Here is a 144,179-nt window from a genome sequence, read left to right on the forward strand (position 1 = left end):
AACTTGCCCCCCTTCCTGCAGCGGTGTACCGTAGGTCTCTAGAAGAGCCTAGCGTTCCAAAAGATTGAAAAAGGGCACAGGTCATCCCCGTTATCAAGAAGGGACGTCGAGCAGATGTGCAAAACTATAGACCTATATCTCTAACGTCGATTAATTGTAGAATTTTGGCACACGTATTATGTTCGAGTATAATGACTTTTCTGGAGACTAGAAATCTACTCTGTAGGAATCAGCATGGGTTTCGAAAGAGACGATCGTGTGAACCCAGCTCGCGCTATTCGTCTACGAGACTCAGAGGGTCATGCAGGTAGATGCCGTGTTTCTTGACTTCCGCAAGGTGTTTGATACAGTTCCCCACAGTCGTTTAATGAACAAAGTAAGAGCATAGAGACTATCAGACCAATTGTGTGATTGGATTGAAGAGTTCCTAGATAACAGAACGCAGCATGTCATTCTCAATGGAGAGAAGTCTTCCGAAGTAAGAGTGATTTCAGGTGTGCCGCAGGGGAGTGTCGTAGGACCGTTGCTATTTACAATGACCTTGTCGATAACATCGGATGTTCACTGATGCTTTTTGCGGATGATGCTGTAGTGTATCGAGAGGTTGTAACAATGGAAAATTGTACTGAAATGCAGGAGGATCTGCAACGAATTGACGCATGGTGCAGGGAATGGCAATTGAATCTCAATGTAGACAAGTGTACTGTGCTGCGAATACATAGAAAGAAAGATCCTTTATCATTTAGCTACAATATAGCATGTCAGCAACTGGAAGAATTTAATTCTATAAATTAAATGGGAGTAGGCATTAGGAGTGATTTAAAATGGAATGACGATATAAAATTAATCGTCGGTAAAGCAGATGCCAGACTGAGATTCGTTGGAAGAAACCAAAGGAAATGCAGTCCGAAAAAAAGGAAGTAAGTTACAGTACGCTTGTTCGCCCACTGCTTGAATACTGCTCAGCAGTGTGGGATCCGTACCAGATGGGGTTGATAGAAGAGATAGAGAAGATCCAACGAAGAGCAGCGCGCTTCGTTACAGGATCATTTAGTAATCGCAAAAGCGTTGCGGAGATGATAGATAAATTACAGTGGAGGACTCTGCAAGGAAGACGCTCAGTAGCTCGGTACGGGCTTTTGTTGAAGTTTCGAGAACATACTTTCACCGAGGAGTCAAGCAGTATATTGCTCCCTCCTACGTATATCTCGCGAAGAGACCATGATGATAAAATCAAGAGATTATAGCCCACACAGAGGCATACGGACAATCCTTCTTTCCACGAACAAATGCGAGACTGAAATAGAAGGGATTACTGATAGAGATACTCAAGGTACCCTCCGCCACACACCGTCAGGTGGCTTGCGAAGTATGGATCTACAATTGTACTGTCGATAAAACGTTGCTAAGTTTGTGCAACGTTCCTCAAGTCAAATGTCATGTACCTGCTTTCAAATAAGCCAAGACATTTTCCATTTTCGGAATGTCTTCCTCTGCAACTGGTATCTGGGAACATGCGTTAGTGCAGTCGAGTACAGTAAAAATCGTCGTGCCTTGTCGCGCGTAATTGTAGTCGCGCAGTATAGGCACAGTGTATCTATCTGGTACTGTCTGGGCACTGAGAGTGCAGTGATATGCACATGAGTGTCAGGCGCCGTTTTTCTTAGTCAAGAGGTGTAGAGGGGAAGACCTAGGACTTCTAGATGGTCTTATGACTCCTTCTCTCTGCATAATGTGGAATTCTGATTTTGCGATAGCTTTCCGTAGAAATGTTGGAACACGCGAAGCAATACTGACCCTACGACTTATCTTAGAAGATAGATTAAGAAAAGGCAAACCCACATTTCTAGCATTTGTAGACTTAGAGAAAGCTTTTGACAATGTTGACTGGACTCTCTTTAAAATTCTGAAGGTGGCAGGGATAAAATACAGGGAGCGAAAGGCTATTTACAATTTGTACAGGAACCAGATAGCAATTATAAGAGTCGAGGGGCATGAATGGGAAGCAGTGGTTGGGAAGGGAGTGAGACAGGGTTGTAGCCTCTCCACAATGTTATTTAATCTGTATATTGAGCAAACAGCGAAGGAAACAAAAGAAAAATTCGGAGTAGGTATTAAAATCCATGGAGAAGAAATAAAAACTTTGACGTTCGCCGATAACATTGTAATTCTGTCAGAGACAGCAAAGGACCTGGAACAGCAGTTGAATGAAGTGGACAGTGTCTTGAAAGGAGGATATAAGATGAACATCAAAAAACCAAAACGAGGATAATGGAATGTAGTCGTAAAATCGGGTGATGCTCAGGGAATTAGATTAGGAAATGAGACGCTTAAAGTAGTAAATGAGTTTTGCTATTTGGGGAGCAAAATAACTGATGATGGACGAAGTAGAGAGGATATAAAATGTATACTGGCAATGGGAAGGAAAGCGTTTCTGAAGAAGAGAAATTTGTTAACATCTGGTATAGATTTAAGTGTCATTAAGTCGTTTCAGGAAGTATTTGTATGGAGTGTAGCCATGTATGGAAGTGAAACGTGGACGATAAATAGTTTAGACAAGAAGAGAATAGAAGCTTTCGAAATGTGGTGCTACAGAAGAATTCTGAAGATTAGATGGGTAGATCACATAACTAATGAGGAGATATTGAACAGAATTGGGGAGGAGTTTGTGGTGCAACTTGACTAGAAGAAGGGATCGGTTGGTAGGACATGTTCTGAGGCATCAAGGGATCACCAGTTTAGTATTGGAGGGCAGCGTGGAGGGTAAAAATAGTAGAGGGAGACCAAGAGATGATACACTAAGCAGATTCAGAAGGATGTAGGTTGCAGTAGGTACTGGGAGATGAAGAAGCTTGCACAGGATAGAGTAGCATGGAGAACTGCATCAAACCAGTCTCAGGACTGAAGACCTCAACAACAACAACAACAACCGGTCAGGCGCTAGATGCCGAGATGACGAGAGACTGTCAGGGTATCTGTGGGCTCGATATAATGTAAGGTGTCCTGACATACCTCTATGTGTGCTCCCGTTCGAGCAGGCTGGCGTACTTCCCAGCACCTACTCGTATGACTCGGGCAGAGTGCTCGGCTGAATGGCGGCGAAACCCAGAAGTCGGCAGCCCAGTGATGCCACAAAGCAACCGCACGTTCCTGACATCTGATTGTAAATTGTAGTGCGACATAGATCGGCGCCGAATGATAGACTCGGTGGCGTCTGTTACGGTAAAGTCTCACGTGAATGTTCGGCGTACTCTCCAAGTCCAGCTACGTGCACTAGGGGCCATAAAGTTTGATCGACGAAGTGTTAGCAGCATACGGGTAGAACAAAGTTGCAGGTTTATGACAACGTAGCAGTAGCAGTAGAAGAATACGTACATTTGTATCTAGTAGATGTACTACTGGCCATTAAAATTGCTACACCACGAAGATGACGTGCTACAGACGCGAAATTTAACCGACAGGAAGAAGATGCTGTGGTATGCAAATGATTAGCTTTTCAGAGCATTCACACAAGGTTGGCGACGGTGGCGACACCTACAACGTTTCCAACCGATTTCTCATACACAAACAGCAGTTGATCGGCGTTGCCTGGTGAAACGTTGTTTGTGATGCCTCGTGTAAGGAGGAGAAATGCGTACCATCACGTTTCCAACTTTGATAAAGGTCGGATTGTAGCCTATCGCGATTGCGGTTTATCGTATCACGACAATGCAGCTCGTGTTGGTCGAGATCCAATGACTGTTAGCAGAATATGGAATCGGTGGGTTCAGGAGGGTAATACGGAACGCCGTGCTGGATCCCAACGGCCGCGTACTACTAGCAGTGTCGAGATGACAGGCATCTTATCCGCATGGCTGTAACGGATCGTGCAGCCACTTCTCGATCCCTGAGTTAACAGATGGGGACTTTTGCAGGACAACAACCATCTGCACGAACAGTTCGACGACGTTTGCAGCAGCATGGACTATCAGCTCGGAGACCGTGGCCACGGTTACTCTTGACGCTGAATCACAGACAGGACCGCCTGCGATGGTGTGCTCAACGACAAACCTGGGTGCACGAATGGCAAAACGTCATTTTTTCGGATGAATGCAGGTTCTGTTTACAGCATCGTGATGGTCGCATCCGTGTTTGGCGACATCGCGGTGAATGTACATTGGAATCGTGTATTCGTCATCGCCGTACTGACGTATCACGCGGCGTGATGGAATGGGATGCCATTGGTTACACGTCTCGCTCACCTCTTGTTCGCATTGACGCCACTTTGAACAGTGGACGTTACATTTGAGCTGTGTTACGACCCGTGGCTCTACCCTTCATTCGATCCCTGCGAAACCCTACATTTCAGTAGGATAATGCACGACCGCATGTTGCAGGTCCTGTACGGGCCTTTCTAGATACAGAAAATGTTCGACTGCTGCCCTGGCCAGCACATTCTCCAGATGTCTCACCAATTTAAAACGTCTGGTTAATGGTGGCCGAGCAACTGGCTCGTCACAATACACCAGTCACCACTCTTGATGAACTGTGGTATCGTGTTGAAGCTGCATGGGCAGCTGTTCCTGTACACACCATCAAAGCTCTGATTAACTAAATCCCCAGGTGTATCAAAGCCGTTATTACGGCCAGAGGTTGTTGTTCTGGGTACTGATTTCTCAGGACCTATGCACCCAAACTGGGTGAAAATGTAACCATATGTCAGTTCTAGTATAATATATTTGTCCAATGAATATCCGTTATCATCTGCATTTTTTCTTGGGGTGGCAATTTTAACGGCCAGAAGTGTATTTATAGCCCGTCTTCCTGTCGCTGATGAAGAGGCGTCGGGATGACGTTTCGTAATCAGAGAAAGTGTCTGACGTGTGACGTCTGTTAGCGTTTGTGTAGCTGCGAGGAGATGTGCACTTATGTGCCCGGTTTCCGATTTTCTTACGGTACCAACAGATGGAGGGGCGTTCTTGCCCTGTGGTGGAAGACGTAGTCGAGGCACTGCTTCATAGTCGAGGCACTGCTTCACGATCTCCTGCGCTAAGGCACGGCTTCACGACTTCCTGCGCTACCGGTGCGTGTCGCTACTGTTGTCTTGTCGCAAGACTAACACCTCTATTCGTTTGGTGAGGTGGTCCACTTCCGCATGCGCGAGTGGCTGTTGCTGGCGATATGCTCAGATGTTTCGCTTCCAGTGTACTAGACGGAGCTGCGGACAGCACGGGTTGTTTTTGGCTGTTGGACGCCACAGATGCACCATGGCATGCTGCTACTGACGTACTAATTTCAGCCTGCCCTGTAGCATCCACCAAACGGTCAAGTGGGCCACTGCGTGCACGGATCTGTCAGTCTGCGACTCTGTGATGGCTCGTATGTGTGGCAGCAGGCGGCGACCACGATGCACACAGCAGGCTATCAGTCACAGCACCAAAGTCTGCGCATAAAAACTGCGATGATCTGCGGTCTCCCTCGTCTCCTTGAGTTATCGCCTGTCGTATGCGCTCCTCTTCTGATGTGGCAACTCGTCGTATCAACTCTGCCTTAAGTCCATCATATGCTTTGATTGCTGGCGGTGCGGCGCTTACATCTTGCACTTCCGCCGCGTAACTACGGTCTAATTGACTGATGACCAGCGCAAATTTGGAGGATTCTGTAGTAATACCACAGTCTAATATATACAGTTGCGACACTCTCGCTGATTTTTGTTATACACCGCAACAACAGCGCCCCAAGCGGTGGAGAAGCTACGCTGCTGAATACGGTATTCAGTAAATGTAAACAGTATCGTTTATATTCATTGTTTACATGGTTTTTACCCTCCCCCCCCATGAACCATGGACCTTGCCGTCGGTGGGGAGGCTTACGTGCCTCAGCGATACAGATGGCCATACCGTAGGTGCAACCACAATGGAGGGGTATCTGTTGAGAGGCCAGACAAACGTATGGTTCCTGAAGAGGGGCAGCAGCCTTTCCAGTAGTTGCAGGGGCAACAGTCTGGATGATTGACTGATCTGGCCTTGTAACACTAACCAATTCGGCCTTGGTGTGCTGGTACTGCGAACGGCTGAAAGCAAGGGGAAACTACAACCGCAATTTTTCCCTAGGGCATGCAGCTTTACTGTATGGTTAAATGATGATGGCGTCCTCTTGGGTAAAATATTCCGGAGGTAAAATAGTCCCCCATTCGGATCTCCGGGCGGGGACTACTCAAGAGGACGTTGTTATCAGGAGAAAGAAAACTGGCGTTCTACGGATCGGAGCGTGGAATGTCAGATCCTTAATCGAGCAGGTAGGTTAGAAAATTTAAAAAGGGAAATGGATAGGTTAAAGTTGGATATAGTGTGAATTAGTGAAGTACGGTGGCAGGAAGAACAAGACTTTTGGTCAGGTGAATACAGGGTTATAAATACAAAATCAAATGGAGGTAATGCAGGAGTAGGTTTAATAATGAATTAAAAAAAAATAGGAGTGCGGGTAAGCTACTACAAACAGCGTAGTGAACGCATTATTGTGGCCAAGATAGACACGAAGCCCACGCCTACTACAGTAGTACAAGTTTATATGCCAACTAGCCCTGCAGATGATGAAGAAATTGATGAAATGTATGATGAGATAAAAGAAATTATTCAGATAGTGAAGGGAGACGAAAATTTAATAGTCATGGGTGACTGGAATTCGAGTGTAGGAAAAGGGAGAGAAGGAAACATAGTACGTGAATGTGGATTGGGGTTAAGAAATGAAAGAGGAAGCCGCCTGGTAGAATTTTGCACAGAGCATAACTTAATCATAGCTAACACTTGGTTCAAGAATCATAAAAGAAGGTTGTATACATGGAAGAATCCCGGATATACTAAAATGTATCTGATAGATTATATAATTGTAAGACAGAGATTTAGGAACCAGGTTTTAAATTGTAAGACATTTCCAGGGGCAGATGTGGACTCTGACCACAATCTATTGGTTATGAACTGCAGATTAAAATTGAAGAAAATGCAAAAATGTGGGAATTTAAGGAGATGGGACATGGATAAACTGACTAAACCAGAGGTTGTACAGAGTTTCAGGGAGAGCATAAGGGAACAATAGACAGCAGTGGGGGAAAGAAGTACAATAGAAGAAGAATGGATAGCTCTGAGGGATGAAGTAGTGAAGGCAGCAGAGGATCAAGTAGGTAAAAAGACGAGGGCTAGTAGAAATCCTTGGGTAACAGAAGAAATATTGAATTTAATTGATGAAAGGTGAAAATATAAAAATGCAGTAAATGAAGCAGGCAAAAAGGAATACAAACGTCTCAAAAATGAGATCGACAGGAAGTGCAAAATCGCTAAGCAGGGATGGCTAGAGGACAAATGTAAGGATGTAGAGGCTTATCTCACTAGGGGTAAGATAGATACTGCCTACAGGAAAATTAAAGAGACCTTTGGAGTAAAGAGAACCACTTGTGTGAATATCAAGAGCTCAGATGGAAACCCAGTTCTAAGCAAGGAAGGGAAAGCAGAAAGGTGGAAGGAGTATATAGGGGGTCTATACAAGGGCGATGTACTTGAGGACAATATTATAGAAATGGAAGAGAATGCAGATGAAGATGAAATGGGAGATGCGATACTGCGTGAAGAGTTTGACAGAGCACTGAAAGACCTGAGCCGAAACAAGTCCCCGGGAGTAGACAACATTCCATTAGAACTACTGACGGCCTTGGGAGAGCCAGTCCTGACAAAACTCTACCATCTGGCGAGGAAGATGTATGAGACAGGCGTAGTACCCCCCATTCCCAAAGAAAGCAGATGTTGACAGATGTGAAAATTACCGTTTAATAAGTCACAGCTGCAAAATACTAACGCGAATTCTGTACAGACGAATGGAAAAACTGGTAGAAGTGGACCTCGGGGAAGATGAGTTTGGATTCCGTAGGCAATACTGACCTTACGACTTATCTTAGAAGCTAGATTAAGGAAAGGCAAACCTACGTTTCTAGCATTTGTACACTTAGAGAAAGCTTTTGACAATGTTGACTGGAATACTCTCTTCCAAATTCTAAAGGTGACAGGGGTAAAATACAGGGAACGAAAGGCTATTTACAATTTGTACAGAAACCAGATGGAAGTTATAAGAGTCGAGGGACATGAAAGGGAAGCAGTGGTTGGGAAGGGAGTGAGACAGGGTTGTAGCCTCTCCCCAATGTTATTCAATCTGTATATTGAGCAAGCAGTAAAGGAAACAAAAGAAAAATTCGGAGCAGGTATTAAAATCCATGGAGAAGAAATAAAAACTTTGAGGTTCGCCGATGACATTGTAATTCTGTCAGAGAAAGCAAAGGACTTGGAAGAGCAGTTTAACGGAATGGACAGTGTCTTGAAAGGAGGAGATAAGATGAACATCAACAAAAGCAAAACGAGGATAATGGAATGTAGTCGAATTAAGTCGGGTGATGCTGAGGGAACTAGATTAGGAAATGAGACACTTAAAGTAGTAACGGAGTTTTGCTATTTGTGGAGCAAAATAACTGATGATGGTCGAAGTAGAGAAGATATAAAATGTAGACTGGCAATGGCAACGAAAGCGTTTCTGAAGCAGAGAAATTTGTTAACATCGAGTATAGATTTAAGTGTCAGGAAGTCGTTTCTGAAAGTATTTGTATGGAGTGTAGCCATGTATGGAAGTGAAACATGGACGATAAATAGTTTGGACAAGAAGAGAATAGAAGCTTTCGAAATGTGGTGCTACAGAAGAATGCTGAAGATTAGATGGGTAGATCACATAACTAATGAGGAGGTGTTGAATAGAATTGGGGAGAAGAGAAGTTTGTGGCACAACTTGACTAGAAGAAGGGACCGGTTGGTAGGACATGTTCTGAGGCATCAAGGGATTACAAATTTAGCATTGGAGGGCAGCGTGGAGGGTAAAAATCGTAGAGGGAGACCAAGAGATGAATACACTAAGCAGATTCAGAAGGATGTAGGTTGCAGTAGGTACTGGGAGATGAAGAAACTTGCAGAGGATAGGGTAGCATGGAGAGCTGCATCAAACAAGTCTCAGGACTGAAGACAACAACAACAACAACATGGTTTTTACGAAATGCAGCGTATGTAGCGCAATCAATTGCAGTAATAATAGGAAGAAGACACCACATTTGTCATTCTTCAGGTTTCCTATGGACCCTGAGAGGTATGAAACATCACATTAGAGCGCTCTTTATTTGCGATTTTTTTAAACTTTATTGAATTACTAAATTTGTTTTTCTTTTTTAGGAACAAGAAATGGTTAATAAACAGTAGAAGACAGGACTTGCTGCAAAAAGATGTCCTGCATTTGCACAATAACGAGAAGTTTTGTGTGTTACATTTCGAGTCAAACCAGTTCATCAGCGCGGAAAAGAAGAGATTGGTATGGAATGCAGTTCCTACGTTATTTAACGTGCCGAATAAGCCACAACTAGTGACGATGAAGAGAAAATTGCCATACAAACGTGAAAGTGTTACTGCAAAAACAATAAAAATGTCTCCTGACACAGAAGAAACAGCTACCACAAGTGTTCCTACACGAGAGACATATATATCACTAACAACGGAATCTGCAACACAGACATATTTTGAAGATGAAATGCTTACGGTATATTAATAATTTTTGCTTATGGACCGTCTGACAGCAACTGAATAAAACACAATTTTAGTGCCAGACGCGTTTCGCCTTTATTTTCTGCAAGGCATCATCAGTGGCAGGTTGCGTGGACAATTTCTTACATATTACGCTCCTGTTGCATTTTTGGTGTTGTTCTTCTTCTTATGAACGCCAATTTGCGGTTTTCTTCCCCATTCCACAACACTATGCACTGAACGCTTGTTTTAAAGCAATGCTTAGATTACGTGAAATTATTCGCGTGTTGGAAAATCGTTTGAAATGTAAAAACGTGCAAATCATTAGACTTCGTACAAAAATTACTACGTGACAAAGAAAGTGCCCATCGTAAGAATAAACTGTAACCAAAACGTCACAGGACACAAGTACAAAGGGACAAGCTCATTTTAAAAAGTATTGATTCCAAGTGCTTGAAAAAAGATAGGATATCCAGTGTGTATTCTCTTACTTACAGTGGAATAAGTGCTATCGTATGCTGCTTCTTAAGTATATCTACAAGAATATGTTGCAGCATATGTCACTTCATTCAATAGTTCGTGCTATGTTTACTTATATTTCACGATCATTTATGTCTCTCGCTGTTCTCCTGACGCAAAAATATGCTAACTATTTTGTAAATTACATACAAAACGGATTAAAAACAAACATTATTTTTACGTTGCATCTGCTGTCAGAGGAAGGCGAGCTTTCTGGTCGTTAGGGGCGCTAGTGTCACTTTAACTGTCAAATGGTAACAACTTTCACAGCAGTGAGTGTCGCGACTGTATATATTAGACTGTGTTGATACCGCCGCAGACCTCACCCAACTGCCGAGGACATCATCCGTTTCACCACCATTGTGCTCCAAAACATCCACCCCTTCCAGCGCTCACACACTCTTTCCCAAATCGCCCTCGCTGCCCGTTCCATCTTCCATCTTACCACCTATGCCACATACTCCCACAACCAGGCCCACTTCACCTTCACCCCCCTCACCACCCTCGTCTAACTCTCCCCTCCCATGGTACAACAACCCTACCGTATCCTGTACCACAACATTCGCTCCCTGCCCACCCACAAACTCCTCTTCCTCCACACCCTCCGTCAGCACCGCGTGGATGCCTTCGTCTGAAATGAAACCTTCCTTCAACCTCGTATCTCCGCCTCCACGGCTCCTTACACCCTCCACCGCACCGATAACCCGTACCCTATGGTGCGTGGCGGAGTTGCTATAGGCCACCTCAAGCACCTCCCTGTCTGGCCCCAACCTCTCCTTAACAATCCTGCTGAGCATCTCACCCTCAGCCTCTTCTTCCCCACCCTTACCATCACCTGTGCCACCATTTATGTCCGCCCTCGCACCCCTATCCCGTGCAATTTCCTGGCCCACATTGACCGCACCTTCTCCACCTACGCGATTGCCGCCGACCTCAATATCCACAGACGTGATCGTGCCGACCTCCAGCGGTGGTATCAGTTTCTCACCACTCTCCAGGGAGACCTGGTTCCCCTGCCTCAGCACACCCGACCCGAATCCAACACCACTCCTGATGTGGGGCTTGCCTCTCCCAACCTCCATGGGCGCATGACCGCAGAAGTCCTTGAACTCATTGGCAGTGACCATGCTCCTGTTCTCCTCACTATCTCTAATGGTCGCCATCCCCGCAACGCCCCTCGCCCTGACGTCCCTCCTAAACTTGTCCATGATTACTCCCATGCCAAATGGGATGCCTACCGGGACTCCATTCACATCCGGGTTGACGGCCACACCCTTACCCTCCAATCTCCTGATGACATCTCTCGCACTGCTGCCTTCCTGCATCAGACCTTGTCTGACGCTGTCGCCACCCATATCCCCACCAAAGCCAACCACCCTCACCGCCCCGCCCTGCCTCCACAGGCCGTCCTTCTCCTTCGAGAGTCCCGCCGCCTCTACCGCTCTTTTCTTCGCACTCGTGACCGGGATACACTTACCCGCCACCGGCAATTACAATGACACATCCGCAACCTGCTTACTGCGAAGAAACGCTGTGCCTGGCGCCAGACATGTACACAACTCAATACCACACTCCCCATAAACTCTTCCATGCATCGGTCTGCTTTCCACCGCCTTACTGGGAACCGCCCCACCCCCCAGTGCCCTATCGTCCTTAATGACCGTCCCTTTCCTGACAACCTCAGCAAGGCCACCCACTTTGCCTCTCACCTCTCCGATGTTTTTTCCATCCCAGATGATCCCCACTTTGATTATTCCCTCTTCCCTGATGTCATGGACCGTACAAATACCTCTGTTCCTCCCCTTGCTCCTAGCTTCCAGTACTTGGGCCACACACCACCATCTGAACTTAACACTCCCATCACTACAAAGGACATCAGCCTCACACTCAGCACTAAACGCAACACTGCTCCCGGCCACGACTGCGTTACCTACCACCACCTCAAACACTGCCCTCCCTCCTTCCTTTCAATCCTTGCCACCCTCTACAATGTCATCCTTGCCACTGGCTTCTATCCTGACCTGTGGAAAACCTCCCATATCCTGATGTTCTCCAAACCCAACAAGCCTCCATCTGATGCCTCTTCCTACCGTCCTATCTGTCTCACATCGGTGTTCAGCAAGCTCTTGGAATCCATCCTTTCCTGGCGCATCCATCACCACCTCCGCCAAAACCACCTCCTCCCAAACACCCAATGTGGCTTTCGACCTTCCTTCTCTGCTGATGACCAACTCCTCTGCCTCACTCATCTCCTCTCCCTCCAGCTTAACTCCTGTCGCTCCGCCATTTTTGTCTCCCTTGACCTTGAAAAGGCCTACGACTGTGTCTGGCATCTCGGTCCCCTGTTTAAACTCCAAACCTACGCCCTTCCTATCAACTACATCCGTCTGGTGGCCTCCTTCCTCTCCCACCGCCCCTCCTATGTTACCATCCATAATGCCAATTCCCACACCTTCTACCCCTCTGCAGGTGTGCCCCAGGGCTCTGTCCTCTCCCCTCCCCTCTACCTCCTGTACACGGCAGATATGCCCCAACCCCCCCCCCCCCTCCAGTACACCTCTTGCAATATGCTGACGACACCACATTCCTCACCCTCACTCCTACGCTCCAACGGTCCCAATGCCTTCTCCAGAATCACCTTGACCTTTTTGCTGCATGGTGTAACCAGTGACTCCTGAAACTCAACCCTTCCAAGACCCAGGCAATCATCGTCGGTCGTACCACTCACTCCTTCCGGCTCCTGGATTTCTCCCTTACTGTCTGCGCCCGTCCTGTCCGCCTCACCCCCACCCTCACCTACCTTGGCCTCACCATTGACCGTCACCTCACCTGGATCCCTCATCTCCGCTCCATCCAATCCAAAGCCCACAACCGCCTCCGACTCCTCAAACTCCTCTCTGGCTGGACATGGGTGTTGCACCCCTCTACCATCCTCCACAACTACAAATCCTTAATCTGTCCCATCCTCTGTTATGCCAGTCCTGCCTGGATATCTGCCCCCCCCCCCCAAATTCTATAAGTCCCTCCAGATCCTTGAGCGTCATGCACTCCGCCTCACCTTCCGTATACGCCTCCCATCCCCCACGCGGATCCTCTATGATCTCATTCCTTTCCCCCATCTGCTCCTATTCCTTGAACATATCCGCATCCTCTATACCTCCTGCCAACTTGAACCCCCCCAGCCCCTGGTTGCTCCTCTCCTCTCCCATCCCCTGCCACGTCTTCACCGTTGTGTCCCCCCTACCCTCCATCACTACACCCTACATCTCCTGTCCCAAGGTGGCTTCCATCAATTCCCCCTCCCGGATAATGCCCTCTCTCTCTCCATTTATCCCTCCTATCAACTCTGATCCTCACTCCCCCTCCTTTCCTCTGTCCTTTCCCTGGGCTCCCTCTTCCCCCCCTTCCGTCCTGTTTTCTCCCCACCAAACCTCTCCCTACCACCCTTCTCCCCCCCCCCCCCCGAGTCCTTTTGTATTCCCCTCCTCTGCCTACCCCACTCCCTGTCGCGCCTGCCCAGCGCCCCTCACCCCTCTTATGGGTCCTCATCCTCCATCAGCTCCTTTCCTGGCTACCCCCCCCCCCTTTTTTATTTTCCCATCATCTGCCCAGTTTCCCCCCCCCCCCCTCCCCCCACCTGCTCTCGGCTGTGGTGTGTCACATTTGCCAACTTTTTAGTGCAGTGTTCCAGTGACTGTTCAGTGTTGTACGTTTTTCTCATATTGCGAACAGAAACCATGCTGTCGCTGGGTGTAAATTTTATGTCTTTTGCGAACAGAAACCAGACTGTCGCCATGTTTTTTTTTTTTTTTAATTGTCTATCTATTGTTTTACCTGTCTGCTTTGTATGTATTTTCTTAGCGTCATCATCCCTCTGTTCTTTCTTTTAAGTTCCATGATTTCTTTTCGCCATGTTACTCTTTAAGTCTCCGATTTTATCGCCTGTTTTTATTATTTATTCTCTTCATCTTTCTAACAAAGTCTGTAGGCTGAAAAGCGGCATACTAAGCTGCTGCCAGCCCGCCCCCTTCGGGGGGAATTGAAATTCAATAAAGGAAAAAAAAAAAAAATACCGCCGCAGAGGAAGCTGGCTTCGACTTGCGCAAACCAAAGCGCCGGGTGTGTGCGGCAAGAACGGGGGTGAGCGCACTGCGACGAATTATTTCTTCTGACGATCTGTAATGTCGAATCGAGTGTAGTTGGTCTGCAGCTCGTGATCTCGCGGTAGCGTTCTTGCTTTTCGAGAACGGGGTCCCGGGTTCGATTCCCGGCGGAGCAGGGATTTTCACCTGCCTCGAGATGACTGGGTGTTGAAGGCAATGGCAAACAACCTCCACTAGACTTTGCCTAGTACGGTGGTGCGGTTCTCCTTCCGCTACGCTCTGTCAAGGAGTATGGGACTCCATCATCATCAAGTAGTTGCACCTCTCAGCGTTTTTCACGTTTTAGTCACGTAGGGGCCGCACCTTTGCCTTTACTGACTTATCGGTGTCGATCGGTATGTTAATAGCTAGGGAGCGCAAGAAATTGTCACTTCGGGCTTCCAGAACAAAACTTTATTTGCGTCCGCCGGAGGAATGAGGCGGCGCAGAGGAATTAGCGTATACAGATCGGATAAATACACACGTAGATGAAGGAACCTCCGAGATGTTACTTTTACTAGGTGAAACTAACAGAGAATAATAACTGACACCAAATAACAACAATCAAAACAATATGTACGCTTCGTGACGATTGCGAAATATTCACTGTCGATTGCAGCGCCCCGCCGGAAGCCAACTGACAGTCTCGACGTAAACAAAACAATGCTCGCTCGCAATACACGCAACACTGACGCAAAGTGAACGTTGTCGCTACATATGCATTGTTGAAGGATATCGATGTTTTTGGACTTTTGCTGTTGATGCACCGACCTTCGAAACATCGATGGTAAACTCTACGTTTACGGACGAAATCTCGATTTTTCGGAACATCGATATATCGCTTGCTTCCCTGTGAAATGTCAATACTTGGACGCGCCCATCGAGCGACAGGGTAACAGGTAGGCATACGTTGTTAGTGTATTAAAATACGCGCACGAAATGCATTCACTTTGTCCACCAGGTAACCTTTTTAGTTCAATATTGCTTACTGTATAAATTTCTAGCACATCAACTATGTCAAGATAATGTCCTTAGTGGATTATGTGCAAATTTTTTTTACGACGTTTCTCGTTGTTAGTAATGCTATAATTTCCAATTTGCATGTGAAAACAAAACGATTCCTTGTTACTTACGTATGTATGCTCATTAATGTGTCAGAAACTTTATTCCTGCTTGGCCTGTTTAATGCTTTCCACGGCTATCTCGCGTAATTATGTACACACCGGCAGTGGTAAATTTATTATTTATAGTTCATATGTCGTGGCAGAGCGGAAACCATGAATTTTCTGCTGTTATAAACGCAATTTTTAACACATTTTTCGAAATATTTGCTCAGTTTTTTCGTATGTAGTTCAATTAGATTTCATGCGAGGATATTTAACGCTGTCTTTTCTTTTATACTTGTTTGTTGTGTATAAGTCCTACCATGTTCGGGTGAAAACCATTCACGTTGTCGTTCATTAGTGCGAGAGACTCGTTCCAACATTTGAACTGTTGGAAGTTGGCTGGCCGGTGTGGCCGAGCGGTTCTAGGCGCTTCAGTCTGGAACCGCGCGACTGCTAAGGTCGCAGGTTCGAATCCCGCCTCGGGCATGGATGTGTGTGATGTTCTTAGGTTAGTTAGGTTTAAGTAGTTTGAAGTTCTAGGGGACTGATGACCTCAAATGTTAAGTCCCATACTGCTCAGAGCCATTTGAACCATTTTGTTGAAAGCTGTAAAGTAATTACATATAGTACAAGGATATAACATATTTGTCTTGCCTGTGCCTTGTCAGTATCTGCATACAAGAATGTCACATGCAAGACAGTAGAATAGTCATTTACTGTAACTATTACCATAAGAATATATAGGGATTATATGTGAGAAGACAGATGGGAAGTTTAATTTTAATACAAAGTGGCCTCTGTATAGTAATTCCTATAGTCGGTGGGTGACGAAAGTGCACTTACGGTGTTCGCGACTTTTGTGTTGCCTGTTGCTGTTAGTAACAGTTCGGACGATGAATTGTGGGTAGTAACACAAAAAACCATGGATCATTTGTAGGTAGACAGTGACATTCAAGTTAGTAATATCTTACAGTTCATTGGTAAAGTTACGTGGTATTTTGTTCTGGGATGTCATTTTTCCTTTGAATATCCATTGGCTTCACAGACTTGCTGGCAGGATTATTACATTCCATCTTAACCTATCCTAAGGCCATGCTACAGGCCAGTATGTTAGCAAATCTAGCTTCCTTCCATTCACAATCATTGGTTTCGTCAAATGGCAATCAGTATGGAGAACAAATATAATCAATCTCTATCTTTTGCCAAAAGAAATCTTTACTCCACCCTGTTTCTTGGCTACCACATGCTATCACCTGATCAGTTGTGACCAATGTGACGGAGTTGCTAATATCAGCATAAGAGCTGCTGATATGCTAAGTGCACTTTGGCCAAGGATTCTGCATTCCTTCCAACTGAACAATGGTATTCATTGCCATCAAACTCAAATAACATAATCTACTTAACAAACCATTAGCTCAGCAAAGTTCACAATAGTTAGAGCTATAAACGGAACTTGCTTTGTAATAAATTGCCAATGTGTACAAAAAAGTCGCCTTTAGGAACAGTGCCAAAAGAAATATTTAAGTTAGAAGTGGAATTACAGCAAATACAACTACGCTACCTTGTTAACACAATCTGAAGCTATTCCTGCTTCTTGAAAAATATTTCAGCTTCCTCTTTTACACCAAATACCTGCTGGATATCCTCCATCAGCAGCCCAATACTCATTTGTCCACAATAGCTTTCTCAGAGAAGACTGCTAACCTAATCTACAACAACAATGTTCTGTCTCCAATAAAACATCAGTTATGTAGCCTTACCGTGAATACTGATAGCTACTTACTGTGAAACCGATGGAACTTTCAATACCTACTCAAAATAATAGAACAGTTTGTAGAAGGAATAGCCTATACGGTATGTTTTTAATTAACTTGGGAGTTGGTAGTTATTCACAACTTTCCACTTAGCATTTTAGGAAATCTAATTAATTAACCCAACATTAAAGCACATATCTTCACTTCAAGCCCAGGCAGGGATGCAAAGTCTACACAAAAATATTATATTAAATATAACAGTTAAACTGTGAATGAGTTCTGTCATTAGCAGCGGAAAATATTAAGGTCTTTACAGGTTCAAACAGACTTTTCTGACGTCTGGAACCTCCCAACCACTATGGTCGCAGGTTCGAATCCTGCCTCGGGCATGGATGTGTGTGATGTCATGAGATTAGTTAGGTTTAAGTAGTTCTAGGTTCTAGGGGACTGATGACCTCAGAAGTTAAGTCCCATAGTGCTCAGAGCTATTTGAACCAGACTTTTCTGGAAAATACGGAATCCTCAGGGAAATTGAATGTACAGGAAAAGTCAGAAAATTTTCAAGGAATCCTGAAAGCCTCATGGAATTCAGACACATTCGTGATGGAGTTGAACTGTTAGTTGATGGAAAGGAATGTTACATATCACTCCTGAGATTCTGCTTTGGAAGCAACTGGTCATGATTTCAAGTAATAAAAGTAAATATAGTGTGAAGGACATTTGGTTTGAAACATGTTGTTGCTATTCTGCGGACACTATATCCTGGCAGTTTTAGATGGGAGTGTTGCGAATTAAGGTTGTTTAAGATCGGGTCTGAACTACCGCTGCTGGCTGCAGTGTAAAATTGTGCAGTAGCCTCTACCATGTGCTTTGTGTTATGGATTTTATTTTTTATAGTGAAGAGACTAATCCCATTGCATAAAGGGATCCAAGTGCAACTGTGACCACAACAAAAGGAATCACAATCCCTATGACCGTTACGTCAGTTCTACTTTTGTGGAAGCTCAGAACACTGACATAGGATGGCAGCCTTTCAAGAGGGAGACGGGGTTTACAAAATATAGCTTAACTGGGAATAATCGCTAATAAGTGAGGTAATAAATCAAAGCACTTCCAACTGCAGTTGCATAAACTAGTAAAGGAAAACTCACTCTCGCCTGCAGCAAATATAACTTAATGGAAACCTTGTAATTTCAACTTCGATGAGCCAAAGTCATCACCCTGTTAAGAAATCGGAAACCTTCAAAAAGGCATCTGAAAGACACGTGGCTTTCCTCTGCACACCACACACTAGTAACTCACATCTCCTGAATAAATATTTAAGAAATGTAAATGCTCCTGCTTTCAGTGAAGACAAATATTTACTTGTACATAGCAATCTTCCCAATAAATAAGAGATTTTAATGCAAATAGTAAAAGTTTGAGGAGGAAACTTCAAAGAATCAAGTGTAAAGATGATGGCTGATTGTAGTCGTACATCGTTCTTGTTTACTGGAGAAGAAATGTGTGAAATCTTATGGGACTTAACTGCTAAGGTCATCAGTCCCTACACATTACGTAACCTGAATTACCCTAAGGACAAACACACACACCCATGCCCGAGGGATGACTCGAACCTCCGCCGGGACCAGCCGCACAGTCCATGACTGCAGAGCCTTAGACTGCTTACTGGAGAAATCTGTCTCACTTTTTTATATTTTTACGTCAATATGGATTTATTTTTCTCAAATATTTTTTATAGCCAAGTTTCAATTTTTTTTTTTTTTTTTTTTCTTTCCATTTACAAACAATTTTCACTAGCAACACCTCACAGCATCTTTTTAACTCATAGCAACTGGGTCATTCTACGTCATAGGGACCGATATTAAGAAGTGTCCCCACTTGACCCTCACCAAATCTAATAAAATTTGGTATGAAGGATGGGACCTGGATAAACTGATTAAACCAGAGGTTGTACAGAGTTTCAGGGAGAGCATTGGGGAACAATTGACAAGAATGGGGGAAAGAAATACAGTAGAAGAAGAATGGGTAGCTTTGAGGGATGAAGTAGTGAAGGCAGCATAGGATCAAGTAGGTAAAAAGAAGAGGGCTAGTAGAAATACTTGGGTGACAGAAGGAATATTGAATTTAATTGGTGAAAGGAGAAAATATAAAAATGCGGTAAATGAAGCAGGCGAAAAGGAATACGAATGTCTCAAAAATGAGATCGACAGGAAGTGCAAAATGACTAAACAGGCATGCAGGGAAGCAGTGGTTGGGAAGAGAGACAGGGTTGTAGCCTCTCCCCCGATGTTATTCAATCTGTATATTGAGCATGTAATAAAGGAAACAAAAGAAAAATTCAGAGTAGGTATTAAAATCTATGGAAAAGAAATAAAAACTTTGAAGTTCGCCGATGACATTGCAATTCTGTCAGAGACAGAAAAGGACTTGGAAGTGCAGTTGAACGGAATGGATAGTGTGTTGAAAGGAGGGTATAAGATGAACATCAACAAGAGCAAAACGAGGATAATGGAATGTAGTCGAATTAAGTCGGGTGATGCTGAGGGAGTTAGATTGGGAAATGAAACACTTAAAGTAGTAAAGGAGTTTTGCTATTTGGGGAGCAAAATAACTGATGATGGTCGAAGTAGAGAGGATATAAAATGTAGACTGGCAATTGGAAAGAAAGCGTTTCTGAAGAAGAGAAATTTGTTAACATCGAGTATAGATTTAAGTGCCAGGAAGTAGTTTCTGAAAGTATTTGTATGGAGTGTAGCCATGTATGGAAGTGAAACTTGGACGATAAATAGCTTAGACAAGAAGAGAATAGAAGCTTTCGAAATGTGGTGCTGAAGGTTAGATAGGTAGATCATATAACTAATGAGGAGGTATTGAATAGAATTGGGGAGAAGAGGAGCTTGTGGCACAACTTGACTAGAAGAAGGGATCGGTTGGTAGGACATGTTCTGAGGCATCAAGGGATCACCAATTTAGTATTGGATGGCAGCGTGGAAGGTAAAAATTGTAGATGGAGACCAAGAGATGAATACACTAAGCACATTCAGAAGGATGTAGGTTGCAGTAGGCACTGGGAGATGAAGAAGCTTGCACAGGATAGAGTAGCATGGAGAGCTGCATCAAACCAGTCTCAGGACTGAAGACTGCAACAACAACAATCTGCAGTGGCTGAATTTGTAGGGGCTTTTAAAGAGAGGCTACTCATCTATGCATCACATATGAAGGTGCAAATGTGCCAAGTTTGCTAGGCTTTTTTTAAAAGTTCTAGCAGACATTTGGTCATTTGCTTTAATGTACATAGACAACTTTTTATACTGAATCACACAATGGCAAAAGTTAGGGATCTAGCCACACCTAAATATAGATACAAGCCTCTAAAGTGGCTAAAAAAATTCATTGCGCTGTTCTGAGAGACAAGGTTTGACTGACCACTGCTACTTTTTATATGAACCGATCACACCAGAACTTCAGAGGGTTATTCATACCTATGATGTCTATATGTGGATCAAATTTAATTAACATTGGATGCCTAGATGAAAAGATGTGCATTTGCAAAGTTGGCCAAAAATTTCTACATTCAAATTTTAGGGTATTGGAGGGGGGGAGGGGCGGCAATATCTCAATTGTTTCTGGATCTTGCATATTGGTGAGTAAGAATACCGTCAAAAGTAGAGAAAAGGATTATTGATAAAGACAAAAAATCAATACAATTTGAATTAATATATCAGAAAAATGTGTAATTGCAGTATTTTTTAATAGTAAGATTTGCCTGTGGTTTAGGTAATGTGACCATGCTAATAAGTGTTTTTACATTATTTTCCAGTATAGAATATAAATATACTAAAACCTCAGAAAATGGTCTTCAGAGTATAAAATCCAGAAGATCATAATGGAATGCCATCTTGCTATAGAACATTTTAACCTTACAATGCATGGTGGTGCATATATGCACCATCAGTCAGTTTCAATCATCATTATAAAGAAGCAATGGTCTTTTTAAGGCTCTATTCGTGCAGTATTGATACATTGCTGAATCACCACTTTCAATTGTTGCCTTTGTTATTGGCAATTTTCACAGTCTCAGTCTTCTGTGCAGTGTAATCTTCGATGTTGACGTGGTACAATCTTAGTGCTGAGTACTGAGTGTTTGGATAATAAATAATCATTGTTGTAGCTGAAGGTATGCACCGAAACAATATACTTTGATATGCTAATTTGTATATTTTATATATAAATAAGTCTGAATCTGCTATGCTTCAAACCAGGATATCCATGAGCTTTCAAAATTGCTTGTTATAGGTTAATAAACTATTGTATAAAATGAATGAAGAGATGCTTGCACCTTGCTACTTTGGTGGATCAGATGGAGCTGATTGTCATGGGTCATTATCATTCTATCAGGGAAGTCAACTAAGATCAGTTAAGGAAGTTTCACCAGTGGACTATGAGCTTGTACAATGTAGGTTTGGGCTTGATTTGACTGAAGATGCCCAAATTCGCCCATACCATAATGCCTGTTGATGACAAGATTTCTGTTCCTGTAGAAGACTTGCTGCAACCTGTCTAGTAAAGAAAAACATGTAATAAAGAAGGCTTTAACACCAATAACCATTGCAGTGTCTGATAGATTGAAGTTACCAACAGATGAAGTTTTTAAACTTGGTCAGAAAATTTGTACCAAATGTAGACATGAAGTGGCCCAGAAAGAATCTTCCCACCAGGTTAAGCAAGAGTCACCATTTGCTGAAGACATGATTGTTGTTGATGCTTGCTTTACTGCTAACACTTCATCACCACCACTTGGAGAGTCACCATTTAAGCTTCAACGGATCAGCAAAAGGGATTCAGTGGGGTACATAAAGTGCAAAGTTCTGAAAGCCCCAGGCAGCATTACTAAGGTAATTGCCGCAGCTGCTGGTGTGAGCTAAGTAGATATTGTGCACATACAAACAGGAGAGTGCCAAAAATGTGAAGATATGGACATCTTAATTGAAGAACTTAAATTTAATTAAGTTTCAGATTTCAAGCAAATGCAGTAAAGTCCAAATTTTGACCCTAGCCCAAAAAAGCTGGACTATTGAAAAAAGATCGAAAGAATTTGCTGTTTCAACTAAACTGGTGAAGAAGGCGAGAAAACTAAAGATGAAAGATGGGAGTTTGGTAACACCTGCAATCAGAAAAAGAGAAAAAGCTCAGTGTTGAAGTAAAACAAAATGTCCTCACTTTTTTCTCGTTTACGTCCTGACAAAAAGGATTGTCTTGCAGTCAGAATAAATGGGGAAAAGATTCACAAGCAGAAATGCCTGCTCCTTTGTAACCTGAAAGAAATGTTCATTGCTTATTGTAAACAATATGGAAATCAAATAAGCTTCTCAAAATTTTGTGAACTCAGGCCGAAATGGCGTACTACAGTTGGTGCTTCTGCATCACTTTCCATATGTGCATGTGCAATTCATTAAAATGCCAAATTAATGTTGGCTTGAACAACATCCATCCAAGTTGACTACAAGGGTTTGATGAAAAAACTGTATGCAGTGTGGAATCAAAAGATTGTATGCAGCATTGTTAGGAATGTCCAAGAAAAAGGCAACTAGAAGCTTTTCTTGAAGATGCTTTTAAAGACTATGAGCCTGAAGAAACAATATAGTACAAGCATGGGGTCCATACTGACAGAGCTACATTAGAAACATGTCAGAGAACTGTTGAAGATTTCATGGAGGCACTAATTTTGAAATTACTGGGTTAAGAAGCCATCACTTTGTGTCAAAACACCAAAGTGTATACCTTGTTGTTGTTGTTGTTGTTGTTGTTGTTGTTGTTGTCTTCAGTCCTGAGACTGGTTTGATGCAGCTCTCCATGCTACTCTATGCTGTGCAAGCTTCTTCATCTCCCTGTACCTACTGCAGCCTACGTCCTTCTGAATCTGCTCAGTGTATTCATCTCTTTGTCTCCCTCTACGATTTTTACCCTCCACTCTGCCCTCCAATACCAAATTGGTGATCCCTTGATGCCTCAGAACATGTCCTACCAACCGATCCCTTCTTCTAGTCAAGTTGTGCCACAAACTCCTCTTCTCCCCAATTCTATTCAATACCTCCTCATTAGTTATGTGATCTACCCATCCAATCTTCAGCATTCTTCTGTAGCACCACATTTCGAAAGCTGCTTATTCTCGAGTCTTATAACTGCCATCTGGTTTCTGTACAAATTGTAAATAGCCTTTCGCTCCCTGTATTTTACACCTGCCACCTTCAGAATTTGAGAGTATTCCAGTCAACATTGTGAAAAGCTTTCTCTAAGTCTACAAATGCTAGAAACGTAGGTTTGCCTTTTCTTAATCTAGCTTCTAAAATAAGTCGTAGGGTCAGTATTTCCTCCAAACTGATCTTCCCCGAGGTTGGCTTCTACCAGTTTTTCCATTCGTCTGTAAAGAATTTGCATTAGTATTTTGGAGCCGTGACTTATTAAACTGATAGTTCGGTAATTTTCACATCTGTCAACACCTGCTGTCTTTGGGATTGGGTGTATACCTTAAGCAGCTAAAATGAAATCTTGCAGAAAATGAATTAATTATATTGATGGATTTTGCTGAGAATTATTCATGTGTTGTTCAAGATGCTGTGCAAGGATTTCATTGGGAGGATAGCCAGGCCACATTACATCCATTTATTGCCTGTTTTGGTGGCAAAGAATGCATTTGTATGATCAGCAACTGTCTCCGTCATGATACCACTGCTGTTCATGCCTTTCATATAAAGTTAATAGCACATTTAAAGACAAAGATTGCAAACATTAAGAACATTTATTACTTTAGTGATGGTTCAGCTGCTCAGTTTAAGAATTTCAAAAATTTCATCAGTTTATGTCTGCATGAAAAGGATTTTGGCATCACTGCTGAATGGAATTTTTTTGGAACAAGCCACGGTAAATCACCTTGTGATGCCTCACCATCATCATCAGGAAGACAGAACAGTTATCCACAATCTACCTTTGACAAAATTGTAAAACTGTTTAACCAAAAATGGAACTGAACCTTAGTATTTTTGTTTTAAATTTACTGTGTTGGGTATTATATTGTTTTATGGCATGTATTAAATTAAAGTTTGTAACTGATTTATATACTGGAATAAAAAAAAATTAATTTTGGGACTTAATCAGCAAATTTCACTTTCCAATCTCCTCAGAGTGCTAAAATAAGTTTTGAAACATATTCTTACTTGTCAGAATGCAAGATCCAGAAATTAAACAATATGGCTTGGAAAGCTTAAAGCATGTTCATCCAGCTGTTTCAAGAAAAAAGGAATTGAACAAGACACAGTTGAGATATTGCTCCCCCCCCCCACCCCCTAAAATTTGCATGTAGAATATGTCGGCCAGCTTTGAAAAAGCTTACCTTTTTGTCTAGGCATTCAATGTTAATTAAATTTGATCAATATATAGAAATCTCAGCTAGGAATAATCCTCTGAAATTTTGGTGTGATTGGTTCTTATGAAAAGTAGCAGTGGTCGGTCAAACCTTGGCTCTCAGAATGGCACGACAAATTTTTTAGCCACTTAAGAGGCTTGTATCTATGTTTGGGTGTGGCTGAATCCCTAATTTTTGCTATGGTGTGATTCAGCATAAAAAGTTGTCTATATATATTAAAGAAAATGACAAATGCTTTCTAGAACTTTTAAAAAAGCCTAGCAAACTTGGCACATCTGAACCTCTGTATGTGATGCAAAGATGAGTAGCCTCTCTTTAAAAGCCCCTAACAGTTCAACCGTTGAAGATACTGGGCTGAAATTTGGTGTACAACAACCCAAGACCACATAGAACCTTCACACCAAATTTCATTAGATGTGCAGGTGGTTGATTAGGGACACCTGGTCCCCTTGACGTGGAATGACCCAGCTACTGCCACTACTAACTTGGCAACTAACTGCATTGATCTAAGTCTGCTCCTTATGTAGACAAATTCCCTGCAGTAGTAGTGACTGTAATGCCCGAGTTTTATCATTTCACGAAGAAAATGCCATTTCAACTTCTACTGAAGAATAGCATTGTGGTAACTGTTCACATATTGAACACTGTATTACATTAATTTTTAAGACTTCATTGTAAATTCTCTTAAATTATTTTCTACATTAGGTTATATATAGCTTCAAATTTTGTTAAACAAAGATTAGTGTGGTGTCACCGCCAGACACCACACTTGCTAGGTGGTAGCCTTTAAATCGGCCACGGTCTGTTAGTATACATCGGACCCACGTGTCGCCACTATCAGTGATTGCAGACCAAGCGCCGCCACATGGCAGGTCTAGAGAGACTTCCTAGCACTCGCCCCAGTTGTACAGCTGACTTTGCTAGTGATGGTTCACTGACAAAATACGCTCTCATTTGCCGAGACAATAGTTAGCATAGCCTTCAGCTACGTCATTTGCTACGACCTAGCAAGGCGCCATTACCAGTTACTATTGATGCTGTAAAACATGTACTGTCAAGAGCGATGTTCACCATTTATGGATTAAAGTTAAGTATTCCACAGCTACGTCCTTTTTTGCTAGTCTCGTTTCCTAGACCTGTTCCAGACCTCACGCCAGCCTGCGTGAGCTAAAACGCGTGCCTTTCGGCTTCCTCTCATAGTGGGTTGGCTGTCTTACCAATCCACAACAATTAGTATAATATAGAAACTAACACACAATAATAAATATCTACAACACAGTGCAGTAGCATGTGGAGTAGCTATGGCTCAAATTTAAAAGCATAGTTGAGCACGTGCTGGATGATAGATATGTGCCCAGTGGAACAGTTTATAATGCAAAGAACCCTAAGTGGTATGCAGTCACTGAAAAAGAAAGTTCTAAAGAGACAGAGGCTATTGTTTAACAGGTGTAAAATGAAGCATAGAACTGTAGATAGAGGTGAGCTGTATGAAATGCAACTGGCTGTCAAGTCAGCAATGGACAAAGCCTTCAGTGACTACTGTAGCAGAATATTGTCAGATGATCTTTCACGAAACGTGAAGAAATTCTGGTCGTATGCAAAGGCTGTTAGTGGTACCAAAGTAAGAGTCCAGTCACTTGCGAATGAGACAGGAGCTTAAATTAAGGGCAGCAAAGCAAAAAAATTAAATTCTTAACACTGTTTTCAAATGTTCTTTACAAAGAAAAACCCAAGGGAAATGCCCCATTTAATCCCCTTGCCAATGAAAAAATGAATGAAATCAATATTAGTGTCATTGTTGTTGGGAAACAGCTGAAATCACTAAAACCGAACACATATCCAGGGTCCGATGGAATCCCCATCAGATTCTGTACTGAATTCTTGCCTCAGTTAACCTCTCTTCTAACTATAATCTATCGTAGAGCCCTCAAGCAAAAAACTGTGCACAGTAGTTGGAAGAAAGCAGAGGTCACACCCGGCTTCGAAAAGGGTAGTAGAAATGATCCACAAAACAAAACCATCCATTATCTTTGACATTGTTTTTTGGTGTACAATCATAGAAGATACTCTAAAATCAAACAAAAGGGTCAATCCATCCATATGAAGTGGTCCAGTGATGGTTGCTTGACCATTTTTAAATATTTTAATTTTTTTATGTGATTGCCCTATATTTGAGATGTTCAAAACAGTTTTTTTTTTTTAAATAATTTATCTTGCACCTTTACTGGATGGCAGCCATTTTTATTTGTAGGTGCGCAACGATTGTTCAGTCTGGAGACATTAGCGAAAATTTGAATATCTCTGCACTGGATTAAGTTTCAACATTGAAATTGACATGATTGTTTTTAGAAAAGTGTCCTCTACAACATTGTCTATTATACAAAACACCCTAAATTCAAAAATAACTAGTAAAAATTACCTCCAAAGTTTGGTATAAAAATTTTCAAAAATCCACTTTTTAGGCCCAAAAATAACGAACAAGGAGTGATTCGTGAGTGTCTATTTTTTTTTCCTATAGTTAGATATCGTAAACTACTAGCCTCATGTAGAGCAAGAACACTTATAAATGTTTCCTTAATTTTTTATGAATTTTTTAAATTTGAAAATTTTAATTTTTTGTAAAGTTTTGGGTTAGTTATCTCAGGTGGGACGGAATATAAAAATATGATTTTTGCGCAGTTTGTACACCTATATGATAGCAACATACTGTAAAAATTTCAACATTAATATCTATTGATATTGTTCACAAAGATATGAATTTTTGAAAATGAGGAAATAATTCACATTACTCTACAACCAATCTTATGGCTGTTGCCTATTTAAATGGTTTATTGTTTCATTGTAATAAAATTTGTGACACATTTAGTTAACACTATCACCCAATATTCATTTAGTTTATTTATTTTTAATAATGCGATATTAAACAATAGGAGCTTTCACTTTTGTTCTATGGTAATAAAAATGTCCATTTACGTAGTTTTATTGTCAATAAAGAAGTACATTATTGCTGGGCGTGGCATTGTTGTAGTCAGTCTGTTCTGAAACCTCTGTTAGAGTGGATGTACATACTTCGAGATTGTAGATCGTATTGTGTGCTTTGTTCTGTGTGCAATTTGTAATTAATTTTGAGAGATTAATTGGAATGCAATAACATGGATGAACAGTGCTCTGTTGAACAGAGTGCTAGTGAATTGTGTCACAAAACAGTTTACAGTTCAGTTTCAAGAAACTTGAAAAATGTCAATGACTTTGATGAAGTTAGACAAACTTTGTTTAAATTTTGAGTAAGTTCTTCTGTAACATCAGTATGTGAGTATCATGAGAAGAAATATATTCTGAAGTGCTGTGATCCACTTAAAGTTCATAAAACGCCTATTAGTAAAGGTGTGAGGGAAATAAAACTAGAACATTTGTCCTTGTTATGTGAGAGTGAAACAGCTTCCCAAGTGAAACGTAATGTGATTCCTGGAAATTCCTTGTGCCCAAATTGTTACTCAAAAATATTTGTTGTGAATCCAGAACCAGAATCATGAGACCATGTTAATGACATTTATATTCCTAATGAGGAAGCTGTTAGCATATTGGTTTTGTTTGTTCTAAGTTAGACATATCTCCTGCTTCGAAAATAATAAAATTAAGTAGCAGAAAAAGAAAAGCAGCTATTGAAAATTAAGTACAACAAATTTCACACAAAATTAGAAGAGACTTCGAATCATGCTTTAATAATACAGATACCAACATTATTTCTAAAGAAGAAGAAAACCTACCACCAGCATCATCTGACACTGGATGTTTGAGCTTAATAGAGAAATTAAAAATTAAATGTTCAGTGACATCTAAAGAGGAAAAAGTTATAATGTTAAGTTTGCTCCCTGACTCATGGTCAAGAGAAAAAATGGTTTATGAATTCAGCGTTTCTCATCGTTTGGTTAAGCTAACCCAAAAATTAGTGAAAGAACAAGGCATTCTTACAGTTTTAGGAAAGAAGAAAGGAGTAGGTATAAGTGAAGAAACAATTAAAAAGATCCAGCAGTTTTTTGAAGATGATGAAAACAGTAGAATGAGCTCAGGTTGCAAAGATAACAAAAGAGTTGTAATAAATGGAGTTAAAGTAACAAAACAGAAATAACTAGTGGTGTCAAATTTAAATGAACTTTATGTAGCTTTCAAAAATTCTCATCCTGAAAGCAAAATTGGAAGATCAAAATTTTGTGACATCTGCCCTAAGTGGTGGATTTTGGTTGGATGTCAAACTGATGTTTGCGGGTGCAAAATTCAGTGATCTTAATTACAAAGAGTTACTAGATTTAATGGTCTGTCATACTAACAGTTATGACTGCATGAGTTTGTGTAATAAATGCCCTGGTAAGGAAACCATTATTAAATTGTTTCACGAATGTAATGAGGAAATGCCAGACAGTATTACCTTCAAACAGTGGGTCACAAGTGACAGGGCAGAAATGATAACAGTGGTTAAATCTCAGGAAGAGTACTTGGAATCTTTAATTGATAACTTACAAAAACTCTGTCACCACTATGTTTCTAAAACCCAAAGTAAGTTTTTGAAGGACAAAAAAGCACAACTTTGTGAAACTGAATGCATAGTGTTAGCTGATTTAGCTGAAAATTTTACATTTGTGATTCAGGATGCAATACAAGGGTACAACTGGGCCAATGACCAGGCAACAGTGCATCCATTTATTCTCTACTTAAAAAATGAGAAAGATGAAGTTTGCAGTCCTCCGATTTGCATTCTAAGCGACTACTTGGAGCACCACACTTTGGTTGTACACATGTTTCAAAAGTATGTAATGAATTACATAAAAGAAAATTTTCCCAAGGTTGAGAAGTGGTAGTCAGTATAAGAACAAAAATAATTTTTCAAATCTGTGCAACCATAAAGTAGACTTTGGGTTGGAGGCAGAATGGCACTTTTTTGCATATTGCCATGGTAAAAATGCATGTGATGGAGTAGGAGGTAAAACAAAATGCGAAGTTAGTAAAGCCAGCCTAAAAGACCAACCACAGACCAAATTCTCACAGTAAAGGACATGTATGTCTTTTGCAAGGATAATATTAAAGGCATTACCTATTTTCTGATCAAGAAAGAAGTAGTGGTTCTGCATATGAAAACAGCACTTCAAACCAGATTTGAAAACTGTATAACAATAAAAGGAACAAGGCATTTCCACAAATTCCTTGGCATTGCAGAAAAATTAGTTCAACGCTGTGTAACGTCAGAAACTGAAATTCATGAGGATAATTGTGTCAGTAAAATTACACCTCTGTCTTTAACGTTGAATGACATAGTGGCATGTTTGTATGATTGACAGTAGTGGCTTGCAGAGGTTGAAAGAATAAGTTTGGAAAACAGCGATGTTTTTGTGCATTTTTACCACCCCGCTGACCCAGGAACATCATTCAAGAAAGCTATTAGTGACAAAGTCTGGATACCAATGAAAAATGTTTTAAGGAAACTTTTAGTGCTTGAACTTACCACAGCAACTGGGAGGTCTTATTCTATATCACAGAAGCTGTCTGAAGAAATAAGTGTCTTTAAGGATGTTAATTGAAAATATTTAAGTATGTCAAAATAATATAAATGTTAGTTTCAGTGATGTTTCCACTTTAAGTATATAATTCGGTACCTTACTTCAATAATAATTGATTACATCCCATCAATATCACACATGAATAGGCAACAGCCATAAGATCAGTTGTAGAGTAATGTGAATTATCTCCTCATTTTCAAAAATTCATATCTTTGTTCACAGTCAGATATCAATGTTGAAATTTTTAAATTATGTTGCTATCATATAGATGTACAAACTGTGCAAAAATCATATTTTTATGTTCAGTCCCACCTGAAGTAGCTAACCCAAAACTTTACAAAAAATGAAAATTTTCAAATTTCAAAAATTCTTCCTGTTATGAGGCTAGTAGTGTATGATATCTAACTATAGGAAAAAATACTCTCATAAATCACTCCTTGTTTGCTATTTTGGGGCCTAAAAAGTGGATTTTTGAAAATTTGAATACCAAACTTTGGAGGTCATTTTGACTGGTTATTTTTGAATTTAGTGTGTTTAGTGTAATAGACAATGTTGTAGAGAACACTTTTCTAAAAACAATCATGTCAGTTGCAGTGTTGTAACTTCACCCACTGCAGAGATATTCATATTTTTGCTAATGTCTCTAAACTGAAACATCGTTGCACACTTATGAATGAAAATGGACGCCATTCAGTAAAGGTGAAAGGTAAATTTTTTTTAAAAACATTTTAAACTTCTCAATTATAGGGTAAACACATATAAAAAATTGAAGTATTTAAAATGGTCAAGCAACCACTTCATTTGGATTGACTCATAATGAGATATCTTGAACAGAATGATCTCCTCCATCCCAACCAGCAGGGATTCTGAAAATATCAATCATATGAAACCTAACCTCACTTTTCTCACATGGCATACTGAAAGCATTGGATCGAGGCAGTGTTTCTCGATTTCTGAAAAGCATTTGGCTCAGTACCACACCTACATTTATTGTGAAAAGTACGATCATATGGGGTATCCTGTGAAATTTGTGACTGGATTGAGGGCTTTTTGGCAGGGAGGATGCAGCCTGTGATGTTGGATGGAGAGTGATTGTCAGACATAGAACTAGCTCCTGGTGTGCCCCAGGGAAGTGTGTTGGAACCCTTGCTCCTCATGTTGTATATTAATGACTTTGCAGACAACATTGCAGATTATGCAATTATCTATGATGATGTACTGTCTGACTAAAGCTGCATAAATATTCAGTCAGATCGTGCTAAGGTTTCAATGTGGTGCAAAGATTGGCAGCTTGCTTTAAATGTTCAGAAATGTAAAACTGTGCACTTCACAAAATGAAAAAAAGAAACCTTTTTATTACAATATCAATGAGTCACAGTTGGAATTGGCCAGCTCTCAAAAAAACCTGGGTGTAACACTTTGTAGGGATATGAGATGGACTGATCACATAGGTTCATGTATGGATAAAGCAGGTGGTCTACATTGGTTTATCGGTAGAATGTTGGGGAAGTGCAATCAGTGTACAAAGAAGGGTGCGTACTAATAACTCATATGACCCATTCTAGAATATTGTTCGTGTGTGTGGGACTCATACCAAATTGGACTAACATGGGATATTGAACATATACAGAGAAAGGTGGCACGAATGATCAAAGGTTTGTTTGATCCTTGGGAGAGTGTCACAGAGATGAATAAATGGAACTGGCAGCCTGTTGTAGGCACATGTAAGCAATCCTGAGAAAGTCTACTAACACAGTTTCAAGCACTGGCTTTAAATTATGACTCTAGGATTTTACAACAACACCCTATCTATTGGTCACACAGGGATCCAGAGGACAAGACTACAATAATTACAGCATGGACAGAGGCATTCAGTCAGTCATTCTTCTTGTGCTCCATATGTGGGTGGAACAGGAAGAAATTCGAATAACTGGTACAATGGGATGCCTCCTCTGCCGTGCAGCTCACCATGGTTTGTAGAGTATAGATGTAAATGTAGATAACTAAAATCATAATGTATTGAGTTGTTAGGTAAATAAGTGTATCGTATACTTCTGTAGAGCACTGTAGTCTATTACATTACAGTAGGCATTGTCTGCATGGACACGGTGACAGTTGGGGTTTACTGTGCAGGTGAACAGCCACAGGTTGTGGGATCTGTCCTGTCACTAAATGTAGCTTCGAGACTAGTTGTGCGAGTAGCCAGTGATGCTGGCAGCTAGATCACAGATGCTTCCAGGTGGTGGTCAATCGCTTTGGTGAATGTTCGAATGATAACTTCATTTGTACTCTTGACTTGAAGAACAACATAATACTTCCAGTTTCGTAGAATCGAGATAAATATAGGCCAGCATATGCTAAAAAATTGATGGTAACTTAAAAGACAACCGTGTAAGTAGTCAACATGTAGAATATGTGTTACATTTTTAAAGTAATTGACATGATCCTGGGGCATTCCATGGTGACTCACGTTACATTTTGAAATCAATATTTTATTTTGTTGACTTCTTATCACTCTGTAAACCCATATTTTCTTTTGTAAATCATCATCATAAATTGTGTTATTCAGACAAAGATTTTGAAGTGTTATTTAAGTAGGGAAGAGCATTAAAATTAAAGAACAAGAATGTAATTTATGTTGTGACTTATGTTACAAATTTGGGAAATCCTACTCCTAATGTGCATTTTAGGTCAAAATTGTCCTCAAACTATTAGGAGTATGGATCTGGTTTTTATTACAGAAAATGCATATTAGGTTGGCATTCAAATGGCAGAGGTACAGATTTTTAAAAATATTTGTACCATGTGAAATATTGTAATATATTGAAAAAGGCGCATGACTGAATGTTATGTGACTCGTGCTACTTGATACTTTTTGTTGGAAAAACTGTTTTCCTGCAAGTGGAGAAATGAAAATATGACCTTATGTGCCAAGTAAGGTAAACTTCACATTAACATTTCACTTTGCAAACACTATGAAAAATTATAAGAGCATCACATCTGGGAAAATGAACTGTAAATGCAGTTAAGTCAGAGAACTGAAAATATCCTCTTGCATTGACATCAAGTGGATTAATTTTCTTAGTTATTTCATCTTATTTTACAAGCCATTTCCAATAGTGACCAGCACGCTCCATTGCATTGATTAGGTAAGAATTTCTAAAAACTGCACGTACTTCTCCAGCATTGAATTTACTGTCATATCCTACTTTGTACCTGTCTCAAATATTCACACTTTATATAGTTTCTTCAGTATGATGATCTGCAGCAGCGAAATTCTTTGGAGACAGCTGATATGTTTGTAGTTCTCCTTTCTTGCGGTGAAAGCAGTGAATGCTTTTTGTGTTTGGTACTGATGGTGCTGAAGAAAATATTTGAGCCAGATTAAGTTTCACATTGATTCCCTGAATTTCATCAATAGACACATGAAAAACCTGCATAGTTGAGGTACTTGCAGCTACCAGAGTGAAAGTTGATGCATCACCTACTATGAATGGTTTGCTTTTTTACTGCATTCCCCACTAGCTGTTCTGCAACTGCACCAATTCCATTTACAGCTTTTTTACCATGGGATATAGCAAATAAGTTCCAATAGATTTCCACATTATGAAATGTTTGAATTTGAGGTACAGCAGCAGTAATATATTTGGTTTTTAAATTGTGAGGCAGGTCCATCTGACCAGATTGAAGCTACCGTCACATTTTCAGGTATAGTTGACAGTACCTTGCTAATGTAAGCAATTGCCACACTCGAGCCATGGCTTTATCCAGAATACTAAGTGACTTATACGGTGACAAACTTGTTTTACTAGGTTGCTGATCTTTCATCTTATGTAGCCTATGTTTCGTGACTCTCTCCCTATTTTTAGCTCTTTTTTTCTTCTAGTAATAGTCCTTACTCAACTGTAGAAACTTTTGTTTCTGCTTCTGCTGGCCTTTTCGAGCTTCTTCCAGGTGATTTGTCTTAAATTCTTCATATTTTCCTTCACTCTTTAATTTTTCCCTCCTCCGACTCTGTCCTTCTCCTGCTGCTACGGGCATCCTCTTCTTCTAATCTTAAAATAATACAACTGTGACTCAGATTATGTGACTTGTTACACATTTAATTTGCTGTTTTTACAATATTGGTTTAAATTGGGAAATTTTTAGTAGTGATATTAGTTACACATTCACACTAAGTAAATTACTAATATCTCTCTTGGTATAAAAACTTAGTTACTTGAAAGTGACTCACGTTACATGAAAGTTCATGCTGTTGTGCTATGTTGTTTACGCCAACCTATAATTTACCTACTTCAGTTTTATACTCTTTAGGTAATACATTAGGGTATGTAACAGTAACATAAATAATGATATGCTGATTCTTACCTGCCAATTAGTTGAAATGAAGATCCAAAATTTCCAATAACTCACACTCACATCACATGAAAAACATATGGCGTTATAAAAATGACTACAAATTATGGAGGGAAAGCAATAATGGGCCACAAACTTGTTGCCATACAGTAAGAAGTCCAGCCTTTTCAAAACATATAAAAAGTACCAAATTTTAAACTTTTAAATATTGTTAGTGTGTCCTACTTTACGTGGAATATCCCTCCTCATGATTATAAGAGATGGCAGTTATGATCTCTGGAATATGGAAATAGCCAACTAAGTAACTGTTAAATCAGATGCAGAATAAGCAGCAACTGGGAAATAGATGTGTGCAGAGCCGGTACTCATTACATATAGATGACCAGATTGCAGTCCATGTACAGTGGGCTTTTCAGTCTTGGGGTTGCAACCCCATGGTTATAAGGCAAACATTTTTGGTGGGAGCATAATAATATGGAGAAACTCCTTTTTGTAATTTATAATCGTAATTTTCACTTTGGACAACAGGGTTAATATTGTTCGTTCTGCAGTAAAAGTTGAACCGCAACCACTTGCTGGCTAGTCATTATAGATTTTTTTAGCTTACTGCTAATAGTCAGTTGTCAGTGACGATAAGCATTCGGATTCATTTTTGTGACATTTTGCCACTGTTGCCAGTCAGTGTGTATTACGGGAACTCTCACCGCCTTTAAAAATTGCTCTCACAAACTAGCTGTGTCGAAGTTTGTGATTTTGTGTGTGCGTGCTTCTGCACAGGCGATTAGTAACAGTTCAGTGCTCTGTCGAGCTACTCGGCTTCAGTGCCAGTGTTTATCTATTGAGCAGTTTAATGCACGGTGTATGGAATAGTGTTTCATGTAGTTGAGTGTTTGTTACACACTTCAGTGTATGAAGTTAGAAATGAATAGGTGATTTGTGAAGAGTTATGGGCTGAAACTGTTTCATCTCAAAGAATAATTCAGAAATATTAGCAACAAATAAGTGGGTTAACCTGTCAGAGACTGAAAAACAGCTACACTTAAAGCAATTGTCAGAATAAGCTGTCATCGCCTTAACGGTAAATTTGTCATATCCATTGCCTTAATTATAAGTTTGCCTTATCCTTTGCCTTAATGGTAAATTTGCCACACCCTTAGCCTTAATGCTAAATTTATCTTTCTTATGATCTTCAGTAACATGTCTTTTTGTATCTTCGATTGTGTGAGATAAATTAACAGCTTACAGTGTAAGATTTATTACCTACTTGTTTTTGTTTGCATTGCCGATGTTTTAATTCGGTATGTTAATTGTCGTTCTTTAACTATTTATTTATCTGTTTCAAGTATTTTTTTCTCAGATATTGTTCGTGACAAAGTGTTTAACAGATCAGGCTTTCAGAAAAGAGGGCCATTGGTATTGCGTTCAAATATCTTCAAAAACTGCTATTAGTTGACCACAGTATTATTGCACTTAGAAGTGAGGGCACTTCACTCGGCTTATCGTGAGTTTTTATTGTGATATTCCAGCAGGACATGCTAAAGCACTCAAAGTGGCAGACTGTTTTAGCAAGTTCCCATTTGAAGTTCCTATGAACTCTACCACATCACACAGCACCATTCAAGCGTTGTCCTCCATATTTTGCATCGGAGGTTTGCCAGAAGTACTTGGGTCGGGCAAAGGACTGCAGTTCACCTCACGTGATTTTGGACAGTTTTGTGAACAGAATGGTATTTTCCACATCAAAAGTGATCTATTTCACCCACAGTCCAGTGGAGAAGCAGAAAACTTTGTACACACTTTCAAGCAACAGATGGCCAAACAGTTGTCTTGAAATATATAACGGTACGAGCATTTACCTTAGCCTCCACTGTACGAGTTTACTGTAATGTCTCCGCATGTTTCCAGTAACAGCCACGGGAGGCCGAGTGCAATAATGTCGTGGTCAGGTAGTATATATATGTTGTTTTTGTGTATTGTTACTACTAATACAATAATGGAAGATCCTCTATGAAATACAAATTATTTTAGGAGTACAAGAACAACTAGCCATATAGTCGAAGTGCTGAGTCGTCAGTAGGGATGTACAGAAGAGTGAGAACTTTCCCTAGCTTTCAGATAAATCTTTCTTAAGCGAGAGGTCTCATGTGCAGTGCACGATGGCGTGCAGATGTTCATTGACAGGAGCAGATAGGACTGAAGAAGGGGAGACTGTATGGGAACGACACATGGATGGGAGATGAGTAAAGCTATGTTCTTGGTATAGTGTGGAAAAGTGGTTGTGGAGCAAACAGGTGTTGAATTGAAGGGCATGTTGCAAGGACAGCTAAGATGTATTCTTCATAGAAGTTGGTGTTGTGGGGAAGGATCCACATGGCACGGGTTGTGAAGCAGCCCTTTAAATCCACCATCTTGAGCTTAGAAGTGTTTTCTGTCACTGACGGTCAACTCCTGTTTACACCATTTCTTATGGTGGGTAACGGATAGCCATCCTCAAATAAAATGCTGTCCAGAAATTACACCAGAGTTGGTGCTGGCCGGAAGGCTGTACCCTTACGCCTCTGCAACAGGTTTGAGGTACTGCCCACTGCTGAAAGTACTTGTGAGCCAGCAAGGGCAGCCTCACCTGTTGCTGCAGTGGCCAGTCTTCCTGAGAGGTCTGGACAAGTGCAGAGGGTAGGATTGCTTGTCAGAATGAGATTTTCACTCTGCAGCGGAGTGTGCGCTGATATGAAACTTCCTGGCAGATTAAAACTCTGTGCCCGACCGAGACTCGAACTCGGGACCTTTGCCTTTCGCGAGTTCGAGTCTCGGTCGGGCACACAGTTTTAATCTGCCAGGAAGTTTCAGGATTGCTTGTCATTGGGAGCTCCAATGTTAGGCGGGTGATGGAGCCGCTTACGGACATGGCAGCTAAGGACGGGAAGAAAGCTAATGTGCACTCCGTGTGCATACCAGGGGAGTCATCAAAGATGTGAAAAGGGTCCTTCCGGGTGCCATGAAGGGTACAGGGTGCAGCCAACTGCAGGTGGTGGCTCATGTTGGCAGTAATGACGTGTGTCGCTATGGATCGGAAGAGATTCTCTCCGGTTTCCGGCGGCTATCTAAGTTGGTGAACACTGCCAGTCTTGCTAGCGAGATGAAGGCAGAGCTCTCCATCTGCAGCATAATCGACAGGACCGATTGCGGACCTTTGGTACAGAGGCAAGTGGAGGGTCTGAATCGGAGGCTTAGACAGTTCTGCGACTGTGTAGGCCGCAGATTCCTCGACTTGCACCATAGGGTGATGGGGTTTCGGGTTTCGCTAAATAGGTCTGGTGTCCACTACACACAGGTGGTAGCTACACAGGTAGCAGGGCCTGTGTGCCGTGGACTGGGCAGTTTTTTAGGTTCGGCAGACTCGGGAAAGATAAAAAAAAAGGCTCCAGTCTCAAAGGGTACAGAGCAAAGAAATGACTAGAATCGACCAAGCAACAGTCGGTATTGTAGTTGTAAATTGTCTTAGCTGTGTAAGAAAAGTAACAGAGCTTCAAGCGCTGATAGAAAGCACTGAAGCTGAAATCGTTATAGGAACATAAAGTTGGCTAAAGCCGGAGATAAATTTGTCGAAATTCTTGCAGAGGTGCAAACCGTGTTCAGAAAGGATAGATTAAATACCGTATTTACTCGAATCTAAGCCGCATTTTTTTCCGGTTTTTGTAATCCAAAAAACCGCCTGCGGCTTAGAATCGAGTGCAAAGTAAATGGAAGTTCTGAAAAATGTTGGTAGATGCCGCCAGAACTAACTTCTGCCGTCGAATATATATGTAGCGCTACACAGGCATACTTTGCAGGCACAAAGATAAATACTGGCGCCAAAACCTCTGCGTCAGTAAATAATTTTTTTTAAAAAAAAGGTGTAAGACGAGCTTTTTTCTCCGCCCCGAGTTTCGACCACTGCTTTTTCATACATTATCCAACGAAGTAAATACAAATTCTGTGTTGTTTATCTTCGAATGTAGCAGCATTTCAATGTACTACGAAAATCCGACTGGCAAGACAATTTGGGATTTTTTTTTTCAATATGGCCAACTCTACGTTCTGAATTTTTTCCTACGTGTGAGAAGAGATAGTTGCTAATAGGAACTTTTATGAATTGCGAATCACATGCAGTATTTTCTTCAACATAAGAATAATACGGATATAAACATTTTGCCATGTATTCTTTCGTGTTTGCTGCTATCTCATTTAAATCCTGTCTACCTAATAACCTACGAAACTAGTGTGAGACAGCAGCAAATCCGGAAGAATATACATATCATGTCATGTTTATATTTGTATTATTCTGATGCCTAATAGTGATACAGTCAGAAATGAAGCACGGCAATTGACTAGATTTTTAAATCTAAGATGACTAATTTCTGTGCAGAATGTGATGTACAAAAGAGGCGTCTGCAAAGATTTTCAAACGGAGAAAAATTTTAGCTAATCTGTCGTTCAGAACATCTATCATACGCAGTCTATTATTTGGTTCTTGTTGATCATTATCAAAGAAAGCAGCAGTATAATTAACAACAAATAGCAGTCTCTTGCCATTGTTTCGCTAATGAGACAATTCCTTTCTTTTTTTAATTGTAAGCGGCGGTAGCGCGCACGTAAGCAAGCCATGCCACGAGCGGCGACAGGTCGTAAACACTTACTATCAGAATGCGACAAACAATACATGACACAGTACAATAATGCATTTTCAGCCTAGAGTGACATAAACACCTATAACAAAGAGAACGGCACTTATCAGATCAAAGAAAAATAAGCAACCCATTCAAACCAGACGAAGCACGCCTGACTCATAGCAATGGCTACCTGGTAAAGCTTAACTGCTAAGCTTACGACTCGAACCAAACTACTGTAGCTGTATCGTCATTTATTCTACCTAAATTGTGCCTCATATTACAATAGACCAACTTCGTTTCGATTTGGAGGTGCGGCCTAAAACTTTTCTCTCCCCTTGAATTTCGAGTCTCAAATTTCAGGTGCGGCTTAGATTCGGGAAATTTTTTTTCGCTTGATTTCGAGTCTCATTTTTCAGGTGCAGCTTAGCTTCGAGTGCGGCTTAGATTCGAGTAAATACGGTAAAGTAGGTGGTGGTGTGTTTGTGTCTGTTGGTAGTAGTTTATCTTGTAGTGAAGTTGAAATAGATAGTTTCTGCAAATTACTATGGGTAGAGGTTATACTCAACAGCTGTATCAAAATAATAATTGGCTCCTTCTACCAACCCCCCGATCGGATGATATAATAGCTGAAGAGTTCAAAGAAAACTTGAATCTCATCAAAAATAAGTGCCCCACTCATACAGTTATAATTCATGGAGACTTCAATCTACCCTTGATTTGTTGGCGAAAATACATGTTCGAAGCCGGTGGAAGTCAGAAAACATCTTCGGAAATTGTACTAAATGCTTTCTCTGAGAATTACTTTGAACAATTAGTTCATGAGCCCACATGAATTGTAAATGGTTGTGAAAACGCACTTGATCTAATAGAGAGCGTCATGACAGATGCAGGGATTAGTGAACACAAGGTCACTGTAGCGAGGCTCAAAACCATATCAACCAAAACCACAAAAAAAAGGCAGAATATATCTATTTAAATCAGCAGATAAAAATTTGCTTGGTGCCTTCCTAAGAGATAGTCTCTCTTTCTTCCAAGCTAATTATGTATGTGTAGACCAGATATGGCTCAAATTGAAAGATACAGTATTGGCAGCTATAGGTAGATTCATACCGCATAAGTTAATAAGAGATGGGACTGATCCACCATGGTACAGAAAACACATCAGAACACTGTTGCAGAAGCAACGAAAAAATCATACCAAATTCAGAACAACGCAAAATCCCCAAGACTGGCTAAGTTTCGCAGAAGCTCGAGATTTAGTGCGGACATAAATGAGAGATGCTTTTAATAGTTTCCACAATGAAACATTGTCTCAAAATATGGTTGAAAACCCAAAAGTAAAGTACACTAGTGGCAAAAAACAGTAAATACTGTCACTGTGGGATAGCGATGGAAATGTTACCGATGATGGTGCCACTAAAGTGGAGTTACTTAATACAGTTTTCCGTAATTCCTTCATGAAAGAAGTCAAAGTAAATATTCCACAATTCAAAACCAGAACAGCTGTTAGAATGTGTGACATAAAAGTAGATTCTTAGGTGTTGCGAAACAACTTAAATCACTTAAGAAAGGCAAGTCTTCCAGTCCAGATGGTATACCAATCAGGTTCCTTTCAGAGTATGTCGACACAATAGTGCCTTTCTTAGCAATCGTATGCAACCGCTCACTTGACGAAAGGTCTGTTCCCAAAGACTGGAAAGTAGGACAGATCACACCAATATTGAAGAAGGGAAATAGGAGTAACCCACCGAATTACAGACCCATATCACTGACCTCAATTTGCAGTAGGGTTTTGGAGAATATACTGTACTCGAACATTATGAATCACCTTGATGGAAATGACTTATTGATACATAACCAACACGGATTCAGAAAATATCGTCCTTGTGCAACAGAGCTAGCTCTTTATTCCTATAAAGTAATGAGTGACGTCGACAAGGGATCTCAGATCGATTCCATATTCCTAGATTTCCAGAAGGCTTTCGATACCGTTCTTCACAAGGGACTATTAATCAAATTCTGTGCATATGGAGTATCATCTCAGTTGTGTGACTGGATTCATGATTTACTCTGAGAGGCCACAGTTCGTAGTGATAGATGGTAAATCATCGAATAGAACAGAAGTGATATCTGGCATTCTGCGAGGTAGTGTCATAGGTACTCTGCTGTTCCTGATCTACACAAATGATCTAGGTGATAATCTGAGCAGCCCCCTTGGATTGTTTGCAGATGACGCTGTAATTTACCGTCTAGTAAAATCATCAGACGATCAATTCCAATTACAAAATGATCTAGAGAGAATTTCTGTATGGTGTGAAAAGTGGCAGTTGGCACCAAACAAAAGAAAAGTGCAAGGTCATCCACATGGGTACTAAAAGAAATCCAATAAATTTTGGGTATACGATAAATCACACAAAAATAAGGGCTGTCAATTCGACTGAATACCTAGGAATTACAATTACGAACAACTTAAATTGGAAAAACCACATAGATAATATTGTGGGGAAGGCGAATCAAAGACTGCGCTTTGTTGGCAGGACACTTAGAAGATGTGACAAACCCACTAAAGATACAGCCTACATTACACTTGTCTGTCCTCTGCTGGAATATTGCTGTGTGGTATTTTTTCTATGGTGTCCTTACCAGATAGGATTGACGGAGGATATCGAAAAAGTGCAAAGAAGGGCAGCTCATTTCGTGTTATTGGGCAATAGGGGTGAGAGTGTCGCTGATATGATATGCGAGTTGGGGTGCCAGTCACTGAAACAAAGGTGGTTTTATTTGCAGCGAGATGTATTTATGAAATTTCAATCACCAACTTTCTTTTTGGAATGCGAAAATATTTTGTTGACACCCACTTACGTAGGGAGAAATGATCATCATAATAAAATAAGAGAAATCGGAGCTCAAATGGAAACATTTAGGTGTTCCTTTTTTCCACATTTCATTTGAGAGTGAAGTGGTAGAGTAGTAGTATGAAAATGGTTCGATGGACCCTCTGCCAGGCAAGTGTGAACTGCAGAGTAACCATGTAAATGTAGAGTTGGTATTCACCCATTATCCTGCCTCTGATAGGATAAGATAGGGCCATGATGGGGCTGGAGGGTTTGAAAAATGGGAATGTGGGAGGAAATTGTTCTGCGGCCATAGGGTAGTTGTATGGCACTGGGATATTCTTTTGGGCATTTGCAATCTTTTTCCACGTCCTCGACACCTTCCTTCCCGACTGCTTCATGCAATTCTCTTCAACCTAGTGGGCCACCTTTCAGTATGTTGACCTCCAATGGCTCCACCCAACCTCTGGCCATATCTAGCCCATTAGCTGTCGACAGCATGTGCTTTTTGATGTGCTATGTGTACCGCACCAGAGAGTCACTCCCTTACAGTCCGGCTTTGGTGTGAGTGATGTGTGCAACACCTTGCTCAGCATGCTGTAGGTCTTACTAAGGCATTCAAAGACAGGCATTACCTTGCCCCCCCCTCCCCTACCCAATTTGAAAATGTGCCCCCCCCCCCCCCCCCCCAACGTCGTCTGTTGTCTGTGTAGAGCTGTACCAAGGGAAGCCAGGAGAAGATGTTGACTGGTGGCCCGTATCCTGTTTCTATAACATAAACTACACACACAAATTAACTGGGTTCTCTATTCATAAGAATAGAAAATTACTTGGCTCTAGACCAGGGCTTCACAACATTCGTGCTCGCGGAGCAAGCTGTGAGCAGCAAGGCGCGAGCACGGAGCAGCGCGAGCACGCTACCCCCACTACCACGCTACCCCCACTACCGGACCAGAGCGGAGAGTGGGGAGAGTCATGTGGGGTACACAACAGCTGCCACCAGTCGATGTAAATCTGCGGCCACCTGCAGGGATATCACTCACGAATTACTACTGCGACAAATGAAACAAATAAAGGAGAATGTACACGTGCCACATAATTTTATTAGCTTAGTGTATGCCTCTACATTCGCATTAATTTGTGAACTGTTACACAATAAAAGGTGTCACTGAAGTGTGGGATTCTCGGTTATCTTGTACTTTTTGCCCTTTACAATTGCGTCTATGTTTGGAGTAATTGTTCTTGTGCATTTTAGGCGCAGCGTGCAGTTTAAATTTCGATCAGACAATGCATTTCTCAGGCGCGTCTTGTTACATTTCATTGCAGAGAACAGTTGTTCACAAACATACGTGGAACCGAACATTGATATTATTGTAGCCGCCAGTTTGTGCAAACGAGGAAATCTATCCTGAGGGAAGTGTCTGTAGAATTCCAAAATGTTTTTCTTGTTCTGAAATTTGTCTCTGTATTCTCTGTCACACTGCAGGTCAATAATTTCTTGCTGCAGCTCAGGACGAATCTCTTAAATATTTGCTGAATATGGAGAGAACAGATCAAAATCACTGTCTAGTGCTGTCAGATCTTGAAAGCACTGATCAACTAAACTGTGTGAATAACGTTCAGTCTTTGTGAACATCTTGCGTGGATGATAATGTAGGAAAATGAGCTAGGTTTCCTGTTTCCAGCTGACTCACCCAAAGTGTCAATTTCATTTTAAAAGTTCCTATTCGATCTATGAAATGCGTAATTAGCAGATCTTTACCTTGTAGTAAAATGTTCAAAGCATTCAGATGGCTAGTTAAATCTGCTAAGAACGCGAGATCACATTCAAACGTGCACTCGCATTTCCCCTCCCTACCTTCTCCGCGACCTTGCACCTGCTCGCGAGCACGTGCCTGAGGAGACGCGAGTACTCGCCCTCAAAACCGGCCAGTTGTTAAGCCCTGCTCTAGACAGTCGTTGTGTTGCAAGCTCTCTGTAGTAGTCCATGTTAGCCTCACTGCTGACGAAGTACAAAGTCCACTATGTACACTATTCTGGTTGCTATGTGCTGCCTGATTCTACAACTCGACTGGGCTGCAACTTATGACAGATTAAGATTGTGCCGCCTCCTTGCCCTAGTGCTGTGCAGTGACATTCTAACAAACTATCTCTCACTACAAAAGTTGTGTGAACTTTCAGTTACACACATGTACCTCATTAACTTTTCATAAGTGTGCCACGTATGAACATTTAGCCTCACCACATCTTTTTTAAATCTAGCAAGCACTTCACTGCTTACAATGGACAGGAAATACCAGTGCTTGGACAGTGTAGTTTGCCTGAGACTTACAAATCTCACACCAGAACAGTGAATTTTACTGCTAAATCTACAGAGCAAGAACCAAATCGTGTTGCCAACTTTTTGTTAAGGAAACTACAATAAACCACCATCGGTACCACACTCTTCAAACTAAAAAAAAAATATAAATAAATAAAAAAAAAAGGATCGCTTCTATGGATCAAGCAGATAACAACTAATTCCTATAATCAGAGTTCCCGTCGACTCTATAGCTGTACAACTGTTCCACGTCAAAGTCGGCTGTTAGCAGCTGGTAGATAGCCTAACATGACAGAAGAGACTTATCACAATTTTTGCTTACGCCAGCACATTCTTCCACACTGAATTGCCGCACTGTTGTCATGTAGTGAGGTTGCAAACAACGGGGAGGGAGGCAGGATGCTAGATGTAGAGATGAGCCAGGAGCCGTGACTGTGAAGGATGGCGAACTCCCGACTATACCCTGCCATCTGCGTTGTGAGGAAACATGAACATCTTCCGGAAAATAGGTGCCGGGGGACATGTCCAGGTATGAGGGCTTGTCCTGGGGTGATGATGGTCTATCGTATCTTCCTTCGTCATTGGCGTTGTCGTTGTTGCCGTGAGGCACCGTTATACCAAGTGGAAAGACGCGTCGATCTTAGAGCATGCGATATTGTAACCTTAAGTCATTGACAACACACAACAGTCATGGTAGCACCTGATTCCAGAATAGCTGCAGTAGTTAGGATCTACAAACTACCCCCTCTTGACCAGGTGCCCAAAATTTAACTCGTAACGAGATCCCTTCGAAGCAAATTGTCATAAAGATCATCTATAAAGGCTTTGTACAACGATAAGAAATGTTACAGTTTATGGAATAATAACAGATACGACCAAACTGTCTTGTTTCTTCTGTTTTATTTAATGTAACTTTGTTCACAGTTTTATTTTGCATTCATCACTCATTCACACTCTTATGTGGAGTATATGCGAGTGTCTGAACCCTAACTCCCAAGTTCCATCGAATCCCTTTGATGAACAGTTTTGGTTGTTCGACACCAACAGTCAATGATAATGATACAGTATTTTGTAATTGACTCTCCACAAATGTTTGTTAGGCATGAGACAATTACACACTTTTCTCTCTGATCTGCTGTTATTAAGAGTTCGTGTAAAAGTTAACGTTTTTCTCCTTTTCATAAATTGGAGCCCGCTCTATGTGATATAATTTAAAAAAAAAAACACGGTCTCAATACCGCGTCCCTCATGAGATGCGTATAGATTTATCCTGGAATTGACCACTCTGTAGGTGTACTCAATTTAATGACCACACTTCGCTATCCACGATTTCGTGTAACTAAATGTCCTTTTGTTACTCTGATCGTATACCGTAGTTATTTAAAACTCGCCCTTATATTTTTTCACAATGCACAATTAGCACTTCTTTACTTGTTTATTTCTAAGAGTAAACGAAAAAATGATGCCGTATCATCGGCTTCGTCAATATGAAGCAAAACACCTCAATATGTCCAATTTTACCTCTTCTTATAGGATCGGCTACCTTACTCATTAATTTACTACATATTATTTCCAATAACACTAGACAGGTATCAAAGTTATATTTTAATTGTATTCAAAAGCATGTTATTATTATTATGACCGACCAAATCATAACAAATCGCACGGCGTGTGTTTTTAACGATAGCTTCACGCTCGCCGAGCCTTTATTCGTGCAATATTATATATAAATATACAGACAGGACCGAAAGATCGACCTCTCTACTGTAACCAATAGAGGCAAATATGCTATTCAAGTTCCATTACATCTATCTTGACTCGTATTGTTACAACGGTCACAGTGTGGCCACATCCATTGGGTTGGTGAAGAGGTGGTAGGGGCGAGAGCGTATCATCCATTCACTTCTCCTGGGGTGCCCTGGTGGCACCAACAGGCAGCTGCAAAGGCCACGCAGTCATGTGAACACGCAAAGCTGGGGAATGAAAAGCAGCAGAATCACGGGGCAAATGACATGTGCGAATTTGGTTCTGGTGACAGTGCTGAAAAGCATCAGGACCTGCAATCAAATACATAGAAGACCCAATGCATTCTTGGATCATGCCTCTTTCCCAGTGCCCCCAGTTGTCATAAACCCTGAAAAGAACAAGATCACATGGTGCAAAGTGATACACTGGACTATTGGCAGGGCCGGATGCTGCGGTGGCTGTAGCGAGTGGAGCAGTGTCTGATGGCGGTGTCCATGCAGAAGTTCTGCCAGTGCTGGTACATTTTGTGGGTGAGAGCCATAGGAGGCGAGAAAGAGTTGCAGCGCCTATTCCTGTGTGTGGGAGATGTGAAGCTTGGCCACCTGTTGCTTCAAAGTGCGTACAAAACATTCTGTTTCTCCATTGGACTGTGGGAGAAACAGCTGATTTTTGAGATGATGAATGCCATTCTGTACACAAAACCGCCAGCCGATGTGGCCGAGCGGTTCTAGGCACTTCAGTCTGGATCCGTGCGACCACTACGGTCGCAGGTTCGAATCCTGCCTCGGGCATGGTTGTGTATGATGTCCTTAGGTTTAATTAGTTCTAAGTTCTAGGCGACTGATGACCTCAGATGTTAAGTCCCATAGTGCTCAGAACCATTTGAACCATTTTGTTCACAAAACCGTCCAAAAGTACGTGAGGTGAACTGCAGTCCATTGTCCGACACAAGTACTTCTGGCAAACCTTCAATGTAAAATATGGAGGACAATGCTTGAATGGTGCTGTGTGATGTGGTAGAGTTTGTAGGAACCGTCAAAAGGGAACTTGCTAAAAGAGTCTACCACTATGAGTCAATGGGTGTCCCAAAATGGTCCTTAAAGCCAGTGTGTACTCGTTGCCATGGCAATTGAGTCTTAGGCCAAGTTGAGAATGTCTGTGATGGAGCGGATGGCTCTCTGCGCATGCGTGACACTGTGGTGCCATCTGTTATATGTGGGCGCCCATGCCCTGCCAATTACAGTGCTGGCACACTAAATGTTTAGTGTGAACAATTCGCAACTGTCCTTGGTGGGGCAATAACAACACATCCTTTTGCAACACTTTGGGAATAAGCCCACATGATTGTCTACTGTCGTTTTGAACTAGAATCACACCCTGAAAGATTATGCTGACGGGCAAAATATCAGCTGGGTACTGTTCAATGAACAAAGCCAAGATGTGCGAATGTAATGCAGCAAAATCTTGAGATCTGGGTCTGCTTCTGTGGTCTGTGCAATTTTTCTGTAGTGCAAGGGAAAAGATTCCAGCAATTCAGAATCCTTCACATTCGATTTGGTAGCAAGATGCGGTAGATGCATCAAAATCAGAGTCTGGACCAATTGGAAGGTGAGATAGGGCATCTGCATTGCCATAGGTCTCTACACAATTTCATATACATACTGCAAAAGCAACAAAGCCCAAAGTTGCTGTTTTTGAGCAGTGCGTGTAGGAACCGGCTTTGACAGATGAAACAGGGACTGCAAAGGCTTGTGAACTGTCACAAAATAGAACTTGTGACAATACAAATAGTGATGGAATTTTGCCATACCATACACAGTAGCAAGAGCCTCTTTATCTGTTTGAGAATAATTGCAGTGGGCTTGAATTAACAACTTTGAGGCAAAAGGAATATATCTGTGTTTTGCACCAATTCTGTGCGAAAGCACAGTGCCGACTCCGTAAGAATGGGTCTTGACAGTTTTTAGTCCAAACAAAAGGTACATTTTTGCGACCCAAGCGATGCAGTGGAGCCGTGATCTGAGCTACATTTCGTATGTAGTGTCACCTTGCCCAGTACTGGCTGCAGTTCAGACACATTGCGAGAAACAGTCTGGTCATGGATTGCAAGCAAATGAGGTTGGACGGGGTGCACACCCTGATTGTTTACCGCATGACCTAAACAACATGTAGTTCAGTTTGAAAAAAGCCACACTTTTCAAGACAACACTTGAGTCCTGCTTCTGACAACACTCGAAAATGAGTATACAAATTGGCAGTGTGTTCCTCTGGTGTACAACCTGAGACGACAGTAACATCAAGGTAGTTTGAACAAAATGGCACTTTTGCAGTCAGCTGTTCCAAGTAACGTTGAAAAATGTCAAGTGTCGAAGCACTGCTGAAGGGCAAATGCAAATACTTGAACAGAACTAAGTGTGTATTTACAACAAACACTTTCTGCAGTTCTTCATCCAATGGAATTTGCAAGTAGGCATCACACAAATCTATCTTAGAAAAGTAATGTCCTGCACCAAGCTTGTCCACGAGTTCCTCAGGGCAAGGTGACGAATAAGTGTCAGCTAGTGTCTGTGGGTGGTAGACTTTGAAGTCAACACAAATGCGAATGTGGCCAGAAGGCGTAGGCAACAGAACTAGTGGACTTGCCCTTTGACTAGCTTGAATGGAGCCAATTATACCATTATCCTGCAATTCTTTCAGTTCACTGGCTACTTTGTCTCATAAAGCAATTGGAACAGGGCGGGTCCAGAAAAAATTATGCTGTGCATTGTCTTTCAATGTAATACATGCTGAGAAGGTATTAGCTTTTCCCATTCCTTCTGAAAATAGTTCAGGAAATTCTTTAAGCAAACTATTGACACTGCCTTTTGGATCTCAAGCTGATACGGGAAGTACATTGTCGTGGATGCCAAGTCCAAACAAATCAAAGGCATCTAATCCGAAAATGTTCTCACTGTCTCTTGATTTCAACACAGTAAATGCTGCAGTCACTACAGATGCCTACTGTAGCGGCAACACTGCAGACAGACCAGTGATGCGGGTTGCCGACTCCTCTGTGAAGTCTGGCCGACACGAGTGTTTACACTCAAGTACCGCAGTTAACAACTGACACGTAGGTGTGGCGAACATCCGTCAGAGGGCATCAACTAACAACAGAGGAAGGGGACGCAGTGAACAACGAACCATTTCCTGGTGTTCACGTGTGTGCAAATAGTCCCGGAAATATGCTTCCACCCAGGGCTAGATAAGCCGGTACCGGCCATTCGGCAGGCAGTTCTCGACTCACCGAGTGCAGAGAAGATCTCCGGCTCCAGCAGTGTACCACCTCAACCGTCCTCTCTTCTGCAACAATTGTGATATCTTGCTTCTGTGGTGTCACCGCCAGACACCACACTTGCTAGGTGGTAGCCTTTAAATCGGCCGCGGTCCATTAGTATACGTCGGACCCGCGTGTCGCCACTGTCAGTGATTGCAGACCGAGCGCCGTCACACGGCAGGTCTAGAGAGACTTCCTAGCACTACCCCCAGTTGTACAACTGACTTTGCTAGCGATGGTTCACTGACAAAATACGCTCTCATTTGCCAAGACGATAGGTTAGCATAATCCTCAGCTACGTCATTTGCTACGACCTATCAAAGTGCCATTACCAGTTACTATTGATGCTGTAAAACATGTACCGTCAAGAGCGATGTTCACCATTTACGGATTAAAGTTAAGCATTCCCACAGCCACGTCCTTTTCTACTAAAGTCTTTCCTTGTCCTGTTCCAGACCTCACGCCAGCCTGCGTGAGCTAAAACGCGTGCCTTTCGGCTTCCTCTCATAGTGGGTTGGCTCTCTTGCCAATCCACAACAGCTTCCATCGTGTTAGGCTGTCTACCAGCTACTAACAGCTGACTTTGACGTGGAACAGTTGTACGGGTATAGAGTCGAAGGGAACTCTGATTATAGGAATTTGTTGTTGTTTCCTTGATCCGAAGAAAGAATCCTTATTGTTTTTTTTTTAGTTTTGAAGAGTGTGGTACCGATGGTGGCTTATTGCAGTTTCCTCAATAAAAAGTTGGCAATAAGATTTGGTTCTCACTTTGTAGATTTAGCAGTAAAATTCACTGTTCTGGTGTGAGATTTGTAAGTCTCAGGCAAACCACACTGTCCAAGCACTGGTATTTCCTGTCTGTTGTAAGCAGTGAGGTGCTTGCTAGATTTAGAAAGGTGTGGTGAGCCTAACTGTTCATACGTGGCACACTTATGTAAAGTTACTGAGATACCTGTGTGTAACTGAATGTTCACACGACATTCGTAGTGAGACAAAGTTTGTTAGAATGTCGTTGCACAGCACTAGGGCGAGAAGGAAGCACAACCTTAATCTGTCATAGATTTAGAAAACACAATGTTCATTGCATGTGCACGAGCCTGTTTTTCTGGAAGTGGTCAAAATTGGCATTTTTGTGCCGTTGCAAACAAACTGCTTGGACGTGGCCTTTTTTTCTATAAGTGTAAAACGTTGCACTACGTGATGGGCAATCCTGTCTTTTATGGCGAGCAAGACATCTAGTGTAAGACTTCAGTAAGTTCACAGGTCTGCTTACCTGCCTGCTTGTCTGTGTACATGGTTGTTGTTGTGGCTGCTCGGGGCAGTTGCGAACTAGGGGCGAACTCGCCCCTACAAATCGGGGTCTGGTCAAACTTATCAGCCGCTACGGCACCGAAATCATATTGCTCTAAGATTCGCAACTCTTGAGAAAGTGATGGGTCAGAGTATTTCAAGATCTCTTCCTGTATTCTACTATCTGGGACATTGAAACTTATAGCATCTTTAATCATTAAGGCACTGTAAAAGTTGCCAGAAGTACATATAAATTTACACTTCCTAGTCATGCCCGTTAATTATGTGTACCACTGACTGTACATCTGTTCAAAACTCTGAAAATGGTATTCCACCACCCACCCAACATATGCAGTATTCTACTCCACCCAATGACAGACCTACCGCCAACCGCACACCTCATGTAGCATACCTATGTGGGAGACCCAGCTGCAAGACCTTTCCAATACACCCACTCTTCACGTCCGACTCAAGTCCCGTCATGGGCTTGTCGTACCACAGACAGGGGGAGCTGCAGAAAGTCACTTGGTATACCAGCTGTGATGCCATTTATGCACAGCTTTTAATGTGGACATAACAAGCAACCAGCTGTCAACCCTAACGAAAGGTCACGTTCAAAACTGGACAAGAGTACTGTAGACTACCTGGCAGCAGAATATGGTGCAGAACACAATGTGGTGGTTTTAAATGGCTGCTTCATAACGTGTGCCATGTGGGAACTTCCCCACAGCACCATCTTGTCTGAAGTATGTAGGTAGGAGTTGTCGTTACAAGACGTCCTTTGGCCCCTTAAATCCTTCTGGCTAGTCTCTGCTAGCCCATTGCCCCACACCAACCTTTGCTCTTTACAACAGGACTGTGACTTCACTCATCCTGCACCCACACCCCCCACCCTTGCAGTCTTCCATTCCTCTGCTCTATCTCCCCTCCCAATGGACACATCACCATCGTTGTGCACTGGACACAACTCCCCCTGCAGCCGATTCCTCTACCTCCCCTCCCAATGAACTTCTTGTCTACAAGAATTTGTCCTAAAGGTAAGCAAAGTTATCACTTCTGCTCGCATCACCTTGACTTGTAAAGTTATTTACTACGGTTTGTTTGGTGCATAAGTTTGTAGCATTTGTTTTGTGTGTTGGTATTAGAGCTGCTGTGGCTTTATTATTGGTTGTGATTTGTTATTTGTAATTAACTGTTGCTATTTGAGTTTACATAGTGTCATTTGGAGATAGTGAGTGGAGCTCTGGACACTAGAAAATCGAATGCCAAGTTGAGAAATCGGAACATTTCCGACATGTTCTTCTGTTTGAGATCAGTAGAAGCAGCCAGAAACGTATGCACCTAGTATGCGGATAATGCCACTGGATACAGCACAGCAAGAAAATGGTTTTCTCATTTTAAGGAGGATTGTTTTGATAATAGTCACTCTCCACATTTGGGAAGACCAGTGAAGGCCATTTAAACACATTAACCCACAGTGATCCGTGTCATTGTACTCGAAAAACTGGCAGATGTGGTGAATTGTGATCATTCTACTATCGTATGACATTTGCATCTGATTGGGAATGTCCAGGAATCGGCTGTACGGGTACCACATGGTCGGAGTTAAAATCACAAAAATCAGCAGGTGCCCATATGTGCATCTGTGCTTGCTCATCATCAATTAGCTCGTGAACGACACTGACCATTCCCATCCTGTTCCATTACTGCTGGTGAGAAAGTCTGTTTGAGCCCAAACAAAACTACTACTCCCCATACAAAGGCATGCGTGCATCCTTGAAAGGTAATATTGTGCATCTATTGGAACAGCGACGGTGTGGTGTACTACTAACTGCTTCCCCGAGGTGTAATCATCACTGCTGACATTTATTGTCAACAACTGAGACATATTGTAGAATGGTGACCGGGAAGACTGCGTGAAAAATGCTCCTCTACGACAGTGCCTGCCCACATTCTGTTAGACCAGGGCTTCACAACATACGTGCTCGCGGAGCAAGCTGTGAGCAGCAAGGCGCGAGCACGCTACCCCCACTACCGGACCAGAGCGGATAGTGGGAAAAGTCAGGTGGGGCACACAACAGCTGCCCCCAGTCAATGTAAATCTGCGGCCACCTGCAGGGATATCACTCACGAATTACTACTGCGACAAATGAAACAAATAAAGGAGAATGTACACGTGCCACATAATTTCATTAGCTTAGTGTATGCCTCTACATTCGCATTAATTTGTGAACTGTTACACAATAAAAGGTGTCACTGAAGTGTGGGATTCTCGGTTATCTTGTACTTTTTGCCCTTTACAATTGCGTCTATGTTCGGAGTAATTGTTCACGTGCATTTTAGGCGCAGCGTGCAGTTTAAATTTCGATCAGACAATGCATTTCTCAGGCGCGTCTTGTTACATTTCATTGCAGAGAACAGTTGTTCACAAATATACGTGGAACCGAACATTGATATTATTGTAGCCGCCAGTTTGTGCAAACGAGGAAATCTATCCTGAGGGAAGTGTCTGTAGAATTCCAAAATGTTTTTCTTGTTCTGAAATTTGTCTCTGTATTCTCTGTCACACTGCAGGTCAATAATTTCTTGCTGGGGCTCAGGACGAATCTCTTAAATATTCGCTGAATATGGAGAGAACAGATCAAAATCACCGTCTAGTGCTGTCAGATCTTGAAAGCGCTGATCAACCAAACTATGTGAATAACGTTCACAGTCTTTGTGAACATCTTGCATGGATGATAATTTAGGAAAATGAGCTAGGTTTCCTGTTTCCAGCTGACTCACCCAAAGTGTCAATTTCATTTTAAAAGCTCGTATTCGATCTATGAAATGAATAATTAGCAGATCTTTACCCTGTAGTAAAATGTTCAAAGCTGCTAAGAACGCGAGATCACATTCAAACGTGCGCGCGCATTTCCCCTCACTCCCCTCCCTCACTACTCCGCGACCTTGCACCTGCTCGCGAGCATGTGCCTGAGCAGACGTGAGTACTCGCGCTCAAAACCGGCCAGTTGTTAAGCCCTGACAAAACATGCTAACAGGAGTTGGGTTGGGAAGTCATTCTGCAGCCACATTATTCCCCCACCTTGCCTCAGATTTTCACCTTTTCCATTCTCTATCGAACAACCTTCGAGGAATTTCCTTTCTGGATGAAAATGCCCTCTGAACGTTGAACAACAAGTTCTTTGCCTCAAAACCGTATAATTTCTACAGTTGCAGAATTGAAGAGTTACACCAGCCTTGGCAGATTGTTGTAAATAGTGAAGGAGAATATATCATTGGTGACTTGTCTCTCTTATGTGTATGTGTTACGTTTATCAAACTTACGGAAAAATGCAACAAACTTATGCACCAACACAATACTAATTACCTTTATGACAGTCAATAGGGGCAGCAGAGAAAAGTGGCTGTATAAAACAGAATGCTGATGGAAAAAAATTTGAGAAGCCCTGCTGTAGGGTATCATTTGTGACGTAGTATTTCAATATAAACAATGGAAATTAGAGGTAGGAATATCAACAATGGTAGAAAAGTTTACATTGAGTTTCAGGCAGACAAAATAAAGACAGTTTCATGTAAACTTTCAGATAAAGCCTTCTTCATAAAAGAGAAATTCAGACACATTCACAAACGCAAGCACACCTCACACACGCGTGACCGCTGCTGCGGCCGGAGGTTGTCATTGTGTGTGAGGTGTCCTTCCTTGGATGAATGTGTGTGTATATATCTTTCTGAAGAAGGATTTTGCCAAAAGCTTACGCGGAACAGTCTTGTCGTGCTTGTCTTCAACTGTGAGCAGCAATCTATCCATTTATAATATTGTTAATGTTTCAATGTCATATTTTAACGCAATGTCGATCTATTATTGTTAATGAGAAATCTGTGATTGGGAAGAGTGAATAATATTGGTTTCAGCGGCAGGAAGCACACTCTTAATCTGAGACTTCCGTAACACCCAATTGTGCGCCACTGTCGGCACGGGAGGAATGGCAGAGGGCAGACGCAAGTGGGGCGAGCCGTCGACGAAGGTCCGTCGCAACAGTGAGATGGCCGAGAAAAATGATTCGGCTGATGGAGGGACGCATTTTCACCACCTCCCAGATGAAGTTATGATCAGTATATTTTCCTCCTTGAGCTTCAGCGACCTCGTAGACATCGTGCAGAATGTTTGTGTGCGCTGGAGGAGGCTGTCGCAAGACCCGATGCTCTGGCTCGACAAAGAGTACGTCGTCACAGCGAGGTAAGCGACAGTGGCTGTTACTGCTATTCGGGGTGACTAGTCTGAACACTGCAGCAGCTCTTTCATTTTATTCAATTTGCATTTTTGTTCTGATGACTTAACAACCATTAGTAATATTGTATTTGTATTTTAACTATGTTACATCTTCTATTATCCCTATTTTTATTCCCGTGTCCAAACGACCAATGGTAGTTTCCAATTTGCTTTTTAATTCCGATAAGACCTCCTTTTTACACTTTTCAGCAGACTTATTCAAAAAATTGTAAAATTAAGGGAAGCATAGGACACACAACAGTCAAAAATAAGTAAATTACTCTTCTTACTGTCATTATCTTTATATCATTCAAACTATGAAATAACAATTTAAATTTTGCTTATTTAAAAAAATCTAAAATAAGGGGTTGTGTTTCTTTCTTATGGAGCATCTTGAGGGGGAGGAATATTGACATCAGGTCTAAAACGTATCTATGGATAAGTTTGACTTTTGTATTGGGGTTTGTGTGCTCATCGTTACAGACGATCTGTCACAGCCGAAGTCCTGGATAACAGCTACTGTAAAATTTAACTATAAAGTGAAATGAATATTTAATCCAGTATAATGTTTCAGCTGAATATTTATTATGGTCTCAAGTAAATAAAAGCATCTTGACAAATCTGAAATAAGCAGTAACATACTTACAATAATTAAATGAATCTTGCTCAGCAAGCTACAAGTCTTCTGTCCAAATATACACAAAGTACTGACTCACTATGCCAATATGGCTACCGCTATATATATAATCTAAACAATCCTGAACAATCCTCGGCATTGTTTAAAATGATTTTTTGATTAAGTAACAATTAAAATTAACATATAAAAACTGAAAATACATATATAAACGATATAAACATATGTTTGCTCCAGAACAGCAAGTACAATTCTGTATTAGTTTGTGTTCGTTATTTTATTCGAGTATAACTTGTCGAATATGAAATTACAATAATGCATTTTCATATTTTATTAATTACTAGAGGCTCCCTTTATGGAAAATGTTCCCTTCATTTACAGGGCTTCTATACTTTAAGATAATTGGGATGTAATAGTTAGTTTTGTAGCTATAATTTTTTCAGACAAATTACATATTTTGTTCATATGTGCGACCCTGAATTAGACTGGAAAATGTCTGTTTTAAGTGGGTCTTAATGAGCTGTTACGTTTCAGCACCCCCCAAAAGGATTTGTGAAACTGAAAGTTGAACGAAACATTTTCTGATAGATCTGTGTAACAGTACACATTTTGCAGTAAACTGGAGGAACAGGCATTCTATTTATAGAATGGGATAAGTCCTGTGTTTGATTAAATGTGTAAATTAAATATAAAACATTATGCAAAAATTATTACTCAATAGTACAAGGAAAGAAGAAGTTATTTCTTAACTGTATGAACATTGAGAATTCAGTACACTGACTGTTTTGTAGATAGTCTAGGTGTTGCAGTATGCAGACTGCTTTGTTGAATGAAATGTCTGACCAATGCCCAATCTTACTATTTTTCATTTGTCAAGACACTTCCAACACCTCCTTCCCACCTTTACAATCATTACATTAATAATGTATTTTTTCAGGAATATACGCGCAACGAAGTTGTGGCTTTTCCCTTCACAGTAAGTGCTAGCATATAACGGAATGATACGTAAGAGTATACAAAAACTTGAATAAGTGACTAATACATCATATTGGTTGTGTTTTATAAGTGACTGAAACATCACCAACAATTATGTGGTTGAGCCTTATACACAGGTACGTGCTCACCACTTGGGTGTGAATACACAATAAATGAATCATAAGTGAGTGGTACATCATGACAAAACATGGTTAGGCATTATACATTGGTAAGTGTTCACCATATAGGAGTGCATACACAATAAATCCTTCTTTCCACGAACAATAAGAGACTGGAATAGAAGGGAGAACCAATAGGTACTCAAGGTACCCTCTGCCACACACCGTCAGGTGGCTTACGAAGTATGGATGTAGATGTAGATAAATGAATCATAAATTACTGGTACATCATGACAAAAATATGAATAGGCTTTATACATTGGTAAGTTGGTTTGAGTATATCCATACGAGAAAGAGCTGGTATGTTGATAGACACAATAAAATTAAAAAAAAAACCACACACACACACACACACACACACACACACACACACACACACACACACACACACAGAGAGAGAGAGAGAGAGAGAGAGAGAGAGAGAGAGAGAGAGAGAGAGAGAGAGAGAGAGAGAGAGAGAGAGGGGGGGGGGGGGGGAGGGGTATGAACCCTATGAAATCCCCAAATCACCTTCCCTACCCTCTGTCTCCAACCTTGTAACCACCTCCAGTGTAAAACCCATTCCATGCACCATCCCACCACCACCTACTCCAGTCCTGTAACCCGGAAGATGTACACGATCAAAGGCAGAAAGCACTCACGTGATTTACCAACTGACCTGCCTACACTGTGAAGCCTTCTACGTGGGAATGACCAGCAACAAACTGTCCATTTGCATGAACGGACACAGGCAGACAGTGTTTGTTGGTAATGAGGATCACCCTGTGGCTAACACATGCCTTAGCGCATGGCCAGCACATCTTGGCACAGTGTTACACCATCCGGGTTACCTGGATACTTCCCACTGACACCAACCTATCAGAACTCCGGAGATGGGAACTTGCCCTTCAGTATATCCTCTCTTCCAGTTACCCACCAGGCCTCAACCTCCGTTAATTTCAAGTTGTAACCCCTCGCACATCACCTGTCATTCTACAACATCTTTGGCTCTGTACTTCCGCCTCGACTGACATCTCTGCCCAATCTCTTTGCATTTACATATGTCTGCTTGTGTCTATATATGTGTGGATGGATATGTGTGTGTGTGCGCGAGTGTATACCTGTCCTGTTTTCCCCCTAAGGTAAGTCTTTCCGCTCCCAGGATTGGAATGACTCCTTACTCTCTACCTTAAGACCCACATCCTTTCGTCTTTCCCTCTCCTTCCCTCTTTCCTGATGAAGCAATCGTTGGTTGCGGAAGCTTGAATTTTGTGTGTATGTTTGTGTGTCTATCGACCTGCCAGCGCTTTTGTTTGGCAAGTCACATCATCTTTGTTTTTAGATATATTTTTCCCACGTGGAGTGTTCTATAGGGGAAAAAAAGGACAGGTATACACTCGCGCGCGCGCGCACACACACACATATCCATCCACACACATATATAGACACAAGCAGACATATTTAAAGGCAAAGAATTCTTTGCCTTTAAATATGTCTGCTTGTGTCTGTATATATGTGTGTATGAATGTGTGTGTGTGTGTGTGTGTGTGTGTGTGTGTGTGTGTGTGTGTGTGTGTGTGTGTGCGCGCGAACGGGCAAGTGTATACCTGTCCTTTTTTCCCCCTAAGGTAAGTCTTTCTGCTCCCGGGATTGGAATGACTTCTTACCCTCTCCCTTAAAACCCACATCCTTTCATCTTTCCCTCTCCTTCCCTCTTTCCTAACGAAGCAACCGTTGGTTGCGAAAGCTAGAATTTTGTGTGTGTGTTTGTGTTTGTTTGTGTGTCTATCGACCAGCCAGCGCTTTTGTTTGGTAAGTCTCATCATCTTTCTTTTTAGATATATTTTTCCCACGTGGAATGTTTCCCTATTTTATATATGTATATAAAAACAAAGATGATGTGACTTACCAAATGAAAGTGCTGGCAGGTCGACAGACACACAAACAAGGGTAAGGAGTCATTCCAATCCCGGGAGCGGAAAGACTTACCTTAGGGGGAAAAAAGGACGGGTATACATTCGCGCGCTCGCGCGCGCGCGCGCTCGCACACAAAACACACACACACACACACACACACACGAGTCTTTCCGCTCCCGGTAATAAATTCTTTTTTTTTTTTTTTTTTTCCTTCAATATCTTCAATAGTGCAGAAATACTAGCTTGTTTCCCAGATCCTCCTGTATAATAGACTTTAGTGAACAACAACAACAACAAGTGGTACCACAGTAAATTAGAAGGATCTCAGCAATAGAGGCATATGCATGTGGACAGAGGGAAGGATAGCTTGGTACTCTGATGAGAAGTAAGAAATTAAATAGAAGATTTGGAGTGTTGGAGCTGAAGAAGAAAAGATGACAGACCCCAAAGACAGGAAAACCCTCTACCCTCCACCCCCCCCCCAACCCCCCCTGCCCCAGGACCCCTACTGTTCCAGTACTTCACTGTGGTGCCAGAGGGATAAGTGTGTTCGGCATTCCGTACAGAATGGGCTTGCCACAGCTTCACCTTCCCAGTCCCTGAAAATTAACCCCAACACTCCCTACCGACTGACCGACAAAGGTTAACAATTAGCATTCTGCAAGACAAAGTAATTGACATATTTAACACTGTATTGATTAATTGAAGTAACAAATGCGAGATACAACCGGCTGACTTACAAGCAGACCCCCTAATTTGATTAAACACAGATAATTATATAAATATGAAAATATAGAAACCTGTGATGTATCTTAGACATAAACATGGAAAAACTAAAGCAAGGTACAGAATTACTGTGTTCCTCTGATATCTGTTGCTGCTCAAACATAAGGTAGTACATAAACATGAAAATATAGAAATAAGATGCACAAATATCATATTGAATTACTGCATATCCCATGTTGATAAATAAACAAAGTGAGATGCTTCTTTGGGCAGATCATCCAAGTGTTATAATGCTCATATTATAAGTGCTTTCTCATGCATCAATATATTTGCTAAACACCATAAAGTCAAGTCTGAAAATGACCAAAAAAAAGTCACATTTTCAAAATTAAACAGCAGGCAGGTCTGAGATATAAAATTTAATTTTCTGGATTCTCGTCCAAATATCATATATTTTCTCTGCTCAACTGACAATGCATATGAAGGTCCAAGGACTATTTCATTAAGTACATGTAAGAAAATTATTTCAAGTGGCAGCTCATATAAACAACAGAAGTAAGTTTGAGAATATTTTGAAAATGAGCGATCACAGAGAATTAGGTTGCATGTAACATTATATCATGGTATAATATATGTTAATACATCGCTAGTTCTAATTTTGTGCCTGTAAGTTGTAGCTCTAATTAAAGTAAATATATTTCTTTTGAAGGGAAAAGAGTATTGATAATGAGTGGTTACTGAGAACCATGTTGCACGTGACAGTATATCATTGTGTTAAGTAGAGGTAGAAGATATTTCAAGCAGGAGTGCATATGAATAAACACTCGTAAGTTTGAGAATACATTGACAATAGGTGATTATAAATAATTTTATTGCATGTAACAGTATATCATTGTATTAAGTGTAGATAGACCAGATTACACAGTTGATTATAGTGTGCATCGTATCATGTAAAGGTAGTTGCCAAGCAATTTACAAGAAACAGTAATTGTTAGGCTTTCAGACATCTATTTTCATGGAAAAAGTATGTCAGTTTTCAACTGTTGAAATGCATGTAGACATCATGGCTGTACCACTTGTAGGACCAAACGTCCTTATTTCTTTACAAGTCAAACACAGACTTTAGACCAACTGAACTGACATGAACATTTCAGGTCAGGAAACCACAAGGATGGACAGAGGGATTTGCCCACAATAACTGTCAAAGGCACCTTGTTCTCATAGCTTTAAAGTTGTCACCCCAAATTTTTCAGCATCTTCTTTTAGAAACTATGAGCCACCATACATACCCACATGCAACCATAGAATCAGATTTACATTGGCATATTAAGTACCAGCAGGTTACTTCCAGAATATATATACTGCTCAACCAGCAACAAACTGTCCATTCGCATGAATGGACACAGGCAGACAGTGTTTGTTGGTAATGAGGATCACCCTGTGGCTAAACATGCCTCGGTGCACGGCCAGCACATCTTGGCACAGTGTTACACCGTCCGGGTTATCTGGATACTTCCCACCGACACCAACCTATCAGAATTCCGGAGATGGGAACTTGCCCTTCAATATATTCTCTCTTCCCATTACGCACCAGGCCTCAACCTCCGCTAATTTCAAGTTGTCGCCCCTCGCACCTCACCTGTCATTCTACAACATCTTTGGCTCTGTACTTCCGTCTCGATTGACATCTCTGCCCAACCTCTTTGCATTTACATATGTCTGCGTGTGTCTGTGTGTGTGTGTGTGTGTGTGTGTGTGTGTGTGTGTGTGTGTGTGTGGGGGCGCGCGCGTGCACGTGTATACCTGTCCTTTCTCTCCCCCCCTAGGTAAATCTTTCTGCTCCCGGGATTGGGATGACTCCTTACCCTCTCCCTTAAAAGCCACATCCTTTCGTCTTTCCCTCTCCTTCCCTCTTTCCTGATGAAGAACCGTGGGTTGCGAAAGATTGAATATTTGTGTGTGTGTTTGTGTGTTTTTTATTTTATTGTGTCTATCAACATACCAGCGCTTTCTCGTTTGGTAAGTTAAAGCATCTTTGTTTTTATATATATATATATATAATAGAGGGAAACTTTCCACGTGGGAAAAATATATCTAAAAAGAAAGATGATGAAACTTACCAAACAAAAGCGCTGGCAGGTCGATAGACACACAAACAAACACAAACATACACACAAAATTCAAGCTTTCGCAACAAACTGTTGCCTCATCAGAAAAGAGGGAAGGAGAGGGAAAGGCGAAAGGATGTGGGTTTTAAGGGAGAGGGTAAGGAGTCATTCCAATTCCGGGAGCGGAAAGACTTACCTTAGGGGGCAAAAAGGACAGCTATACACTCGCGCGCGCGCACACACACACACACACACATATCCATCCACACATACAGACACAAGCAGAAATATTTAAAGACAAAGAGTTTGGGCAGAGATGTCAGTCAGGGTGGAAGTGTAGAGGCAAAGAAGTTGTTGAAAGACAGGTGAGGTATGAGTGGCGGCAACTTGAAATTAGCGGAGATTGAGGCCTGGCGGATAACGAGAAGAGAGGATATACTGAAGGGCAAGTTCCCATCTCCGGAGTTCGGATAGGTTGGTGTTGGTGGGAAGTATCCAGATAACCCGGACGGTGTAACACTGTGCCAAGATGTGCTGGCTGTGCACCAAGGCATTTTTAGCCACAGGGTGATCCTCATTACCAACAAACACTGTCTGCCTGTGTCCATTCATGCGAATGGACAGTTTGTTGCTGGTCGTTCCCACATAGAATGCATCACAGTGTAGGCAGGTCAGTTGGTAGATCACGCAGTTTTTTCGAAATTTTCCCAAATTTCTCCGTCCTTTAACGTGTTTTGACGGCAACACAACCACCTAACCTTTATGCACATCGTTGTCTACCAACCCGAGTCCAACATAGCCCAGCTGTAACCAACACCTTTTCGCCTTTTTTCATTCCAGATCTCCACTTACTTTCCAGTTCACCTTTATCTCTCCCCATATATTTTTATTTTCATTTTCATTTCACCTCATGTTACACTTTCCACCTTCTAATACCATGTCACCCTCACAACACCCCCACAACGACCCCATTAAGTTTTATTTACATTTCCTCCGCAAACATGCCTTCGCACTAGCCAGATTATGCTCCCATTTTCTATTTTCTCAGGCTTGTCTGACATTTGGCATTACCCCCAAAGGCCTCACACTTAAAGTTCCCATCTCTGGCTGCAACCCTTCCTTCCATCAGTCCCTATACCAGTTCCAAACTGAACAATCCATTGCCCTCACCCACCTAATCCTTCACCTACACATCAACTCAGCCAATGAACACACCCGTCAACTCCTATCCTTAATAAAAGTCCTTAATCTTTCCTCTCCCACATCCACACCGGCTGTTCAGAGCATCCTCCTACAGGCCAACCGTAAATTAGAACAGCATGCCACCCTCCACCTCAAAAAACTATCCAATCTCCTGGTTTCCCACCTCCGGAAAGGCAACTCACTCACCCTTCACAACCTTTCCAGCAAACCTCAACCTCCTCTCATTGCACACAAACCCAGTCTCTCCCATCTACTCAATCTCCCACTTCCAGCTCCACTCCCTCCAAAACCTCACAATTCCGATCAACACAATCTGGAACCACAACACCCTAATTCAGTAGTTAACCTTTCCTCCAAACCTCTCTCCCAATCCGAAACCTCTGTCCTATCCAAAGGCCTCACCTTCAGCCCCACTCCCAGATTCAACCAAACAGCCCTCGTCAAAGATTTACTGTCCTACACCCGTACTCTCTGCTGGAAATATCACTTTGCCACGAAGAAAAATGATCCTAATCCTACTCCTAATGATCCAACTCCCCAAGACACCATCCAAATTGAACCTTGCCTGGAACAGTTCCGTCCTCCGTCACAGGGGGACCCCCCTCCTCTTCCTCAAAATCACCCTCTCCAAACCTTCCAGGAATTTCTGACTTCCAGCCTTGCATCTCAATCCTTCTTAAAAAACCTTAATCCTACACCCAACATCACCACTGCTGAAGCCCAGGCTATCCGTGATCTGAAGGCTGACCGATCCATCGTCATTCTTCTGGCGGACAAGGGTTCCACGACCGTGGTACTTGATCGTCGGGAGTATGTGGCTGAGGGACTGCGTCAGCTTTCAGACAACACCACATACAAAGTTTGCCAAGGTAACCCCATTCCCGATGTCCAGGCGGAGCTTCAAGGAATCCTCAGAACCTTAGGCCCCCTGCAAAACCTTTCACCTGACTCCATCAACCCCCTGACCCCACCGACACCCCGCACCCCTACCTTCTACCTTCTTCCTAAAATCCACAAACCCAATCATCCCGGCCGCCCCATTGTAGCTGGTTACCAAGCCCCCACAGAACGTATCTCTGCCTACGTAGATCTACACCTTCAACCCATTACATGCAGTCTCCCATCTTTCATCAAAGACACCAACCACTTCCTTGAACGCCTGGAATCCTTACCCAATCTGTTACCCCCGGAAACCATCCTTGTCACCATTGATGCCACTTCCTTATACACAAATATTCCACACGTCCAGGGCCTCGCTGCGATGGAGCATTTCCTTTCACGCCGATCACCTGCCACCCTACCTAAAACCTCTTTCCTCATTACCTTAGCCAGCTTCATCCTGACCCACAACTTCTTCACTTTTGAAGGCCAGACATACCAACAATTAAAGGGAACAGCCATGGGTACCAGGATGGCCCCCTCATACGCCAACCTATTCATGGGTCGCTTAGAGGAAGCCTTCTTGGTTACCCAGGTCTGCCAACCCAAAGTTTGGTACAGATTTATTGATGACATCTTCATGATCTGGACTCACAGTGAAGAACAACTCCAGAATTTCCTCTCCAACCTCAAATCCTTTGGTTCCATCAGATTCACCTGGTCCTACTCCAAATCCCATGCCACTTTCCTTGACGTTGACCTCAACCTGTCCAATGGCCAACTTCACACGTCCGTCCACATCAAACCCACCAACAAGCAACAGTACCTCCATTATGACAGCTGCCACTCATTCCACATCAAACGGTCCCTTCCCTAGAGCCTAGGTCTTCGTGGCAAACGAATCTGCTCCAGTCCGGAATCCCTGAATCATTACACCAACAACCTGACAACAGCTTTCGCATCCCGCAACTACCCTCCCGACCTGGTACAGAAGCAAATAACCAGAGCCACTTCCTCATCCCCTCAAACCCACAATCCCCCACAGAAGAACCACAAAAGTGCCCCACTTGTGACAGGATACTTTCCGGGACTGGACCAGACTCTGAATGTGGCTCTCCAGCAGGGATACGACTTCCTCAAATCCTGCCCTGAAATGAGATCTGTCCTTCATGAAATCCTCCCCACTCCGCCAAGAGTGTCTTTCCGCCGTCCACCTAACCTTCGTAACCTGTTAGTTCATCCCTATGAAATCCCCAAATCACCTTCCCTACCCTCTGGCTCCTATCCTTGTAACCGCCCCCGGTGCAAAACCTGTCCCATGCACCCTCCCACCACCACCTACTCCAGTCCTGTAACCCGGAAGGTGTACACGATCAAAGGCAGAGCCACGTGTGAAAGCACCCACGTGATCTACCAACTGACCTGCCTACACTGTGATGCATTCTATGTGGGAATGACCAGCAACAAACTGTCCATTTGCATGAATGGACACAGGCAGACAGTGTTTGTTGGTAATGAGGATCACCCTGTGGCTAAACATGCCTTGGTGCACAGCCAGCACATCTTGGCACAGTGTTACACTGTCCGGGTTATCTGGATACTTCCCACCAACACCAACCTATCCGAACTCCGGAGATGGGAACTTGCCCTTCAGTATATCCTCTCTTCTCGTTATCCGCCAGGCCTCAATCTCCGCTAATTTCAAGTTGCCGCCACTCATACCTCACCTGTCTTTCAACAACTTCTTTGCCTCTACACTTCCACCCTGACTGACATCTCTGCCCAAACTCTTTGTCTTTAAATATGTCTGCTTGTGTCTGTATGTGTGGATGGATATGTGTGTGTGTGTGCGAGTGTATACCTGTCCTTTTTCCCCCTAAGGTAAGTCTTTCCGCTCCCGGGATTGGAATGACTCCTTACCCTCTCCAAAACCTTTCGTCTTTCCCTCTCCTTCCCTCTTTCTTGACGAGGCAACCGTTGGTTGCGAAAGCTAGAATTTTGTGTGTATGTTTGTGTTTGTTTGTGTGTCTATTGACCTGCCAGCGCTTTTGTTTGGTAAGTCTCATCATCTGTCTTTTTAGATGTATTTTTCCCATGTGGAATGTTTCCCTCTATTATATATATATATATATATATATATATATATATATATATATATATATATATATATATATATATATATATATATATATATATATATATATATAATGTGTGTGTGTGTGTGTGTGTGTGTGTGTGTGTGTGTGTGTCTGCTTGTGTCTGTATGTGTGGATGGATATGTGTGTGTTTGTGCGAGTGTATACCTGTCCTTTTTTCCCCCTAAGGTAAGTCTTTCCGCTCCCGGGATGGGAATGACTCCTTACCCTCACCCTTAAAACCCACTTCCTTCCGTCTTTCCCTCTTCTTCCCTCTTTCCTGATGAGGCAACAGTTTGTTGCGAAAGCTTGAATTTTGTGTGTATGTTTGTGTTTGTTTGTGTGTCTATCGACGTGCCAGCTCTTTCGTTCGGTAAGTCACCTCACCTTTGTTTTTATATATAATTTTTCCCACGTGGAATGTTTCTCTCTCTCTCTCTCTCTCTCTCTCTATATATATATATATATATATATATATATATATATATATATATATATATATATATATGTTTCCGACGTGGATGGACACCACTTCCCACTAGTGCTGGTAAAGACCCACCACAAATCTTACAAAGTAAACAGCAGCAGGAAAAGAGGGAAAAATGCACCCCATATGTTGACCCAGGTAAATGTGAGTGGAGAATGCACCAGCAAGTAAGTGCAGAAAAATTGATTTGAGTCAGAATTAAGACACCAAAGAACGTATAACGCAGAAGTAGCCCCTGGCAACCAGCGATCAACAACAGTGCCTTATAATGCACATAACAAGAAATCAAAAATAATTAAGAGCTTCTTTTGAATGAATTTCCTAAGAAAGAATAGTAAACAACTAATGAACGGAAAATATAATTTACTGTTGGAAGTCTGAAACGGAAAGAAAGAAGAAGACAGTGGCAGCAGAAAGTGCACCGTTACTATAAGCAACGGGTGCATAGAATTAGTTAAAAACTTGACAAAACCGTTTCGACTGGATAATGCATACGGCGGACGCCAGTCCAGTGGGAGTTATCAACACAGAGAAGCGAGCAGTTATGTGAGTACGGAGTGTAGTATTGTCCGGCCAGTGGCAGTGCGCAGCAACAGGGGAAGACTTCGATTTCAGCTTCAGCGCTGGTTTCGGCAGTTCACAGTTCCACGGAAGGGTAAGCCGTGAACATTTAAAAAGTAGAAAGAGTTCTGGGAGTATATGGTTTAATGTTAGTATTGTCGATTGGTAATAATTAGTGCCGATCACAAGAAAGATGGCAATGCAAAAGGAGTTAAGATCGATGCTAGAAGGAATAATTAAAGAACAAGCAGAGAAGGATAAGGAAGGACAGAAAGGGGTACAAGTAGAATTAAGCCCATTAAGCAACAGATTGCTTAATCAGTAGACCCCCCAGGGGGTCCACAAATCTTTTGTGGATACAAGCGTGGCGAGCACGGGGCCCCGAGCCATTGCAGCCTTCTTTCTCTCCCGGGCTGCATTTCCTTTCCCTTCCCCTCCTTTCCCCTCCTTTCCCCTCCATACCTCTTTCCCCTCACCCTCTCCTCTCCCTCTATTGGTGTCCTTGCTTATGTTGGCCCCCGCTATCCTCCTGGTTCTGTTGGTTTTACACTCCGGCTTTGTTGCGTAATCATCTCCTCCTTTTGGCATTCCTTGGTCCCCCTCTGGGGTTTGACCTCCATTCCAAAATTTCTCTTCCGTAGTGTGAGCCATTTGGGAAGAGCACCTTACCTAGTGTCTCCGACGTGCGCCCTCCTAGTACATTCCACCTTTTCTTTTACGTCGTTGTCTGATGCTAGGGTGCATAGCCAGCACGGTAGCCAGCCCGTGTGGTGGGGTCACTATGTACCCTTTTGGTTGAGCCCCCTGAACACACAGGGATCACACTTCTGATACCTGAGCTGTGACCTCCTCATGCATGCCTTGGAGTGGTTGCTCGTCATCCTGGAGCATCGGAACTCCCGGCAATGGCCGCCGTGCCAGACGGCCCTTGCTGTGGCTGGGTGGCGCCCGTGAGGAGAGCCCCTGATCGGAGTGGGTGGTATCAGGGCGGACGCTATGCAGATGAAACGCATACGGGTCCAAAACTCTGGCCGTTCTTCTGCGGCCGTCTCTCTGCGTGGTACTGATTCCTCAAGTGCTGCTTCTCTTGCCCCTTCGGCCTTCCCTTCCGTGGCTACCCCCTGGGAGGAGGGTCAGGCCCGTCGTCTAGGGGCAAAACCTTTCCCCCGTTATCTAGTTTGCACCAGGACTGATGGAGATACTTTCACCAGTGTCAAACCTTTATTCTTTGTGGAACACATTGAAGACAAGTTCGGCGAAGTGGACTCCCTGACCAAGATGCGGTCGGGTTCGTTGCTGATAAAAACTGCTTCGGCTGCCCAATCTGCGGCCCTTCGTGCCTGTACCCATCTTGGCACAATTCCCGTGTCCATTACCCCTCACCAGTCTCTAAATATGGTACAAGGTGTGATTTTTCACAGAGACCTCATCCTTCAAACTGATGAGGAACTTCGGGACAATCTCGGACGGCGGGGTGTTCACTTTGTTCGGCGTGTTCAGAAGGGTCCTAAAGATAATCGTATTGATACTGGTGCCTTTATCCTGGCCTTTGAAGGGGATACCCTTCCTGAGAAAGTTAAGATTATGGTCTATCGCTGTGATGTGAAGCCGTACATCCCACCTCCTATGCGGTGTTTTAAGTGCTTGCGTTTTGGCCACATGTCTTCTCGCTGTTCACAGGACCCTCTCTGTGGTGACTGTGGACGTCCACTCCATGAGGGGAGTCCCTGTGTTCCCCCTCCTGTATGTGTAAATTGTCATGGTAGTCATTCTCCACGTTCAGCAGATTGCCCAGTCTATAAGAAAGAAAAAAAGATACAGAAGTATAAGTCCCTTGATCGTTTAAGCTACACAGAGGCCCGTAAGAAATATGCACGATTGCACCCTGTGTCCATGACATCTAGTTACGCCTTGGTTACATCTTCATCCCTTCCTCCCCCTTCCTTACCCCCATCCCGGACCCCTCTCCTTCCCCCCTCCCCTGCGGCTCCCACACCTTCTCCTCTGGGCGCTGCTACCCCTCCCCAGCCGGAGAAGTGTCCCACTCCTTCGGCGTCTGCCGGTCAAGGGCGCCTCTCCCGGGATGCCCCTTCCCGGCACCTTCCAGGTCAAAGGTCTGCTGCAGCGTGGCGACCGCGAGAGCCGCGGTCTATCGGCCCCCAGGTCGCCCGGTCTCTTTCTGTTCCTGATCTTGCTGCAGCTGGCTCCATTATGCCACACAGCCCTCCTCGATCTCAGCCTGAAAAGAAGAAGAAACATAAGTCCCGGGACAAAGAGCCTCTGGTGTCACCGGAGGTCCCTTCCCCGACTTCACAACCGGATTCTGACCTGTCGTTTATGGATGTCGCCCCCTCCTTGTCGGTGATGGGTGGGGACCCAGCGGTATGACTGGATTTAGCGTGTTCAGCCCTCATTTAAACCATCGTTCTGTGGTTCTCCAATGGAATTGTAATGGCTACTATCGTCACCTTCCGGAATTGAAATCCCTTCTTTCGTCCTACTCAGCAGCTTGTGTGGTTCTCCAGGAATCTCATTTTACTGATGCTCACTCACCGACCCTCCGTGGGTTCCGTGTTTTCTGTCGAAATCGGGTCGGACCCTTGCGGGCTTCTGGTGGCGTTTGTACGTTGGTCCATACAGACATTGCTAGCACGTGGATTCCTCTCCAAACTACATTGGAAGCGGTTGCTGTTAGGGTCCACTTAGACTCTGCAGTCACAGTATGCAATCTTTATCTCCCTCCTGACAGGACTCTTACACCTGCTGCCTTAACCACCCTTCTTCAGCAACTTCCTCCTCCCTTCCTCCTCCTTGGGGATTTTAATGCTCATCATCCTTTGTGGGGCAGTGCCTTTCCATCTAGATGAGGTCTTCTTATAGACCAATTTATTGCAGACCACAACCTGTGCCTTCTTAATGATGGCTCCCCTACTCATTTCAGTGCTGGTCATGGTACCTTTTCTGCCATTGATCTTTCTCTTTCTTCTCCCTCTCTCCTCTCCCTTCATTACACTTGTCGCCACACGACGACCTTTGTGATAGTGACCATTTCCCGTTGATTATCACGCTCCCTTCCCGCTCCCCGATGGACAGGTTACCTCGTTGGTCTTTCCACCGCGCCGATTGGCCTCTATACACTGCACAGGTCGAGTTTTCTCCCTCTTTGTCAGGTTGTATTGATGACGTCCTACGTGACGTGTCTGACGCGATTGTTCGCACTGCTAGCCTTGCTGTCCCGCGCTCATCTGGACCATTTCGTCCCGTGGTGGAGTACGGCCATTGCCATTGCCATCCGTGATCGCCGTTGAGCTTTGCAACACTTTAAGAGGCACCCATCTGTAGCCAGCCTTTCTACCTTTAAGCGCCTTCGCGCTAAAGCCCGTTATTTAATCAAACAGAGCAAGCGGATATGTTGGGAACGATTCGTTTCTTCCCTTGGTTCCACTGTCCCTCTGTCACGGGTATGGGCTACACTTCGCTCTCTCCAAGGTTGCCATCGGCAGTCCACCCTCCCAGGCCTTCACCTCCCAGATGGCATTTGTACGGACCCATCAGTTCTCGCAGAACATCTTGCGACCCATTTTGCAGTGGCATCAGCGTCGGCCTCCTATCCAGCTGCTTTCCTTCATCAAAAACAGCAGGCTGAAGCTGTCACCTTATGTTTCACCACTTGTGAGTCAGAATCTTACAACGAACCTTTCACTGAATGGGAATTTCTTTCTGCTCTATCTTCTTCTCATGATACGGCCCCTGGCCCAGATTCCATTCATAACCAGCTGCTTCAACATCTCAGTGCTCCACAACGGCACCATCTTCTTCGGGTGTTTAACCGTATCTGGCTCCAGGGTGACTTCCCTTCTCAGTGGAGGGATAGCATTGTGGTTCCTGTCCTTAAGCCTGGTCAGAACCCCCTATCTGTTGACAGCTATCGGCCAATTAGTTTGACCAATGTTGGTTGTAAGTTACTTGAACGGCTGGTAGCCCGTCGGCTCACTTGGGTCCTCGAATCTCGGGATCTATTGTCCCCTTACCAGTGTGGCTTTCGAGAGGGACGATCTCCAATCGATCATTTACTTCGCTTGGAATCCGCAGTTCGGCAGGCTTTTTCCCAGCGCCGCCATTTGGTTGCAGTGTTTTTTGACCTTCGCAAGGCCTATGACACGGCCTGGTGCCATCACATCTTACTAACCCTTCATCAGTGGGGTCTTCGGGGCCCACTCCCGATTTTTATCCGCCAGTTCCTGATCCATCGGTCATTCAGAGTTCGAGTTGGTACTGCTTTTAGTTCTCCACGGACCCAGGAGACGGGCATCCCACAGGGTTCTGTCTTGAGTGTCCTTCTTTTCCTCATTGCTATCGATGGACTTGTGGCCTCTGTCGGTCCCTTGGTAGCCCCTGCCCTGTATGTGGATGATTTCTGCATTTGGGTTAGTTCCTCCTCGATGCCATCTGCAGAACGGCAGCTCCAGGTGGCTATACGGCGTGCCTCTGCATGGACCCTCTCACACGGGTTTCAATTCTCTCCTTTAAAATCGCGGGTGGTCCACTTCTGTCGCCGTACTACGGTCCACCCTGATCCAGAGCTCTATCTCGCTGCACAAAGATTGCCTGTGGTTCCACAGTTTCGTTTCCTAGGTCTTCTTTTCGACAACAAGCTCACTTGGCTGCCCCATATCAGACTCCTGAAGGTAGGATGTTTCCGTAAACTCAATGTCCTTCGCTTCCTTGCCCACTCCTCTTGGGGTGCGGACCGTTCCCTCCTCCTCCGTCTTTGTCGTGCTCTAGTTCTGTCACGTTTGGACTATGGTTGTCAAGTTTATGGTTCAGCTGCTCCTTCCACGCTGCACGTGCTGGATCCAGTCCACCATCATGGTATCCGTTTGGCCACTGGTGCCTACCCTACTAGCCCTGTTGATAGTCTCCTGGTTGAAGCTGGGATCCCCCCCCTTTCTGTTCGGCGGTCCCAGCTTGTGGTGTCTTATGCCCTTACTATTCGTTCTTCTCCCGCTCATCCTTCCTATTCTATCCTATTCCCAGACCATGGACGTCGCCCGCCTGACTCCCGCCCTCGGGCGGGTTTACCGGTTGGGCTGCGCCTTGCGTCTCTTAACTGTGATTTTCGGCTTCCTTCTTTGTCCTGTCTTCCTCACTCCCTCCCCTCCACCCCTCCTTGGTTAGTTCCTCGGCCTCGAATTCGGATGGATCTCCGCCGCGGTCTGAAAGATTCCATCCCCCCGGTGGTGTTCCGTTCCTTTTTCCGCCAAATTTTATGGGAGTTTCGGGATGCTGTTGTTTTTTACACTGATGGCTCTAAATCTGCTGATCATGTTGGGTATGCCTTCACGTCCTTTGTTGGAATGGAAAATCATCTACTGCCACCCTCATGTGGGGTGTTTACTGCGGAATTGATGGCAATTTCCCGGGCCCTTACCTTTATTAAACAATCCCAACACAACCGCGTTTTGTTATGTACGGACTCGATGAGTGGCCTTCTTGCTATTGACCGGTGTTTTTCGCGCCATCCCTTGGTCTCTGCCATCCATGACCATCTCGCTGATCTTCACCGTGCTGCTTGTTCCATTGACTTCCTATGGGTCCCGGGCCATGTGGGTATCCTGGGTAATGAGCTCGCTGATCGTTTGGCTGGGGGAGCAGTTACTTACCCCCCGTTTTCTGTAACCCCTCCTGCAGCGGATTTACGGCTTCACATCAAATCCCACTTTGCACAGTCATGGGCCAATTCTTGGGAGGCTACTCCACTGTCTAATAAACTTCGTGCCATTAAGGTGAATCCAGGCCCATGGCGTTCTTCCTTTCGCCTCTCCCGCAAGGACTCGACCACACTGTGTCGTCTCCGCATTGGCCATACCAGGCTGACCCATGGTTTCCTTTTGCGTGATGAGCCACCCCCGCTATGTGGTTGTGGAGCCTTCCAGTCAGTGGCCCACATTTTGGTTGAATGCCTCCTTCTTTTGGCTCTGCGTGCTAAGTACAGACTCCCCCACACTTTACCTTTGATGTTGGCTGACGATTCCCGGATGGTCTCTCTGGTTCTAGGTTTCCTCCGGGAGAGTGGTTTTTATTCTCAGTTTTAAAGTTTTTAATCTCCCTCTGGTGTTGGGGCAGGGCGGTGAGTGTTTGGGTGTCTCCCACTGTAGGCAGTGTTCAGAGATTCCCGATTCACCTCCCTGACCGGAATCCTCTTTTCTTTCCCTTTTACTCTGTTTTTACCCCTTCTTTTTAAGGCTTGGTTAGTTTTTCTATTCCCATACGTACTTTCTGCATTATAGCAGTTGTACCTTTTAAGTCACAGGTGGTCTTGCCTATGCTGCTTCAGCATAGTGTTGGGTTCGTTCTCTTGCCAACTTCCCTCATTTGTTTTTACTAATGACAACGTGACTGCCCTTTTACGTTTCCCCTTTTTCCGTTTTATTGTTCTGACTTTTCTGAGATGTCCCGTTAGCAGAATGGAGTCTATTTGAAACAAGGGACTGATGACCTTGCTGTTTGGTCCCTTTAACCTCAAACAACCAACCAACCAACTTAATCAGTAGATGACCTATCAAGCCATAAAATACGAGAGGTTAACGCTTACGTAGAATCTAACTTTAACACGCAATATAATAATCAAAACATTAAAATAATGGAAATAAAGTAAATGAATTACAAGACTCAGTGCCAGTAGAGGTACAACAAGTAGCTAAACAAATGTTAGCAGATGATTTACAAGAAAGTGCACATGGAATAACAGTCTGACAGTGGACAGGCTATGTAGCTAATGTGAATTCCTGATTCCAAGCAGTACGAGCTAGTATTTCATATGCAAATAAGTGTATCAGGTCCATACAGAAAAATGCTGTAATAAGGACACCTGATGCTACAAAACATTTGGAAAAACGTTTACAATTACTCGTAGAACTAGAAGTAAAAGACAGAACAGAAACACATAATGACAAAATCACTTCTGGGGAAGGTGCAATTAGCAGTAAACAAGAACTTTATAGAATATGGGAAGCAATAGACAATAAAAAAAGAAATTAGAAAACAGTAAACCCGAAACTATGACAGGAGTTGTTAAAGATGTAATAGAGGATTTATATATGGGAAATGGGTTTAATTTAGCAAAGCAATTTCCAGAGTATAAACCAGATGGTGATGTACACCCAATTTATTTTTTAAGAGTGTTTGCTAGATCTTTACCTAAAAAGTGGGATGACTTAAAGAAAATCTATTTCACATTAGGATATTTAATGGGAGATGCTGTGGAATGAGGAAATGATCGTGCAGAAGAATTTGTGTCTTGGAAAGATTCCGAGGAAAGCTTTAAGAGGAAGTACTGGTCATAAAGTACTCAGGACAAATTAATCTTAAAGTTATTAGACCCTACTCCACACTATAATACATGGGGCACATATAAAAAGTACATGGAATGGCAATTGACAAAATTGACGTACTTAGATGATCCAATAGATGAAATGAACTTAGACTTTTACCATACCACACTCGACAAGGGATATTGTATAGAGGGTGGAAAACTGAACGAGTTATTAATATTTCTTGAAGGTTTAGACAGTCTGAATATTGAAAGAAATGAAAATTATTCAGTGTGTGACCAAAATACGGGGAATAGGAATAACAAATCCTTTCCTAATTTCTTACAACCGATGAAGGAATCCAATTATTGTAGAGTAAGCAGTAATGAAACTGTTCACAGGACGGATAACAGACTAAATCACAATAACCCTAGAGGGGGAAGAAATCAGACTGATAACATAAACTCGTAGATGTTCACACCTCACATTTGACAAATATGCAATGAAATAATGACCCATAAGCAATTCAGCATATTATTGAAGTAAGTTCCAACCAGTATCGAGTCATAGTGACAGATAACGAGAACAATCCTGGGTCAAGGGGCAAACTCCAGGATGACGCAGAACAGTACTCGGCTCATATATAAGTAAAATGATCGCTTATAGTAAAATGTCACCTATTAACAATTGGTTATTAGCAGAAGAGGAAAATTTAAAAAGGTGCAATACAAACCAATTGAAATCAGAAGAATAGAAAATAGAGGAGTAAAAATTTACATTGATTCAGGAAGTGAAGTATCAATAATTACAAAGGGATTGCTGTTAAGTGGAAGAATAAAGGAATTTCCTAAGTTACCTGTTATGGGAGTACATATTGTAGGTATTACAGGTACTAAGAGCAATGTACCGAAATGGGAAACGGGGATTGCCTTCGGAATACATCAGTTGGAGTTTGAACAAACCATGTTAATAGTCCCTAAAATAAATATGCAAGTATTACTAGGAGTAGACAGGTTAATGAAATATGCAGTGGTAATTGACTTAGAGTGATTCTTTTAAGTGCAATCTTGATAACTATAATAAAAGAGATCTTAGTTAAGACAGATCACAGTCAAGTACTAATTGGGAGTAATTTATGGTTAATAACGAATACAAGTTCAATGGAGAAGGTTGTAAGGAATCTACAACTAACTGCAAATGAAGCTGATTTGCATGCAAAGGCTTATGAAGCAGAACTGTTAACACTTACTCAAAAGGAGGAGCTATTTCGAATATTGTTCAGATATTCGGATGAATTTTCAGACAATATAGGAGATTGTTGTGTAGTTTTAAGATTAAAAACAAAGGTATCTTTTTTTTCCTGAAGACCCTACCCTGTACCTATCAATATAAAACAGGACTTGCAGGAAGTTTTTTCCAAAATATGCAGGCCCATTTAAGATCATGGATAGTCCACACCCGAAAGCATACTATTTAATTGAACCACACACTGGTCAGGCGAAAGGTTTATGTAGTGCCGACAAACTAAAGAAATATAATCAAACTTTGCTAATAATACTTGGACATGTAGTGTCGTCAATAAATGAATTAAGATATGGAGAAGGTAGTAAGCAAAAGACTTAACACCTGAAATAGAGTACAGACATGGAAGTCAAAAAGGAACCTCAAAGTAATATGGTAGAAAGTAGAAGGAAAAGTAATGGAAGATATAAATGTATATGAAATGTGGAGTGTACTCTCTAATTAGGAATGATGAAAAAAAGGCAGATAGGTGGACCCAAGAGAGGCTGACCTATACTTTGCTAGAAAGGGCACCAAGAAAGGGATTGACTGTACCTCAGCAGAATAGGAATTAATATGGGGCACTACTAAACTGAAGGAAATAGAAACATTTTACAGTACTAAGATGCAGAAGTGGTCTTTGGTGGAAGTGAGGATAAGTTTTGTTAAAAGCATAATCCATAGATTATTCTTAAAATTGGTTATAAATAACAAGAGGTTTTTCCCAATGGTTTACAGTAAAGAGGTGAAATGATTTGAGTGCAGTGGTGGAGACAATTTACACCTCAACGTAACTGCGCGCAAAAGCTTTGGAATAAAAGTCCGAAATCTTGGAAGGTGGGATATTAAGGAAGTTAAGTTATCTAAAAAGAGAAGACTTAGATGTCAATATAATGGAAAATCGTAAAGTTTATAATCAGTATAATAATGAAAGGTGAGTTAGTTATGTAAAGAAGGTTAATATTGCGGTACCATATTTAAAGAGGAATAATATTATGATATCTAAGTATATCAGAATAAATGTCTCACAATTATCCAGTATATAGATAGTAAAATTCTCTAAAATAGAAAATGAAAATGGTTAACCAATTATGAGGTCAAGAGGATCACAAATAAAAGGAACTTAAGAACAACATTAATGACAAGTAATATGTTTGTATTACTATGTACATTCCTCAGATACTTCAGGTGATCTAGAAAAAGACAGCCATAGTATTAAAGAAAGTAAGAAGGTATGAGAAATAATATGACAAGTATGAAGAAAATGAATGAATCCTGCCAAACAGGAACAAAGTAGTTAAGTAATTAACTGAACATAGTCACGAGTGATGATTAACGATTATAGAAAGTTATATTGGAGAGATTATGTAAAGTCAGATGTAAGAGTAGGATAATAATAATAATAATAATAATAATAATAATAATAATAATAGAATTGTTAGTAAACATGTGTATGTAACTAGAGACTTAAGCACAAGATCTCTTGTGTGAGTGGTGCTATATGTAGTGTTTCAGGATAGTTGTAAACATCCCAACATACCATTGGAAAGCAGTCCACAAGAGATGCTCGTGGGTAAATTGAATAAGGATAAATGTAGTGGGAAAGGGAAACTTCCTTTCTTGTATGCAGCGAATGTGGAGCAGTGGTAGAGCTGGCAAGAAGGGGACCAGTAAAAATGGTATCACAACCACTTGTCATTCGGGAGTCATTTGTGCCAGAGTGCAGCAAGTGCCTGAATCTGAGAGCCACGGAGTAAATGACACACCCTCAAGGCCATAATGAACAATTGAAGAGTGTGAGTTGATTTTTCTGGTTTTTATCTCAGATGCTACAGTATATGTGTACAGACGTTTGAATGTACTCGAGAGAGTAGTATTACCGTAACAATTTTTAGTTGTGTTGTTAAAAGTAATAGTGAAAATGCTGGACAAAATATACCCCTGTTTGTGAGAAATGTGGCTATTAATTGTAGAGAGAAATTACAGAATCATTCCAGGAATCTTCGCTGCAGCTGAACCGACAGGGAGGTGGCTTCACGGAAGGATCTGGACCATCAAAAAAATTACTCTGAGAAGAGTGGATAAAAGTAATACTACCTTCATCTGGTGGCGAATTGGGGTCGGCAAAACATTGCCCTGTCATATTGGCTACGCAAGTGCTGGTATAAGACGCACCACAAATCTTACAAAATAAACAACAGCAGGAAAAAAAAGGAAAAATGCACCCCAAGCTGCTGTCCAAATTACCAGCAATGTGAACCAGATGCGCTCGTGTTGTGCACCCAGTGGCACACTGCAGCATCACTGCAGGTGCCAGAACCCTGTGACAATGACAAAAGGAATCTGGCAATATTTGTTTGCTTCAGAGCTCCCATATGCAGACAGATACTCCGTGGTGCTGTACAGAGAATCAGGACCTGGCTGGAAAGGTGACGTGGTGCAAGTCATATGTTCGTTGTTATTGGGTACACCTCTCTCTCTCTCTCTCTCTCTCTCTCTCTCTCTCTCTCTCTCTCTCTCTCTCTCTCTCTCTCTCTCTCTCTCTCTGTGTGTGTGTGTGTGTGTGTGTGTGTGTGTGTGTGTGTGTGTGTGTGTGTGTGTGTGTGTGTGTGTGTGTGGAGTAGGGAAGGCGTACATTCTGAGTTTGAGCATGGGCAGATTCTCATTTCGGAAACTGCACTACTTGTTGAGTGTTGGAGGAGTGCTATGGTGAGTGATTTCAATACATGGCGAAAATGAGGCAAAACCACATCCATACATTGTGGGGTTGCAGATGTCAGAGATCATAGGCTGGGCAGAGTACAAGGTGGTGAACTGTGGTGGTACTAACATCAGATTTTAAAGCTGGATGTAGTACAAGTGTGGGTGAACGCACATTGCATTGAACATTCCGAAAGACGGGCCTCCGCAGCCGACGACCTGAGCTTGTGCCATTTGGCAACTATGACTAAATGGGTTCATGACCATTAGCACTGGACACCGGTACAGTGGCAGAGCATTGCACGGTCTGGTGAATCCCAATACCTTCTTCATCGTGCAGCTGGGAGGGCGCTAATCCACCATCTATCAGGGTGACAGCTCCTTCGTACCTGTACTGTGGGATGGAGACGAGCTGGTGGTGACTCCATTAAGGCACATCTACACTGTGTGCGCAGCACAACGTCGTCCGCAGCACAACGTTGTTCAGGAGTAGTAATGGACTACCGATGTTCGCAACACAAAATCAGTGTTCCACGGCTGTGTCGGTAGAGATCAAAGAAACATTGTTCGTGGCCTGCTACCTTAAATTGCTGTACGCAGCGCTAGTGTTTGTTTGCTCTGAGTGAGTGCTTTGCTGTTTGTTTTGCTGGAGTATAGTGGTGCGTTTATTTTATGTCCCTTCATTTTTATTTGAAATGGAGTGATCACAAGACAAAATTTTCCAGCTGATGTCGCTCTGAGGCAGAGGAGTACCCGTGGAATGTACGTTGTGCAGGTTACAAAAATACTAAAATCAAACATGATTCATTACAAAAAGTTGCTGTGGCGCTAGGCACCAGCAGCAGTGATGTGGACAAAAAAATTAAATCTCACTTGTCTCAGTACCGATGAGAGAAAAGAAAAATGGAGGAAAGTAAAAAATCTGGATGTGGTACTAACACTTTACGAAATGAAGTGGTTTGGATTTAAATATCTACGTTTCCTGGATGATATGGAACAATTTGGAACATGGCTGGCTTTGATAAGAGTATCCTGATGACAGAAAACGAAGAGTAACAGCAAGTATTTGGTTCACAGGGATTTCTTTTCTGAAATTTGTGACTTTCTTTGAAACAATTGGTCCTATAATATTCAACTACATTTCAAAATCTGACAGCGACATCCTACTGAAGTTGTGAAAGCCAGAACCGTCTTCCAAATTCAGTTCACAAAGCATGTCATTCCTGGCACATCTTGTATAGTATGTTTTGGTCCAACGACGATGACTAAGTCGTTTTCTTCATCTGTTTATTTCGTTAAGTATTATTAATGCAGCACCAAATGTCATTAATTCTTCCTCTTCACTTGACATAGCGTATCTCTTGATGTGAATACACAAAGTAACCTATCAGTTCACCACAGCAGACTATGCGAATACGTAGAAATGTTGGTCGCTAGTATGAACGGGAATGCGAACAACAAACAATGTTGCCAACATGTTGAGGGAACAAGTTGCACACAATGTTCCGAACAAAAACATGTTCTGAGTTCAATGTAAATGTGCCTTTATGCTCTGGGGAATGTTTGCATGAGTAACTGTGTGTTTAGTGGGGCTAATGCAAGGCACTGTGATGCCCACGGAGTATCATAGACTGGTTGCAGACCATGTACACCCCTTCTTGATGATCACCTTTCTCTAAGGCAGTGTCATTTTTCAGCAAGATAACGCACCATGTCACAAGGCCAGAAGCGTGATGGAGTGGTTCGAGGAACACAGTGCTGAGTTCCAATTGATGTACAGGCCCCCCAACTCGACAGATCTGAACTCGATCGAACACATTTGGGACGTGATTGAATGTGATGTCAGAGCTCGTCGCCCCCCTTTCCCGGAGTTTACGGGAATTAGGTGATTGATGTGGTGCCAACTCCCTCCAATGACCTACCGAGGCCTCATTGCTTCCACGCTGCGATGCGTCGCTGTTGTTATTGGTGCCAAAGGTGGACATACTAGCTATTAGCTAACTGGACATAATTTTCTGACTGACCTGTGTGTGTATCTAAGGATGTAGAATGCATCTTGCCAGTTTGACACCTGTTGCCCACACTGTCCATGTAGTTGCAATTTTACTGGTCAGCAGTGTGGTTTAGGTACTTGAAAATTACTACGTAGCCGAAACTACGCCAGTGAAAAAGGAAAATAAAATGGTATATTAATCGAAGTTGTGACATCCACTGCCGCAATCACTGTCATTGAAGAAAAATTTTGAGCAGGTCTGACTACAGCATACTTCATTCTCTGCGGAATCACTCTTTGGTTAGGGTGGCAATTTTTCCAGAAAACCATGGAATTACATTTTACCTGGATACCTCAGGGAATTTCATAAAATTGCAGGTAATTTTGTGCTTTTAACCTATCGTTGTAACCTAATTTTATCGGGCTTTATACACTACTGCCCATTAAAATTGCTGCACCACGAAGATGACGTGCTACAGACATGAAATTTGATCGACAGGAAGAAGATGCTGTGATATGCAAATGATTACCATTTCAGAGCATTCACATAGGGTTGGCACCAGTGGTGACACCTACAACGTGCTGACGTGAGGAAAGTTTCTGACCGATTTCTCATACACAACAGCAGTTGACCGGTGTTGCCTGGTGAAACGTTGTTGTGATGCCTCGTGTAAGGAGGAGAAATGCGTACAATCACGTTTCCGACTTTGATAAAGGTCGGATTGTAGCCTATCGGGATTGCGGTTTATCGTATCACAACATTGCTGCTCGCGTTGGTCGAGATTCAATGACTATTAGTAGAATATGGAATCGGTGGGTTCAGGAGGGTAAAACAGAACACACGTGCTAGATCCCAATGGCCTCATACCACTAGCTGTCGAGATGACAGGCATCTTATCCGCATGGCTGTAATGGATCGTGCAGCCACGTCTCGATCCCTGAGTCAACAGATGGGGACATTTGCAGGACAACAACCATCTGCACATACAGTTAGACGATGTTCGCAGCAGTACGGACTATCAGCTCGGAGACCATGACTGCGGTTACCCTTGACGCTGCATCACAGACAGAGCGCCTGCGATGGTGTACTCAACGACGAACCTTGGTGCAGGAATGGCAAAACGTCATTTTTTCCGATGAATCCAGGTTCTGTTTACGGCATCATGGTGGTCACATCCGTGTTTGGCGACATCGCGATGAACGCACATTGTAAGCATGTATTCATCATTACGATACTGGCGTATCACCCGTCATGATGGTATGAGGTGCATTGATGGTACTTTGAACAGTGGACGTTACATTTCAGATGTATTATGACCCGTGGCTCTACCCTTCATTCGATCCCTGCGAAACCCTACATTTCAGCAGGATAATGCACAACCGCATGTTGCAGGTCCTGTATGGGCCTTTCTGGATACAGAAAATGTTTGACTGCTGCACTGGCCAGCACATTCTCCAGATCTCTCACCAATTGAAAACGTCTGGTCAATGGTGGCCGAGCAACTGGCACGTCACAATACGCCAGTCACTACTCTTGATGAACTCTGGTATCGTGTTGAAGTTGCATGGGCAGCTGTACCTGTACACGCCATCTAAGCTCTGTTTAACTCAATGCCCATGCATATCAAAGCCGTTATTACGGCTGGAGGTGGTTGTTCTGGGTACTGATTTCTCAGGGTCTATGCACCCAAATTGCGTGAAAATGTAATCACATGTGAGTTTGGTATGATATATTTGTCCAATAAATATCCATTTATCATCTGCATTTCTTCTTGGTGTAACAATTCTAATGGCCAGTAGTGTTAATCACGTATTTGTAAATACTTATATTTCTAACTGTGTTAAGTGTACAAAATTATTCAATATAAATTAGGTAAGTTTAAGAACCACAATTGAACTGTTGCTTATTGGCTAGTATGTCTCAGTAGCGAGGAAAAAGTTGTTATTGTGGTACCCCCAACCTGTAGGGAGCATCTTAAGACATGTTCCCCCCCTTACCTTGAATTTTTTTTTTTTTTTCTACTCATAACCAAGTTTGAGTAGCCACCCTATTGGTGCTGCGATGTGTTGTGTGTGAGAGCTAGGACACTGCTAATTTCATTACAGCATGCCTTAAATAGCTTTCTGGAAATACTGTCAATACCTGAAAAATTGTTATTATTCAAAAGTATAAATGACATTTTCTTATTTCTCTAAGGATTATTGAGGAACTCCTGTCTAATGAAAAGGTACAGATGAGCTGTTTGTTAGGTTAAATTAGATTACATTCAGTTTTCATTCCATGGACCCAAAATTAGATTATTCTCATGGGTGTGGAACAATTTAGAAAGTAGAACATAAAAAACATAGTACATTTGAATATAGTACTCACTGCCCTGACAAGTGTCAAGAGATAGTCAAAATAGGTGAATGCATTACATAAACTGGAACTGCTAACTTTTACAGAATTAATCCACTGTCACAATGAAACACAGTTATGCAATTTTAATAAATTCATCATACACACAATACCTAATCTTGACTATTGTGACCAAGTGCTGTCAAAACTGAAATATAAGTCATTTTTATTTAAGCTGGTCTAAAATTCCCTGCTAAGATATTCATCTGTAGAATAGGAGAACTTGCCTATCAGAAACACTCTCAAACAGTGTAAACTGTGCTTTATCAGAAATAAAGTTTTAATGGTCACTGGCAATTTATTGGAAATGTGTGTTCTTGAATACTGAATCACTTTTAGGACCAAGGTGACTGATTATAGGTCTTTATGTAGGTTGTTTTATTCCTAGTATTGATACTTTATGTTGAGCTATTGGTTGGAAATAGAGATAAGCTATATTACTTGCAACATATATACCGAGAAGCAGTGGTTAAAATTCCAAGTTCCTTGAACAGGTTTCTTCATGATGATATTGAATTGACACCAAAAATGGAGTTGTATTACATGCTTTGGAATGCTAAAAACTTTTGCTCGGTTTGATGGGTTATCCCAGAATATGATCCTATATGACATAATAGAATGAAAGTAAGCAAAGTGTGCAAGGTTTTTATATTTATATCTCCTACATCTGACATCATTCCTCACTGCAAATACAGACTTGTTTAGGTGTTTCAGCAATTCTGTGGCATGTCCTGCCCAGCAGAATTTGTTATTGAGTTGTAATCCCAGTAATTTAACTCTATCAACCTCTTCGATCTGCGCGTCTTCATATGGTATACACATGCTGGAAGGAAATCTCTTACGGGTTCTGAACTGCATATAGTGAATCTTTTCAAAGTTTAATGACACTGAATTAGCTTCAAACTATTTATTGATGTCAGTGAAAATTTGATTAGTAGCCATTTCTAAATCGTACTATACTTTCTACTTACTGCAATGTTTGTATTATCAGCAAACAAAACAAACTTAGCATCTGCAATGTAATAGACAAGAGGTCATTAATGTACACAAGAAAAAGCAATGGACTCAAGATGGAACCTTGAGGAACACCGCATGTAATTAATTCCCACTCAGATGAAGACTGACTGCCTACTGCACAGATATTTCGCAATGACGCCCTTTGTTTTCTGTTAGATAAGACTCGAACCATTTCACAGCACTGCCAGTGACACCATAATATTCTAATTTATTGTGTTTTAATATACTTATTACACCATCTAACAAAGCACTGCAACCTGTTTGAGAAGTGACAGTCGAAAAAGATTGCTAAAAGTTCCAGCTTTTCTTGAATTACCATTGTTCAGAACATTCCTTTTGATATTGCTGCTGTGTACCTTTTTGACATTCCAGATTGATTTTGTTGTTGGAGCTGTTAATTTCAGACATTATCCACAAACTTTTTGATTTCTTGTTTAACACTCCTCGTTTCAAAGTTTAAGATTGACACAGAATTTAGCTATAATTACAGCTTACTCAAATGGATTGAGTTTATTGTCATGTATTCAGAGTTATTCAAGAGCCAGGAATGAAACATATTTAGTACTGAATTTCAAGAATTGATGGTCCATTTATTGCAGCTGTTCCATATTTTGCAGAAATCTTTGGATTTCTATTTTTTTGCATACTACATGTGGAATATATGTTGATAGCCAAATTCAGTAATTCTTCCCTTTTTTACAACTGTTTGCACTGCATCATGATCCTGACAATCAGTTACCTCAATGACTACTAATTCTTACAACCTCCATATTAATAACTCCCTCCTCAGCACTAAGCTATCTCACACGGAGTAAGAATCGCTGTAAGCTCACTCGATGTCCCACGTGACAGCTGCTAGCCAGCTACCTTTTCCTTCATAGAACCACCGCTGTTTTGCTTGTAATATTCTTCGAATGCTGCCCGCGAGCCTCTCGTAAGACTTTTCCACCTCTGACATCGTGCCCCAGAAGCACAGCCAGCGCCCTTTTGTCGCTACTCGCTTTTGTCCTTTCAGCTGCTGTCGTATATGGCACTGCTGTGAACTGAGGAAGCAGTCGATGCTTTGATATGTGCATATAGGAAGGAACCGTGTCTATATATAGAAAAAAGCATGAACCATTATTTTAAATATTTTTGCGGAGAAGCTTTCACAAGTTTTGCAAAGCAAGCAAGGACTGTCGTACAAAAATGCACAGTTTGCAGAATCAGTTCAGTGTCGATCTCAGGAAAGTGAAATCTTCAAAGGACATCCAGCTTGTACAGTTTCCACATCCTTTCCTTTCGTTACCACTCTGACAGTCATCATCGTGCCACTTACTGCCTTGACCTCCTTTTCAACCTTCCTCTCAGAACTACTGCCACTCCTTGTCTTCCATCTGCCTTATTCCCATTCCAGTACAACTTGTATGCAGTCTTAAGTTCTCTGCCTCCTTTACCCTTCCACCTTGTTTCTGGCAGTCCTAGAATATCTAGTCCCCTCCCATTCATCAAATCCACCACTTTCTCCATCTTCCCCGGCAGTGAGTATGTTCTGTGTACCAAATCTTAATGATTGGGAATAGCTGGTTTGTTTTCCATTCTTTCTGAGGCATATTTGAAAGCACATATTTTATTCACTACTGGCTTGCAGGGACTGTTGTAACTGGATACGTTGACAGTTTTTCTCCCTGGCTTTCTGGTCCATGGGAGATACTTTATTTCCCTCCTGCCCTTCTACGGGCAGGAGTTGCTGACGAGCATTCCCAGATCTGCACCTAGTCGTGTGCTCTCTAGGGTTAATATACCCCTGAGAGTGAAAAATTTGAGCATCGATTTCGAAGTAATATTAAAATCCCTGTGCCACAGGAACGAAAACCGAGTGAGGTGGACCATCAATAAGTTGAGATGGTTTGCAACATTGTGTTACAACTAACAGGTTATGACTATCCTTTGTGTGTGTCGTGTGACTTATTCTGTATGTGGGATAAAACTGACTGACAACTTCTAACAATACCACCACTTGCAAAGTAGGTTAGAAATCAGATTAATAATTTTGCTCACGCAGCATATGTTCGCTTTATCGCGCAACAACAAAGTTATTGACTGTGGATGGTATCGTCAGAATGGAAATAATGAAGTCACTGTAAAAAAGTCATTAATTTTGCACTTATCTCGAATGGATTCCCACGTAGATTTCGTCGAAGTTGTTATGGCTCATCTTGTTGATTCTAGGATGATTCCACTTTGACTGCTAGAAGGTCCAGATCTGTATTTTAGCAATATTTGAAGACCTAACAGATGAGTGTTTCAGGAAATTCTTAATGATCAAACAGTCCCACATCAGAACAATGGTATGGTAGTAATAATTTTTGACTTGGTGTTCACGATCCACATTTTTATTAAACTTCTTATAAATTCACATATACTTCTTAATTGTCACATCATCAAGAAAACAGTTTTGTATCAATCTTCATATATTTAATTTCCACTTTAACCAAACACAAGACTCGACTGTTTTTTTACAAAGCGAAAAGACTTAATTTCTGCAAAGTGAAAAAGACTACTCTCCGTGTGCATTTGCGCCAAAACGGTTACAAGTAAGTCAAAGGTTATTACAGTCTCACAGAAATGAATACACACGAGAACCATATCACTGTAATATATCAATACATCGGAGTACCTATACATTAATAAAACCAAATGTGAATATTGTCACAAAAATATGTCTGTTACTTCACAGAAAAGTAGTACGATATTACTGGTATCGAGAACTGGGGTTGGAGTGTCGTAATGGTCACTTAAATAAAGTACCATTATAAGCAGGTGTTAGAATGTAAGATGGTGGTGGTTAGTGTTTAACGTCCCGTCGACAACGAGGTCATTAGAGACGGAGCGCAAGCTCGGGTTAGGGAAGGACTGGGAAGGAAATCGGCCGTGCCCTTTCAAAGGAACCATCTCGGTATTCGCCTGAAACGATTTAGGGAAATCACGGAAAACCTAAATCAGGATGGCCGGAGACGGGATTGAACCGTCGTCCTCCCGAATGTGAGTCCAGTGTGCTAACCACTGCGCCACCTCGCTCGGTAGAATGTAAGAGTCTGAATTGTTACCGGTATTACAAAATGTGTGTCTCTGTCACATTTGCAGCCCAGTGAAAGAGTGGAGCTGCTCTGGAGTCGTCTGCACAGAGTGCGTCAACTGCAAATTTGAAGGGAAGGATGAAGAGATTCTGCGGGCAGCGCCAACCATGCCGCAGCTGCGAACATTGACACTGATGCGCGGCGTTAAACCCTATATCCTGCAAAAGGTTTGCGCAAGTTGTCCTAACCTCACGAGCCTACAGATTGATAGCCGACAGGAGATGACTTACTCAGTAAGTTTGACGTTTCTTTCAAGTTTGATTATAATTGTTTCACTGTAAATTTTGTGTATTTAATAATTTTATAGAATTGAAATCTTCAGCCTGTATAAATCTGACAGTTTTTCCTTTCTTATGCTGTAATTGTTAGACAAAAGTGTATATTCTAACAGAGCCAGCTAGTTTTGGCCCGTATGCCCATTTTTTCAGTGATCAGCTAATGCATCCATGAACAGCAGATAAATACACTCCTGGAAATGGAAAAAAGAACACATTGACACCGGTGTGTCAGACCCACCATACTTGCTCCGGACACTGCGAGAGGGCTGTACAAGCAATGATCACACGCACGGCACAGCGGACACACCAGGAACCGCGGTGTTGGCCGTCGAATGGCGCTAGCTGCGCAGCATTTGTGCACCGCCGCCGTCAGTTTCAGCCAGTTTGCCGTGGCATACGGAGCTCCATCGCAGTCTTTAACACTGGTAGCATGCCGCGACAGCGTGGACGTGAACCGTATGTGCAGTTGACGGACTTTGAGCGAGGGCGTATAGTGGGCATGCGGGAGGCCGGGTGGACGTACCACCGAATTGCTCAACACGTGGGGCGTGAGGTCTCCACAGTACATCGATGTTGTCGCCAGTGGTTGGCGGAAGGTGCACATGCCCGTCGACCTGGAACCGGACCGCAGCGACACACGGATGCACGCCAAGACCATAGGATCCTACGCAGTGCCGTAGGGGACCGCACCGCCACTTCCCAGCAAATTAGGGACACTGTTGCTCCTGGAGTATCGGCGAGGACCATTCACAACCGTCTCCATGAAGCTGGGCTACGGTCCCGCACACCGTTAGGCCGTCTTCCGCTCACGCCCCAAGATCGTGCAGCCCGCCTCCAGTGGTGTCGCGACAGGCGTGAATGGAGGGACGAATGGAGACGTGTCGTCTTCAGCGATGAAAGTCGCTTCTGCCTTGGTGCCAATGATGGTCGTATGCGTGTTTGGCGTCGTGCAGGTGAGCGCCACAATCAGGACTGCATACGACCGAGGCACACAGGGCCAACACCCGGCATCATGGTGTGGGGAGCGATCTCCTACACTGGCCGTACACCACTGGTGATCGTCGAGGGGACACTGAATAGTGCACGGTACATCCAAACCATCATCGAACCCATCGTTCTACCATTCCTAGACCGGCAAGGGAACTTGCTGTTCCAACAGGACAATGCACGTCCGCATGTATCCCATGCCACCCAACGTGCTCTAGAAGGTGTAAGTCAACTAACCTGGCCAGCAAGATCTCCGGATCTGTCCCCCATTGAGCATGTTTGGGACTGGATGAAGCGTCGTCTTACGCGGTCTGCACGTCCAGCACGAACGCTGGTCCAACTGAGGCGCCAGGTGGAAATGGCATGGCAAGCCGTTCCACAGGACTACATCCAGCATCTCTACGATCGTCTCCATGGGAGAATAGCAGCCTGCATTGCTGCGAAAGGTGGATATACACTGTACTAGTGCCGACATTGTGCATGCTCTGTTGCCTGTGTCTATGTGCCTGTGGTTCTGTCAGTGTGATCATGTGATGTATCTGACCCCAGGAATGTGTCAATAAAGTTTCCCCTTCCTGGGACAATGAATTCACGGTGTTCTTATTTCAATTTCCAGGAGTGTAGTTCTTTTATGAAGTTGTTGTCCTTCTGCCATTGTTCAAATCGGCACATTTGTCTATTGGTAGATTATTTCCAAGCCATTGTTGTTTGCCCCCATGCAATCTGTTAATGTGCAGCAGAGACGTAGGCAGTGCTAAAAACACACACACACACACACACACACACACACACACACACACACACACACACACACACACACACATATATATACACATATATATTTACTAGTGCTTACTAGCACTAGTAAATATATATATACAGGGTGTTACAAAAAGGTACGGCCAAACTTTCAGGAAACAAATAAAGAAAAGATGTTATGTGGACATGTGTCCGGAAACAATTTCCATGTTAGAGATCATTTTAGTTTTGTCAGTATGTACTGTACTTCCTCGATTCACCGCCAGTTGGCCCAATTGAAGGAAGGTAATGTTGACTTCGGTTCTTGTGTTGACATGCGACTCATTGCTCTCCAGTACTAGCATCAAGCACATCAGTACGTAGCATCAACAGGTTAGTGTCTTGATTGGGCCCCATGTTCTTCCACCTACACTCAATGGAGCACGTTATCATGATTTCATACGGGATATTCTACCTGTGCTGCTAGAACATGTGCCTTTACAAGTACGACACAACATGTGGTTCATGCACGATAGAGCTCCTGCACATTTCAGTCGAAGTGTTTGTACGCTTCTCAACAACAGATTCGGTGACCGATGGATTGGTAGAGGCGGACCAATTCCACGGCCTCCACGCTCTCCTGACCTCAACCCTCTTCACTTTCATTCGTGGGGCATTTGAAAGCTCTTGTCTACGCAACCCCGGTACCAAATGTAGAGACTCTTCGTGCCCTTATTGTGGACGGCTGTGATACAATACGCCATTCTCCAGGGCTGCATCAGCGCATCAGGGATTCCATGGGACGGAGGGTGGATGCAGGTATCCACGCTAACGGAGGACATGTTGAACATTTCCTGTAACAAAGTGTTTGAAGTCACGCTGGTACGATCTGTTGCTGTGTGTTTCCATCCCATGATTAATGTGATTTGAAGAGAAGTAATAAAATGAGCTCTAACGTGAAAAGTAAGCGTATCTGGACACATGTCCACATAACATATTTTCTTTCTTTGTGAGGAATGTTTCCTGAAAGTTTGGCCGTACCTTTTTGTAACACCATATTTGTTTTTAGCACTCATCCAGTCCTGAAAATGCTTCTCGCTCAAGGTAGTCATCGCCCGACACGAACAACACAAATGGTTCCGACACGAACTTCAGTTCACTATAACTGGTATAATGGGGCTCTCACTGCCTTATGTCTTCTACTGGAGAGCTCTGACATCTACCAGCAGGCAATACAACTACTAGGAAATGTATTTGCTGAATGCACCTCACTATTAAGTTGTTATGTTTCTGGTACATTCCGGAGGTAGTGTTCAGAATCGTAGCAACAAATATGGCTAATTTACTTCACAATCCTGAAACAGTATTGGAGATATGGGACAAAAGTGTGATTGATAAAAGTGATTTTAGAAATGACAGCAGTAACAAAACTGACAGTAGTCAACTGCTTCATTCTGTACAATTTGGATGTTACTTCTAACTACCAAATCAGTTGAGCCGCAGGAGATATAGGAGTGGCATTTCTGAAAGTTCTAGACATCCATGTAAGCACACGGGCCATGAATTAACGAGCCGAGTGTCAGCGGAAATATAAAGGGAAGAAATTAGGAAATTTGTGGTAAGTCGTACAGGACCAAACTGCTGAGGTCATCGGTCCCTAGATTTACACACTACTTAAGCTAACTTCCGCTAAGGACAACACACACACACACACACACACACAGATGCCCGAGGGAGGACTCGAGCCTCCGAGGGGAGGCAGGGGGGGGGGGGGGGGGGGGACGTGCAGACTGTGACGAGACGCCTCAGACTGCGCGGCTACCCCGCATGGCAAATATAAAGAAATGCAGCCTGAGCAGAGTATGAGGTGACCCCCTTCCTCTCAGTCCAACATATTTTTTCCATGTGCAGGATGGATCCAACTGATGGGCCACCAGTTTGCTGACTCGTGTTGTAGAGCACATTGGTGTTGTATTTTGGAGCTTGTGTTAACTTGATGTGACTATCAGACAAGATTAATAATATATGGGTGTGGTGTGCATACTGTAAGACCTTTGGTACACACACCATCAGATTATTTGACTTGTCGCTCTAACGAAGTAGGCAAGTGTCAGCAATATGTCTCGTGGTCTTGTCGTGGCGTGTTTATCTTCTGCCGTTAAGTCAGACGATAGAAATGCCACTTGCACGCTTAGAATAGCAGATTGACGGTGACCAACTTTAAACAGAACTTGATTAATTTTCACAAACATTTATTAAAATAATAAAAATCATAGACATTACATAACTTGATTGTGGATGCTGTTTACAATTGACAATCTGAAGTTCCTTTGGTCTTGGTACTTTAATCTTATTCTCACATATCTCTGATACTTGACAAAGTGTCTAGTCATTTATCTTCGTGGCTATGTACAGGAATATGGTAATCTTATTAGGTGCAGACTGAAACTTGACTATAGACTGGTACAGACAAATGCAGACCAATGCAGACTGACTAATCGGAGGTCTGTACACTCGTTATAATACCTCGAGCATTCAGGTATCACTGCGCGAGTGTGATCCACGAGGAGAAAAGGTTCTACGTTAGCAGCAATCTCATTGGCTGCATTACATATTAATACGCGGATCGGCGGAAGCAGAATTTGGTCCGTCTCTATGACAGCGCCATCTCGTAGTGCGGAGACAGATGAGCGCTGCGCATGCACTGTTGTGCTTAGCGGGGCGCGCTCTAGTGGGAAAGTTGTGTACGCGCTGACTGCGCGGAACTATGTACACAACAATGGGAAAAAGTTGAAAAACTACCAGTAACATTTCACGTAACAAACTACATACATTGAAAAACTGAAACCCTGAAGTGTACGAGGGGCAGTTGATAAGTGATGCAAAATGTGGAATTTGCTGTGGGACGTCGTGGAATATTTCCGCTTCAGCCCCTGTAGTTTTGTGATGTTCTGATAGGTGAGAGCACTATACGTAGCCTGTAAAATGGCACCTGTAATAGAGGTGCAGTCAGAGTAGAGAGCTGTCATAGAGTTCCTTTTGGCAGAAAACTAGAGCATTGCAGATATTCGTAGGTGCTTGCAGAATGTCTGCAGGGACTCGACGGTGAGTTGCTGCGAGAGGCATCTATCCTCATCGCAGCCAGGTCACAAAACCCTGTCTGATCTCCGGCACGCTGGCCGGCCACACGCACCCCGATTCCTGCGGTGTCGGAGTGTGCAGACACTGTCATTCGAGGTGATTGATGGATCACAACTAAACACCTCCCTGCACAACTGCACATCGCTGTGTCCAGTGCCGACACGGTTGTCCACCAGTCGCAGTATTTGAAGGTGCGTGGCCGCTGGATTCCTTAGCCACCTTACAGCTCAGATCTCGTGTCTTCAGACTTCCACCTGTTTGGCTCGACGAAGGACGCTTTCTGTGGGAAGCAATACTCGGACGAGGGGAGCTTATCGATGCGGCGAGACATCGGCTCTCACATCGAGCGATAGAGTGGCCCGGCCAGTAAGGTGGCATAAGGCTGTCCATTGAACAGAGATTGTGTCAAAAAATAAGATTCTGTAGCGAAAACAGTGGGGAATAATATGGTGTATTGGAATCTTGAATAAAATCAACCTACTTTAAGAAACAAAAATTGTTGAACTAATTATTATTGAATGCCCCTCATGCATTGGAAAACAAACCCTGAAATGTATTTTGAAAGCAGGGCTGTACCATAGAATTAACTGTGCCAAGAGTTAAAATGAATAATAGCTGAACAACAAACAGAAGAAATTATAAGAATTCTAATCTCTCTATGTTATTTGTTCTCCAAGTGCGGAGAAATATTCTTGCATACCAAATTGGTTTAGTACTAACTAGAGAAGTTGGAATGCATTAACAGATAATGATACCTCACTCACCTCAGTCTTTAAAAGATGACTGCAGCAACCCTTCCTTCTCAATTTTTTTTTTTTTCACCCCATACTGTCACTGTATTTGTAATATTTGCATTGAATAATCTCTCTTACTCAGTATGAAATTATGCCAAGGCTAACCATAAACTAAACAACAAAACAAATTACACATACATTGTAACACTAAACATGTCACATTTTGTCTTTCATTTCACGTATTTCGTCATTTATGCCCAACTCTGCAGCTCGTGGTCCAGTTGCTAGCGTTGCTGCCTGTGGATCACAGGTTCCCGGGTTCGATTCCCGGCCGGGTCGGGGGATTTTCTCTGCCTGGGGACTGGGTATTCGTGTTGTCCTCATCATTTCATCCTCCCCTTCATCATCTTTCGTGACAGTGGCTCAATTGTACTGTGTATAAAACTTGGACTGTGCAAAAATTGGGACTTTGTATGGGTGCTGATGATCACACAGTTGAGCGCCCCACAAACCAATCATCATCATTATTTATGCCCTATATTTCTTGAGTGGGCAGTACTTTTCGAAGTATTCATCCAGATGGATTTCTGGTTTTCTGGAACACGTGTTGCAGTAATGGACAGTTTCTCTTGTACAATATTTTACCTTCCTGTTATTGCAAACAGCACATCCCTTACTTATAAAATATTCTCGGTATTCTTGCCGCATCAGTTCTAGATAAAATCTCTAGCTTTCGACGATTACCTCCATCGTCATCGTCAGGAGCTGACTGTCTCTACTGCTGCTATGGTAGCCTCTATATAGCCCGAAGACGGCTTCTGATTGGTCGGCTTATGATTGGTCAGCGATTACGTGCTGCTGTCTCAGAGGGTGTCCCTGTGTGCGCCGGTGGCGCCACCGCTTCCGTTTGAACGTAAACCTTGGAAGGAACGTCTCTGCTGCTTCTCTGCATCAAGCGCCCGTTTCCACGCACAGCTCAAATGGTATCCGCTATCGCAGTTAAAGTTCTTTTGGCTCATTCTTATTTCAACAGCCTCCTTAATAACAGAATCCCAGTACATGGAGGCATGGGACAGAATTTTAGTTTCATCGAACAATATTTTGTGTTTGTTCGTGAGGCTGTGCTCCGCAATTGCCGATTTCTCCAGCTCTCTATTTTTAATATGGCGTTGGTGTTCTGCACAGCGGTCGGAAACGGTACGAATAGTCTGATCTATATAATTGCTTCCACACTCACAGGGTATATTATAAACTCCAGGGACCCTGAGGCCGAGATTGTCCTTAACAGGGCGCATCATCTCCTTAATTTTCTTAGGAGGACGAAAAATCGGTCTTATACCACGTCTACGCAGGACTCTTCCTATTTTGCTGGAAATTTCGCCACAAAAAGGAAGAACCGCAATCGGTGTTTCCCATCTTTTGGAGAACGCTGCCTTTATATCGCGTGCACCATAGCCGTTCTTTCAGAACACGTTCTTCAGGTGATTAATCTCGGACCTTAAGTGGTCCTCGTCAGAAACAGTTTTGGCTCTATATACCAACGTGTTCAAAATGGCTCTCTTCTGAGCGGGATGATGGAAACTCTGTGCGTTCAGGTATAAATCAGTATGCATCGGCTTACGGTATACAGAGTGGCCAAGACGCCCGTCCGTCTGTCGTTGTACTAAACCGTCTAAGAAAGGCAGTCTCCCTTCCTTCCTCCATCTCGACAGTGAACTGGATGTTTGAATGGATGCTGTTCATGTGTTCCATGAATTCTTTGAGAGCTTCTTCGCCGTGTGGCCAGATCATAAATGTATCGTCAACGTAACGATAAAATAAGGATGGATGGAGGGGATCCGAATTTAGTGCACGTTCTTCAAAATTCTCCATAAAAAAGTTAGCCAGTGATGGAGACAACGGAGAGCCCATTGCCATACCGTCTGTCATTTCATAAAATTTATTACCATACAAGAAGTAGGTGGTCGTCATCACGTGCCGGAACAACTTTATAGTTTCAGGAGGAAAAAGATCCGCCAGCATTTGCAAAGAGTCCTCCACAGGAACTTTTGTGAACAGCGACACCACATCCAGGCTGACTAAAATGTCATTTGGACCAACTCTAATATACCGAGAATATTTTATACATAAGTGCCACCGTGAAAAACTTCGTTCCCACATCCCTTACTGTCGATCTTTTCGTTCGGGCAAATGAAGTGTGGCTGCTTCGACCGTCTCTCCTCGCCATCGAAAGTGAATTGCCTTTCCCTCTTCCATTTTTGTTCTGTACATTTCCAACCAGAGCTTTCAGAAATGCCACTCTTATATGTCTAGCGGCTCAGTTGGGTTGGTGGTTGGAAGTAACATCCACATTGTACAGAATGAAGCAGTTGACAACTGTCACTGTTTTGTTACTGCTGTCATTGCTAAAATCACTCGTATCATTCACACTTTTGTCTAGTATCTCCACTATTGCTTTAGGATTGTGAAGTAAACTAGCCATTCTCGTTGCTACGATTCTGAACACTCGGAACGAATCGGGAACGTGACAGCAACTTAATAGTGGTGTGCATTCGCTAGATGCATTTCCTTGTAGTTACATCGCTTGCCGGTAGATGTCAGAACTCTTCAGTACAAGACGTAAGGCAGCGAAAGCCCCAGTATACCAGTTACAGTGAACTGGAGTTCACGTCGGGCGACGGCCGGCGTGCGAGTCTGATTGTTTACGTTGTCGGGGCTGCCCCCTGGTTGAGTGCTGAGGGTTAACAATTACATTAAGTAAACTCCACTATTGCTTTAGGATTATGAAGAAAATTCGCCATTTGCATTGCTACGATTCTGAACACTGCCCCTGGAACGAACTAGAAACGGGAGAACAAATTAATTGTGGTATGCATTAGTAAATGTTTCCTTGTAGTTTTTGCTGTGGAAAGTTGAACTGGCTTCCCAACAGATGTGCTGCAATTTTTTCTTCCCGCAGCTTATGAAGTACGTATTCGAGAAGTGTCCGAAGATACAGAAGCTGACACTGGGGAGCAGCCTCCTGTCGGATGGACAGTACGTGCAACTGCTGTCCAACCTGCACCACCTGAGCAGCGTGACCAGCCTGGGGCTGCGCCCTGACCTCCACAGCCTGGGAATGCGCACGACCTTCAGCCCTACGGGATTCGTAAAGCTGCGCGTCCTGGCCAATTCCTGTCCCCAGCTGCAGGAGATACACATCGACTCGAGCTGTTACACTGTGTTCGACTTGGAATACTTCCTGAAGGTGAAGAGGCACATCCTCACTTCTGCCACACTGCCCTGGATGATGGAGGAAGTTCAGGAAACGAGGTGAGCACGTGGAGGGGCGCATAATTTTGTAGCATATTTAGTTCACTTAACTCTTCTAATACCTGAAATACTGAAGCAAGTATGTCTTTTAAACCCTTTCACTGCTGCGGGAACGTATATGCATCGTGCTGAGCCGTTCCCCCGAGTGTTGCACACACGTACGTGCTCTGTGCTGGAGTTTTCCTACAGTGTCACAGACATCTGTACGCGTCCCGAGGTGCCGACCTCTCACTGCTGTGGGAGAGTTACTTCTGTATCTCGCCAAATAAGAGTTTCGAGTATTAAACCCACGACCTATGTGCCTTGTTGTGTGCTATTGCTTGCAAAAATCTCATTTTGATACCTCAAATCTCGTACAAGCATTAGATGAGTATGTGCCGAGCAAGATCGTAAGAGATGGAAAAGAGCCATCGTGGTACAACAATCGAGCTAGAAAACTGCTGCGGAAGCAAAGGGAACTTCAAAGCAAACACAAACATAGCCAAGGCCCTGCAGACAAACAAAAATTACGTGAAGTGAAATGTAGTGTGAGGAGGGCTATGCGAGAGTCGTTCATTGAATTCGAAAGTAAAGTTCTATGTACTGACTTGGCAGAAAATCCTAAGAAATTCTGGTCTTATGTCAAAGCAGTAGGTGGAACAAAACAAAATTTCCAGACACTCTGTGACCAAAATGGTACTGAAACAGAGGATGACAGACTAAAGGCCGAAATACTAAATGTCTTTTTCCAAAGCTGTTTCACAGAGGAAGACCGCACTGTAATTCCTTATCTAGATTGTCGCACAGATGACAGAATGGTAGATATCGAAATAGACGACAGAGGGATGGAGAAACATGATGTTAAAATCGCTCAAAAGAGGAAAGGCCGCTGGACCTGATGGGATACCAGTTCGATTTTACACAGAGTACGCGAAGGAACTTGCCCCCCTTCTTACGCGAAGGAACTTGCCCCCCTTCTTGCAGCGGTGTACCGTAGGTCTCTAGAAGAGCGTAGCGTTCCAAAGGATTGGAAAAGGGCACAGGTCATCCCCGTTTTCAAGAAGGGACGTCAAACAGATGTGCAGAACTATAGACCTATAACTCTAATGTCGATCAGTTGTAGAATTTTGGAACACATATTATGTTAGAGTATAATGACTTTTCTGGAGACTAGAAATTTATTTTGTAGGAATCAGCATGGGTTTCGAAAAAGACGATCGTGTGAAACCCAGCTCGCGCTATTCGTCCACGAGACTCGGAGGGCCATAGACACGGTTTCCCAGGTTGATGCTGTGTTTATTGACTTCTGCAAGGCGTTCGATACAGTTCCCCACAGTTGTTTAATAAACAAAGTAAGAGCATAAGGACTATCAGACCGATTGTGAGATTGGATTGAAGAGTTCCTAGATGGCAGAACACAGCATGTCATTCTCAGTGGAGTGAAGTCTTCCGAAGTAAGAGTGATTTCAGGTGTGCCGCAGGGGAGTGTTGTAGGACCGTTGCTATTCACAATATACATAAATGACCTTGTGGATAACTACGGAAGTTCACTGAGGTTTTTTGCAGATGATGCTGTGGTATTTCGAGAGGTTGTAACAATGGAAAATTGTACTGAAATGCAGGAGGATCTGCAACGAATTGACGCATGGTGCAGGGAATGGCAATTGAATCTCAAAGTAGAAAAGTGTAATGTGCTGCGAATACATAGAAAGAAAGATCCTTTATCATTTAGCTATAATATAGCAGGTCAGCAACTGGAAGAATTTAATTCTATAAATTAAATGGGAGTACGCATTAGGAGTGATTTAAAATGGAATGATCATATAAAGTTGATCGTCGGTAAAGCACATGCCAGACTGGGATTCATTGGAAAAATCCTAAGGGAATGCAATCCGAAAACAAAGGAAGTAGGTTACAGTACACTTGTTCGCCCACTGCTTGAATATTGCTCACCAGTGTGGGATCCGTACCAGATGGGGCTGGTAGAAGAGAGAGAGAAGATCCAACGGAGAACAATGCACTTCATTACTGGATCATTTAGTAATCGCAAAAGTGTTATGGAGATGATAGATAAACTCCAGTGGAAGACTCTGCAAGAGAGATGCTCAGTAGCTCGGTACGGGCTTTTGTTGAAGTTTCGAGAACATACCTTCACCGAGGCATAAAACAGTATATTGCTCCCTCCTACGTATATCTCGCGAAGAGGCCAAGAGGATAAAAGCAGAGAGATTAGAGCCCACACAGAAGCATACCGACAATCTTTCTTTCCACGAACAATACGAAACTGGAATGGAAGGGAGAACCGATAGAGGTACTCAAGGTACCCTCCGCCACACACGGTCAGGTGGCTTGCAGAGTATGGATGTAGATGTAGACGTAGACGTATGTGCCTTGTGTGCTATCGTTTGCAAAAATCTCATTCTGATATCTCAAATCGCGTACAACATATGACTACTGTTACGACCGCACTATCTGACACCCTGTGGAGAAACTTCCTGGCAGATTAAAACTGTGTGCCAGGCCGAGACTTGAACTCGGGACCTTTGCCTTTCGCGGGCAAGTGCTCTACCAACTGAGATACCCAAGCACAACTCACGCCCCGTCCTCACAGCTTTACTTCTGCCAGTACCTCGTCTCCTACCTTCCCGAGTTTGAGTCTCGGTCCAGCACACAGTTTTAATCTGCCAGGAAGTTTCATATCAGTGCACACTGCAGAATGAAAATCTCATTCTTACCCTTGCGGAGAGTTTACAAACTTAGTCATTTTGGAAATGGTTCCACTCTTGGTCCAGAAGCCAATGGACTGCTTTTGGACTTATGGTAAATCGCTTCGTTTCTGCATTAAGATGACGAATGCTCCATTTTCTGTATCCCCTGACATCTTTATGTACCCTCCACTACTACAGTGCGCGTCATTTACGACGGCGGCCGAGTTTAGGTTCGTTCTGCGCATCTGAAGTCACAGAACACAGTCAGCCAATGAACAGAGAACGACGTTGCCAGAGCTCGACTGCAGTGCAGAGCACGGACGAGTGACTTCAGTTTTAGAAACGTTCAGTCATAAATAAAGTAATTGAACAAAAGCAATGTCTTGATACCAGACTTTTTTTCTACAAAAGTTTGGAAAAAGCATTCTTTATACCAGTTGCTTCATATTCTATTATTTAATTAAACCAAACAAGCAATAAGCCTCCTAATTCAGGCGATAGCAAGGAAGGGTGTTTGTATCATTCTCACAAAGCGCTTTTTCTCAATAAAGAACAGCAGTAATTGTTTATTTCCTATTGTACTTCGACGAAACGTGAGTAATTCATAGAGTCCTCCAGGAGTTCTGTTGAATGATGAGCTGTGTTAGCATAATGGTTAAGGTGTTTGGCTGCATAGCGAAAGGTTCTGAGTTCAAACCTTGTTTGGTGCTTAATATTTTCTTTATTTAAAAACAATATCGAAGTGTCTTACTTCATGAATTTTATTCGTTTGAATGTAATTTTTTGAAATTTCTAGTGCTTTTTCTCTTCATTATAATCATAATAAGTTTTCAGTTTTTCTAATTTTGGGGTCAAATAGTTTTTGTGAAATCGAATGATCAAGTGTGTCAAAGCAGTCGGAACACCGTGTGTCTGCACAGGCGAGCAGTGCAATTATGACAAAATCGCACACAGCGCAGAATGCGGGGAGCATGTCTCTGTAGCAGCGAAAGGGTTAATGCAGCCATGGTGGCTTTACTTCATAAACTGCACGCTCCCCCTTAAACGTAAGTTTGCAAACTGTACTATACTATACTATACTATACTATGGCGCTGCTTCTCTTGGCACGTGTGTCGTTTGCAACTGGCAATGCAGCAATCTCTCACGTCAGGGCGGGCGTGCGCGAGCCGCCAAGATAAAAGAATTGAATTATAGTACTGCTTCCCATTTGTGAATGGTTTTTGTGATGTCGAATGTAGGTGATAATCGCATAGAGTTATTCCTCTGTAGGTCTCACGGACATTTCGTCACCATTCTTTGTAGAGTGGTATCACCTCTACTGGCTTCCATAACTAAGGTACTACCCTTGTCTTCTAGAGCCCCAGTTGTAGCTTTAATCCTGTATACTGAAGTAGTAGTATGTCGACTGCACGTCCTGCAGATTTTCTGTTTTTCATCTGTTTCAGGGCCTCTCCCGTATCTCGCCTAGTGTTTTGTCATTTCCTCGATACACAAATTAGTCCCTGTCGTCCTCTGAATTCGCTATTTCTTCTTCTTTATAGTATTATACTGTAGTCTCCATATCTTTGACATTTATGTGTGTAAATGAAATAAAGAAATGAACTGTGTGGTCTGCCCACAGGTGTACTGTGCAGCTGCTGAGAAAGTATAACACTTCACTTAAAAAACTGCGGCTGGTCAATTTCAATGTGACAAACGAGTTGGATGCCGAGCGTCACGAAACCGCGGCGTTTCGAGCCCTCGGTGAGCTACACACTCTGGAGGAGCTGTGCATCGAGCGCCTCTTCCCACGTGTACCACTTACAGTATCTTATGCATTTCAGTAAGTCACTTGTCACTATTACTGTTTTATATATCAACATTGTTAAGTTTGGCACTGTTATAGTTTATATTCCCAAAAATTTCTGTCTTTGAGGTGACCAGAGGTGGATACGAGGAACGTTTTCTGCATACGTGTCATATTCTGAAAAGCAAACAATGGAAACTCCAGGTAGGAATACCAGCATTGTAGGAGAAGATAGATTGCTACTTGCTGTAAAGAAGACATGCCAAGTTGCAGACAAGCACGATTGAAAGACACAAACATATAGCTTTTGGCCAAATACTTCATCAGTAAACACTCTCACTCACGCTTTTCCTCTCCTCCCGCACACGACAGCCAAATCCAGCATCTTGGGCCAGAATGCAACATCACGTGGGTTGCAAGCAGCAATCTGGAGGGGGTTGGGATAGCAGTGCGCAGGTGGGGGGAAAGACGAACACTGTCTGGTGGAGTGTGCCAGAACTAGATTGTAAACAGGCACAGTGTCAGTAGATTGTGGGACAGGGAGGTTGGACAGAATACGAACAAGAAAGGAGAGTGGTGTAGAAAGACGGGCAGATGCATTGGCAGAGGGGAGCAAATAAACAGGGTGGCAAACGAGAATGGGGAGGAGATGATAGGACAGACAAGGTGGAAACTGTTGGGTGCAGGGTGTGGGGACAGTACGTTACCGTAGTTTGAGGCTGGGATACATGCAGGAGTGGATAATGTGTTGTAAAGCTAATTCCCATATGCCCAGTTCAGAAAAGCTGATGGTGGAAGGGAGGATCCAGATAGCACCGGTAGTGACGCAGCAATTGAAATTGAGTGTGTCGTGTTCAGCTGCACGTTGTGCCACACGGTGGCCACAGTTTGGCAGTGGCCGTTCATCCTGGTGGTCAGCTGGTCGGTAGTCATACCAGCATAAAAAGCTGTGCAGTGACTGCAGCAGAGCTGGTAAATGACACGGCTGCTTTCACAGGTGGCCCGGACCCTGATGGTGTAGGATAAACGTGTAACAGGACTGGAATAGGAAGTGCTGGGTGGGTGGATTGGGCAGATCTTGCACCCGATTCTTCCACAGGGATACGACCCTTGTGGCAAGGGGTTGGGATTGGGTGTGGGATAGGGATGCACTAGGATGTCGTGGAGATTGGGTGGGCGACGGAACATTGAGGGATGGAAAGTATCTCAGGTAGGATGTCCCTCATTTCAGCGCACGACAGTACGTAATCGAAGCCCTGTCAAAGGGTGTTGTTCACCTGTTTCAGTCCAGGGTGATATTGGGTGACGAAGGGGACAGTCCTTTGTGGCTGGTTCTTGGGGGTGGTCGGTGCATTGGGGTTGTGAGGGGAAATGGCACTGGGTATCTGTTTGCGGACTACATCTGGGGGATAGTGCCTCTGTGTGAAAGCCTTTGTGAGACCCTCAGTAGACTGAGCATGGGAGTTTTTGTCACTACAGATATGCTGTCACTGGGTAGCCAGGCTATATGGGAGGAATTTTTTGGTATGGAAGGGACGACAGCTGTCAGAATGTGAGTTCCGTGGTGGGTGGTGGGTTTAATGTGGACAGATGTGCAGATGGAGCCATCAAAGAGGAGGTGGTCAGCATCTATGACGGCAGCAGTATGCTGGGTTGATGAGGACTACATAAACTGGATGGGAGAGGTGTTGAGATTGTGAAGGAACAAAAATAGGCCCTGGGTCCAGGTTATGAAGATATCAACAATAAACCTGAATTAGATAGGGCTTTGGTCTTTAAGGATGAAAGAAAGGTCTCCTCTAGATGGCCTATAAAAAGGTTGGCATAGGAAGGTGCCATGCGGGTGCCCATGGCTGTGCCACAGATTTGTTTATATACCTTCCCCTCAAATGAGAAATAGTTGTGGGTTAGGATAAAGTTAATAAGATGTATGACGAATGAGATAGTGGGTTTGGAGTTTGTATAATGTTGGGAAAGGCAGTGCTCAATAGTGGTAAGACCATGGATGTAAGGTATGTTGGTGTATAGGGAGGTGGTGTCAACAGTGACGAGTAGGGATCCAGGAAGTAAAGGGATGGGGATGGCGGACAGTCGGTGAAGGAAATGGTTGGTGTCTTTGATGCGGGAGGCTAGATTACGGACATGTCGGTCAATTAGTGCTGAAATTCTTCGCTTGGGGGCACAATAACCAACCACAATGGGGCATCCAGGATTGTTGGGTTTGTGGATTTTGGGAGCATGTAGAAGGTGGGTGTGTGGGATGTCGTAGGGGTGAGGAGGAAATGGATTTGTGGGACATTTTCTGGGAAGACATTCAAGCCTTAGCTCTTTCCCAGAACATCACCCACACGGCACCCTCCTGTGCCAAACTTTTTAAGGGCCATCTAGAGGAGACCTTCCTAGCCTCCCTAAACACCAAACCCCTAATCTAGTTCAGGTTCATTGGTGATATCTTCAAGATTGGCCCAAAACAGCCTATCTTTGCTCCTTCACAACCTTGACACCTTCTCTCCCATCCACTTCATGTGATCGTCCTCAACACAGTGTGCCACCTTGTGAGATGTTCATCTCCTCCTCTCTGATGACCCCGTCTGCACCTCTGGCCACATTAAACCCACCAACCAGCAACAGTACCTGTATTTTGACAGCCGTCATCCCTCCCACACCAAAAAATTCCTCCCATATAGCCTCACTACCTGGGGAATGCATATCTGAAGTGCCAAAACTCCCGTGCTCATTATGCTGAGGGTCTCACCAAGGCTTTCACAGACAGGCACTATCGCCCAGGTGTAGTCCGCAAACAGATACCCTGTGCCATTTCCCATCACAACCCCAATCCTCCCACCACCCCCAAGAAGCAGCTACAAAGGACTATCCCCTTCGTCACCCAATATCACCCTGGACTGAAATAGGTGAACTGCACCCTTCGACAGGGCTCAGATTACCTGTCACCGTGCTCTGAAATGAGGGACATTCTACCCGAAATACTCTCCACCCCTCCTAAAGTGGTGTTCTGTCACCCACCCAACCTCGACAACATCCCAGTCCACCCCTAAGCTGCTCTCAATCCCAACCCCTTGCCACAAGGATAATGTCGCTGTGGAAGACTCGGGTGCAAAACCTGTCCAATCCACCCACCAAGTACTTCCTATTCCATTCCTGCCACAGTTTTGTCCTACTCCGTCAGGGTCCGGGCCACCTGTGAAAGCAACCACATCATTTACCAGCTTTGCTGCAGTCACTGCACAGCTTTTTATATTGATATGACTACCGACCAGCTGACCACCAGGATGAACGGCCACTGCCAAACTGTGGCCAGTGTGTGGCACAATGCTCAGCTGAACACAACACACTTGATTTCAATTGCTGCTTCACTACCGGAGCTGAACCGTGAATTTACTTTCAAAATCTTTTCTTAAAGAATTTACTTTATTTACTAGCCAAGAACATTAACACATTTAATCACACTAGATGAGCGTGGAAGTATTTGTCAGGGAGTAACTGATGAAAATGAAATTACATTTAACAAATGGGAATTTTATTCATAAAAGCCTTTTCAAAAACAGATTAAAAATTTATAAGCAGAAAAGTGCCCTCAAAATATCAACTTACAATGTTATTTAGAGGCAGAATCAACAATACTGACAGTATGAGCCTTCGGGCTGAGAAGCTTGCCGCTCCCTTTCAACACGGCCGTAGTCACGACTGCTCACAACAACCTCTGAAAGACTACACTGGTGAAAATCTGCAACACACCAGATTACTTTAAACTAAAAATTTTAACAACTCACACAACACACAAACTATGCCACCGAAAGTGCAATTTGTTTTTAAAAGGACTCTTACGTTGGAAGGGTGGCAACTTTATAAAAATGACTATTTAAATAAAACCCATGAAATGAACAATGTGCTCTACATTACACATATACCGCCTCACAAGATGATAAGCAAGATAATAACATATTTCAGGAATTCAGCCTTTACACCTTAATTCTATAAATTTGTTAACACCGAATCCGACAAACATGACAGAGGCAGCTTGTAACGTATGGCCGACCGACCGACAGACAGACAGACAGGCAGACACTAACTGCCTAATAAATGCGGATGAGACACAGACGAGCAAGCTGGGGACAAAATACTGACCAAGAAAACTAGTAGAATTTAACAAGTGAAATGAAACAACATATCTCAAATCACTTAACTTCTAATAAACTGCAATGTCTGGCAAAGACCTGGCGCAGCACCCACAAAACGCTCTCTGAACCGTTCGCTGCCAGCCGCTTCAATGGACGCAGGAAGGCGTGCCGATCTCCCGTCTCACGGCATAGCAGCTCGCACCGGCCAGACCGACGTCGTGGGCCGACCCCTGCCGCTCCCGTGACGGTTGCGAAGCCACTACCCCTCGCTATACGGCGCGGCCCACTGGACTGACGTGGCAACCTCACACGCACCAACGCCCAAGACGGACAAGTCATCCCGTGTCTCAGCGCACGACCGACCAACTGATCGATCCAACCGCCAACGAACACTGCCCGGACGAACTCGAGCAGACCAGCGGCCCAACACACACTTGCACTCCGGACGACGGACAGACACTGACTGCCCCACACTGACCTGGCTGACCAGACTCGCCCCGACTGCCAGACTGAACGACTGCCGAGCTCGTAGCGCCCCTTAAATGCACGTGAACAGGCAACTTTTCCCCTTTCCCACCAGAGGGAGACACCACAGCGGCGCCACCACTAGAAACGGAAGGCGACTGCTTTACACTACGCGCTGCGGTGTGCTCTTCAAAACAGCAAATTTTACCACAGCTCAGGAGCCATCTGGATCCTTCCCTCCACCACCAGCTTTTCTGAATTGCACAGATGGGAGTTATCCTTACAACACATTCTCCACTCGTGTAATTATCCCGGCCTCAACCAAAGGTAACAAACAGTCCCCACACCCTCCACCCAACAGTTTCCATGCTACCATCTTCTCCCCATTCTCGTCTCCCAGCCTGTTTATCTGCAGCCCTCTGCCAATGCATCCACCTGTATTTCCCTGCTCTTCTTCTTGTTTTCTCCTTTTTTTTTACCTCCCTCCTGCCCCACAACCAACTGACACGGCACCTGTTTGCACACCCCACCTGAGCACTGCACCCCCCCCCCCCCTTGCCTGCCTGCCCCCCCCCCCCCCTCCCCATCCTTGCCCGAAGATGTTGCATTCTGGCCCAAGATGCTGGAGTTGGCTTTCGTGTGTGTGTGTGTGTGTGTGTGTGTGTGTGTGTGTGTGTGTGTGTGTGTGTGTGTGTGTGTGTACACTGACTACAGCTGTGGCTGAAAGCTATATGTGAGTGTGTTTTAATTGTATCTGTCTGCAACCTGAAGTGTCTTCTTTATGGTAAGTAATATTCTGACCAGCATTTGATACTTCACCACACTAATACATAGTAATGAAAGGACAATCATATAGATATAAGATGAAATTTGTGACAAGATTGAGGATGTAGCATGTCATCTAAGACAGATAGGCATTGAGAGGTGAAGTAACTCGAGGCATGCCCCAGGGAAGTGTGCTGGGACCTTTGCTGTTCACGGTGTGTGTGAATGACCTGGGAGCAATATTAATAGTAACCTCAGAATTTTTGCACATCTTGCATTTATCTGTGACGAGGTATTGCCTGTTAAAGCTAAACAAATATTGAGTCAGCTTTTGATAAGATTTCAAAGTGGTGTGAAGACAGGAAACTTGCTTCAAATGTGAGAAATCTAAAATTGTCCTCTTCAGAAAACAAAAAAAGTGTAGCATCCTATGACTGTAATAGTGAGTCACAACTGGGTTGAAATGTGTTCAAATGCTAATATTCACATAGGCTCAGTTGTAGCTGAAACAAGTGACACAGTTCAATTCACAAGTCAGATAATAGAAAAATGCAACAAGCCTACAAAGCAGACTGGTTACAATATACTCTTGCCACCCATCGTAGAATATTGCTCAAATGTGTGGGATCCATACAATGTAGTACTGTCAATGGATATTGAACCTGTACAGAGAAGATCGGCCAAGCGGAATTGACAGTGTCTCAAAAGTAGATTGTAATATGAAGATTGACAAAAGTAAAATGAGCAAAATGGAATGTAGTCTAACTAAGTCGGGAATTAAATGAGGAAATGAGACACTAGAAGTAGATGTTTTGCTATTGGGGCAGTGAAATAACTTACGATGGTTAGTTGAAATAGAGGATATAAAATGTGGACTGGCAATGGCAAGGAAAGGTGTTTCTCAAGAACATAAATTTGTTGACATTGAATATGAATTTAAGTGTTTGGAAGTCTCTTCTCAGGCATCTGCCTGGAGTGTAGCCTCATATGGAAGTGAAACGCAGATGGTAAATAGTTCAGGTGAGACGAGAATAGAGGCTTTCGAAATTTGGTGCTACAGAAGAATGCCGAAGACTAGATGGATAGATTATGTAACTAATGAGGGGGTACTGAATAGAATTGGAGAGAAAATAAATTTATGACATAACTTGGCAAAAGGAAGAGATTGTTTGGTAGGACATATTCTCCCTCTGTATAACTGTAGAGGGAACCCAACAGATGAGTACAGGAGCAAATTCAGAAGAATGTAGGTTGTAGTAGTTACTAGGAAATGAAGAGGCTTGCACAGGATAGAGTAGCATGGAGAGCTGCATCAAACCAGTCTTTGGACTGAAGGCAATGACAAGGACAATGACAATAACAACAACGCATATCGTCACAAGTTTGCGTGATCTGGGAAGAAGTGTAACAGAAATGCTCATAAACCTGAACTGGTGGACGCTTGAAGGTAGGTCTCAACTATTACACAAAATTAGATTGATTACTGTGTATTTAAGCATTACTTCTTCGTGTGCTGCTTTTGCAAATGAAATTGGTAGAAGCCCTAATAAGTGGAAAAATGAAAGTACTCTCTGCTGCACATTTATATTGTTTGTATCGTATACCAGGTGTACCGCTATGAAATGAGCATTAAGATACAAATGTGTCAATAGGGAACATTTGTTGTGAACGAGCCTTAATTTGTTTTTGTTTGGTTGGTATGACATCTGTCAAAGATATTTAGTATACATCAAGTCATGGAACAAACATCATCATATGTTTTCATCGTGTTAACAGTGTTCAATTTTGTACCAGAAAGTAATGATTTGCGGAAATCATTAATTTTTTGTTTTCATTTGAAGAAAAGTGCTGCAGAGTCGCATTGAATGCTTGTCGAGGCATATGGTGATTATGCTCTATCAGAAGCAACATGCAAAAGATGGTTTAAACTGTTCAGAAATAATGATTTTGATGTAAGAACACTGAAAAAGTTCGAAGACACCGAATTGCAAGCAATATTGGACTTTGAGTCAGAAGCAAATGGCAACAGTGCTAAATGTTGCACAACAAACAATTTCTGACCGTTTGAAGGCTATGGGAAAGATCCAAAAGTGTGGAAAATGGGTGCCACATGATTTGAATGAAAGACAGATGGAAAACCGAAAAACCATTTGTCAAATTTTGCTTCAAAGACATGAAAGAAAATCAATTTTGCATCAAATTGTTACTGGCGATGAAAAATGGATTTATTTTAAGAATCCTAAATGGGGAAAAATCGTGGATTAATCCGGGACAACCATAAACATTGACTGCAAAACCAGACCGAGTCGGCAAGAAGACAATGCTCTGTGTTTGGTGGGATCCGAAAGGTGTGGTGTATCATGAGGTTCTAAAACCCAGTGAAACTATGAATACTAATTGCTAAAGACAACAAATGATCAATTTGAACTATGCATTGATCGTAAAAAAGACCAGAATGGGCCAGAAGACATGGCAAAGTAAATTTTTTACACGACAGTGCACCTTTCACACAAAGCAAAACTGGTTCAGGATACAATCAAAACACTTGGCTGCGAGCTGCTACCCCACCCTGCCGTATTCACCAGACTTGGCCCCTTCCGACTACCATTTGTTTTCATCAATGGGACACGTATTGGCTGAGGAACACTTCGATTCCTACGAAGAAGTTGAAAATTGGGTGTCTGATTGGTTTGCTTCAAAAAATGAATATTTCTATTGGCGTGGTGTCCACAAATTGCCAGAAAGGTGGTCAAAATGTATAGAAAGCAATGATCAGTACTCTGAATAAAATATTTTTACTTTTCAATTCAAAATTAGTGTTTCATTATCAGAAAAAAACGCTCATTTCATACCGGTACACCTGGCAGATATAGATGTAATTTTTGATTTAAATATGGCAGCTGCGATCCTGTGTTCAGTGATCCACGGGTGCATTCTGTTACCTTTCACCGACTGGTTACTGGTAGTGACATGACAGAAGCATTTGTCGTTGCACTTTTTTTGTGTTTATTGAAAGTGCCACAATTTATTGAAAATCCTGCCATGTGTGAGCAATGCACAGTGATCCAGTCTCCATGTGCATATTGCATGAAGGTTTCAAAATTCATTGACAACTTAGAGGTGTTTATGAAGGAAACAGTATGAGTGGTGGAATGGGAAGAAAAGGGTTAGAACATTTGGAGATATTCATACTAATGTTCGTGAAGAAGTACATTGTAGACCATGACTGGAAGGCAGGAGGATTGGATTGAGTAACTAATAAAATAATACTGCATCACATTAGGGATAAAAGTGCTTTATGGTACAACTTAACTGAAATAAGCGATATGCTGTTAGTACACAACCTGTGGGATCAAGGAATACTACTGGAAGATTACATAATGTCCGAGATCTGGAGAAAGCACTGCAGTGAGGAGTGATGAAGTGCTTTTGCTAATATCTTCGTGACTGCGTTACGTATAACGTCGCCGGTTTTAGGACCAGGATCATGCGAGATGTATTTGGAGACAGGAAGAACAGTGAGTGTGAATTTCGATCGTCGGCGGTGCGTCATTATGTTATGTGCTTCATTGTTGGATTCAAAATTGTGAAGTGTTGGCTTTGGTTGCGTAAATGATAAACGGATAATATTTCTACAGTTTTGTACAGTTTTTTTGTGTGAAATAATATACTCAAAAATGGCTGAGGGCTGGCTGTGTTAAGAGTGCCATAATTGTTGAAAGGTCAAGAAGTAGGAGTAAATTATGTATTTTTAGATTGATAACAATGAACACTCACATTCACTTGTGATGGAGAATTCATATTTGATTATGTTGAATTCAAATTCTGTGATGAATGATTCTGCCGCTTGACAGTGTAAAGAATGGAAGCATTTGGAGTGTATCAATTATGACGGTGTAGAATAGTATAGGGTGTCCCATGAAGACTGCATTTTTTAATTTAATAATAAAACACGCAATTTATTTGAAGATTACTGGTAGTATTATGTCGATATGAAACACACAGACTACAATTATACTTGAAACAAAATGTCAGGCAGATATCCACGGCTACATCTGCACACATCTACTCTGTTGGCAAAATTTTCAATGACTCTGGAGCAAAGTTCTGCTTGAATTTGACCTATGACACGTCTAATCCCTGCCTCGGGTAGAGGGATGGTTTGTGGATTGTTTACGTAAGTACAAGATTTGACACACTGCTGCAAAAAAGTCACACAGTGTCAAATCAGATGATCTCAGTAGTCAATTCTGATCGCCATTGTAGCGGAGAATCTTTTTCTCGGCAACCTCGTTATTTCCCTGGCAGTGCAGTAGGTTACCCCAGCCTGTTTGAACCACATGTTTTCCGTATTCAGTTCTTGCATTTGCAGTCATAAAAACTGTGTTGTCACGTGGCGATAATGATCACCTGTCACTGTCTTAAAAAAATTTTTTCCTAATTAATCTGCCACCCCATAACCGGTACCAAACGGTGACATGCTCCAGATAAAGAGACTTCTCGCAGACCATGCTAGGAATCTCCGTGCCCTAAATCCAGCAATTTTGTTTATTCACATAACCATTAACCTGGAAGTGTGCCTCATCACTGAATATTATTTTTGTAACAAAAATTGCTATCGAATTCTTGTTTTGTGACTATCCAGTCGGAAAATGTTCGTTACTTCAAACGGTCCATTGGTTACAGCTCGCGTGTTAGTTGGGTTGTAGAAGGATGCAAATGCAGGTGTTTTGTTAAAATTTGATGCGAACTGCTTCTCGGAACGGCTGACCCTCGAGAATGGCTCGTAGTGACGCTCTCACTGACAACAGTGATATTATCTACCGAACGATGGGAATGAGGACGTGGACTTGGACGTCCAGGTGACTTGATGTTCTGTCAATCCTGTATGTTCAGATTTCCTCACCAGTCTCTGCGCTGTTGACACATAGGTGCATTTTGCCTACCAAAAATTACACAGTCTTCAGACTGTCTCTGCATAACATTCACCAAACTCAACATGCACTTTCAAAGTCCTGACATGTTGGTCCGTCGTGTATCGCTCCATTTTAGCTGACACCAATAAGCGCAAATGCCAACTCACCGTGACGATAGGTAATTGCAGTACCGACTGGTAACAGTCGCTTAAATTTCAGGTCCAGCTACCTAACAAGCTGAAAGGGCTGCTCAATTTATAAATTGCATTCTTTATGGGACACCCTTTCTCTTTCTGTGGACATCAGTGGAGACATCCAAATTTTTTCGTGGAGTACGTAGTCCTACCCGAAACTCCATTATACATCTTTCTTTTTTGCTATTCCAGGCCCGGATGTCTGACACAGCTCCGACGGCTGCAGCTGCCATTTGCCAGTGACCTCGAGGACGACACGGTGCTTGCCATTTCAGAGGGCTGTCCTAATCTGCGCGAACTGAGGTTGAGGTTTTCACTGAGAATTACCGACAGAGCTCTGGCTATGATCAACCGTCTGGAACACTTGGAAATGTGAGTAGTATATCTGACTGGTGAATGTTAGGTCCCACGGGTGTTAAGTCAAGTTACACAGTGACAGGCAGAGCCAGTCACGACAGGCTCCTTCTGTAGAGTAAATTAACAGGAATCTGCTCGCTCTGAGTTTACTACACGTTTGCTCGCCGTACTTCCGCTCGGCAGTCAGCAGGGTGTTTACAATTCGTGTTTTTCAATTTGGTCTTTAACATTACATTCAGCAGACAGACCATTTGTGTCACGCCCTAAGCGTAACTTGGCAATCTGGTGATGATCGACAGGTGAAACTGGTCCTAACATGACAAAAGCGTAGTAGTGCAGCTGAGGTAGTTTTCATGTATTGTAGCGTGCACACGAATAATGCTGTATGGCAAATTTTGAAATTTTATAGAATTGTGGAGAATAATGTAGCATACATCACCTGCTGTAATAGTTGATCGATTTACCGTCTGAGGGCAGCACTAAACAGTTTTCGCTCCTCTGTGTGAACAGTGCTGTATGTTATGAGAATGGCTGAGTATAGTAAGGCAACACTGTCAGTGGTTTGAAATCTGCAAATAATGCGTGGAAAAGGAAAATTAACATCAGTAATTGGCAGGATATTAAGACCAATAGGCTTTGTGATACCAGATTGCAAAATAAATCGTGAAAAGGAAAGTTAGTTCCCGTGAAACAGCCTCTGACGCATGTGAGTGGAATAATGCTGTATGGGTTTTCTAAAAAGATGTATTTATACAGGGTGTTACAAAAAGGTATCGCCAAACTTTCAGGAAACATTCCTCACACACAAAGAAAGAAAATATGTTATGTGGACATGTGTCCGGAAATGCTTACTTTCCATGTTAGAGCTCATTTTATTACTTCTCTTCAAATCACATTAATCATGGAATGGAAACACACAGCAACAGAATGTACCAGCGTGACTTCAAACACTTTGTTACAGGAAATGTTCAAAATGTCCTCTGTTAATGAGGATACATGCATCCACCCTCCGTCGCATGGAATCCCTGGTGCGCTGATGCAGCCCTGGAGAATGGCGTATTGTATCACAGCTGTCCACAATACGAGCACGAAGAGTCTCTATATTTGGTACCGGGGTTGCATAGACAAGAGCTTTCAAATGCCCCCATAAATGAAAGTCAAGAGGGTTGAGGTCAGGAGAGCGTGGAGGCCATGGATTTGGTCCGTCTCTACCAATCCATCGGTCACCGAATCTGTTGTTGGGAAGCGTACGAACACTTCGACTGAAATGTGCAGGAGTCCCATCGTGCATGAACCACATGTTGTGTCGTACTTGTAAAGGCACATGTTCTAGCAGCACAGGTAGAGTATCCCGTATGAAATCATGATAACGTGCTCCATTGAGCGTAGGTGAAAGAACATGGGGCCCAATCAAGACATCACCAACAATGCCTGCCCAAACGTTCACAGAAAATATGTGTTGATGACGTGATTGCACAATTGCATGCGGATTCTCGTCAGCCCACACATGTTGATTGTGAAAATTTACAATTTGATCATGTTACTGACGAAAGTAAAATGAGCTCTAGCATGAAAATTAAGCGTTTTCGGACACATGTCCATATAACATCTTTTCTTTATTTGTGTGTGAGGAATGTTTCCTGAAAGTTTGGCTGTACCTTTTTGTAACACCCTGTATAGAGTAGCATGTGTGTCCTGTGGAGTACATGGCTCTGGCAACATACATTATTTGAATTTTCCGAAAACATTACAGTAAGAATATGTAACATGAATAAAATTAACTACAGTTCTGTAGTTATCATCAATGAAAAAGTATAATGCTCAATCTGAGCACTGCTATATTATTAAAAGAGAATGTGAAATATTGGAATCCAGTTGAATGATACTGTCTGCATATTCAGGCTCGTGTATGCAATCCAGAAGTATCCCCAAAAGAAAGATGTGAGAACATAGACTGGAAATTAAGTTAAAGCTGTCAAAAGAATATCATGTCATGATATGAGTCCATTTACTGGATAAAATCTGTGGAAATACATGTGCCAACCAGACAAAAGAAAGACAGAAGATACTTCATGGAAAGGAGCTACTTTCAAATACAAAGTCCTGTCAAAAGAAGTGTGTCAAAGAACATTGCTTGAAATATTCTGCATTATCCAACAATGAATACAAGCTCTTCAACATAAACTAAAAGATGGGATGGCCCCTCCTAAAAATGGTCACGGAAAACATTTTATCAAATGACAGAGCTCAGATTCAGGAACACATTGCAAGTTTCCCAAAGCACATGAGCTATTACAGCAGGAATAAATCCTCAAAAGAACGTCTGCACCCCAATCTCAACCTGTGCAGAATGTATTGATTGTATACCAAAAAGTTTCCTGATAAATCAATAAGCAGGTCATACTAACAGTGTGTTTTTCACGCAGATTTTAATTTGTGTTTTGGAACACCTAGGTCAGATATTTACAGACAGTGAGATTTGTTGTTTCACAAAATGATTGCAGCTTTAGATGAAATAGAACTGCACAACATCGCACTTTAGTCAGTTGCATCACGCGAAAGCAGACCGAGCACACGAAACGCTAAAAACAGATATGAAAATGGCTAAAAGGAACAACAGTGTACGTGGAATGTGTGTTGACCTACAAAAAGGTTTACTTTGGCCTACATTGACACATTCTAAGGTATTCTACCAGAAGACAGCTGTCATGGCATAATTTTACAGTTCGTGACGTCAGTACTGGAAACATCACAGTAAATTTGTGAGATGAATCCACCGCATGGAGAGGTTCGGCCAAAATAGTTCCTTGTCTGCTTAAGTCTGTGGTGAACAATTACAATATGCTTGAAGAAGGGAGGTATGGAACACAAAGTGACTGTACAGTCTGGTTGCTGTGCCAGACAGAACAATAACTGGAGAGTTTTAGCACTACGTTTCTATCTGACCAGCACAAAAAATTTTGCATCAACCTGGTTCCCAGAACTCCTGAAGATAGACGTTGACTGTGGATATTGTATCACGGACACAGTACCTGTGACTCTTCAGAGATGTCACTAAAACCACCCAAAGATGTAAACAACCATGCATGAGCAGCGCCTATTAGACGGAGGGGGGCGACAGCCGATCACTTCCAGTCATTCCACCAGGAAGAGACAGCTCACGTTGTCTGTAGTTCAACCATGGCTAAACGGTCAGTACCTTGGTTCGAACGCATCTACATTGTTACTTTGTGCCAGGAAGGGCTCTCAACAAGGGAAGTGTCCAGGTGTCTCGGAGTGAACCCAAGTGATATTGTTTGAACATGGAGGAGATACACTGAGACAGGAACCGTCAATGATATGCCTCACTCTGGCCGCCCAAGGGCTACTACTGCAGTGGATGACTGCTATGTACGGACTATGGCTCAGACGAACCCTGACAGCAACGCCACCGTGTTGAATAATGCTTTTCATGCAGTGACAGGATGTTGTGTTAAGACTCAAAATGTGTGCAGTAGGCTGCACAATGCGCAACTGCACTCACAACGCCCACAGTGAGGTCCATCTTTGCAACCATGACATCATGCGTCGCGGTAAAGATGGGCCCAACAACATGCCGAATGGACCGCTCGGGATTAGCATTATGTTCTCTTCAGAGATGAGTGTCACATATGCCTTCAACCAGATAATCATCGGGGACGTGTTTGGAGGTGACCTGGTCAGGCTGAACGCATGAGACACACTGTCCAGCGAGTGCAGCAAGGTGGAGGAGGTTCCCTGCCGTTTTGGGATGGCATTATGTGTGGCCGACGTACACTGCTGGTGGTCATGGAAGTGCCCGTGAATGCCATCCTCCGACCGATAATGCAACCGTGTCAGCAGCATATTGGTGAGGCATTTGTTTTCATGGACAACAATTTGCACCTCCATTGGTGCACATCTTGTGAATAACTTCCTTCAGGATAATGACATCACCCGACTAAAGTGGCCGGCATGTTCTCCAGACATGAACCCTATCCAACCACTATGAGGGATCTACGGCGAATTGCCATTGAAGGGAGGGACAATCTGGACCAACAGTGCCTTGATGAACTTCTGAATAGTATGCCATGACAAACACAAGCATGCATCAGTGCAAGAGGGCGTGCTACTTGGTATTAGAGGTACAACAATCTGGACCACCGCCTCAAGGTCTCGCTGTAGTGTGGTACAACATGCAATGTGTGGTTTTCGTGAGCAATAAAATGGACGGAAATGATTATGTTGATCTCAATTCCAATTTTATGTACGGGTTTCGGAAGTCTTGGAAGCGAGGTGAGGCAAAACTTATTTTGATGCATGTACGTTACAGGAATACATCAGAAGTTATGTTCAAGTCACAGTCTCCTACGTAACGACTGGAACATCGCAATGATCAAGAAAAGAAAGTGTTAAGAGTTATGGTTCCTTCTGGATAGAAGTATGTCATTGCCGAATCCTTTGTCAGTCCTTAAAAACTGCCCATCGAGGAAATGATGCTGGAAGACATCGAGGGCATAGGATCCATCGAGTTGGTTTTAAGAAAGCCATATGGTTTGAAAAGTTGTGATGTACTCAGGTCAGAGCTGTGTAGTGACGATCCTGTAAGATGTAAATGTGCGTCATGGACACACGTGCTGTTCTAAAATGTGGTTTTGAACATCAACTAAAAAAATTTTCCATTGCCTTCTGGTTTCCAACTGCTCTACCGTGGGGCACTGAAACTTCATAAAGAGAAGAAAAGGGATCCATTGGACATTATGACTGAGTTTTATGTAACAGATGTGTGTCTCAACTTGATAAAAGCTCGTTCTCTCTTACTTTTTTGAGGACCAAAGAAATCAGTTTACAATAAGTATTATTTTATGTCTTGTCATAATTTTCTTTCTTACAACTTTTAGATTCTAGACAACTTCACCATTGCAGTAGAATACAGAATGATCTGCCCATTCATTGCTATACAGTATTTTTCCCATTTTAATACGTACTTATTTTCAAAAAAAGTGTGCTTAGTGCAATTTTAAAAAGCACAATGTAGTTTCAAGAGTCTGTATGTACAAACAATACATATCTGCTATAAAATTATTGTTTTGCAGTAATTCTGTGGAATTAATTTTTGTCAATTTCCTAAAAACTACAAAATGTGCCATGCAGCATTATTCGTGCACACACTTCCATTATTAATGTATGTTAATTTGTTCTGTTTTATATTACATAGGATGGAATGAAACAAGCTGATAAGTTGAGACCAGGACAGAGGACTTCAAATTCAGAAAATTTTCCCAGAGAACTACAGGTCAGAAATGCACTGTTGTAGACTTAAAACTGTAAAAGGACAGCCAGTGAGTGACAAGTGTATGTGATTTTGTCTAGGAAACAAATGTATTTAGGTGTGTCTGTCTAGCACTGCAGTTTTGTCATACCTTTTTCGTTAATCGTATACAAAAGTTTTAGTAATTGGTAATATTAGTAACGGATGTATTAGAATAAATAAAATTTTCGAAAGAAAATCTGTAAAGAAATTACAAGGTATAAAAATTATTATGAGTTAACATCATTTACATGGAGGAACATTTCATACGGATGTATACACGTACACAGTATAAATAACTTTCTAGTAGTAATTCGGAAACCTCAAACCCGTGTGTGGCATTACAGTGTCACATTATTAAATAAAGTGGTGTATCGTATAGTTAAGTAAGTTGTGTATTTTGTTGACTTCAAAATGAGTTTCATTGCAAATGTCATCGCAACACACACGTCAGTTTTGAATTATTTTTGGGAATGTAGTAATTAGTAAACTAACATGTGCAAAGCAGTTTTCTGTAACTGTAATTTCGCCACTGAGTATCCACCAGCTGACAGGATGTCGCTCCGCACACCACGGTTTGGAGACCACCAGTTCTTCTGGACTGAACAGTCACAGCTCTTACAATGTGTAATTAACTTTCTGGTACCTTTATGTTTTGTTTTTTGCAGATTGGAGCTTTCTGGGTGCCAAAGGTTGGGTGGCGCTTGCATGGCTTTTATATCACAGCTACCAGCTCTGCACACATTGGTCCTCCGGGCACTCGATGACTTGTCTGTGCTGCAACCGAGCCTTCGCAGGATCTTGGACATGAAGGAACTGCGGTGCCTGGATATTGTGCACAGCTCCAATATCGGAGCTGTGCCGTTCCGTGAATTTCCTGGCAGACTAAAGAAGCTCAGGTGGGTAGTACTGCTGCATCTGTCCTCTGCACGAATAAAGTACTAATCAGTGTGTGTATTTGGCACCCATCCCTGTGTGAAAACACAGTGGAGATTTACAATTATTGAAGTATACGAACAAAAAAAATTAGTTACAAACTACTCCGTGCACACACATCACCACAGATATTCCGATTTAGGTTATAACACAGTCGATATGCCTGCCATCATTGGCAATGATTTGGCATAAACAAATAGTAAGATTCTGCATGACCCACTCGAGTGTTAGAACATTGATGCCCTCATGATCTCCTGAATGGCTGTTTTCAGCTCAGCAATGGTTTTGGGGTTATTGCTGTACACCTTCTCTTTAATATAGCCCTGCAAAAAGGAGTTGCGCACGTTCAGATCTGGAGAATTTGGCAGCCTATCCGGGCCAGTGTCAGTGGCCTCTGGGTACCTCAGAGCCAGAATACGGTCTCCAAAGTACTTCCCCAGGACATCACTCTCCTGCTTTGATGGGGTCGAGCTCAGTCTTGCAACAACCACATCTTGTCAAAATGAGGGTCACTTTGGATAATGAGGAAGAAATTGTCTTCCAAAACCTTCACTACCATTTGATACTCACTGAGCCGTCAAAGAATATTGCACCGATCGACTGGAAGTTCCACATCACACAATCACCCGTCGAAGGTGAAGACACTTCTCGATTGCGAAATGAGGATTCTCGGTGCCCCAAATGCACCAATTTTGCTCATTGACGAACCCGTCCAAATGAAAATGGGCTGCTTCAGTAAACCAAACCGTGCATCGGCATTAAGGGTGCAGATCACCAGCTCCCATCGACCATCGTGTGCATTTGTCCTTACACCGTCTACATACATTACACGATATGTCAGTGGCAGTAGAATCATTCTACACTTTTTTGCAACTACCATTCTCTAAACTCTTAAGTGATTCGAGAAAAGAATGTCATCTTTGCTCCACGGGTTGTGCTTCAAGTTGACGGAGCAATTCCACAAGTCACCTATTAATCAAACGTACTGGTAAAAAATCTTGCAGCGTGCCACTGAATTCTAAGAATGTACATACCAAAAAGAATAGATAGTATATAATTTTCTGCTACATGGGAAGTCAGACATTGTATGGAGGCTTACCGACAATTGTCCTCCTACCCAGCAATTGACAAAGGGACAGGGAAATTATGGGAATGCAAGCATATGATGCAGACGATAGTGGTGACATGTGGAACTTTGAATCGGTCCGGAGTGTGTGTTCGGGTGGCAGAGGCGACAGCTAGCATTGAGTGGAAGGTCCAGTTGTTAACAGTGCATAGCCCAATAAAAATTTAGCCGTAACCTCAACTGTGAATATCATTCCCAGCTTTCGATCACTGCATTGCCCATTCCCTCAGACATGTCTTAAGAACACTGCAAAGTATTTTAGACAACACAGCCAGTGCAGTTTAGTATGAGACATTAAGGCTTCCGCTTACATGGTCAACTAATGTTTTATCCAAAATAACAAACTAAGAATTTATAGAACTTCATGCAGAATACTATTGGCTGGTCTGTGTGCTTCTGAAGTTACGGAGACTTCAGTTCACCAGTTTCAGGTATCCTGATAAATTTCCTTGGCACCCCCTTTACAACACAACAGTGATAGTTGGTGTTGTGTACTCGATGTGAGTATTACAATAAATAAGTTGTAACAAATTATAGAAATTCAAGTGTTGTTCTAATATGCCTTTTTCTCTCTCCTCGATTAACAGGGAGCTACATGTGGCATATGAGGGAGGAAATGCTTTCTCTGAGCTGCTACGTAACATGCCTCGGCTCAAACTCATTACTACTTTTCGACTGACACACGAGTATTCAACAGACAATGGAAGAAGTTTTGTTCGCAACTTTGTTGCTTAGCTGATCTATAATTATGTCTTTGATGTCTCTTGGTATTTATTCTCTGAATGTCCATCTGCTGTTAATGGACTTGATGCACCATACGTTAAATAAAGTACATAACACTATAGTAACTTGATTTGCAATGTCTTTGTATTTGTTGCCACCCTATGTTCCCCTCTTTCATCACCTCTGCAGCAAGCAGGATCTTCAATACTTGATACAGGTCAGTAAGCTACCTCACATAAAGTATGACAAAATTCACCTCTTCTACGCGTGATATCCCAGCTAGGGTCTCACTTGCATAGGTTTATATGTTCAGAGTGACCCGCATAATTACTGTTTAAATACCAAACAGGAGCCGGCCGAAGTGGCCGCGCGGTTCTGGCGCTGCAGTCTGGAACCGCGAGACCGCTACGGCTGCCTCAGGCATGATTGTGTGTGATGTCCTTAGATTAGTTAGGTTTAACTAGTTCTAAGTTCTAGGGGACTAATGACCTCAGAAGTTAAGTCCCATAGTGCTCAGTGCCATTTGAACCAAACAGGAATTTCCAAATAATATTTTTATATTTGGATTACATAGCTTGGACTGAGTAAGGTTTCATGCAATGCCTCTTTGTAGATGTGCGTGTTACAGGAGTCATCAAATGATGACAAAATATGAGCATATTACATGCTGCCTAAATATATAAAAACAAAGATGTGACTTACCGAACAAAAGCGCTGGCAGGTCGATAGACACACAAAATTCAAGCTTTCGCAACAAACTGTTGCCTCATCAGGAAAGAGGGAAGGAGAGGGAAAGACGAAAGGAAGTGGGTTTTAAGGGAGAGGGTAAGGAGTCATTCCAATCCCAGGAGCGGAAAGACTTACCTTAGGGGGAAAAAAGGACGGGTATACACACACACACACACACACACACACACACACACATCCATCCACACATATACAGACATATTTAAAGACAGAGAGTTTGGGCAGAGATGTCAGTCAAGGTGGAAGTGCAGAGGCAAAGATGATGTTGAATGACAGGTGAGGTGTGAGTGGCGGCAACTTGAAATTAGCGGAGATTGAGGCCTGGTGGGTAACGGGAAGAGAGGATATATTGAAGAGCAAGTTCCCATCTCCGGAGTTAGGATAGGTTGGTGTTGGTGGGAAGTATCCAGATAAACCGGACGATGTAACACTCTGCCAAGATGTGCTGGCCGTGCACCGAGGCGTGTTTAGCCACAGGGTGATCCTCATTACCAACAAACACTCTCTGCCTGTGTCCATTCATGCGAATGGACAGTTTGTTGCTGGTCATTCCCACATAGAATGCATCACAGTGTAGGCAGGTCAGTTGGTAAATCACGTGGGTGCTTTCACACGTGGCTCTGCCTTTGATCGTGTACACCTTCCGGGTTACAGGACTGGAGTAGGTGGTGGTAGGAGGGTGCATGGGACAGGTTTTACACCGGGGGCGGTTACAAGGATAGGAGCCAGAGGGTAGGGAAGGTGGTTTGGGGATTTCATAGGGATGAACTAACAGGTTACGAAGGTTAGGTGGACGGCGGAAAGACACTCTTGGTGGAGTGGGGAGGATTTCATGAAGGACAGATCTCATTTCAGGGCAGGATTTGAGGAAGTCGTATCCCTGCTGGAGAGCCACATTCAGAGTCTGGTCCAGTCCCGGAAAGTATCCTGTCACAAGTGGGGCACTTTTGTGGTTCTTCTGTGGGGGATTCTGGGTTTGAGGGGATGAGGAAGTGGCTCTGGTTATTTGCTTCTGTACCAGGTCGGAAGGGTAGTTGCGGGATGCGAAAGCTGTTGTCAGGTTGTTGGTGTAATGGTTCAGGGATTCTGTACTGGAGCAGATTCCTTTGCCACGAAGACCTAGGCTGTAGGGAAGGGACCGTTTGATGTGGAATGGGTGGCAGCTGTCATAATGGAGGTACTGTTGCTTGTTGGTGGGTTTGATGTGGACGGACGTGTGAAGCTGGCCATTGGACAGGTGGAGGTCAACATCAAGAAAAGTGGCATGGGATTTGGAGTAGGAGCAGGTGAATCTGATGGAACCAAAGGAGTTGAGGTTGGAGAGGAAAATCTGGAGTTCTTCTTCACTGTGAGTCCAGATCATGAAGATGTCATCAATAAATCTGTACCAAACTTTGGGTTGGCAGGCTTGGGTAACCAAGAAGGCTTCCTCTAAGCGACCCATGAATAGGTTGGCATACGAGGGGGCCATCCTGGTACCCATGGCTGTTCCCTTTAATTGTTGGTATGTCTGGCCTTCAAAAGTGAAGAAGTTGTGGGTCAGGGTGAAGCTGGCTAAGGTAATGAGGAAAGAGGTTTTAGGTAGGGTGGCAGGTGATTGGCGTGAATGGAAGTGCTCCATCGCAGCGAGGCCCTGGACGTGCGGAATATTTGTGTATAAGGAAGTGGCGTCAATGGTTACAAGGATGGTTTCCGGGGGTAACGGATTGGGTAAGGATTCCAGGCGTTCGAGAAAGTGATTGGTGTCTATCCTTCATCAAAGACACCAACCACTTTCTCGAACCCCTGGACAGGTTTTTTTTTTTTTTCCCACAATGCACAAACTCCAAAGTTTGATCGATGAGAGGATACAGAGCAAACAAGGCCTAATGAAGTTATGTCCGGAAATGCGTGGTTTCTATGCTAGAGACTCATACTACTAACAATCATACTTTGCAACAGAGTCTGTGGTCTAATACGCATTATACCACGCAGCCGCAGTTACTGTATGTGCTGAAAACTGTTTCCGTTTGCCTCAATGCATGCGTGTACATACCATAGCATGTTCTGTCTCACAGGTTCACATTGGCCAGGCCTCATCCGAACGGTGTCAAAAGCACCACGAATACACTGCTCCCAGTGTCTCCACATGTGGAATGGGCTCCACATACACGATACTTTTGAGATGGCCCCATAACCAGAAATTGTACGGGTTGAGATCTGATGAACGAGCAGGCCGTGCAACTGGCTCCCCTCGTCCAATCCAACAAACAGGGAAGGCGCGATTAAGATGCGTCCAAATATTAATGGCGAAGTGGGCTCGAGCACCACCGTGTAGCAGCCATATAACCCTCTGAATCACTAACGGCAGTTCTTCCAGCAGGGAAGGCAAAGTCACCGGCAAGAAATGCTGACGGTTCCAGACTGTTAGGTGACGTGGAAGGAAGACTGGTCCCTAAATACGGTCACCAATTATCGTGGCCCACAACATTCTGGCTGCACCGATGTTGTTGATTCGCGGTCTCTGCATACTACCCCACTGCTGACTGTTCTGAGAGTTGAAGATACCACTCCGCATAAAGGTGGCTTCACCTGTGAATAGGATGGATGGCACAAATCCCAGAGTCATGGTTCCCTGTTAAAGAAACCAGTGACAAAACTGCTCCCAATGTGGAAAGTCTGTCGATAGTAAGCCCTGCACGTGCTGTAACTGACAAGGGTAGTAACAATTGTCATGGAGAATGTTCCACAGGGTCATCTGCCTTACCCTGTACCAGCAGGCCAACTGACTGGTACTGCCACAGTGGGTGCCTTCCACAGTGTTAATCACGTTTTCCTCAAAGTCTGGTGTCTGGTATGTCCTTCACGATTTCCTGCTTCCTGAAAGGACCCTGTCTCAGACAAACAGCAAAACACTGTTGCAAACATTGACTGCTGTGGTTGTTTTGGGTGGAGATAAGTCTCCTGATACAACCATGCAGCCCACTGCCGTTTGCCTTCCTGTAAATAAAAACCATGTCAACAAGCTCCTCGATTCGAATATCGAACCACTGTGTACAACGCTGTACCACATCCACTACGAGGTGAGTCAGCAAGAGAAGTGAATCAGACACATCATTACCATGTACTATGGCAGGAGAGAGTGCTGGGGCACGACATATGAGGAACAGTACCATTTTCTAGGAGGAAAACATGCATACTGTAACTGTGACCGCATGGTACAGCGCATATCAGACCACAGTCTCTGTAACAATGTATGATTGAATAAATTGTCTCTATTGAGGAAACTGTGCACTTCTGGACAAAAGGTCATTAGACCTTTTTTGTTCCGTATCCTCTTATCGGTCAATCCCTAGAATTTGTATACAGTAGAAAATATTCTTGTGTGTAGTAAATAACAAATATTTCTTTAAAGAAAATATTTCCAGCTGAACTAACAAAACATTGGCATCAATAGCCAGAAAATTACGCACAGAATAATAAATTCGTATGAAATACTTCTTAAAGGGAAATTATTTGGGAAGGGAGTAAGACAGGGTTGTAGCCTCTCCCCGATGTTTTTCAATCTGTATATTGAGCAAGCAGTAAAGGAAACAAAAGAAAAATTCGGAGTAGGTATTAAAATCCATGGAGAAGAAATAAAAACTTTGAGGTTCGCCGATGACATTGTAATTCTGTCAGAGACAGCAAAGGACTTGGAAGAGCAGTTGAACGGAATGGATGGTGTCTTGAAGGGAGGATATAAGATGAACATCAACAAAAGCAAAACAAGGATAATGGAATGTAGTCGAATTAAGTCGGGTGATGTTGAGGGTATTACATTAGGAAATGAGACACTTAAAGTAGTAAAGGAGTTTTGCTATTTGGGGAGCAAAATAACTGATGATGGTCGAAGTAGAGAGGATATAAAATGTAGACTGGCAATGGCAAGGAAAGCGTTTCTGAAGAAGAGAAATTTGTTAACATCGAGTATAGATTTAAGTGTCAGGAAGTCATTTCTGAAAGTATTTGTATGGAGTGTAGCCATGTATGGAAGTGAAACATGGACGGTAAATAGTTTGGATAAGAAGAGAGTAGAAGCTTTCGAAATGTGGTGCTACAGAAGAATGCTGAAGATTAGATGGGTAGATCACATAACTAATGAGGAGGTACTGAATAGGATTGGGGAGAAGAGGAGTTTGTGGCACAACTTGACCAGAAGAAGGGATCGGTTGGTAGGACATGTTCTGAGGCATCAAGGGATCACCAATTTAGTATTGGAGGGCAGTGTGGAGGGTAAAAATCGTAGAGGGAGACCAAGAGATGAATACACTAAGCAGATTCAGAAGGATGATGTAGGTTGCAGTAGGTACTGGGAGATGAAGAAGGTTGCACAGGATAGAGTAGCATGGAGAGCTGCATCAAACCAGTCTCAGGACTGAAGACCACAACAACAACAACTTCTTAAAGGATGGATTGCTACTCAATGTACAGATGATCCGTTGAGGTGCACACAGATACAATGAAAAGACTGTTTGACATTGTAGCTTCCAGTCAAAGCCTTCTTCAGCAAAAAAAGAAAACACACAAGCACATATCATGTACATATGACTGTTCCCACCAGCAGCTCTGACCAGAATGATACTGCCAGGTGAATAGGATGGGGAATGGGGAGAAATAGCAGGGTACAGGTTGGGGGAGAGATGAGGTCTCCAGCACCTGGATGAGCATTCCAGACACTACCTCTGTAAGTTATCCAACCTGCTGACATCCTGCAGCCACCTCGGAGCACCACTATCCGGCCCCTATCCCACCCACAGTGTCCCTATTGGTCAATCCCTCGTAGCACCCAGACCCTACCTAGTGGGCCTTTTCAACCTGCCACAGCTCCTAAAGCTTCCAGCCAACGTTCCAGTTCCAGAGCTTAAACTATCCCACAAAACTGTCAACAACCTTTTCACCAAAATTCTCAGTTCCACGAAGTTTCAGTTCTATCCAAGGGCCACCTCTTTTGCTCTACACTCAAGTTTAACCACATTCGACTTTTCAAAGACCTACTCTTCTTCTCCCAATCCCTGCAATGGAAAAACCTACTTGCCATCAATGCCTCCAACCAAAGCCAATATAATTCCCAGTTCATACTACCATTCAGACCTGATCCTCCCCACCTAACCACCCCCTGGTCACATTCAGGAATTCCTTATCTCCAACTTGGCCTCACCATCCTTCCCCAGGTCCCTTCCTACGTACACAATCCTTTCCGCAGAGGTAAAGACGGCCATACAAGTCACAAAAACAGATCCTCACCTAGTCATCTTCCCTGTAGATGAAGCCTGTGCCACTGTTCATGAGTCACAATGGCTTTCTGGTGGAAGGCCTCTGCTGATTGACCTATAAAGTCTGCCAGAGTGGCCCATCCCAGAAGCACAACATAACCTCCAATCCCTACTTAAAGCCGTAGGCACTTGCCGGAATCCATTTGCCTCCTCACTCCTATGACACTGCACACACACACACACACACACACACACACACACACACACACACACACACACACACCTTCTACATCATCATCATCATCATCATCATCTTGGACAGTTTCCAGCCACTGGCTATGTCTGTCGGGAACACAAGCCTCTCCATCGTGTTCTGTATTTCCACCATTCCCCCTTTTCCACCTTCGTCCAGTTCTCTCCTCTTCTCATCACACATTCCTTCACTCCCTTCACTCATCTATCTCTTGGTCTTCCCCTGGGCCTCTTCCCCTCCAGTTGCAGATCAAACATCCTCTTTGGAATTCTTCCCTCATCCATTCTCTTCATGTGTCTTGATTTTTCTATCCTGTCCTGTACTGGTTCCTCCTTTAGTCTTTCCCTCACATACACATTTCGCAATCTGTCTCGTCTTGTTACACTCAACCTGCTCCTCTGGAACTTCATTTCACTAGCTTGTATTCTACTTTTGTCGCTTTTGTGCATTACCCATGTCTCACTTCCGTATGCCAATATGGGGACAAAGTAGGTTCGGTATATAATTCCCTTGGATTTCTGTGGCACCTCCTTGCTCCAAATAAGCCCCCTAATGCATTTGAAGAACCGCCCTGCTTTTCTGCACCTTTCATTTATTTCCATTGCGTTTCCCCCCTTACTTTCAATCATGCTTCCCAGGTACTTGAAGTTCTCTACCACTTGTAGTTTTTCCCCTCCACAAGTTATATCCACATTTGGCCTATTCCACACCTTCTACATGCTCCCCAAAATTCACAAACCCAACAATCCTGGGTGCTGCACTCTAGCTGGTTAATGTGCCCCCGTAGGATGAATTTTGGCACACATTACACAAAATATTCAACCATTTGCCCTTAATATAACCTCCCATGTCAAAGATACCAATCGGTTCCTTCACTAACTCTGCACCATCCCCACCTCTTTACCTCCTGGATGCCTGCTTATCTCTGTTGATGCCATGTCCCTATACATCAACAGCCTCAAGCCCATGGTCTTGCTGCAATTTTGACACTTCCTTCCACAATGTGTTTCAAATCCCAAACTCTCTACCTCATACACCTAAATTTGTCCTATCATACAACTACATCTCCTTCGAAGGGAAGGTATACATCTCATCTCTGATGGCTCCATCTCCCCACATTAAATCCACCAACAGTACTTGCATTTTGACAGTTGCCATCCCTTCCACACCATAAAATCCCTCCCATATAGGTTTGTCTGGGCTCTGATTATCTAGCATTGTGCCCTGAAATGAGGAACATCCTTCCCACCCCTCCTAAAGCTGTGTTCCATTGCCCACCCCACCTCCACAGGAGTTCGCTTTCGGATCTTGCTCCGACAGTTTAACTTCATGCTATCTGCTGCTTTCCTGGTTGGTGTCAACCCTTCAGCACCTTGGTTTCACACTGTGGCCCGTGTTCACCTTGGACTTTATTTGCTTCTAAGGATACCAATCAAACCTCACTCTATCACCTTCAGTTTCACAACCTTCGCACAGAACTTCGTGATAGTACCTTTGTGTACACTGATCGTGGTGTCAGGTGTGCCTTCGTCATTGGCACCGATGTTTCCTGGTATCAGTGTATATAACACTGCTTAGTCTTTAGCAGCAGCACTCTTCGCCATGTATCAGGCCACACAGTACATCTGGTGCCACAGGCTTTTCAATTGCGTAATGTATAAGAAACTACCAACCTCGATTGCGCTAATGAAACCAACCTTTACCTAGGCTTCAGCCCAAGTAATTGAGCCTTCTTCAGAAGATATACCTGAATCTATAATATGTCTAAAAGGGCATGGTCTAGAAATAAAACTAAAACAGACTGAATAGTCGTCAACAGTACTTATGTACTGCATTTTTAAAATGTGACTGCATAATGCGGTGGATTTTCATGATTTATCCACGCATCCAGGACTGCGATGCTCCTCGGCAGGCCAGAGGCCACAGGTGATAGATTTCAGGAATTGCGACTGCCTCACCACAAGTACATTGTACAGTGCGGTGTTTTATAGACTTTTATTTATCCTAGTACATTTTTGCACCTCGAAAGTAGTTCATATATTGGAAAGTATGGACGATAAGAAGAAGAAAATTATGGCAGTCGCTGGCAGTTTGTACGCTATGTACTCATATTTCTTTAAAGAAAAATCAAACAATACCTGTAAAATAATAAACACATCACAGTGGGTGATAACTGACAATAACGGATATAGTAGAACCAACATTTTATTTTTATTAAAAATGTAATTCCTCCAGCTGTACTTAAGATTTTGTATTTACTTCACTACTAGTTTCGATGTTGCGTCAACACCATCTTCAGGCCCATTCACTTTGATGAAATCAGTTGTGTGTGGCTCAGTTTAAAAGTCCGTGGTGAGACCAACACGTGCTCCACATGGATGGTGGGCAGGAACTGCTATGGTTGACCAAGATGCACATTATATGTGAGTCATTAACTGTAATCTCAGTTCTCAACCCTGTAACAGTGCTGAGGGGTGGAAACATGCATCTAACTAATATGCAACAGGTGTTGGAGTTGCAACGGTGTGGAACTTGGATGAAATTTCATCACAGCACATAGCAATTCAAAATTTCAGTGCATCTGACCACATCACAGAACTTACAGCAAAGCAATACAACACATACGAAGAAGAGCAGAAATTTGCTCATCCCACAAGATTGTGGATTACAGATCAGTCACACGACAGTCAACATCTAAGGTCCATTACGAGAATGCGCTTCCACTACGGAAACTTCCCTATCACAGGATATGTGCTGCCCATGAGACTTGTAATGATCCTGGACAAGGTCTTGCACTCACTTTGGTATACGACACAGTACAAAAATATTACATGCGTGATGTATTGGGTTAGCCTTTTGCTGTTTATATGAAAGGGGGTATTGAATAGAATTGGAGAAAAGAGAAATTTGTGGCACAACTTGACTACAAGAAGGGACTGGTTGGTAGGGCATATTCTGAGGCATCAAGAGATCCCCAATTTAGTATTGGAGGGCAGCGTGGAGGGTAAAAAAAAGCAGAGGGAGACCAAGAGATGAATACACTAAGCAGATTCAGAAGGATGATGTAGGTTGCAGTAGGCACTGGGAGATGAAGAACCTTGCACAGGATAGAGTAGTGTGGAGAGCTGCATCAAACCAGTCTCAGGACTGAAGACCACCACCACCACAACAACAACAACAACAACAACAACAACATGAAAGGACCAGTATAAAATCCTTCTGAAAACAATGTAAGTTATGGTTCTTCATGAAAGTTTTGTTTGCTTTCGCTGTTGTTTATGTATTACATTTTTTTTTTAGATATTTTGTTATATTTGTAAGTAATATTATTGGCTGTTTAAACATTTGAAAATGATCAACCAGAAATAAATGCCGTGTATTTTAAATTCTTACATCCTCATAATATGTTTGCATTGAATGAAACTACTAAAATTAAAGTAACAACTGTTATTTATAGATAACACAAATATAAAATTATCATTATGAAAAACTTTGACCCTAACAGAAATAGAGTACATTAATTATGATGTAAATTTTAATTGGATTTATATAAACAAAAGTTACTGGTTGGAAAAATCCCTCAATGACCTATGAGGTTTTTTTTGTTAAGTTCCATCCTTGTGCAAAGCCTTTTAACAGCAGAGTTCTAGGTTGGACTTTGTCTACTGTGGAAGTGTTGCAAAAGTACTGTGTGTCCATTGTATTGGATTGACGCTAAAACACATAACAAGGGATGAAACATATCGAAGAACATTTCAAATGGCCTCTGATCTTTCAATTAGTAATGTGTATGGGATTAATCAGAACCACGATATCCATTTTGCAAGCACGAATCGTCAATTAGACAACTGCGCCAAAAACAGTTATGATGATTGGTGGAAACAGAACAACAAATAAGATGAAGGAATACTCATGTATTGTAACAATGTAGGAAAAGATAGGCTGCTACTTACTGTAAAGAAGACACATTGAGTTTCAGACAGGCACAATTAAAAGACACCACTTGCAAAAAGCTTTTGGCCACGGCCTTCATCAGCAAAAGAGGAACAGAGAAACACACCATTCGTACACTCTGGCAACCACATATCACACTCACAACTGCCAACTCCAGCAGCTCAGGCCAGAGTGCAACCATTACATGGGATGGTAGCAGCAATCCGGAAGGAGTGGGGAAGGGGAAAGGATAGTAGGTACGTGTGGGGGAGCAGAGGAACACTGCCTGGCGGAGTGTGCAGGGACTAGAATGCCAACAGCAGCAGTGTCAGGAGGGGGTGGACCGGGGAGGTGAGGAAAAAATGAGCAAAAAAAAAAGAGAGGAGTGGGGAAAGATGAGTGGGCGTGTTGACAGTGGGCGGCAACCGAAGAGGCTGGGAGATGAGAATGGGGCGGAGGTGAGAGGAGAGAGGAGGTGGAAACTGTTGGGTGGAAGGTGTGGGGACAGTATGTTAGCGTAGGTTGAGTCCGGGATAATTACGGGAGTAGAGAATGTGTTATAAGGACCTTAAGTGCGCCAGTTAACTATTAAAATGTCAAGAACAGTTAAATTTGGAAACGAAAATGAATGGAAACACAAGCTGAAATTCGTTGCCTTTTTCTACATGTGGCAACGCTTCTAGCTTATCTATATATCTGCATCTATACTCTGCAAACTACTGTGGACATGTGGCAGAGCGTACGTCACATTTTACTAGTTATTAGGGTTTCTTCGTGTTCCATTCACGTATGAAGCCCAGGGAGAATGATTCTCTGAATGCCACGGTGCATGCCGTAATTGTTCTAATCTTATCCTCACGATCCTTTTGTGAGCAATACATAGGGGGTTGTAGTATATTCCTAGAGTCATCGTTTCAAGCTGGTTCTTTAAACTTTGTCAGTAGATTTTCTCGGGATAGTTTACGTCTGTCCTCAAGAGTCTTCCTATTTGAGTCCTTCAGTATCTTTGTAACAATCTTCCACGGATTAAACAAACCTGCAAACATTCGTGCTGCCCTATTCTGTATACGTTCAGTATCCCCTATTAGTCCTATCTGGTATTGGTCCCACGCACTTGAGATATATTCTAGGAGTAGTCACACAAGTGATTTTTAAGCGCTTTCCTTTGTAGACTGATTGCACTTTCCCATTACACTACCAATAAACTGAAGTCTACAACCTGTGTTACCCACAACAAAGCCTATGTGATAATTCTATCTCATATCCCTACTGCCTACAGGAAAATTAAAGAGACCTTTGGAGAGAAGAGAACCACTTGTATGAATATCAGGAGCTCAGATGGCATCCCAGTTCTAAGCAAAGAAGGGAAGGCAGAAAGGTGGAAGGAGTATATAGACGGTTTATACAAGGGCAATGTACTTGAGGACAATATTATGGAAATGGAAGAGGATGTAGATGAAGACGAAATGGGAGATAAGATACTGCGTGAAAAGTTTGACAGAGCACTGAAAGACCTGAGTCGAAACAAGGCCCCGGGATTAGACAACATTCCATTAGAACTACTGATGGCCTTGTGAGAGCCAGTCATGACAAAACTCTACCATCTGGTGAGCAAGATGTATGAGACAGTCGAAATACCCTCAGACTTCAAGAAGAATATAATAATTGCAATCATAAAGAAAGCAGGTGTTGACAGATGTGAAAATTACCGAACTATCAGTTTAATAAGTCACAGCTGCAAAATACTAACGCGGATTCTTTACAGACGAATGGAAAAACTGGTAGAAGCGGACCTCGGGGAAGATCAGTTTGGATTCCGTAGAAATGTTGGAACACATGAGGCAATACTAACCTTACAACTTATCTTAGAAGAAAGATTAAGAAAAGGCAAACCTACGTTTCTAGCATTTGTAGACTTAGAGAAAGCTTTTGACAATGTTAACTGGAATACTCTCTTTCAAATTCTGAAGGTGACAGGGGTAAAATACAGGGAGCGAAAGGCTATTTACAATTTGTACAGAAATCAGATGGCAGTTATAAGAGTCGAGGGACATGAAAGGGAAGCAGTGGTTGGGAAAGAAGTGAGACAGGGTTGTAGCCTCTCCCCGATGTTATTCAATCTGTATATTGAACAAGCAGTAAAGGAAACAAAAGAAAAATTCGGAGTAGGTATTAAAATTCATGGAGAAGAAGTAAAAACTTTGAGGTTCGCCGATGACATTGTAATTCTGTCAGAGACAGCAAAGGACTTGGAAGAGCAGTTGAATGGAATGGACAGTGTCTTGAAAGGAGGATATAAGATGAACATCAACAAAAGCAAAACGAGGATAATGGAATGTAGTCCAATTAAATCAGGTGATGCTGAGGGAATTAGATTAGGAAATGAGACACTTAAAGTAGTAAAGGAGTTTTGCTATTTAGGGAGTAAAATAACTGATGATGGTCGAAGTAGAGAGGATATAAAATGTAGACTGGCAATGGCAAGGAAATCGTTTCTGAAGAAGAGAAATTTGTTAACATCGAGTATAGATTTAAGTGTCAGGAAGTCGTTTCTGAAAGTATTTGTATGGAGTGTAGCCATGTATGGAAGTGAAACATGGACGATAACTAGTTTGGACAAGAAGAGAATAGAAGCTTTCGAAATGTGGTGCTACAGAAGAATGCTGAAGATAAGGTGGGTAGATCACGTAACTAATGAGGAGGTATTGAATAGGATTGGGAAGAAGAGAAGTTTGTGGCACAACTTGACTAGAAGAAGGGATCGGTTGGTAGGACATGTTCTGAGGCATCAAGGGATCACCAATTTAGTATTGGAGGGCAGCGTGGAGGGTAAAAATCGTAGAGGGGGACCAAGAGATGAATACACTAAACAGATTGATAAGGATGTAGGTTGCAGTAGGTACTGGGAGATGATGAAGCTTGCACAGGATAGAGTAGCATGGAGAGCTGCATCAAACCAGTCTCAGGACTGAAGACCACAACAACAACATCCCTACAAAGTGTTACAGCCAGATATTTGAACGAGTTGGCCGATTCCAACAGTGATTCATTGATAGTATAGTCATAGGATACCATGTTTTTCCATTTTGTGAAGTGCACAGTACTACATTTCCAGACGTTTAAAGCAAGTTGCCAATCTTTGCACCACTTTTAAATCTTATCAAGATGTGACTGAATATTTATGCAGCTTCCTTCAGATAGTACTTCATTATAGGTAACTGCAACATCTGCAAAAATTCTAATTTTACTATTAGTATTGTCTGCAAGGTCATAATGTACGACATGAAGAGCAAAGGTCCCAACACACTTCGCTGGGGCAGACTGGCCGTTACTTCTACATCCGACAATGGCTCTCCATCCAAGATAGCATGCTGCATCCTCCCTACCAAAAAGTCCTCAATCGAGCCACTAATTTCACTTTATACCACATATGATCATATATTTGACAATAATCATAGGTGTAGTACTGAGTCAAATGCGTTTTGTAAATCAAGAAATACTACATCTATCAAGTTGCCTTGATCCAAAACTTTTAGTATGTCACGTGAGAAAAGTGCGAGTCTGGTTTCACATTGATCGATGTTTTCAGAATCCATAGTGGTTAGCCTGGAGGATGTCTTTTGTTAGAGATACCTTGTTTTATCTGAGCTCTAGAATATGTTATAAGATTCCGCAACAAAAACTGATGTCATTGATACTGGAAAGCAGTTTTGTGGATCTGTAGACGGGTGTGACCCTTGCTTTTCCCAAGAACTCTACACAGTTTTTTGTTCAAGGAGTCTACGACAGATTACAGTTAGAAGAGGGTCAAATTCAGTATAGAATCTGATAGGGATTCCATTGGGCCTGAAGTCTTGTTTAGATTTAATGATCTCAGCAGTTTCTCAACTCTAATACTTATCACTGGATAATAGCTTAGAAAGTCAAAACTGCTTGTGAAATAATAAAAACTATTTAATATATAATAGACAGAGTCTCAAAATGCCACATTCACTTAAATTTTGCCTTCTGGAGAAAAAAAATTGTGTAATTTTTGCTTCTCTTTTAGAGATTATCCCCAATCTTTACTAACATGTACTGGAAGTCAAAACCATCTCTCATTTGCAGTGACATAATAGGTTCTCTAGGAGATACAGCACTGATTTCTTAATTTTAATGCATTTTCAGGAAACCCTTGTGAATTAGTTGAAGTGTATCAAGCAAAGCACAAAGTCAAAATATCTCTGTTCTGAAACTAGTTTTTTTTTATTGTGGTACTTTTAATAGTTTCCGCAACAAAACCCTGTCTCAAAATCCAGTAGAAAACCCAAAGAGATTCTGGCCATATGTAAAGTACACCAGCAGAAAGATGTAATCAATACCTTCACTGCATGATGACAATAGTGGTGTTATAGATGACAGTGCACTAAAGCAGGGTTGCTAAACATGGTTTTGCAAAATTTCTTCACAAAAGAAGGCGAAGTAAATCCTCCTGAATTTGAATCAAAACCAACTGCCAGCATGAATAACTTAGAAGTTGATATCTTCAATGTAGCAAAGCAGCTTAAATCACTTAATAAAGGCAAGACCTCCAGTCCAGATTGTATACCAGTCAGGTTCCTTTCAGAGTATGCTGATACAATAGCTCCATACTTGGCAATCATACATAACTGCTCACTTGTAGAAAGATCTGTATCCAAAGATACAGCAGTTGAGCAAGTCACAGCAATACCCAAGAAAGGCAATAGGAGTAATCCACAGAACTACAGACCGATATCACAAATGTCAATTTGCAGTAGGATTTTAGTACATATACAGTGCTCAAACATTATGAATCACCCTCAAGAAAATGATTAAGTGAAAAATAGCCAACACGGATTTAAAAAAATATCAGTCTTATGAAACACAACTAGCTCTTTACTCACATGAAGTAATGAATGCTACTGACAGGGTATGTCAAACTGATTCCATATATTTAGATTTCCAGAAGGCTTTTGATACCAATCCTCACAAGTGACTTGTAATTAAATTTCATGCCTATGGAATATCATTTCAGGTCAGTCACTGAATATATGATTTCCTGTGGGGAAGGTTACAGTCTGAAATAACCAATGGAAAGTTACGTAAACAGAAGTAATATCTGCCATTCCCCAAGTAAGTGTTATAGGCTCTCTATTGCCACTGATCTACATAAAGAATTTAAGAGATAACTTGAGCAGTCCTCTTAGATTTTTTGACAGCAATACTGTAATTTACCACCATATAAAATCATCAGATGATCAAAACAAATTGCAGAATGATTTGGGCAGGATATCTATATGGCAGAAAAAATGGCAACAGACTGCAAATAACAAATGGTATGAAGTCATTTTCATGAGTACTAAAAGAAAGCCACTACATTTCAGTTACATCATAGATCATACAGATCTAAAGGCTGTAAACTCAAATAAATACTGAGCGATTACAATTACAACTAAGCTAAATTCAAACAATCACAAGGAAAATGCTGTGGGGAAAGTAAACCAAAGACTGTGACCCATTGGCAGAAATTTAGAAAATAAAGCAGTTCTACTAAAGAGACTGCCTACACTATGCTTGTCCACGCTCTTCTGGAGTATTGCTGCATGGTGTGCTATCCACATCAGATAGGACTGATGGAGAACATCGAAAAAATTCAGAGAAATGCAGCAGCTCATTTTGTACTATCGCAAAATAGTGAGGAGAATGCCATGGACACGATACACGAACTGGGGTGGCAGTCAGTAAAACAAAGGTGTTTTTTTTTCTGCAGCAGGACCTTCTCATGAAATTTCAGTCACCATCTTTTTCCTCAGGTATGAAAATATTTTGCTGGTGCTCACTTACGTAGGGAGAAATGATCATTACATTAAAGTAAGAGAAATCAGAACTAGCTTGGAAAGATTTAATTGTTCATTTCCGTGGACTGCTCAAGAGTGGAGCCGTAGAGAAGTAGCTTAAATGTGGTTTGATGAACCCTCTGCCAGGCACTTAATTGTGAATTGCAGAGTGATCATATATATTTACATGTAGAGAAAATGGATAAAGACACATTGCAGAACCCAATGTCAGTTTCATAATTCTTTGATTAGACGGAATCATTTGATAAACATCATTATGACATTTTTTCATTTCTATTTTGGCATTTTGCTATCAGTTTTTTTTTTCGTAATTTTTTAATCCTCCCACTTCTGTTCAACCTGGTCCAGTCAGTATATTATAAACACAATACACATGCAAACAGACATGGCAGCTTGCGAGGGACTCTGAATGTCATTTAGATGCACTGAATTATCCATATAATTAGCCATCAGGTAAGAAGTTTTGGACTTACATCAAATAAGTAAGTGGATTGAAATCATCTAGTCAGTTACCCAGGGACCATGTTATATTTCTGGCTTTATAGTCATCATTTCATCTACAATAAGCCTTATTAGAGCAGTTGAGAAGGCAGCAGTGGGAAGATGACGCAACACTGTGTGAGGCACTGGTGAAAAGTGGTTTATTGGGTATGTGTATCATGAGAACGACTGCCCAAATTGTAATCCTTCCCCACTATTGGCTACTGTGTTCCGAAGTAGCACGCCGAAATGATAAACTGAACAGTTAATTTACTTGCATTTCATATAAAAGCTTGTCTCAATAGCAGGCTATCATTCCATTATTTCAAAAGTGTTAATTACCAGCATAATAATAAACAATTGCTAAAGAAAAAGGTAGACAAAACACTTCAGAGATCTTCGGGTTGCACCTAATCTGGATGGTGGGCAAAGTGGTTCGACTGCCAGCTCAGAGCTCCATTGGCAATCTCGTAGGATAGAACTATTGTGTGCCACATTCAGCACTGGTTAAGAACTTAATTAGTAATCTATGGTTTTTGGACATAAGAACTAATGTGCGAAGAATGAAACTTATTTGTGATTCATAAAGTGGACTATAACTGTACAGTTTCTCATATTCTGCTAATTAAAAGCAAGTGGTATCTCATTTAAACAAACTAATTCAAAATTTAATTATTTATACAATACCTGTTCCTCACTAATTGTTTATTGCAGCCTCAAGATAATGGATTCATTACCTAAGTGCTGTTATCTGAGCAGAGCACAGCAACTATAGAAGATTGGAAGTTGGTGAGCGTTATTCAGAACTTATGCATTCCACTCAATGTGGAGGAAGCAACTAGGCAACTCATGTGTACTGCAATCTTAGTATAAATAATATCAGTGACACCGTTATCTGTGGTAACACAGAGAAGGTATGAAGGAAAGAAATTTTGAGGAAAGGGATTCATCACACATGTTAATTCCTCTCGCTATCTCACTCTCTTTCACTTGTCATAACCATACTGGCAGTGAAATGCAAGGTGACAGAAGACCAAAATGCTGAATTTGGTCTTTTGAAACTGTTTCACTACAGAAGATCACAATACAGTACCTGCTTTCAATCACTGCACGCAAACTGCAACAGCAGATATTGAGGTAAGTGATCATGTAAGAGAAAATCACTGTGATCATTTAGTATTAGAAAGGCATGTGAACCAGATGAGATATCTTGCGCGATTCTACAGAGATTAAGTGAAAACACATGCGCCATTTCTAGCAGCAACTTATTGTAGTTCTCAAGCAAAGAAGGGTACTTAGTGTCTGGACAAAAAAGTGCAGGCCATTTCTATTTCCTAAAGGGTTTTAGGACAGAGGCGCATATTTATAGACCTATAACATTAACATCAATCTGTTGAAGATGCTTTTTGCTCATGTAATATGAAATTTTTGGAGAACAAATATCTTCCCTATAGAAATCAACATGGATTCTGCAGACAAGAGATCTTGCGATAACTCAGCTTGCTCTGTTCCACCACGAGACCCACTGCAGTGTAGATATTGGCAGATGCCCAAGACAGATTCATAGGAAGAATCTTAAGGAAATATAATTCATCCAAGAAAGAAGTGGCCTACAAGGCACATGTTCAACCAACTCTGCAGTATTGCTCATTAGTCTAGGTCTCTTACCATGTTGATTTAACAGAAGAGATAGGGCAGATCGAACAAAGAGGGGCACGCTTCATCACGGGATTGTTCAATCGGCACGAGAGCATTAAGGGCCTCTTACACACTGAGATACTTGCGCCGACTTGTCTATGCAGGCAGTGTTTGCCCAGACAAATAGTTGCATGTGAATGAATCGATAATTGAAAAATTTGTCAGTGTTCGGCCTGTGCGAAGCATGGTGGCCCTTGAATTGACACAGACCACATGTGCAGACCAGTTGAAATGCTTCAGTACTTCATACACACTGAGGTAACAAAAGTCATGGAGTACCTCGTAATATCATGTCAAATCTACTTTTGTCCAGCATAGTGCAGCAACTCCATGTGGTGTGGACTCAGCAAGTCGTTAGAAGTCCCCTGCAGAAATATTGAGGCATGCTGCCTCCTCAGTCATCCATAATTGCATCAGTGTTGCCGTTGCAGGGTGTTGCGCACAAACTGACCTCTCGATTATGTTCCATAAACATTAGTAGGCATTCATGTCAAGTGATCTGAGCAAATGAAGTAATGAATCATAATCATTTCCAGCCAATGATCTGTTCAGCTGGACCAGGGATCCAGTCCATTCCATGTAAACACAGCCCACACTGTTATGGAGCCATGACCAGCTTGCTCTGTGCCTTGTTGACAGTTTGGGTCCATGGCTTTGTGGGGTCTGTGCCACACTTGAACCCTACTGTCAGCTCTGTCCAACTGAAATTGGGACACATCTGAAAAGGGCACAATTTTTCAGTAGTCTTGGGTCCAACCAATACGGGCATGAAGCCTGGAGAAGCATTGCAGGTGATGATGTGCTGTTAGCAAAGGCACTCACATTAGATGTCTGCGGCCATTACCCCAACAACACTAAATTTTGCCACACTGTCCTGACTGGTATGTTCGTTACAGGTCCCACATTGATTTCTGTGATTATTTCATGCAGTGTTGCTCATCCGTTAATAGTTACAACTCTACACAAACGCCACTGCTCTCGGTGAAAGCTGTTTGGCACTGTGTTGTCCATTGCGAGAAGTAATGCCTAAAATTTGGTGTTCTCATCACACTCTTGATGCCGTGAATCTCAGAATATTAAATTCCCTAACAATTTTCAAAATGCAGTGTCCCAAGAGTCTAGCTCCAACTACAATTATGCATTCAGAGTCTGTTAATTCCCACTGTGGAGTCATAATCACGTCAGAAACCTTTCGCTCGTGATCACTTGAGTACAAGTGACATCCCTTCAATGCACGGCTCTTTTATAAACCTCGTGTACGTGATACAACTGCCATGTGTATATGTGCATACTGCGAGTCCGTGACACTTGGCACCTCACTGTATGGCTCGACTTGTTTCCCTAACTATGTGGATCTACAATGAAGGTAACAAAACAGAACAAAATTTAAGATAAGCATAGCTTCCGGCTGTTGCTGATTACCTCAGTATTGTTATAAGTCTTTCATAAGCACTTACCGATTTTCTCATTTCTCATTATACTAATATTTAGATACTGTAAATACACGGTATTGATCCACTACAATTTGTGATGGCATATCTGTGAGTACAAACAAAAATCTTACAAGGGAACCTCCCCATCGCACCCCCCTCAGATTTAGTTATAAGTGGGCACGGTGGATAGGCCTTGAAAAACTGAACACAGGTCAATCGAGAAAACAGGAAGAAGTTGTGTGGAACTATGAAAAAATAAGCAAAATATAGAAACTGAGTAGTCCATGCAGACGATAGGCAACAACAAGGATGATGTGACTTCAGGAGCACCGTGGTCTCGTGGTTAGCGTGAGCACCTGTGGAACGAGAGGTCCTCGGTTCAACTCTACCCTCAAGTGAAAAGTTTAATCTTTTGTTTTCAGACAATTATTAAGGTTCAGGCACTCACACATCAATTTCGCTCTCCAAAATTCCAGGACATGTTCAGATTTGCTTGGACACACGCAGGATTTGACAGTCTACACAAGGAAAAATTTGAAAATGTTAAAAACGTATGTTTTGACAGAGCACAGGGAAAACTATACGACTGTGAAACTGTTGCATTCATTTGTTGCAGTTTGTGTGACAAACTCTTATGTTTTCATCACTTTTTTGGGAGTGACTATCACAACCACAAGAAAACCTAAATCGGGCAAGGCAGAAGAATCTTTTTACCCATTCGCCAAGTGTGCAAGTTAGGTGGGTCAACAACATATTCCTGTCATGTGACGCACATGCCGTCACCAGTGTCGTATAGAATATATCAGACGTGTTTTCCTGTGGAGGAATCGGTTGACCTATGACCTTGCGATCAAATGTTTTCGGATCCTATTGCTGGTGGTGGTTGTTGGGATGTTTAAGGGGGACTAAACAGCTAAGGTCATCAGTTCCCCATTCCAAAAACAGGCGAGACATTAAGGCGCGGAGCAGATAAAACCCCAAGGGGAAGGAGACGCCCCCCCCCCCCCCCCCAGGCACTAAAGAACACAAATTAGGCAACAAACACTACAGAAAAGAAGAGTACAGACGAACACCAGACAGAAAGAAGCAGAAGAAAAGAAGATGGCCGGAGACTGGTTGACTGACCACAAGAACAAAAAAAAGGGAAAGAGTCAACCATCCGACGACACACCAAAACAGCAACAAATATGGAGACACGCGAGGACAAAAGACACAGAAAGGGAAAGGCGCAGGACCCCCCCTAAATGGATCCATAAAAAGGACTAGCACGGATAAAATGTAAAACATTGTCAGCCATGGAGGCATCGTCGCATAAAATCAAAGGCAAGGTGCCCGGGAGATTAAAAGACTGCCGGTGGGGGCGCAGTCGGGGACAGTCCAATAAAATGTGGGCGACCGTCAGCCTGGACCCACACCAACACAGGGGGGGATCCTCCTGACGCAAAAGATGGCCGTGCGTCAGGTATGTATGGCCGATGCGGAGCCGACACAGGATAACAGAGTCCCTGCGAGAAGACCGCAGGGAGGAGCGCCATACATCGGTCGTCTCCTTGACAGCCCGCAGTTTATTAGGCGCTGTCATGCCTCGCCACTCAGCAGACCACATCCCAAGCACCTTACGGTGCAACACCAGCTGCTGATCGTGAGCCGTGAGGCCGATCTCCAAAGCTGGGGCGTCGATCGCCCCTTTGGCCAGCCTGTCAACACGTTCGTTCCCCGGGATGCCAACATGACCTGGCGTCCAAACCAAGACCACTGAATGACCAGAACGGGCAATGGTGGAAACAGACTCCTGAATAGAGGACACCAGAGGAGAAGAAGGATAGCAGCAGTCGATGGCCTGAAGGCTGCTCAGGGAGTCACTGCAGATGACGATGGACCTACCTGAGCAGAAACGCATATGCTCAAGAGCGCGCAATATGGCCACCAGCTCTGCAGTAAAAATACTGCAGCCAACCGGCAAGGAGCGCTGCTCAACATGGGCAGCGTGAGCAAAAGCGTAGGCAGTGCGACCATCAACCAGGGAACCATCAGTGTAGACAGTCTCACAGTCCAAAAATGAGGCGAGGAGCGCAAGAAAACGGCGATGGAGGGCCACAGGCAGAACCGAGTCCTTGGGTCCCTGTGCCAAGTCCAGACGGACGGACGGCCGGGACAAACACCAGGGAGGTGTAGGTGCACGGACCCGGAAGGGAGGCAGAAGAGGGAATGAGCCCAGTTCCGACAGCAGGGACTGGACGCGGACAGCTATGGAAAGCCCAGACCTAGGTCGCCGTTCGGGCAGATGGAGGACCACGGCAGGGAAGAGCAGGCGATGATTGGGATGGCCAGGCGAGCAATGCACGTGGACAGCATAGTCGGCGAGCAGTCGATGGCGGCGAATCCGCAGCGGGGGAATCCCGGCCTCCACCAGTAGACTATCCACGGGGCTCGTACGGAAAGCGCCAGTTGCAAGCCGAACCCCACAGTGGTGTATGGGGTCCAACAACTTCAACACTGAGGGTGATGCAGACCCATAGGCCAGGCTCCCATAATCAAGCCGGGACTGCACAAGGGCTCTGTACAATCGCAGCAGCGTGCAGCGATCTGCACCCCAAGACGTGTGGCTAAGGCAGCGGAGGGCGTTGAGGTGCCGCCAGCACTTTTGCTTCAGCTGAGTAATATGAGGAACCCATATGAGCCGGGCATCAAACACGAGTCTCAAGAAGCGGCAAGTGTCCACCATGCCAAGCAGGTGGCCGTCAAGGTAAAGTTCAGGATGAGGGTGGACCGTCCGACGCCTGCAGAAGTGCATAACTCGAGTCTTGGCTGCAGAGAACTGAAAACCATGAGTCAGAGCCCATGATGCTGCCTTGCAAACAGCGACTTGCAGCCGGCGTTCGGCGACTCCCGTAGTCGTGGAGCTAAATGAGATGCAGAAGTCGTCGGCATACAAAGAAGGAGACACCGACGACCCCACAGCTGCAGCCAGACCATTAATGGCCACTAGAAATAAGGAGACGCTCAACACCGAGCCCTGCGGGACCCCATTTTCCTGTATATAAGATGAACTAGAGGCGGCACCGACTTGCACCTGGAAAGAGCGGCGCAATAAAAAGGTTGGAAGAAAAGCCGGGAGCTGACCACGAAGACCCCACTCATGCAACGTGGCGAGGATGTGATGCCTCCATGTGGGTCATACGCCTTCCGCAGATCGAAAAATACAGCAACGAGATGCTGACGTCAGGCAAAGGCCGTACGAATAGCAGATTCCAGCCGCACCAAATTGTCTATGGCAGACCGGCCCCGACGGAAGCCACCCTGGGATGGAGCGAGGAGACCGCGCGACTCAAGGACCCAACACAAACGCCGCCCCACCATATGTTCGAGCAATTTGCACAAAACGTTGGTGAGGGTAATGGGACGATAGCTGTCCACCGCCAGTGGGTCCGCACCGGGCTTCAAGATGGGGACAATAAGACCCTCTCGCCATTGCGGTTAAAGATGGTGAGGATGTGTGTCTGCCAGTCCCTGGAGAGATGCTTCAGCATCTGTGCGTGGATGCAGTCCGGTCCTGGTGCCGTATCAGGGCAATCGGCGAGGGCAGCGAGGAATTCCCTCTCGCTGAAAGGAGCATTGTATTTTTCAGAACGACGCGTGCGGAATGATAACGGCGTCTGCTCGTCTCGCTCCTTGAGAGAGCGAAAGGTGGGGGGATAAGATGCAGTCGCAGAGCTCTGAGCAAAATGCGCGGCAAGCCGTTCAGCAATGGCGGCAGCGTCCGTGCAGACATCGCCGTCCAAGGAGAGCCCAGGGACACCCATAGGGGTCTGGTATCCATAAATCCGCCGGATCCGGGACCACACGAGCGAGGGGAGACATGGGAACCCAAGGATGAGACATACCTCTCCCAGCACTCCTGCTTACGCCGTGCAATAAGACGACGTGCCAAGGCACGGAGCCTCTTAAAGGCGATGAGGGTCTCGAGAGACGGGTGCCGCCTATGACGCTGGAGAGCCTGCCGACGGTCGCGAATAGCCTCAGCAATCTCCAGCGACCACCAGGGTACAGCCTTCCTCCGAGGGAGACCAGAAGAACGGGGGATGGCAGCCTCAGCCGCTGAAATGATGGACGTGGTTAAAACACGGACCACCTCGTCAATGTCACCCTGTGGGGGAGACTCAACGGTTGCAGCGGAAGTAAAATCCGGCCAGTCAGCCCTGTGGAGAGCCCAGCAGGGCAGGCGCCCAGAAGAATGACACTGGGGCAGTGACAAATAGATGGGAAAATGGTCACTACCACACAGGTCAGGTTGCACTCTCCAGTGGAGGGATGGGACAAGTCCAGGGCTGCAAATAGAGAGATCGATGGCCGAGAACGAGCCATGGGCCACACTGAAATGCGTGGGAGCACCGGTGTTCAAGAGGCTAAGGTCGAGCTGAGCCAACACATGCTCCACGACCCGACCGCGGTCATCGGACACAGTTCCACCCCAGAGAGGGTTGTGGGCATTGAAATCGCCCAGAAGCAGCAAAGGTGGCGGGAGTTGAGCCAGCAGCGCAGCCAAGACATGGAGGGGGAGCTCCCCATCCAGAGGAATGTAAACAGAGCAAACAGTAATAGCCGGCGAGAGCTCAACCCTGGCAGCGACTGCCTCTAAAGGTGTCAGAAGGGGTACTGGCGAGCTACAAACAGAGTGGTGAACAAAGAGGCAAACCCCACCTGACGCTCGTTGACAGGCAACGCGGATCTTATAGTATCCCCGATAACCGCGAAGGGCGGGGGTCCGCATTGCCGGAAACCAAGTTTCCTGCAGAGCAATGCAGAGAACAGGGGAAACACTCAGAAGCATCCGGAGCTCAGGCAGGTGGCGGAAATAACCGCCGCAGTTCCACTGGAGAATGGAAGCAGGAAGGGACTGGGAGGGCGTGAATGCGACTAAGAGGCAGACAGCGCCTCAGAGCCAACTGCTGCCACCGGGGGGAGAGTCAGCTGAGTCCATAGGAGAGGCCCCCAAGGGTTCCGTGAGGGTGAGATCCGCGGCAGAGGCGAGGATCTCCACCTCATCCCCGGAGCCAGGACTATGTACAGCAGGCGGTACTGAAACCGCCGGAACGTCCTTCTTCTTGGACACATTCCGTTCCTTCCTCTCACGTCGGCCCTTAGGGTGAGAGGGCTGGGAGAGCTTCTCTGAAGGAGCGTCGGAGGCTGACGACGACGCAGAAGCCCTACGACCAGCAGGTGGCGGAACCTTCAGCCACTGGCTGACATCCGGCTGGGTAGGAGAAGAAACGGAGGAAGGGAGAGCCCCGAGGGACCCCTTCCGCGAGACAGGAACCGGCAGAGGCAACGCCGGCGGAGAAGGAGGGGGAGGGATCGAGCCCCCCCGGTTTTGGAGGAGATGTCACTCCCGAAGTAAGCGTGGGGGGAGCGACAGAAGAGGGTTTGCCCCCAACTGCTAAGGGGGCAACAGAGGAAGGCTTGCACCCAGGCACGAGGGGGGCAG

The 144,179-nt window shown here is 43.0% G+C and overlaps 1 protein-coding gene across 4 annotated transcripts; it reads left to right on the forward strand.

Moving 5' to 3' along the window:
* The first annotated feature begins 15,055 nt into the window (after positions 1–15,055).
* LOC124719021 lies at positions 15,056–119,188 on the forward strand. Of its 4 annotated transcripts, none has more exons than XR_007005971.1 (10): positions 15,070–15,141; positions 31,905–32,052; positions 54,504–54,828; positions 56,433–56,471; positions 86,473–86,698; positions 95,303–95,655; positions 99,965–100,165; positions 110,801–110,980; positions 116,181–116,258; positions 116,942–117,077. XR_007005971.1 is itself a non-coding variant. In XM_047244690.1 (10 exons), exons 3-10 carry the CDS (start codon positions 54,575–54,577, stop codon positions 119,068–119,070), a joined length of 1,632 nt encoding a protein of 543 aa, XP_047100646.1. In that variant the 5' UTR covers positions 15,073–15,141; positions 31,905–32,052; positions 54,504–54,574; the 3' UTR covers positions 119,071–119,188. The 4 variants fall into 4 exon arrangements, 3 of the variants coding, with proteins under 3 accessions (XP_047100647.1, XP_047100646.1, XP_047100648.1); XM_047244690.1 differs by lacking the exon at positions 116,181–116,258 and adding an exon at positions 118,923–119,188 and having other exon boundaries at positions 15,073–15,141; positions 116,942–117,172; XM_047244691.1 differs by lacking the exons at positions 31,905–32,052; positions 116,181–116,258 and adding an exon at positions 118,923–119,188 and having other exon boundaries at positions 15,056–15,141; positions 116,942–117,172.
* Positions 119,189–144,179: the final 24,991 nt, after the last annotated feature.

Source organism: Schistocerca piceifrons, chromosome 10 (genome assembly GCF_021461385.2).
Source record: "Schistocerca piceifrons isolate TAMUIC-IGC-003096 chromosome 10, iqSchPice1.1, whole genome shotgun sequence".
Lineage (NCBI taxonomy): Eukaryota > Metazoa > Arthropoda > Insecta > Orthoptera > Acrididae > Schistocerca > Schistocerca piceifrons.

Bases quoted from the DNA above. Each gene is read 5' to 3' on its own strand.
- LOC124719021 (XM_047244691.1), top strand. From the start codon at position 54,575: ATGGCAGAGGGCAGACGCAAGTGGGGCGAGCCGTCGACGAAGGTCCGT. The intron at 54,829-56,432 runs GTAAGCGACAGT...GTATTTTTTCAG, and splicing joins GAGTACGTCGTCACAGCGAG to GAATATACGCGCAACGAAGT. The intron at 95,656-99,964 runs GTGAGCACGTGG...GTCTGCCCACAG, and splicing joins GAGGAAGTTCAGGAAACGAG to GTGTACTGTGCAGCTGCTGA.